The sequence below is a fragment of the Camponotus floridanus genome, unplaced genomic scaffold (assembly GCF_003227725.1).
Source record: "Camponotus floridanus strain SB8 unplaced genomic scaffold, Cflo_v7.5 scaffold23, whole genome shotgun sequence".
NCBI classification, from domain to species: domain Eukaryota; kingdom Metazoa; phylum Arthropoda; class Insecta; order Hymenoptera; family Formicidae; genus Camponotus; species Camponotus floridanus.
In genome coordinates this window covers 2,138,086-2,248,987 of record NW_020229359.1, presented here as the reverse complement: position 1 = coordinate 2,248,987, position 110,902 = coordinate 2,138,086, and the positions used below count along the sequence as shown (strand labels likewise).

Here is a 110,902-nt window from a genome sequence, read left to right as displayed (position 1 = left end):
GCTCGAGAAAAAAATCGAAAAAAGCAGTTGCTGTGAAAAAGAATATAAAATATATATGCATTGTCAACTCAATAAAATATATATATTTTTCCAGTAGCAACCATCGTTTTTTTTTACATACATTATTATTTCGCATACACACAACATGAGCCTATAAATAATTAGTCAAGCAGCGATTTCCCTTAATAAAACTCAACAGCGTGTTGTCGCGCGTGTATCTCTCACATATTACGATAATACATCCAAAATTTACATATAAATCTCAATTACGTTAACATTAACTCGGCGTGATATAATATTACATTGCATTTTATTGGGTCGCCAAAAGCAGCCTTTTTTTTATTGCAGCGATAGAAAGCAGAACTGAGAAAAACGTCGCTATTAAGCCACGGTTTTTACTCGCAATTTATTTTGCTCGCGCGAAATTAAAATCACATTTTCTCAACATTTTATTATAAATCTGGTAAATACGTATATCATATAGCCGCTTCTAACATGCAATACATGTCGTACGAATAATAATATGAATAAAAACTACATGGTGACAATATATATGTATAGTATCTGCATTCTTAACGTAATAGTAACGATCGTATATAGGATATTTCATTGCAGCAAAAATAACGCAAATTTTCTCGTTTTACATTCGTACCCAGTGTTACTTTGCAGTCTTCCCGAATATGTTGAAGAAATTATTGCCTTGCGCAGTATCACTCTTTTTCGCGAAATTTCCTTTAAAGCATTTTACGTTTCTGAGCAGCTAAAATCATTCCTGTCTATTCCTTATTACGTATTCTAGGACTGTCTTCTTAATTTGCACAGTGAGCCAGCCGACGATGCAGCGATCAAAATATATTTTCCTTTCTGATATTTCTTTATTACGCATATATACCTATTTATAAAGTCAAGGAGGAATAAATGATTTACATATATTATTTATAATTGCTTTTATAAAAAATGAGTATGATGTTTTATTCTATTTTTTTCTTTTTTTTAAATACATTTTGGGAATCTAAAGTTTCATAAGAATTGACTCATCACTTTTTTGCTACATCTCTGTATCATTTATATTGAGATGGTGAGTGATTATCATCTCAATTGATATACGAAGGAATGATTAATATATCACATTCAGATATCGTAGGAAAGATTCATCATATGACATTTTAGCAATTAATGTAAGCAGAAAAATGTCCTGATTGACGTAGACTGACGTCACTGTGCAACAATAGACATCTCTACACTAGGATTATTGAATTTAACACAGGTCTATATACTTGTGTTTCTCTCTTTATGTATATAATATATTATAAGTCTATAAATGCCTAATATAAGTATATAATATCTATGTTATTTTTGGATGCCGGTCTGACTTAGCACACGTAGAAAATTAGTAGAGTATCCTTAAGCCTGTTCAGCTTATATTTTATATAAATATATCCCTAATATTAAGAATGAAATGACGAAATTAAATAATATCGCTTTCCGGCGCATCTTTCCCTTTGGTTTTAGCGATTTTGCTCGCGAAGTATCTGGATCTATACTGATAATAAACTAGATAATCTTGACTCAACTTTCATTATTCCTTTTTAGGTAAGAAATTTTATTTTAATTATATAATATATATACAAGAGAAAAATTATCATAAAATTATAATTAGTATTTAATCACGCATGATAAAATAAAATTCCTTGTATAAAACTTTTTGATAAATTTGACATTTTTAATGAATATTTTTCATTCATTTTCAACAGTACAATAGAGTGGCAAATTCAAAAATTATTATTATCTGATAAAGAAATTTACACAATCTAATCCTATATTCGTAATAACAGCTAAAGTTTCGACATAGAAGGAGACGAAAGATTGTTAATCGAGATTAATCGGTGAGGATAGATCGATCGATCTTGTGATATATATATATATATATAATGGAAAGAAATCTATTTACAAAAGAGTGTGTCCATCGTCAGACTCGGCAGCCCGCGCCCTTTATCGTACACATATGTATGTATATATCTAGATATATTTACGATATACAAAACTAGCTTACACTTAATATGGAACACTCAATTCTACGATACTATAAAACGCGCGTAGAAGCTTGTACATCCCATTGTCTCGAGAGTAGGCTACGTGCGTTCGTATGTGTACGACACCATATGTTTGCTCAACATCCGCGCTTCCGCCGCAAATGACGGCACGATGTCAACATCGTCATCGTGCGTCAAATCTCTGGGATTACATCGGAAATAATTCTCTCGGTCCACTCGCACCTGGTATTTTTCTCTTTTTTTTTCTATTAAGACTTCACTGCAAAATTTGTACTACGCTTATTAGGCCAGCCGTTGCTGCTGAGCTAGTTCGAACGGGCGGGAGTTTCTTGTTCCACGCGTTACGTGTAAACAAATAACGCGATCACGCGGCTTTCGCACGCACGTTCCTTTTTTTTTAAAAGTGTTCCTCATTATTGTCGTGTCTAATGGTTTTTATTCAGACTTTGTTGCAAACAAGGGTTAAACAAGGACCACAAAGACGATCCCCGTCGCAGAAGATTTCTATCATTTCTGATCCCTTAGATCGGGCTCGTTTCAAAAGACTCGATCTCGCAAAATCGGATGAAATATAGAAAGGCTTTGCTTTCGGAATTACACTGCTAGTTCGTGAAATTTTCTGCGCAAATTCGCGATGACGTATCTCAGATTTCGAATAGTATAAATATTTTAATCGTATGTAAAAGAGAAGTTACAATACAATAACACATTGCAATCATAAATGCATCTTTATATATATATTATACATTTCGCAGTAACTTTATTTATTAATTATTTAAATTCAATTTATTTGAATTTTTTATTAAATATATTAAAGTTTATTAAATATAAAATATACAAAAAATAATAATTGTTTCTTATTGCTATAATCTGTCATAAAATTATAAAAAAACTTTTAGATCCCTTTTATATTATTTAGAATTTATTTACCATATTCGAATTTTAATTTTCAAATCAAACATGATCGAATTAGCCCGAAGCGAAAGTCGACGAGACAAAATTACATAATGGAAAAATGAAAACAGCAAGAGAAGTCCTCCCGAATTCATACCCCTCTCTTTCTTGCCCTTTTTTTCCCTCATAGTTAACTCTCGGATGCATCCATTATTTTTCGGCTTGCCTCTTGTATCTCTTTTACATTTCCCGGAGATGCTTCCGAGGGTTAAGAAGCCAGACGTCCAACACGATATTCGCGTCATCTTGCTTGCGAATCGCGATGGATGACGGCTTATCCGGATTGTGATGCTTCGCGGCCGAGGAGGAAACGTGGTGAGGTGGTAGTGGTAGTGGTGGTGGCGGTGGTGGTCGTCGTATAGTGATCGACGCGATGGTCCCAACCCTCGATGGCACCCTCGTCCTAACGGTGGTAAAAAAACCGTAAAATCACGCGTTCGCGCCGCCGATCACCGTCGCATTTCCGGTCGTCGTCGTCGTCGTCGTTGCCGACAACTGCTCCTCCGCCTCCATCATCTTCAGCTTGCGCACCACCTGCGCGTGCTCCTCCAGCAACCTGGCGAACTCGCCCCGTCTGGTCTCGGCCTCAACCTGGATCTGCTTGATCCTCTCGCGTGGCCCGCCAGGACTATCCAGCGGCGTCTGCGACGCCGAGTTTTGCGAACTGCTCTCGCGCGACAGTCCGTCCAGGTCGGAGCCATCGCTCAGGATCGAGTGCGAATCCACGTCGTCCACGATGAGACTGAAAAGAGAGCGCGATGTGATACTTGAGCAATCTTATCAGGCAAGATAATTGAAATGCAAGAAAAATGAGGAAAATCAGAAAGATATTAATAAAAATGTTGATAAAAAATGAAATAATAATTATTGTATAAATTTACGCGAATGACACTGTCATTTCTTTGATGTATACACATGTCGATACAATATCTAGAAACTGGGACAATCGCTGATTATTTTTTGTCGAATTTGCATTATTTCCTTTTTGTCTCTCGTTTTTGTGTTATTATAGAAATGACATTGGTTCAATAGTGTCTAATCTATTTCCGTGTTTGTTTTATTATTATTATTTTTTTTTTCGTAGGCGTATAACATATCTCGAGGACTCATTGTTTTCGCGCGGGAGGCTGAAACACGCGCGTAAATCCGTATCTGTTATCGACGTCAGAGGAAAATCCAACCTCCGCGTGTATATCTCGACGGTAACCCGTACTTGATGATAATACTGATTGTTATCGGACGCAATAACATTATGCACAATACACAATAATATATATATATATATATATATATATATATATATATATATATAATATGCGCATATAAATAATTTCAAAAAAAATATTTTACTTTACATGCGCGATTTTAAATTTATATGTTGGATCGAGAGAATTTTCTATCGCGCTTTCATCAATAAAAGGCATGAAATTCGTGGAAGGAGAATTATTTGCGCGAACATATATATACATATATATATATACGTATATATTGTATATCGGAAAAATGATTCGGCTGCATTTTTTCGAGATTTGTCCGCTCTTGACATCATTGCATGGTCGATGAATAGGGAAAAAATTGCAGCAAGGATTTCATTGTCGTCGCGTTTCTTGCAACGGTGAGATGTCAGCCGAGAATAGGATGATTTCTTTTGCCATGTCGCGTCCTTCGCGAAGTTCATACTCGCGAAAATGTTGGCGGCAGGTATCGATCCGAAAGCCGGCCATGTATTCCGAGTCTCGTTTGGTACAGGCTTGGTATCTCGTTGCACACATCCTCGCTTTATATATATATATATATATATATATATATATATATATATATATACTTTATATACACATAAGGTTGAATCGCTGCACAATCGAATCTAGAATTATCCCTCTCCAACACGTCTCGCATTTTAGGGCATTGTTTACGCTCGAATTTACGAGTTTCTTTCGCTGGACTGCTGATATCACCGACGAAAAAAAGATGAATGCGTTATCGCGCGCAAAAAGAAAACCCTAAAGAGCTGACGAGATCTTCAACTTCATCGACGCAACCCTCTTGATCGATTATATTTCGAAATTTTGTCGACGATGATTATCTATAAGTCGAAATCCTTGATGAAGATTGAATCGACTTTGACAAGAGGTGAAATATTTAATTCATGCAAAGGAGTGTCTTGAGGACTTTCTTGGAGATATGTTTTGGAGATTTTTTAGGAAAATTTGATTTATACACGATTTTTTGAAGTAGAAATCGGTGAATAATTATTCTATCTTGATTGCTGGCTGTTAAGTGTCAACGGTATTTTTCTTAATAAGAACTCAACATGCATGATTGAGATTTAAATTCCACATCAGATTCCACAGGAATATCGCGATAGTCGAGTAGAATGAGATTAATTTGCTTTCACGCGAAATACTTGTCCAGCAAGATACAAAAATCGTATCGCGTTCTCCGAGATAAATAGGGAAGTACGAACATTGTGTATGTGTGTATGATCTTTCTGACGGTTACCTACTTTCGTACAACGCCGGGTATTCACCCGAGAGACGAAGTGGCGAAATCAATTTCGCGCGGGTTAAGGATAGCGCGAACGGAAGACGGAATATTCGCCTCGTCAGCGCGAATGCCTGCCACCGCGGTAATCACAAGCCATTTTCATGGCACGTTGCCGCAGCGATGGCGGAACGGGGTCGAAGGAACGAAAGGCGAAAGGGCAGAGGGCGACGATCGAAACAGAGAGATTAATCGACGACAGCCGTGGCGGCCGGTGGCACGAGATTTCGCAAAATTTCCCATGCGAGTGGAATGCGACTTCTTTCTCGCGGGTCACCGTATATATATATATATATATATATATATATATATATATATATATATAAAACTCATAAAATCATATATCGGATTTTTTTATCGCAACATTAGCTTAAAATGGCGAGAGGAGAATGTGGATATTCACGAAGTAATTTTTGTTAACGATCCATTTAATGTTTTTCAGGTATCTTTTTTTATTACATCTTTTTATACATCGTAGCTGAAAATATTTGTGCAATCAAATGGTCATTTTTAAAAATAAATTTTATTCCGATAAATTTTATTCTGCAAGCTCCATAACATGCAAACTATATTTATAAAGGTTTTATAAAAGTGTTATTTATATAATTTGCACGTCAAAGCACGTCGAATGATATGACATATTGGAAAATTAGCAACGATTTTTCAGGATAAATTATTATTCATTACAAGAGTGACTCAAAAAAAAAAAGATGATATATATGTAATTATCATGAAATGTGCCATGTTGAGGCGTAAATCATTTATTCGAAAAATGCTGATCTAAGGAAGTTGGAGGCATTCATGACGTCCGGTGTACTATCGACGTTTGCCTCTCTGCGGCATCGCGGCCGCAACGATTGTCGCTTGCGTCAGACATTACGTCACCGGGAACCGCGTGTTGCCGCGGAAAAGTATTGATTTTTCGGAAATTGCAAACTACACACGTACACATGTGACGTGCGTACGAGTGGGATTATTTAAAAGCGTACTTTCAAAAAAAGAAAAAAAATACTCCAGAATCCTTCTCTTTAAATCTTGCTGAGCATCTTGACGAGCATCGACTTGCTAAAAGTATACTCCATCTTTCGAAATTTTTGAAGAAGTTGCTCGCGAAATTTTAATATCAAGTTCTTATTTGCCTAAATCAAAGACAATATCAATTGAGAATCGTATAATCGCGTTGTAAACTTTTCTCACATTGCTTTTAAGATAAATGGCTCGGATATTATTCGAGAGATTACGCCGAATAGGGGAGAGAGGAGATGCGTGAATGGCGTTTGATTGCGCTCGAGAAGACGCGAAAATGCGATCCAGACGATACGAGAACGCGATCCAATTTATTTTTTGCGATAGACTCGATAATAGCCTCGCATTGTTTAACGAATAGTACCGTTCGATGCGATATGCGTCTCTTCTGGCGTCCTTAGAACTCCTCCTCTTCCTTCCCCCTTTTCACTCCTACCCCCCCCTCTCTCTCTCTCTCTCTCTCTCTATCTCTCTGTATCGTAACTTTCTAACGGTATCTTAAACGTGACGTCAATGATTCAGCAGCTTAGCGAGGATCGCCCGTGAATGGACGATTGGCGATATCCAATCGGGAAAAGCGAAACCGAGTGCATTTCAGACAAAATTTAGTGCGGAACTTTCCAATCTCCGGTCGATCGAACTTGGGTGAGAGGGTCACCGGAGTATATCGATTGCCGGATTCACGAGGGAGCTTAAAAGCGCTATTACGTACGCCAAAAATGTTTCCCCCTCTGCCAGATACTGGTTATTTAATTTACGACCGGAAATATCTTCTCCCCGGATCCGGTGACATATCCTGATTTTGTGTTAAGCGTTTTGATTGAGATTTTTTTATTTGTTTACAGCAAACACATATCTTTTGCACATAGTTATTATTTTACATGGTAAATTTCTCATTTATTTAATCCAAAAATATCACTTTATTTTTTTGCAGATTAATATAAGAGTTAAGAAGAGCTAAGAGAGTGAGAGAAGAAATATCAATAATCGTTTTTATATTACATATTTTTTTAACAACAAGAAATATGCTCTTCAAAACAAAATTGCAAACACTGGAGTTACTTTTATTGTTTACTGCTCGTATTATTTATGTGCAAACTTTGAATCGCCAAGTAAACCGCAGAGGGTTAAAACATCACACGTGGAGCAATATAAGTTTGTAGCGGCTAAAGATAGGCTTGATGCTTTCGCGTTTTTTTCTTCATTCAGCCGTCTGTCTATGACGCGATACTACTACTTTCTCGTTGCATTACTTATGAGCGACTATCAAATCGAACGACGTCGACGTCAACTCGCGAGATCGATCGATGCCGCGCTCCATAAGCGCAATAAAAATAAAGCAACGTCGCTAAGAATAAGATCGCGCACGGCCAGCACTGACTGCCAAGGCATTTTTTTTCCATTCACTATCAAACAGTCGTATGCTAGCGCGAAATGGCTCAAAACTGCCTGATTCTCAAGTTGCCGCTGTCGCTGTCGCTTCACGAGAAGACACGATCGATACTTGCACTTCTAAATCCGTGCCCGCTATTCTCATCACGAATTTTGCGACATGTTCTAATGCCGAGGTTTATTTGCGGAATATCACATCCAGAATGTAGACAAGAATCGAACAATTATATTTGGCGTCAAATGCCCGGCGAAAATACGTTGATTAAGGCGAAATGTGCTTTAAAGTCGTGATGAATACGTTATTTGTGCATAAAGATACAAGATGTCTTTAATTAATAAAAACATGTTAAAATATTTCTTATAAAATTACTTGAAATGGAATCAATTATTCGAAATAAAATATTAAAGAATTTTGTAAGGAATAGGATATGCATTGCTTGTTGTTAATTTATGATCGCAGAAATATCTTTTTTTAATCGACTTTAATATACAATGTCAATATTCTGAAGTAATATTAGTTTCATCAATAAAAGATTATCGATTTGTATCATAAAATATTGATTTACTGACTAAAAATAATAATACTCTATTATACTTAAGCATTTTTATTCATGTGACAGAAACTCGTATCGATATACTGTCAAAGTATCCTATTATCTTATTCATGTACACCTACGCCCCTCACGACAATTTATAAAGATGAAAAATACGCGAATCTTTGAAGAAATTAGATGATTTCTTTTTTTTATATTTTTGAAGACAAATTAAAGGAGACAGAATACATTTATAATTAATTTATGATTTTTTTTGTTTAAACTATATTTAAAAATAGGAATAAAGATTATTTTTAAAGATTACTTTGACAAAGATATATGTATATGATATTAAATGTCTCTTTTTTGACAATATTTAAATTAGCAATAATTCATTTTTTGGATCATATTTTTGATCGGTCCAAAAAAATGAATTATTGCTAAGTGATATCTTTTTTAGGAAATCACGAAATAAGAAATTCGAATCGTCCTTGCCACATCATATCATTTGAATACGTGAAAAAGAATTTCCGTTAAAATTTAACTTTAAATCTTAATCCTCTAACTCTCTATATTTCCGAAAAATCCGTTATTAGGAAACTATATTATGTTCGTGATCTGTAGATTAATGTAACAGATGGCTAACTAATTTCTCATTCCTGCACTTCACGTAATAATGAATTTCTAAAGGTCACGTGTCGAGAAATATACACCCACGAAAATCCTTGAAATAACCTGTCGACTTCTCTTCGGTGAAATCAGTGATGCGTGTATGTTGTACCCGTTTTTTTTCGAGTGCACTCGCGCAAGATGCGTAAATTTTGCATGCATAAAGTAAGAAAAATGAAAACTTGAAAAGAGATGAATTAACAACGCAAAAAATTGATCAAAACACATTGCATATAATTAATGAAAAATATATTACATTTTATAATACTCGGAATTAAAATTATATATAAACAAAATAATATTTTATTGCAGATGATTAAGTAGCATTTTATTTATGTAGAATAGAATAGAATTAATGATCCCCCTGATTTAAAAAATTAGAAAAATAAGTTAATTATTCTTTGAACTGAAATTTTAATACATAAATTTAATACTGAAATTTAGTCACATAATTTTAAGTTTTTTAAAGTTTATCTTACCTGAAAGCACCGTGGATTTCTCTGCCCGATGCCATCGTCACTGCGATATCAGGTAACGATCCTGCAATGAACAGAAGAGGATGTTAGTCTTCATATAATCATTCTCGAGGAAAAATTCTACAATTTTTCCTTGCATATCGAGGCGCCGTTACGTTGTCGTTACATTCGTCCTCGTCTGTTTCCTTAAACAAAATGACTTTTCTTACGTTCAAATTGCTTTAACGTGAACGAGGACGACGCTCTTTATCTTCCGCGAGTTTTCTCATGTGAAACGAAACGTCCCTTGGGAAAGAAAACGATGCGTCCATTATTTTCAAATGAGAAACAAATCCATCTTTTAATTATAATAATCATAGTAATTTTAATTAATAATATATTTAAAAACTTGCAATTTTATATTATAAAGAAAAAGCAATTTTATATGATAAAAAAAATATAAGAGAAAAGAGAGAGATAAATAATAATAAGTCATAATTAACAGCCAACAAGGTATTAAGCAGTATTTTAAAACAAAAGATTTCAATTGAATCAAATGAATAATATTTAATTTTTTAATAAACCATTTGTGGCTTTTTGTTTACATATTTTTCAAATTTTCCAGCGTTTTATCAGGAAATATGCTCGTTAAAATGTCTGAATTAAATTTAAACGAAACTGCAAAGAATATACATATCCCTGTGTTCTAATTATGACACTGCGCGCATTTGTTAACCCAGAGATAACATTATACATTTCCAACCGCGGATAATATGTCAGTATTTAAGGCTTAACGACGCGCGAAATCCTCTCGGTAATTCGCTTGGAGAGAACGTTTGTCGCAATTCGTGCTCGGACAGTGATGCCCTTCTTCTCCTATGGGAGGACATAACTATACTTCATCGGTGATGTCACGTGTCTCTGAGAAAGTGCACGAGATGTATCCCATTTATTCAGGAGACAATAAGCGTGTGTCTGCGAAGGCACGTTTCGTCCGAAGACTATAAATTCTGAACGTAATTGCTCGTGTCCAATGATAAATGATCCTATTGAAATGTCAACGATGTTTTATTCTAAAATTGTGTCTCAGATAAAATTATTACTTATTATGTAATCGCGCGAAAATAATTATATCGAGAGCAAACGTTTTTGGGGACAAATATTACACGAAATTGAAGAATTTACTTCCAATCTGCGTTAAAAAAAGATCAAAGATTGTATAAAGTGTTTAACTTTCCTCTACCGTTTCTCTTGTAACACGAACTTAATCTTCAGTTTTTCTAAAATTAAGAAATTCGATTTAGAAATAAAAACACTTCAATTCTTCAAAGTAGAAAGGGAAAAAACGTTACTTTCTCAATATATCGTATAATTACTTTTCATGAACTTCTTCACTTTAACATTCTATAAAACTTGATATAATAATTTAAAATTAGTTCTTATTAATTTCTCTCTCTCTCCTTTTCTCTCTCTCTCTCTCTCTCTCGCGGAAGATCGATATCGAGAATGTTATTAAATAGATAGACAGTCTTTTTGGGACAGTAAATGGACAACATAATCCAATATACAATATTTTACTATCGAGACTTAGAAATGTTCGGATTTGCGGATTTGAAAGTTCTGTATCCGGCAAAGCAAGCGAGCAGTCGATCAATTTATAAATTGTTGATCGTCTTGCTCGAATGTCGGGAGTGACGTCTCGATCGTGATAGATCGATTTTCTCCACGCCGGTAGCGTGCATCCGTCGACTGACACTGACATACCGTCGTCTTCTTTCATCTTTTATGGGACGCGTTCCGCACGCGCTCGATTTTTCTATGCAAATTGCAGACCCTCTCTTTCTCCCTATTTAATGAAGATCGATCGGTCGGACGTAATATCGAGCCATTCACGACAGCGTTTCCTCGAGAAGAAGCTGTTCTCGTCCTGGTCATTCTTTTCATCCTTCGAATGTTTCTTCATTTAAATCAGTTTGTCGACTTCGAGGAAATAAGACAGCGAGTAAAAATTTGAGAGGGATAGTTGATCTTATCTGAATAATATATCAATCTTTAATCTTTGATCGAAATAAATGGGAAATTTGCATACGAGGAAAAATATGGAAGATGTATGTATATGTGTGTAAAAAATATATGATATAATATTAATTATAGATTTTTTTTTATTTATTTTGTAAATATGTTTTTATATACTTTTATTTTCGAATTTTATTCTCATAAATTATATTCTATATGTATATGCTTCGCAATAGCTTTTATAAATATTGTTAATTTATAAACTTTTGACTAATGTTAAGTCATTTTTCTTGTCGAGAAGTCTTTATTATTTATACGTTACGTGTGATTTAAATTTCAAACCAACATCAATTTGTTTGAAAATGATATGTATATATTGATTTGGAAATTTTTAATATTAAGCAGCAATAAAACCTTCAAGGGAATAAGGAGAAAGGGAGAGTTTTGACCTTTCCAATTGTTAGATGGCAATCATATGCATTAATTACAACGGAGTGCGGTCGTCGGATTATATGGCACAGCATCTCGGTACAATATGAAAGGTCATACAGATTGTTCTGCAAATTGTGCTTTAATTCTTCTAATAGCAACTTTTTCACTAAATTTCAAAATTGATGCAACACGAGATAATTTGTGCGGAATCCTCTTTATCCTTGTATTAACTTTTTAATTTTTATTCATAATCATAAGCATCTCGGTAATTAAGAGAGTCGAAAATTAAATCTTGTCTGCAGCGAAGTCCTTCTACGGTAATTGCAAGCAAGGACAATCTCCCTTTGTTGCATATAATTTTATTTGGATTTTAATTTTGACGACAAGTTGGTTTGAAATCTGTCGAGAAATACTACATTCATTGCGAGTCTTATGAAACATCTAGCACGACCTACGTGCAGCATTACGCGAACCATATAATGTGCATACAAATACTATAATTAGTATCGATTTCTGTATTACGTGTCATACAGATACATCAGAGCTCGCATGAATTGTCATGAATAATCCTCGTACAACACACGCGCTTTTCTTGCGATGTCGAGTTAATCAGCAATCAGAAATGTAAATTAATATTTGAAATTGTAGACTAAAAATGCAAAATAATGTGAAGAAAAAGAATGTTATATAACTCTAAGAATAAATGAAATAAAAATATGAAACAAATATATGAACAAAATTAATGAATAAATTAACAAATAAATAAATTAGAATAAATTAAATTAAAAATTATTGCGTATTAAATTGTATGATTATTAATTATATAATTATTAATAAAAATATTTGAATACTCAATTAATGAATAAAAATATTTATGATATATATGCTACGTAGATATAAATGTGAGAATGGAAAATAAATGCTATTAAATAATAATTGTTATCATAGCACAATTGAGTGCACATTTCAGAGTATAATAAAATTGAGATATAGAACGTGATTATTGAATCAGGCTCTCTATATATATGTTAATTTAACGTGCATCTCTAATTAGGCGTTTCTGATTGAAACCTTGATCTCGTAGACAATTGCTTATGTTGCTTCATTAGTGCAATGCTTAATTAAACGTAATATGCGATGGCCTTTATAATGTTCCGATATAATCCGAAATCAAATACAATACCAATTTCGATCGATAAACTCTCCTTTTCGATAATTTTTTTCTAAATTCAATAATTTTTTAAATTTGATAATTATATTATTTCTAGAGATTCTTAAATTTTTGCACACTATTTATACAAAATGAATCTACATTTGTGCACTGTACAAACTGTGATATTTAGTTTTCAATTTATATTATTTTAAATTAGACATGCAAATTTTTTCATTATCTTAATGCAATGTTATTGCATTAAATATACATAAAAGATATCAGAAAGACAAAATAAAAAAATATTTTATTAGAAAGACATATTATAAGAAATATTTCAAAATTAATGAGAATGATCTCTCTCTCTATATATAAGTGAAAATATATTGTTATGAAAATATTATGCGTATATCATATGCCAAAAGTTACACAAAAGATTAAGTAGAAATATTTAAATTAGGTAATTATTTAAGTTTAATTATATTAGTTTAATTATCCAAGTTATAGTTAACATATTTTAAATGCGGAATGTAATTAATGTTATTAATAATATATATATATATATATATATATATATATATATATATACATATTTCTATAGCTAAAATATATTTATTATTTTAATTTTTGGTATTATTTCTAATTTCTATTATTACTTTGTAAGAATTGAAAATAAAGTGGAATAGATAGAGTAACAGTTTTTTTATTTCTAATGAAATTACTTCTATATGTATTTTCGGCATTATATACAACGTGTCAAAGAAACAATGAAACGAACGAATTCGCTGACAGTAATGTGATGACAACAAGCTATCGTTCGGTAATAATGACTCTTCTGACTCAATTGAATAGCCTTCTACTATTGTTTTAACCGCGACTGCCAATATACACTCAAGATCTTGCACAACAAATTTGCATTGCCACATAGAATTGGCACACGTCGAGAAAGAAAAAATTTAAATCTTTCGGTCACGAGAAGTGCACAACCGATCTAATTATGTTTTATTGTTGAATGTATCTAAATATATTGCGTATAAGATATACTGATAAATTTAATTCGAAAAATATTACTCTCTCAGGCTATAATTTCTCTTAATACATTTAATTGTATCAAATAATAGTCATATAATAGTCATATTGATTTCCATTTTTTTCTCTTTTCATATCAATAAACCGAATTTTTATATATCAATATTTTATATATTATTTTTTGCATATTTTGTATAATATTGAATATTGTCTTCTATAACTTGACATTGTTAATCGAAAAAATTTACATATTGTTATGTAACAAACAAAGAAATAAATCAGAGCGTGAGAAATGAAGACAAATATTTTTTTAAGTATATTGATAAAATCAATTAATTTAAATGGCAAAAAATGAATTCTTTAATCTGATTCTACATCTCACAGACAAGCAAGTTTGGTAGAATTAAATAAGAATTACAAAGAAAAAACAATTAATGATTGAATCATTAATTACGACGCGAGATATTTTGGAAATTTTAATGTTAATTAGCTTTACTATATATATGTTAATTGTAAGTAAGACTGCGAAGAAAAGTGTGAACATAAAATAAGCGAAACATCAGCCGATTACGTTATCATATGATCGTTTAGGGCTCTTAGGTCCAGTTGCAACATATCTGTCCGAAATTGTTAATGGGGATAAATATATATTATGTTGCGACTGAGTGGAGCAATTTGATCCAATCGCATCACTCAAAATTCGAGGGAAATTTAAATTTAAGCGCAGTATGACAGCCGGCTGATTTCTCGGCCTTTCGGCGACGCCAATGTAAATTTAAACGTCGTTCATGCCGGATGAATTGCGAGAAGACCGACAGGCTCATTTCGCGACTGACACTCTCGTCCGGCACGCGGAAAGTGTAATTTGCGTATATAGGTGAACAGGTGTACCTAAGGAAGAGAATAAGATAGATAGAGAGAAAGAAAGAGAAAGAAAGAAAGAGAAAGAGAAAGGTATGAAATAAAAGCGAAAGAAAAAAAATTAATTTATTATTATTTTGGGACCTGACTTTTTAAAAACTGATGAAACCGAAAAAACCGAAGAAGAGACTGATAAACTCTAGAGAGACAAAGAGAGAGAAAAACTAGAAAGAATGAGAGAGAGAGAGAGAGAAATTATCCTATAAAATTTATCATATGGAATTATATAAAGAATTGATGAAAATTAATTGATAAAGTGGAAAAAGGGATAATAAGATTATACTTAATCTAATTAAATTCTTTTTCTCTCTCTCTTTTCTTTTTCTTTTTTTTAAAGACATTTATATAAAAATGATATATTCATTTTTAGATTTATTTGTATTTATTAATGTCTATCTTATACATTTCATTCTCTATAATACAGTAAATAGAAAGAAATAAATAGATATGTAATTTAAGTAGAGATTGACGGTTGCGGTCAGACATTTTTTCGTACTGAATATCTAATTATTATTTCTCAATTTCCAATGAGAGAATACAAGAGGTGTAACATACATACACACGATTTATTCTATTAATTATTCTATTAATATTCTATTAATTACATATTCTCAAATTATTGGGCAAAATTATTATCTGAAAGTTGATCAAAAAATAGGAAATATATAAATTCGCGTAAAAGAATACTAAAATCGAGTACACAAAAGATTGATTATAATTATCTATTAAATAATGGATTACAAAATATTACATTACGGTTTATTTCTAAAATAATTGATGAACCTATCGAGAGAACTGTTTTCCAGAAAAATCGCGGTTTAAAAAAAAACGTGTCGTTTATTATTCCGTATAATCGAGTAAACGGCAGATTTTCCTATAATAGGACATTTTTATCTCTTTACCGCGTTTTGACTGCTCGGATATTCCAGGAAATAGCGAATGAGAATATATCTGTCGGAGGAAAATTTCCGATTCACCCGCCCCGACTTAAGCTCGAAATCAATTATTCATCACGCCCAATTGAGCAGTCGAGCAAATTTTGCTCCAGCTCCACGGCCGCCTTACGTCAAACGAAACTAATAAGTCAGTCTGTGCGAAAGATTAAATTTAAGGTGGAACTTAAATTTGAATGGAATCGATCGCCGCAGAGCCGGGGCTTTAAATTTCATTTGAGATACGACCAAAATACTCTCTCGGGAACACCATTTCTCATAGTTAATCGAATAGCGACGATTACGTTTTCGCTTCGTTACAAAACATTTCAATCTCTTCGAGCCGCAGTTAGTAGTAAGAGTAGTAATAGGTTTAAATTTAAAAAAAAATGAGAGAGAGAAAGACTACGAAGTATTATAAGTGTTATAAAAATAATTTTTTTTTAATAGTATTTCATAGCAAATTAATATTTTTATTCTAATTATTTTTGTATAATAATATTATTTCTGTATCATTCAGTGTGTTCATTTATAGTTTATTAATTGATTTAGCTAATTATCGAAACTGATTAAAACACAATGATAAATTAATCTCCATTTTATGAAGATGGAACCGGCTCGAAAAGATATAAAAAGGAAAACATTGTTCTTTTTAGTTAATTTTTCTCGTTGTAATTAATTTTTTCACAAAACTAATTTATATAAAATATATTAATTATATAATTTATTATCATTGCGGATATTATTATCGCGTCAGTCTAATTTTATGATTGATGATTCGTTTGTCCCGCTTCGTTAGATGTGAATATAATCCGATTCAATGAATTAATAATTAAAGGGTTTAACGAATATTAATTTCGACATCGGTCGAAAGTATAAAATTATCTCGCAATTCGAACATCATTTCATTTCAACTTGGAATACATTTTCCTATTTTTGACTACTAATTTAACCGACTAATCTCGCTCGAATTTGATTAACGTGATAGATTAAACTTCGGAATTAACGGATCTTAACCCGCGCGTCGAGAAATGCGACCAACCTGGGGTCATCATCATCATCCTCAACATCTGTCCGACTCTATTAAGGGTGGGTAAGGCTAACTTTAAGGGAGTCCCTCTCCGGAGACCGATCGATTGCTTGCAAAAGTGCCTGTATATTTCACCCCTAGGGTGACATGTATAAAAATACACGCGAGGAATGTACTTTCGTCGCGCTTTTCTCACCTCTCACCATCTGTGCTCCAAAACTTCCGGAGTCCCGGTCGTCCCGCAAAAAGTTCTCCTCGATGATCGCCGCCGTTTTTCCTCTCTTCTTGATCCTCTCGATTCTACGGAACTGAGCGCGAAAACTGACGCCGTCTCCCTGTCTCCCGCTCGCGTTTACTATCGGACGAGAGATTCGAGAGCAAGACGAGGCGTGAACGCGATCCTCGCTCCTCGAGCGTCCCGCGCGGACTGATCGACGCGGCCTCCGATGCTCGAGCGCGTCGGCTTCGACATCGACTGCAGCCTCTCGGCGCCGGATGGAAGGGGTTGCAGCCGGTTGCGAATTTTATCGAACTCATACACTCACCTGTAAAATGCCGGCGATTTTCGACTAATTAATCTTTTCACATGTGACCTTTTTCTGCTTAAATTCGCGTAAAATTAAAGAAATATTAATCAATAATTAAAATTAAAGAAATATATTAATAATAATTAAAATTAGTAATAATTAAAATCAAAGAAATATACGTAAAAAAATATTATTAAATGATTAAGATTAAAGAAATATATTAGTAATAATTAAAATTAAAGAAATATATTAGTAATAATTAAAATTAAAGGAATATACATAAAGAAATATTAGTAAATAATTAAGATTAAAGAAATATATTAGTAATAATTAAAATTATTAATAATTAAAATTAAAAAAATATACGTAAAGAAATATACGTAAAACTACATCAAAATTTATTTTTATACTAATAGTAATAAAACAATAAAAATAAAAGCTAAATAATATATAATTTAATATATAATATATATAATATATAATTCTGTAGAGCGATTCTGTATAGAGCGATTTTTTTTTTAAATATACATTATAATTTATGCAGCAGATTGGGAAAAATCACACACACAATAAATACATCTAATTTAATGCATTGAATCTAAATAAATGTAAAAAATCTAAATAAATAAAAGAAATTTAAATAAATGTATTTTTTAAATGAAATGATGCTGATAACAGCATTTGTTGAAAAAGTCCTCATCCGATAGAAATATAGATTAATCTCGACATTGATGAAACTGTTCTTTATCATGATCTATCATGATTAAAGATAATGTAGGAAAGCGTGCATCATCGCTCTGCTTGCAATGAATGGGAAATGTGTGGAACTCTCGGTATGGTTTCTAGAAAAATCATTGCTACCCTCGCTCCGTTTGTTTTTTATAAACATCCTTAACATCTTTTTCGTCCGCATTGTATCCCACATGCAGGCCACATGTTTCTCGCGTGCTGGCCACACATTGAGCCAAAATATCGGACGAGACGCGTGCCATCGAATTCTTTTTTTGCTTAAAATTCTAATAGGTAATTTTTTCTTTCAAGATCTGGGGATGTTTATGCATAAAAATTACTATAACAATAGGCAATATAAATTGTTGTTTTGGCACTATCTTTTTTTATCATATTTTCCTAATTTTTTAATTATTAAATATTTTCTTTTATTTTTATTTTAAATATTAAATATTTATATTATTTCAATAAAATTGCTTTGGATTATTATTGTGACTGATTTTGTACAATGAGCGGAACTCATTATTGTGTAATGATTATTTAGACTAAATACAGCATAGATCAGCTTGAAGCTACTTGAATTAACTCGTTTTCTATATGCTCGATAAATTATAATCGAACGAGGCATCGGGAGAGTGACATGGTCGCACTGCATGACGGCCTCGCACGTAATAAACCCTGACATACTTCGTTTGAATATCGGGCTCCAATTTCCGATATATAATTCCGCATGTCCGCCAACGAGACCGGAATATTGTACGTGCTATCATCTGTCATCGCCTTATGTCTCCTTAAACTTTTCAAAACTTTAAGAATAATATGTCCTAAAGAATATTTAATTTACTAAAAGAATATAAGATCGAAATTATTTTCATGTCATTCCTTATTGTGCACGATAGCGAAACGTAATCTTTTATTTTAATAACATCTTAAAAATAAACAGAAATAGAAAGAAAAATATTTTTTATTTTATTTTTATGTAATTTGCACATAAAACTTATTTTAGATTATAATTCATAATGAAATTTGAAAAAAAATTCTGTTTATTATTTTATCTTACGAGATAGGAAACATATATTTGAACTAAAATATATATATATATATATATATATATATATATATATATATATGCTCACATGCACAAAATACATATCAAAGTACACACATATACATATAAAATATGCGGCACATAAAATTATAAGTGGGTTATAAGTGGATTTTTTATCTTGAATTTTGTCATGATTTTGTCTTTAAGATAGATATATCAGGAATTAGATTAAGAACTAGAACAAAATAAAAATAACAAAATCTATTTATAATTTTATGTTCCGCATTTTATTTTAATAAATGTGTGTAATTTGATAGATATTTTGGGCATTTTTTATAAACATATGTGTATATTTTAACATCCTTCAAATAATATTTTTGTCTTACAAAATAAAATATAAAACAATAGAATTAATAAATAGAATTTTTTCCAAAATATGTTACGAATTATATGAATAAAAAATGTATCAATGAATAGATGTATTATAAAATGTATTATAAAATGTATTATAAAATGTATTATAAAATATTTAATTACTTGCGAACTGCTTTGCAGATATTAAATTGCTTGCAAATTGTTTTGAATAAAATACCTTTTCAAAATTAGATACATGTAGTATGATGCGTCGATACTCATTTACAAATGTGAAAATAAACAATCGATGATAAACCAATGGTTTTTTATTATTCATTTTTTCTCTGATAAATATAAATGAGGACAAAGCTCGTTTATACTTCTATTATTCTCCGCGAAGGAAAGGGTGATGATCGCATAAAGGGAAATTAAATTGGCGCGAGGACAAGGGCTATTTCTCATATGGGGATTGGATGAGAAAAGTTTTTGGCGACATCTCACAAGAGGAAAAATTTCGACCGTGCGTTGATAAAAAACGACTATTACTCGTCGAATTTCGCGGAGCAATGCGTTTACAGTTTATACGAACAACAAATGATTCATGCTGACGTTTGTGCTGCTGTCCGAGAACACGTAATTTACGCGGAAACAAAAAGATTGCCTGTCATTGCCAGAGTTGTTAATAAATAGAAGTGCACATAACTTTCGAGACGAGAATCATTCAATAAAATTGAAATCATGCTGAGTTTTGCTCGATAGCTTTTGTATTTTTGCCATGATCCTATCAATTTAAGAAGGAAATTACTAATTGAAACATTGCAATTTTTATAAAAATTGTTTCAGGAAATCACATACACTGCAAATTCTCATTAACACATTTATTTATTAGAACAATTATAAACACAAAAAGATAGTCAATTATTTTTAGTTACAAAATTTACAAAAATTTTTGTTCTTATTGTACTTTAAAGTATTCTAAAGTTATATTACTAAATGTGATATATTTTATTTACTCGTGAAATTTCCTCGTTGAATTTCCTCGCCTAAGATCCGCACCTTGACGTCCTCGGTGCGATAAATTTTGATCAGAACTTATGACACGAGCTTCTTCGCTGAAATGAAGTTTGTGGACCTTTCACGACGCGAGAAGAATGCGATTTATCGTTGAAAAATATGCCATGGAAGTCACGGGAACGTGCGAATAATTAAAACAATCTGCGCTACTTCTCGCACTTCGAAATGTGCAGTACACACACAGCTATTTATTTTAACATACATGTCGCTTCTGCAAATGTAAGCGGATTTACATGTCCCGGGATGAACATATGTGTGTGAGTCTGGAAGAATTCGAGATTAAACGGATTACTTCCGCACTTAGGCACCAGTTGTTCTATTTATTCTCGCATAGCGCGAGAAAAGATTCTCTTTAAAATTTATTTAAAGAGAAGATGTATAAAAAAGCAGAAGGTAAAAATATTATAATACATAAACTTTAATCATACACACACAGACGGGAATATAAAGTCAGAAAATGTGAGAAGAATTTTTTTCCCCTAAATATTTCTTTTCTGTCTAATATTATATCATAATACTAAATCTAAAAAAAATTAAGCTGCAATAAAATTAATTGACATTGACCTTTAAAATTAATTGACGTTGACCTTTAAAATTAATTGACGTTAATGGGATTGACCTTCAAATAAATAAAGTTCAATATCAATCACATGTAAACGATGTGAATCAGTAACTGTATAATGTACATGACATCTATATATGTTATAATTAGAAAATAACAAAGTATATTAAAATTCTATTAACATGGAATTTCGAAAAAATACATGTAAAGAATATCGAAAGAAAAAAACGCGAAAATATGATATTAAACTAACGCTTATAAATATTATTGCAGCTATAACTGGGCAAAGATTTGAAGAAAATTTTGTTATAATATTATTTTAATAACTAATTACTTTTAAGATTTATTGTTAAGATTTTGTCAAGTATATTCCATAAAATTAGCTTGGAAAAATTTCAAAATTTCTGTTATTCTAATTTAATGATATACATGGCGTACATATTTATACATTATTCTTAATGTTTCAGGACTGATACATGGTCTGAATTCTATAGTACTCCGTACGCTACGTGGGAGTGCTATTACACGATGGCGTAATGAATGAACTATAGTGGGTTTCAGGGTCAATACGAGACGAGAGAAAGAGAGAGGAGAGCTTAGAGAGAGAGAGAGGGGGGGGGGAAGGAAGAGGGAGAATGAGAGGGATGAGAGAACAGATGAGATAGAGCACGGCGCGCATGAAGCTATAAATTATTTCGGTTGCCCGCTAATTCCGTCACGATACATGATGGGCAAATCGTGCTGCTGGTCATCAGCCACCACTGCGTATGACGTAGTAACAAATCATTCGCGATACTTAAGCTCGCTCGGCCAACGTTACCGTAAACACGTTGGTAAGCTCGCGAGCTGTCAGCGTGAATGTATCCTGATATTAATCACAGCCGTTACGGAAAGAGATGTTCCCACGATCATCGATTCTAACATAATGTCCTAATGATAGAGTATCGATAGCGACTAACCGAATCGTGTGAGAGCACCTTAAACTGGCCTAATTCCCGGGGAGGGTTTACGTTGCTTGCGCAAGGATCAAAGAACGATATTTTCATCTGTGAAAAGAACATTTCAAGTTTTTTCTTCGTTAGGAGAATTTTTGCTGCTCGGTAGCAAGTGCCAATTTAAAGTTTCATATGCATTAATTAAATATATGTATAATAATTGTATCTTTATATAATATTTTATCTAGATTTTAGCTCTTACTTAACTTTTAAAGGAGCTATAATTTTTATAATAATGTATCCTGTTAGCAACGTTTATTTTTTTTTATATAATGAGCTTACTTCATAAATATTGTACCCACGATTTTCCAGGTAATCCGTTTATTTAGGGAAGTCAATCAGAAAACGAATTTCTCGGACACGACGGAGACGGTTACACGGAACCGATCTCACGACTAATTCCTGTAAACGTCGGATACGCGGGACGAATACACGAACTCGATTACGAAATCGATTACCTATTTGCACGGCTTGATTAACTACCGTCATGTGTAAAGCAACGAACTCGATTATGCGCGCGCCAAATCGGATTTGCATCGTCAGATGCACGCGAATCGCACAATAACACCCGAGACAAGATCTTAAAAGCACGAAATCGCCGATATATCATCTTCGATAAGAGTAGCTTAATCCACATGTACATTTCATTAACATAATTATGTGTGTAGAGAATGATAGTAAGAATCTTAAATTAATTGCATGTGAACAATATCTATAATTATTCAAAATCATCGAAATAATTTTCTAAAAATTGCGTGGATTTTTATGTCCTCCAGAAATTTAATTATATCATTCATTTTTTAATTCTCTTAATATAGGCAAAAAAATTACTCAAATTTTCCTAAAAGTTTTGTAATTTTTACTTGAAGAAAAAAAGGTGCATTAATTAAATACATTGAAATAGTAGATCACTCTTTGCCATCTCTTTTTTTCCTCCTCTTGAACTATACATATAATGAAATTCAGGGTCACAGGCGGTACGAAGCAATACGAGACGGTAACCTGGAATCCGCTAAATTATTTCGGCTGCTCGCTAATTTCGTCACATCGTGAAGGATGTGCCATCATGGTGCATTGCATACAGTGGTTCCGTCGCAGGCGACTTCCCGTGAAATTCCGGTGGTTAATAGTCGATTTCACTAGCTATCCTCAAGCTGGATTATGTGTATTTACTAAGATTTAGAGAGATATAATTATTTCGTTATCTCATATATATACACAGCAAAAAATAAAATGTTAATTATAACATTTTTCACATGTCCCAAAAAGTCCGCTCTAAATTTTAAGTTAAAATAACTCATTCGTCATATGTTACTTATTGACAAACTAAGAATGTTAAATAATTGACATAATACTTTATATTTATTTTTGTTATTGTGACTTTAGGCGTAGTAATAACATACAAATTAATTAAAAATTACATGAAAAAATAGTTACAATAATTCGTAAGAATTGTTGTAGGACATTAACATATAATAGTAATTATTTTAACTTAAATTTGTAATAGAAACATTTGATTTTAGTAAATTTGATTATTTTATATGTCAAAGTTCAAGATTATTTGAAGATTTACTTTAATTTTTCTTAAAATGTTAAACTGATCTTTGAGACATGTTGATTTTTTAAAGTGATTATGTTAAAAATACTCAAAATAATATTCCCTTTTCTAACAGATATATACAAAGTGTAAGTTATGAAGTTGACATAAATGTAACACATGAAAACGTTATAAAAATAATAACATATAAGTTGTATATTAATTTTACATTAAAGTACTAATCAAAACAACAAGAAAATTTTAACATATGGACGCACAATTTTTTATTGTGTATTCGTATCATTAAATATCTTTAAAACAAGGCATTTTTTGCGAATACTAAAATAAATGTGTTGTTTAATATTTAGGGGGGGGTTAATAAAGAAATTTATATAAAACATTTTATATAAAAATTTCAGTGTATTTAACTTTCTCGCCTTTAAAATGTAAAAAGGTATTTTTATGCATTTTCTTAAAATACATAAAGTTTAAAAATTTATTAACATTTGTAATTAATATTTTTTTCCGGTATTATTCCGATATTATGATTGTTGAAGCACTCTTATTTTTTTTAATCAATTGTTAAAGATAAATATCATCCATACAACATCACTAAGAATATAGAAAAGAGTAATGAATACACGGTTTCAAACCAATTTATCTGTTTATTTGCCTTATTAAAATTTACGCTAGTTATTCAAGTATTGAAATAAATCAGCCATTACAAAAGAAATATGTGTCACAAAAAATATTTTAGGAATAAGAAAAAATAATTTTGTTCATTATTATGTATAGATATTCCATTTCACAAAAATATTCAGAAATCAGATATATATAAACAAAATGTTTAAATATGTCTGATTTCTTTTAAAAATTTACACACAATATATAATCCTTTTATTTTTAAATTTATTCTCATATGTGTTTTTAATTTTTAAATTTATTCTCATATGTGTTTTTAATTTTAGTACAATAAAGAGAAATATGATTAACTTTTGACTTACCAAAGAAATAAACGATCGATTTGAACGCTTTCACTCCTGCTCGCTGTCTCTTGACTGTCGATTAGTCAGCTATCATTGGTTTTAGTCAACACTTAGTATTCCGCACTAGACGATAGTCAGGGACGACATCTCCCTCGAAGCCATCTCGATCGGGAGAGCCAGGCCGGTGTGTGTCAAGCGAGCGTAAACACCCCAAAATGGCGAAATATGAGCAAGGGAGTTCTGTTCTGTCGCGACAGGAATGCGAAAAGAAATTTCGCACGCGCGATCAACCGTCACGTTTTCTTTCTTCTCTTTTCCCGCCGCAAATTATCTCCTCGACCAGTGTCTGGATATTTATTTTTTCACCGCTATTAGTAGCCGTACCCCGCGGCTGCTGATTCCTGGGACATTTGGAATTCGAAGAGCGAGCGCACGGAAAAATACGCGCGGCATCCACGAATTGACGATTTCTTTTATCCTACTGTTTCCGATCAATGGCACAATTGTTGGGGATGACGGGGTTAATATCTTACAACTTGCAGCTGAGGAGAATATTGAATCGTATCGAAAATCTGGGTTAAATTGTAAGAGATACACTGATTTTTGTCACACGAATAATACAATTTATTTGAGGATTCGAAGCGCATAAATAATGTATTTATCCACATTATTAATAAATGATAATATTATTAAATATAACGGAATAAAAATTACTTCAGAATTTTTATCGAACGGTATTAAAATTTCGCTTGATAAATGTGATTTATAGCTTTAAATTATAATGAGAAATAATTCGTTTTTATTTTATCATAATATCGAGAATTATTTATTCTTTTCTTTAGATTAAGAAAGATAATCTTTATTAATCAATAAAATACTTTCTTATACATAAGTAATGCGAAAAAAATAAAAATGAATTATTTCGAATTTTTTTGCTATCTTGGAAATAATGGTGGAAGATAATAACCCTCGTTTTAGTAGCTCGTTTGTCATCAGACGTTCCTCTCTTTCTACAACTAAGAAGATCCTTTATTTCTGACACGACAGGCAGTTATAAGCGATTTACACATGAACCATAGCACGCGTAGGGCCACTTGATATCGTCGATTACGATGTGCGTCAATGATAATAATCGTCGTCAAGAGCCCCTCGACTTTGTCGTTGAATCTAATCAAAGACACGGATCGCGACAGTCTTTCTGTGTCCTCGTGCATTGTTGTGTGTGCGATTTGTCGTAGCGATAAGTACGTGCGTCAAAGCTGATACCGTATCTTATCGATTTGTCCCGTTTCTAAGATCATAGGCTGCCATGAGAAATCATCTCACGAAATAACCTGCCCTGTCTCTCTTTACTTATTCCAGAGAGAAAATCTAGAGGCGGTCGCGCGCGCGAAACGATTCGCTTTATTTTTAACGCTTGCAGAGGTAGAGTTGGAGCAAGAAGAGAAGAAAGAAAAAGAAAGAGATGCATGGCTCTTAAAATAAAAATATCGCCGTAAATGATGCAATTTATTAAATTTTAAAAGTTTTTTTTCTTTTTATAACAATCTCATTGTTATTATTATGATTTCCAAATGTAAGAATCTTTGATATAAAATTAAGAGAAAAAATAGATTTCTAGAAGTTTAATTATGTAGTGCATATAAATCAGTATTATTTATCGAGATAATATTTATTATATATATTAAAATATAGTTATATTGTAATTATTTATGACATGCGAATTATATATTAGTAAATAACTGAATTATGCATTATAATTAAATGGTAAGAATAAATTTATTTAAATAAGATCGTTTTTCTTTTTTTTTCGATTTAATTTTTACGTTATTAAAATTAGAGAAATTACGAATTATTTATCACAAAATACTTATGATAAGATTAAACGTATATCTTACATTGTGCGATGCAAATAAAGGAAAAAATTCCGCACTTTTAAATAGATACACTTATGTAGACCAATGACACCTGTCAGCTTATACGGTCAAGACGTGGACGCGCACGTGACTATCTCGAACGTGAGCACCTCAATCGCATCCGATTATTTCAAAGGAGCTTAACTCGAGAGGAAGCTCGAGAAAATCGAGCGTCCGATTGGATTACAGACCGGAATCACGGGGAAGATCCAAGCGTAGCCTTGAATGATCCATGCGGCGACCTTGAGCTGACACAACGCGCGCCAGATATCGCGGTGGAATCGCGAGGGCGTCGACGAGCGGAATCTCGCGCATACCGGGCCAAGTTAATAAAGTCCGAGCCTCGTTAGCCCGCTTTCGGCATGCTACTCTAATAGCGGGGAGGAGAGAGAGGAGCTTTCTCTTCTCCTTCCTCTACATGTCCGATGATCGCGCTACTTTTAGCGGCTGTTTCGCGCTGAAGGTAAATCATAACAACCGTCTCGAGATACGCACGGCAACCCACGCATCTCCCCCCCGCGGCAAATCGAGGATGTTCCCCGTTCGAGAAGTAGCGCAAGAATTCTGGGCACTCGAGATATAAAGAAGAACGGTATGCAAAAGCGGAAATTCATGTGTACAAATTCTAAATTCCCTAGAACACAAAACGGAAATTGAATACCGAAAATGTCCCGAGAGCTACGGACGATTATTGCAAGTAGATGATTTCAAAAATACTGAGAAAAAAAGTTGTCAACTTGACTAAAGTTGTCAACTTGACGTTCAACCAATTTATTATTTTTTTAATTAAAATATTTAAATATTTATTAAATAAATATTAGATTTAATTAGATATATATTAGTTATTTTAAATAGTTAAATATATATTAATTATATAAATATAAATTAATTTAAATAGTTAGATATATATTAATTAATTTAAATGGTTAAATATTTCAATCTAAAAAAAATAATAATTTAATTGAACGATTTAGTCAAGTTAACAAATTTTTCTCAGTGTACAAAAGACATGGGCACGTGAAATGACAGTTTTATATATTATTGATATTTTAAATTAGTTTCATTGCGATGAGAGTGAACTTTTCCAGCTCATGCAACGAAATGTTAATGATAAAATGAAAGAAGCTTTCATTCTCTGTTTTCAGCGTCGCTTTTATACTTTACGAGTAGAAACTGACGCGTAGATATGCATAAATTCTTCGGATCTGCAACTAATATCAGATTGAAATTTTAAAGGTTTGATATAAATCGCTTATGAACCTGTGCCAAGTGTCTTCAACAGCCTCGCATTATGCGCACGTCGTAAGGAGTTTTGCAACATCTATTATCTGTCGCTTTTGCACTAAGGTGCAGAGGATATCGTTAATATTCCTCGTTGGATAACTTGTCAGTTTGGCAAAAAATCTCATCGATAAGCACCATTTTTTCGTTCAGAAGCTATTTCTCGATTGGAACTCTTTTTCTAATCAATAATGTATTAATATCCATCTCATGGCGATGTGCAAAAATGAAGAATCCACATTATCGAGGATTGAATGAATTTTTGTCAAAGTTCAACAAAGAAAAGTCGACATTTTGCAAAAAGGTCTGACATATTTATATTCCTATTATAGATGGATTATTTATAATATCTACTTTTTCACGAAGAAACGTTTCATTATGTTTTCAACTATAATAAGAGATTTAAAATTTGTTCGCAAACTGTACCCGACGATGTCTCGATGTAACCGAAAAAGTTTATAAGCCGCCTCGACGAGTATTTTTGTTCGCGGATATTATCGATTGCATAAACGGGACATGAAACTATCGGCCTCTCCTTTCGAATGAATTTCTTCGTCCAATTGATCTGCTTAGATTCACTTTGCTTAGTATCTTTAATATCTCGTTCCTCGAATTTCATATAAATATCTCAACAAAATATTGAATGAAAATTAAAACTTAAGATCGGAGCAGCAACTTAAAATTCTATTCTTAAGAAAGAACAGTAATTTTTCGAGACTCTTTGTATATCTATATCTCTTCTTTGGCGGGTAATTTTCCTTCATTTCTCGTTTCGAAATCGACTTGTACGAGAGATCCGTGATGATAATCATCGAGATTTCGACGCGCTTTTTATCGAGTGCTTTGCGTCAATGTAAACAATAAATATTTTCGATCTTATGACGCGATTCGCGCGAATCAAGGTATTTTTGCCGCGAGATAAACGCGAACAATACGGAAATCTAATTCTTCCTAACGTAATCGTAATAATAATCGTAAATATATTTTGTATATTATATAGTAACTTTGAAGGAGTTGCGAGTAATCTCGAGAAAAATTCTCGATATCCCTTCCCCTCAAAAAAAAGGAAAAAAAGAGAGAAAAGAGAGTGCGATAAAATCTATTTTGCTCTATCCTGTATTCCAGCAAACTATTCTAGCGCTAAACTATGTTATATCGCGTTGTGCATGTGTGTGTCTCTGAATTACGTAAATTCCAGGCTATAAAGATACCAGTGCATATTTGCGATGCGATGAAAGAGCTTGTCCTCTCATTATAGTTTTATGGATTTATCTATGCTATTTTTGCCTTTCATTTTGAATCAACATTCTAGAATACAACGAGATGTTTATGATATACGCAAAGTAATTAAGTTGATTGAGCTGTCGTTTGAGACATAATTTCTCGCAACTTATGAAGCTTTGACATTTAGTATCACGATAAATATGCCGCAAATTAGAATCCCATTAAAGTCCACCTAAAATTAGGCTAAAATCGTAAAGTTGTCTTACTTATTTATGTAGAGCTCGAAATTTATTAAAAGTTCTTCTCTATCGTTTTAATCAGCTACAACTGAAAAATTCTTCTTTTGGCGAGATTTTCGCGCTAAGAAAAATACCTATTGTTTATTAGATAGCTTCGTTGCCATTGCATATTGCAATCTTCGCCGCGTAAATTTCAAGCAATTCTCTCGTGACGCACTTAACAATCGTTATCGCAAGTCTGATTGACGTGTACCTAAAATCATTATATCAATATGGTTGATAGGTAGTGTGCTGAGAACGCGACCGTCACCCGGTATCTCGATGACGCGAATGGAACTCGTCTGAGGGTGAATGTGTCTCGCTTCTTTGATTCACTGCAATGCGTCACGATGAACATAGGATATCTTGTTGCCGATTCATTGCAGAATATTTTTCACAGTCGACCAGGTATCAATGTAGTGGTCACTGTCACTCTACCGTTTCTCTCGGCAAGCGGAAGGAATAACGAGAAAAGATAGGGAAATAAGTCACGTTTTCTTCAACTTTTCTTTCTAGAACTATTTTAAATTTCTACGCACACAAAAATGCAACTTTTAGTTAAAAATATTACAATCTATAATTCACTTGATATAATTCACTCGAAATTTAAAAATTAGGCGGCTCTTTTGAATTTCTTTCAAGTCTTACAAAATAGAGACAATATTCTTTAAAAAAATTTTTTTTGTAAAAGTAATATTTTGTTTTCTTTTGCATACATACACAGTAAAAAATTGTGGATCCATGTGTTAAAATTTTCTTGTGTTGCCACGTTTTGATTAATACTTTAATGTAAAATTAATATACAACTTATGTTATTATTTTTATAACGTTTTCATATGTTACATTTATGTCTACTTCATAACTTAACACTTTGTATATATCTCTTAGAAATGGAATATTATTTTGAGTATTTTTAACATAATTATTTTAAACGATCAACATGTCTCAAAGATTAGTTTAACATTCTAAGAAAAGTTAAAGTAAATCTTCAAATAATCTTGAACTTTGACATATAAAGTAATCAAATTTACTAAAATCAAATGTTTCTATTACAAATTTAAGTTAAAATAATTACTATTATATGTTAATGTGCTACAACAATTCTTACGAGTTATTGTAACTATTTTTTCATGTAATTTTTAATTTGTATGTTATTCTTACGCCTAAAGTCACAATAACAAAAATAAATATAAAGTATTATGTCAATTATTTAACATTTTTAGTTTGTCAATAAGTAACATACGACAAATGAGTTATTTTAACTTAAAATTTAGAGTGGACTTTCTGGGACATGTGAAAAATGTTAAAATTAACATTTTATTTTTGTACTGTGTATATATCTTTTAAAAATAAGAATTGTTGTAACTGAGAACTTTTTTTGTATAAATTTTCATACACATGTATGTTTTACAAATAAGAATTGATGTAATTGAGAGCTTTTTTTGTATAAATTTTTATAGGTATATAACTTTTAAAAGTAAAAACTGTTGTAAATGAGTTTTTCTATATAAATTTTCAGTTCGACTTAAAAAATAAATCTCGTCAATTTGGCGAAAAAAAGCAAAGGCATCATAAATAGTTTGAATACCACGAGTTGGATGAGGTACGATGTTTGAATGTAGCTTAAAACGTAGCACCGATAATTTCGTGGCCCAATCGATTGCAATTCGACAGTGTGCGATGCTACGTCACGTTTACACACATGCTATTTATTTACATCTACGTTTGCATGCCGGCATGCGGCCGTCACGTGATTATTTCAACTATTTATAGTCGCCGATGCGGTCAAGTATTAGCGAACCAACGAAATTCCAGCAAATTTGCTGGAATCTTTCTATTTAAATATTTGTGCATCACACACGCTTTTACACTGATGTATCAAAGATCATCTCTTTGTAATAAAGTAAAAGGAATAAGGATTATAGAACTTTGTTAAATCAAGCCAATGCAAATAAACAATAAAATCCTGCAATAAAAAGATTAATTTAATCCTGTCTATCTCTTGGAAATCTATGAAAAACTAATTTCAAGCCAGCTACATCCAGAAAATATATTTATCGTTAATAAGTTTTTATCGACAAGAGACAATTAAATGTTCATTTCAGAGAAAAATCGATTCGGTTCAGGAAATCCAGTAATTTCCGCGGGAAAAGCGCGCGCAGAAGTTCGGGCAGAAGTTTAACAGCAGAATCAGGATGTAGTGAGTGGCATGAAAATCGTGCGTAAATACATCCGGGCATAATTTACGAGCGCAAGCTTCCCGCTTCCGGAAGCTGGCGTAACTCGCACCCCTTTTCTCGCTAACCATCCATTGTTTCCCGCGAAACTCGTCGAGGAAGTCGTAAAGCAACGGCTCATAAACTTGTCTCGAGTCAATGAAAACTCCGACTGGCGACCGTTCGACGCGCTTTAAAAGCTTTCCACTTTATGTGTGCCGATCTCTTCCTGCCGAACAGCCGATGAGATAATTCAATGACGCGCCGCCTGCTGCTCCTTCCAGAAATTCCAAGTTCGTAAACTAAGGTCATATCGAAGTAATCGGATCGATCTGTTTGAAAAGAGGGCATTATAAATCCAGAAAAGAAAATGTTTGAGGAACATTAAAATATCTCGCTCCGATAAAAGATAATATATCTATTATAATACAAAGTATCTCTACATCATCATTCCTTTCAGCTATAAATTCTTAGTCAAGTTTAATTATATTTTTTTTAGCAGAAATTTGATTAAACCTTTCATTTTTCCATCGCTTTATAATATTCATCGTATTATTTTATTCATCGATATTAAAACATAATTTATTAATTTTAATTTAGAAGAATTATTAGAAGAATATATATTATTAATTTTAATTTAGAAGAATTATTTAAATAGATATATTAAATATTTATTTAAATAATTCTTCTAAATTAAAATTAATAATATATACAATATATATATATATATATATATATATATATATAATGATATAAAATATATAAAATTTATATAAAATATACTCCCCCTAAAATTAAGGAAATTTAATGCTGGCTATTTATTGATGATGTATTTCAAGTTGATATTAAGTAATACCTTATTCGTGTAAATTTAGCATCCGAAAATTTAGATTTTTGGATCTTTATTTAGATTGCAAGAGAGGAATTTGGAAATTTTGGGGGATTGAAATATATATAATATTCTTATAATGGAAACGTTTGAAATCATCATCTAAAAATATTCCTTAATCGAGATCCTTGGCTGGTGCAGTGAAAAGCTAACAGATTTATATCATCGGCGGCCTTTGTATTCCCGAGCTTATAACGTTCGCGAGACGTTTAAGAGAAATATTTTAGAATTTAAAGCTCGAAAGACGCAATGTCGAGGAAGCATGAAGATACTCACGGGTTTTTTCGTCATTCAATTGCGCGGAAGATCCTATCGCGTTTTCATCGTCGCTTTTATGCCAGGCCTTTATTCGAGATTACGCCATTGGCTCTTCGGTAAGAGAAATCGGTAAGAGAAATCGTAAAATAACATGGACCGGTCGCGGGTTGGGGGTGAAGGGAGAGGGAGACAAGAAACGGGGGTGGCACGAAGCTAGATTATACGGGAGAGCAAAGGATGCGAAGGAGAAATCACCCAACCTAAACTCTCCTTAGCATCAAAATGGCGGAGGTTCACAGGGTTGGAGGTGGTGGCACACGTGTTTGACAGCCTAGAGGCAGTAGCGTAACGGGCGCCCCGAATTTGCGTTGCTACAAGAGTTGTAACTCGGTTTTAGCACTCCCATTAAATCGGTCAGGGAAGGCAAGGTCATGTAGAATGATTTTGAGAGGCTTTTTAAAAGGAGGATAAGGTAGGAGGAGGTATTATGTGCCCCGGAAATATATTCGTACGATCATATTTTACGTTATTTTTATGCGGAAAAAATGGATGTAGGGAATGTGATTTAATCTAAGTGGAATCCGTACTAACATTGGAGGATTACTTTCCATAAAAAAGATGAGGATGGAGAAAATAGATAGAGGCGCAAAGTTGGTGATTCACGTCAATAAAACTGAAGGGAGCTATATGAAAGAATATTTGTTGATAAAAATAAAACAGCCGCGAAAAATTATTAATCCAGATGATTGTAATATTTAAAACTATCAATATAGATTAAACAAGAACTAGAAAAAAATTCTTTAAATATCTTTAAATATTCTTTAATACAATATGTACAGGGAAAATCTAAGTTCCTTTATTTGATTTTATTGAAACGATAAAAACGGAGATGTGCAAAGGCTAAAGTAATTCGCCCAACTTGTAGAAAGTTATTTTTCATTCCATTATTATTCGTCGTCCATCTCTGCTTCAGCTTTTTTATTGAAGCAATGAAGAGTCTCCGGTGAAGTTTCGAACTCTTTTTTTTTTATGCGGGGATTGCTTCTTTCTGTAGGACGCGTGGCAGAAACAAACGAGTACGAACAACTATAACAGATAACGTGGCTTGGGCCACGTCTATTTAATCATCGTGGAAGAAATATTTTTCGGGCAGGAAACTTTCGACGAGAGAAAAATCTTATCGGCGCCTTCTTTCATCCCTACGCCGCTGTGTGAACCACTATCACCACCACCACTATCACCACCACCGCAATCGCCCTGTGCAACTCTCGGTCAATGACGTCATAGCACAGTGGCGCCAACATTCATCTGAATCTTGACGTCAGCACAGCAACTGCCATCCAATGTTATTAACCCCTGTGCTATCGCATAATTTTTTTTCACATGCTTATTTTTCGAGACGCATAAACAACGCGCAGGGTGTCGCGAATTATCGCTGTCCTCGTTGCTGATGACAAGGGATGGTGGTATAAAGTATGAAATATGTGAAGGATGGTCTACGAAATAAAAGGAATAGTGATAGCTTTAATATTCAAGAATAAAAAAAAATAAAAAAAAATATATATATATATATATATATATATATATATATATATATACTAAATATATTTAATAGATTAATGATAAAGACGTTTGAAAAAAATGTGTGTAAATAAGATGCAATTTTACTTTTAATATTGAGAGATTTATGTGTGTGTGTGTGTGTGTGTGTGAGATAAAAAATTACTAAAGATTCACTGAAAGTTGAGTACGATAAGTTTCTTTGTATAATTCTTTTCATTTTTCAATTATATGTATAATTTTAATTTTATTCATAACTTATCTTTAATTTTATCTACAATATTTTTATATTTTTTATTTAATAATTATATACAATATATTGTTCACAAATGTAATTTTATCTATGCATGCATAATTTTATCTGTGCATGCATAATTTTATCTATATGCAACTGGATATTTTATTTTTTGATCAACTATTTCTTTGGACTTTTATTCTTTTTTTTTAATGTTATTATCTATTTTTAAAACGATGAATCTATAACTTTTCACTTGCACGATTCTATTCGCGTATTTATTCGCGCTGAATATTTCGCTATGAGCGTGAAACACGCGATTTCTTCAGCCGGTTTCCGACCTTTCGAGCGGGAATAGCGTCATCGATTCACCATGACGACGATGCTGACGATTTCCTTCGTCATTGGCCATTCTTAGGCCGTGTTTAAGTATCACCTGATAGTCGCTTACAACGTGCTCGCGATGTACAGTAGGGAGAATTGTTTGCGAGAGGTTAAAGATGATTGAAGAATGGCTTAAAGAGGATATACTGATTCGCTGACTAACGTTGTCAAAATTGCATTCTAAGTGAATGAAACGATGTAAAATATGAGTTGAGTGAAATTTTGAACTTAGAGATGAACCGAAGCTTGTAGAAATCATTATAGGAAACAAACATTATTACAGTTCTCGTATTATAGGAAATTATTAATTATTATTATGTAAGGCATTTTATTCTTGACATAATTAGATTTATTATGTAAGTTTTATATATTATTAAAATAAAAAATTATTATCTTAAACTATCATATTAAATTATCATATTAAATGTTTGCTAACAAAAAATTAAAATCTTTCTATATTCAGAGATATATACAGGGTGTATCTGAAATGATGCACTAAACTTTAGGAGCGTATTCTAGAGATCCCCTCCGAGTTAGAGGCCCCTAAAGTTTGGGGAAAAATTTGAAAATTGGCTGTATTTCAGAAAAAAATTATTTGATCTTGATTTTGACATTACCTATCACCCTCTCTTGAGAGATAAATAAATTTGCGTTGTGGGTGTTTGGTCAATTTCACACATTTTCGAATTTTAACTCGGAGGGGGGGGGGGGTTCATTTGCGGACCTATGTTCATAGGAAAAGAAAGTCTTATTTTGACTTTTAGAATACGCTCCTAAAGTGCATCATTTCAGATACACCCTGAATATTTGAATTTTTTACTAGCAAACACTTAATATGATAATTTATTAAAACAATAATTTTTTGTTTTAAATATTGTAATATAATAATAATTAATAATAATAATCATACAATAAATAATATAATATTATGTAATAATATAGTTACACATAATAATATATTACACATAATAATCAAAATATTGATAAAATAATTGCATGTATGTTTTATAAAACATAATGCAATTATGCATATTGACTTTGCTATTGTCATTAATTAACTCTTGTTAACTTTTAATTTTAATTTCATTGTTGAGCTTGTTTGGATAATTGAGAAATTTCGTAAAGAAGAATATCATGTCGCGAAAATTCCAATATTATAATAAACCTTGTTGTAAACATTCTACACGGTGCAATATACGTGTTGCGTCAAAATTGCGTTTTATCCATGTTGCTACAGTAAACACTTTTTATCAAAAAGATGACATTTTATAAAATGTTGTAAGTCGTAAAGATCCGTCTGGAAAATTATAATGTCATAAAACTTTTTAATAGTTTAATATTAAAACATCTTTTCATGTCAAACAAGATCTTATACGAATTGCAAATTATAAAATTCTCACGCTGCTAAAATTTCATGGGGATATTCTGAGCCATGAAAAAATATTTTTCCATGTTTTCTCTTAATTCTTTTTTTAAAAATTTAGAATAAATAGGTTATTATTTACAAATATTGTTTTAAATATTGTTATTTACAAGAATTCATTTGGAAAAAACTACCAGTGCGAAAAACAATCTTGTTTACGAAATATGACAGAAATTATAAATAAATAAATAAATATATATATATATATATATATATATATATATATATTATACGGTTTTTAACACAAATTAAATGAGCGATAGTGGCATCTCCTTTAATGTCCTTGATACTTAGGGTTAATCTGCAACTCTCGTCCTCACCCATAAACGCGCAATGTGCGAAATTGGAGGAAACTGCCCTATCGGCGTTTCTAGTTAGCATCCCTCTTACAACCATCATCCTTGGTGTAGATCAGTAAAGAGGATATCGTGGATTTAGAGATTTTCTTGGTTCTAGATTGACCCTTTTTTTGGGGAAAAGCGCGTAAATCATTCTTGCACGTGGCTCGCGATATTTGCAAAACGGCGATCCGTAGTTCTTTCCTAATCGGATTTTCAAGCGAATTGCCCGCGGGAATTTATGTCGAGCATCCTTTTTAGCGTGCCCGCGGCATAAATTCTTTTTCCCGAGTCTCTGTTGGGTTGTAGCCGTCAATGCGATTGATGATGGTCCGGAAAAAAGGACTCGTCTTGCTTCTATTCCCGTCGCAAGAGACTTAATAGCATTGATTATTGGCCGTCCCTTAAAGTTACGGAATAATATATCAGGGGCGAAAGCATAATTGGTTTCAGGAAATTTCAAAAGTAATAAAAACGCAATTCACTTAAAACTTGAATGAAATTTGTTTGATGAGTCCCTACGAAATTTAATACTCCATTGCAGTATGTCTTAAATATGATTTCAATGAATATCGCTTATTTCGGAGCTAAAATATTTCGAAAATTATGTGATTTAAGGTAATTCAGAGTATTTTGCATAATTGATAATTATTATCAAATAAAATTTGAACTCTTCGTGGAAATAATTGACAACTTTAATTAAATGAATATCTCGAGTCGAGAACAAACGGTATATTCTGCAACTTTTTATTAATCATTATCTCATTACAAATGGATGATATTATTAAATTAGTGCATATGGTATGACCAAGTTCAGCACATAATTCAACATTAACGAAGTTTGAATTAAAGTGGATGAAGCACAATTGGAATCTAACTTAATAATGCTTTTATTATTGACAATGCCTTTTCATCTTGCCAATCTTATCCTATTCTATTCATTTTGCGAGTGAAATATAAAATTTTCTTATTGTGTGCGCGCATTCTCTTATCATGTGAATAAAAATATCGAAATACACGTGTGCGTTTTGCGAGGACGATACACGTGCCGTAATTTACCGGCGCCAGACAACGACTTGGAAATGCCGGGGATCTCGGGACATCGTTTTCCGTCTTCCGACAGAAAGTCGTAGTAGCTGCCTGTTACTTCTATTTTCGATAATCGACGCATCATGTCCGTAATAAAACCTTGAAATCGCGGCGCCATAGTGTGGCAGACATGTGCGCGCCCACGTGTAGCCTGTAGTAAGGATATTCTCTCTGTAATAAGGATATTCTTCCTCGAGAGAGATATATTCCTACGTTCAAGGTGAGGTCTCTTCCTGAAGCGCAACTTGAAGAGAAACTTCGTCTTTCTTCTGATTTTTGCGAAAGCGGATAATTGTGATCTAAAAAAAAGCTCATAATCCGGGATTAGCAATATTTTATTACTTATCTACTTATCGGGTCTCAGCCAGATCGTCTGTCTTCCAACGAACTTATCGATTGCAATATCGCGCAAGTGTAAATACTTAATGATGGTCTTTTAAAAATAAGCTCGTTAAAGAAGAGATATATATATAAGTTAACTCCAGAACACGCACTAGGTATTAATAGTAAATGAAAAAAGGTTTGAAATTTTAATTAATTTGTACGAGCAGTATTTTGTAATTTAACAGGTAGTAAAATGAGACAAATATTTATTTCCGAAAAATTAAAAAAAAAATGCTAAAGAGATATTTCGTAATATTATGAATTGTGGAATAAATAAATTAGATTTCAACGTCCAGTCTTCGCTAGAGTGCATTTAAATTTATAAGCTGCATCGCGAAGATGACATTTTTGACATTTAGTACTGATGAATATGATGCAAGAAAAGTTACTGTCAACGCACGAAGAAATAAACATATACAATTCAATTGAAAGTCTCGTAGATGCCTCTTGAAAAGAATGTTGAAAAATCTACCGGAAGCCCCAAAGAGATAAACGACAGTTCAATACGACGTGGATATTACGTAAAGGAACTCGTAAAGAGAATACACGATCGACTGAAATTTGTTAAGTGCGAGTAACCATTTCAAAGAAGCAGGAAAAAAAGAAACAGTAAATATATCCACGTCAAGTTGAGAGAACTGACATGAATATCGATATTGGAATTATCCGTGTGTGATTCCATTTATTTACAAAATAAACATTCGTGTAAAATTCTCTCTACTTCAATTTTCCTCTTTCTTTTTCGCGCGCATTTATTATTACTTCTACTGCTTAAAAAATAATTTTGCTGAAAATATACTTTTTACGCAAATATATCGTTCTTACAAAATTGCATTTATTCTATTTATATTAATTATAATATTTATTATATTATCATATTATTATATTTTCTCTTATTTTTTTGTTCTTAAGGAAAATTTCGACGAATGTTTATTTCTCCTTTAATAGATATTCATTTAATATCTTAAATATTGATATATAGAGAGAATTTTGGATTTTGTAAAATGTAAAATGAAGAAACTATATGATCCAATATCATATAATATCGACAATGTAAAAAAGAATTTTTTACACGAATTTTTATTTGCTCTTATAAGAACAGATGGCTCGTTGCAATATAATACTTGCGTAAATATTTTGCTGAGAGTATTTTATAGGATATCATTATGTTGCTCTACAAGAGAAACAAAACTTTTTAAAGAGTTTTTTTTTATTAACTTTATAAATCCGTTTAATCAAAATCGTACTGTAATAAGTAGAAAACTGATCATATTATAGATTGAATTCCATTAGTTCCATTAGTTATTAAACCGATATTAATCACGTTGGAACGCAAATATTTTTTGTATATGAAAATAATTTATAAAAATGTGATGAAATCTCTTTCAAAATAAAAAATTTTTTAACAAATTAGAAAAATTTTATATTACAGCAAATATTATTACAGTTAATTGCTGATAAATTACAAATCGAGTTTAAATTTGACAATTTATTGCTAACATTTCTCTGGTCATTCTGTACACTATCAGCAACTCGCTATCGTGACAATTCATTGTCAGTGATATGATGCTCGTGAAACCTGCGCCAGTCCCTCTTTTTATTGTCGCGCGATCGTGACGTCAATAGTCGCTAATCTTGGAGCTCACTTCCGAAAATTATGACGCTCGCGATGCGGACGTTTAAAGCGATTATTCGTTTGACGATGACACATACAGCTGTCCTTCCTATCTTTTTTATGTAGTAAATTACACGAAGCCATCAAGAAAACGGGATTTATTTTACATTATGAAATTATGAAATATGACGCTTTGGAAGATTAATTTTTTAATTATATTCAATATATCAATTTTTCTTGTAAAAAACAGTCGAAATAAATGAAACATTTGATTGAAGAAAATTATTCTTCACCAATTATTTATATAAATATATTGTTAATTATTTTTAGCAAAGCCGAGTATATTTATTTTTCTCTTTCAATGAATCCTTATATATATGTAAAATCAAAGTATAATATCGATCGCAGACAAATGCGCGTCAAGCGAAAGTAAATAAGATTATCCAGGCGTAATGCAGACGTTACGCGACTCGGATGTTGCGCAAATCGGAGCAAATTTCTGAAATATCTACTGTTTCTCCGAGTTACTCTCTTTCTTCTCTCGATTCTTTACCCCAAAAGTCAGGACACAATCGGCAAAGATTTCTTTGCTGCCTATAAATCGTCGCGATTTGATAGGAGGAGGCTGCCATTGTTACCCTTGGCCGCGACAGGAGTAAACATGGCAATTGTTGACGAAAATCGTCGTGTTTTTCCCGGCGGGAGAAAGAAAACGACTCGTTCGTTGCCGAAGTGCACAGCCGCGATCGTGGCAGCCAGCGATTTTTCCACCCACGCTCTCTTCTTTTACTTTTTTCCTCCTCCTCCTCGACTTCCAAAAGAAACCTCACGTTCAATCTCGGATAATGACGCAACTGACATAACACCAACGTCGTCGTCGAGGGCGTTATATTCTTTTTCTCGTTATCAACTCTTAAAGAAAGTTGCGCAATTCCTCGTCAAGGTTAAAGGACGCAGTAAGTGATCCTCGGAAAGAAAGCTTGCGACTTAATACTTGAAAATGTTTAGATTACATGATAAAAATGTAATACATAATACATAAATATATATTATAATATTATAATAAAGTATCGTTGTTTTTTTCTTTTTTTTAAGGATTTAAGTCATATTTCGCAATGAGCAATATTGCAAGTGTGATTCACGATTTTGGGTCATTCTGTACACCCACGAACCTTCATCCAGATTAATGAGTTCGGCTTAACTAAATGTCAAGGCCGTAATGTTGAGACAAAAAAGAGGGACTCGCTCGGAAGCTATTCGAGCTTTCGTCGGCCGAGACCGCCAATTAATCGTGTCCAAGGATTAGCGCGTCGAAATTCGTCTTATTACATTTACAGTTCCCAAGCTGAATGACTCTTGGGGGCGATCGTCGAGTTATTAACTTGGCGAGAAATTAGGTCAGGGTGATGTTTCGGATTATTTGTCGAGAAATCGGTCGCGACTCGAGCTCTCGAGTTTATATTTCGAAGAAGCTTGTGTGTCTGGAAATATTTATATCCCGTATCTCTTATGCTGAGAAAAATCGACGAAATTAAACGGCAGAAAATTGAAAATCAGAATAAAAAATTACTTGAAAGTAACGAATGAGAATAGACTTTTGACATGATGGAGGCCTGCCTCGGCCCTATATTAGGGTCCATCCGCCACTGCTATATACAGTGGAAATTTTAGTATATACTAGAGAGATCTTGGGGGATGTGGTTACTCTACAGCGTTGTGTCGGTGCCGTTTTCATACGAAAGGCCAGTCAGAAGCCAGCATGTACGCTAATACCTTCACCGGCACCTATTTGGTCAGCGAGCGACCTTTCAGGGATCCTCCATGGCAATCGGCATTGAATTGAATGAGATACCAACATCGCTCTGAAGTCGCATATCACTGTGTTAAAAAGCAGCATTAGATGTGAGATCTGGATAGCAGTGGTCTAGAGCAGTTGCCCGGAAAACGAAAGACTCGGGTTCACATATTTTTCTAGTCTGCGAATATTGTTTTCTAGCCTAAATTCCTCCGGAGCAATCGTGAATTTATTGTACTGCATTATATTATCGCGCTAGCCTTTGGCGCGAATGTAATACCTGACGATAGCAGTATCGCGCGACAGTTAACGCTAAAGGATTGTTTTCCTCACAACGAGTTTGGAAGTCGTACAATTAAGACGTGTCTAGTGAGACCGATGGATAACTCTGCGTTCAAGAATCATTATCCTGTCTGGCCTCCAAGTGGATGAACACGTGGAAAATCATTTACTTAAAACTATTGATAAATGCTATATTGAATATAGCGGTAGTCTGGAATGTGAGCGAGTTTTTTTTATTCTCACACCTTTAAAAATATACTAACTTTTTATTCTCGCACCTTTAAAAATATACGATATTTCTTAATCGCGCGACAATTTTATAGTTCGACGAGGAAGTAGAAATGCAGGGTTTTATAAATATACCACGTTGACGCTGATTGCAGAGGCAGAGACGTGCGCGATGGAAATTCATAGATCTATTGTGGACCGACAAGCTCGTGTATCGCAAATGGGAGAGACGCATCCCGCATCTCTTCATGAATATCTTTTGGTTGAGAAGATTGTTCGATATGGAGTCTCTTCGCTCCGATCACGCATGCTTCTTGTGGGAAGAATCGGGCGACGGCGACGTCGAATCGCCGATAAAATGGTGGAGCGACAGCATGAGTTCCGCAGACGTTTAATCGCGGTACGTATCTCTTTTCGCCTAACGCGCTTCGACGACGCGCGTTCTTTCTCTCTCTCTCATTCCGCGTACTTCGATACAATCTATTAATACGATATTTTATATTTCAGACGTCTCGATGCCTTTGGAAGGAGGACTAACTTTGCCCTTTTCCATTGTGGGGGGAATACGCCTGAGGCACTTTGTGAATAGTAGCCTCAGGCGATCTCCCAGGAATCCGAGGGTGCGGACTCATATTTTGTCCGGCCCAGGTGCCTTACGTGACCCGGACGGCCCGGACAAGTTCTTTCCCCGAAACCTCATGGTCCCCGGTTAGTTCATGGGGTCCATATTGAAAAAATTGCAACTTTCCTCGAAATTTGACGTAGATATCGCTCGCGATAGCTTACTATATAACATCGTCAACTACTTTTTCGTGCGATAAAAAACTTTGCGGATTGACGCTGGTTTTGGAATCTGTTAATTTAACGGCAGCTTTTTGCGCGCACCGAGATTGATTAAGCGCGGTGCGATGGAAGCGTCTCGATTATAAATAATTTTGTTCCAGCGACGCATTTTGCTGGCTCGATCTGCACAAACACGCGCACATTTATGCAGAGCCAACCACAGTTAATGTAAGAACCGCAATATTACCACTGTAGCTCTGTGCAATGACAGTAGACGTATGACGTGCATACATTTACAGTCAAGTCCTCGGTGCTTCTCAGCTGGACGGGGTATGTTGGCACACATATTTAACCTCGTTTTTGCTTTGAAGCCGCTTCTCCCGGGTCTCCCTCTTTGAGCCAAACGCGGTTTGGCCCATTTCGGCCGATCGCCCTCGACAGAGACCGAAATGCTCCGCGTGTGTTTATACACACGATGCGAAAAACATCCGCGAAAATTTCATGCACTTGACACAAGCGAGACGAGAACAAGTTTACGAGCAGTCGCGATTTACTACTTCCGAACACGTCGTTTCCTCGGGAGACGTCTCATCCAAGTCGATTATTTGGCGGGTGAACGATTGCGAGATTTCTCAAAGGGATGTTGACTCGAATGAGTCAACATAAACTCGAAAATGAGATTCTCTTGTTTACTCGGAAATTTTAAAAGCTTCGTTTCGTCTCTACAGAACTCTAGAGTCTTAAATTTATAATTACAATTTTTTTTCTTTTTTACTGAAAAGGTTGATGTTGATAATTGATATATTTTTTATTATTTAAAAAATTATCTTATAAATATTAATTTTTTTAAATCATGTAATTTTATAACTATTAATTATTTTAATAAATTATTTTATAAATTACATTTTTACAATTTTAATAAATATAATTATAATTATTAATTATAATTATAAATTGTAAAAATTGTAAAAATGTAAAAGAAAAAATAGTCAAGCGGTAAAAAAATATTCTGCATTATACTCATGTATTATGTACATGTGATATTGATTATAATAATTTCAATATTATTTTATGCTAATTCTTAATATTTTATTAATTGTAATTTTATTATGCGAGGTAAAATCAATTCACATCATTGCTTAACATTTATAATCTTTATTGTATTTAATCGTAAAAGAAAATAGGCATTGCGTAAGTATACATTGCGTGCTACGTCCAATTACAAGTGCGCATTAAATATAGCAACGTAAATTAAATATTGATAAAGACGTTACTTATTAAATCTTTGTTTAAGTACCTTTTTATTTTTCTGATACACAGCACACAACGATGTCGATTATTCCTAGTAGATTGTGCAACCTTATTTACGTACAATTTTAAGTTTAATTCCCTTACGGTAAAAAACAAGGAGTTTTTCGGAATAAAAGGGTAGCAAGAGTATATTTGTTTTTCCTATCGAAAATTTGTATTTGTCAATTTTGTTTTATTGTATCAACGGTATGGAAATTTTATAAAACGTTAAGATTATTCCTGATTTAACTTTAATTAAAAAAAAAATCCTCATATAACCGTTTCATTCCGTGCTCCGCAATTTTTTTTCCAACAACACTTTTTCGCGAAAAAGATGAACTTCTCCAGCTCTATGTATTTGTGTTAAATCAGAGCAAACTCCATATTGATTACTTGCGTTATTACCACACTCTTTTATAATAAATATTATTTTTTGTAATAAATATATAATGCACTAGAGATAAAATGATAGCTGCCATTTCCGAGCAACGAGGAGTCACGAGATGGTCGTTAATTATCAACGTGCTCGCTCGATTATTTCCGGAATCCTCGTCCTTCCGAATCGATTGCTCGGACAATCGCAGTCAAATCAATTTCATGGTTGGAGCTGAAACCTGTTACTGTAAAAATAGACGACGACGACGAAGCTAGCTCGACTGCACGAATGAACGGCTAAAATTCGTCGCGATATTTCTACCCGATTACTATCCGAGACTATAAACGAATCATCATCACCCCACTACCGGCAGACCAACGGAAATCGATATTCATGTCAGACTCGATCTACGGTTGCCGTCCTTCCATACAGGATAATATGGAGGATATATGGTCAGTAATAAAATAAATACGCGCAGATGACATGAGACCGCAAACGAGTGCTCCAATCAGCCCTTCTGATATTAATTGAAAATAATCGTTTGAAATTCTATACTTTTAGACTCTCATATCGATCTACGCGAGTTATACTTTAATACAATTATAACGTAAGGCGAAATGAAATTCATAATGACATGTATATTAATGGAACGTGAAAGTTAACGTGAAATTATGTTTAATGAAAAAATAAAAATAAAAAAAGATCAGATTAGATATTACAAAAAATTTAATCAAGATTCCTTTGCCGATCGGATAGCTACGATGACGACGGCTTAAATGATAATTCGCGAAAATGATAGACGAAGTCGCTTTAAATCCTAGCATTTAATGATGACGATAAAGGAACGTAGTCCATCGACGCCGCGAGTCGGTCCGAACCGGCCGGACCCCAATTACGCGTCCTGATCACCCCATTCGAATTCCTCGCCACCGGAAGTGACCTCCTCCACCTGTGATTCATCTTCGACCGCCATCGGCCCCGTTTGCGTCTTGCTTTCAGCCCCTTCCGGCTCTTCGACGAACGGACTTTCGGTTACTTCCAAGGGTTCTTCTTCGGGAACGATCTCCTCCTCAACCTGAAAGACGAATTCCTTGCGAATTAATTCGTCCTCTTCAACTATTCTTAAGTAAGTTCGAATTCTTTCTCGATGGAAATTTATCGACGTATATATATGATTAGACAAAGAGAATTACTAAATATATTTAATTTAAAAAAATAATGCTCTTCACAAAATATAGGAACTTAAGATTATCTAATCTTAAAAAATGTTTACAATATTACAAATATATATATATATATATATATATATATATATATATATATATATGTATATTTTGATATAAAATTGATGACTTGGAATTTTTTATTGAATATACAAAAATTGATAATATTTAAAGGAAATTGTAGATATCCTTAAGATGCTTTAAGTGACTACTTACTCGTGTCTCATCATCTGTGGTAACATCGTAAAGTTTTTCTTCTTTTTCTTGATCGGTTATCTCGGCAGGATCCACCGGATCCTCGGCGCAGCTGATATCGTTAAGCTCGCTCACTGGAAGTTGCGCGGTATCTACCACTTCTTCCTGTTTTTGTTTCTGCTTCTCAACTTCCTCAAGATGTTCCTCGACTATCAGCCGTTCTTGCTCCTGTATAAGAGCTGTGAGCTTCTCCTGGTTGATTAATCTATCAACAGAAATTAGACACCAGCAGTGCAATATATAAACATAATAGCAAATATTAATTAATTAAATATAAAACTATTTTTATTTAGGAATGTGCTAAAAAATATATTAATATTTATATACGAATAATTATTATATTTCTAGAACACATAATTTTCTTTAATTTACATGTGATTTTAATTTTTAAAAAATTTTTATTCTTAATCAGGAGCAAGCTACGTCATTTATGATTTTTTTAAACACCTCTCGCCCTCCTCTATTCTTTCCCTTTCCTCGTGTTCCGCCTGTAGCTTCGCCTCTTCTGCCTTCCTTTCGACTTCCTGCTGTTCGGTCTCCAGTATCTCGGAAAGCTCGGCTTTCCGTTCTTGTGCAAGCTGTAGTGCCTCCCACGCTTTCCTCTCTTCCATTTCGAGCTGCAGGCGTTCCTCCTCTGCAGTTTTCCGCCTCTCCTCTTCCGACCTTTGAAATGAAATTATTCGCAATTCGCAAAACGAATACCAGAATCTAACAAGGCAAATGTCGGAATAGAATATAAGAGAATATTATATTAAATTGACATTATATATCAAAGAATTTTCTCTAATTACATAATCCTCATAGCCTTTTGTCTTACTTATTTGATAAGAGAAATCATTTTTTATATTTATAAAAAAAATATCAAGAGCTTTTTAATTTAAAATTTGAAGTCTAAATTTTTTACACACACAAAATTGATGAAAAAAGATTATAGTATTTTTATATTTAATTTAATATCAAACTTTTTTTTAATCTAATATTATCATAAATTTATTTTTTTTAAAGCATCTATTCGCAACAATTTGCAATTTTGTCTCTCAATCTCTGCAAAATTATTTGCATTTTCCATATTAAAGTTATATGAAGGATGATAAAATCTTGATAAAATTGACGCAAAAAAAAATAACTAAGCTATTAGTTGTATTTAAATTCATTAATTAAGAGGAATCACATTAAAGTATGTATGTGCAAAAAAAGTTCTCTGTCAAATTTTTTTAATGAAAGTCGCATTCCAGATTTTTCAATTTGTGGATTTCTCGCATATTTTGTGCAAAATAAAATTTTTAATTTGGAAGCGCATGAGTGCAAACTTTTTTATTATACGGTCTGGGAATGATTTATTTTTATTATCTCCTATAAAACATTTTTATTGAATTTAGAATTATAATTATCACTGATGACATATTAGTATTATTAATTTAAAATTGAAGTATAACTAAAAAATGATAATTTTAATATATATCATAATTTATAATATTACAATAATATTAATAATAATAATTTTTATTCTTCTATATTTTTAAAAATAATAATCATATACGAGAGAAACGCAAGCTAATTATTTATTACTTTCATATATATATATATAATAGGCTTTAAAAATTAAATTACATTTTTAATTAATTATATCAAAACATTTTAGATCAACTTATGTTCTACGAACTGCTAATGAAAATCAGGAATTTGGCAGTTCGGTTGTCACATATAAAGGTATTTGGCTGAATTCAATAAACTAATGTTACGTAAAATGCTATCTCGTATCTATATATTAATGATTAATTTAGAGGATTGCCACATTCGCAATGCATTCAGTTGATATATATCACTCTTAAATAAAATTGACTTACTGCGCTTCTCGAGCTACTTTAGCAAGATACTCCTCGGCCCTCTTTATTGCATCTTCTTTATCCTTTTTCACTGTAACAGAATGATTTAATTAGAATTTCAATAACAAGGAAATAATCTTACATAATATATAACATATATTCAATTATTTTAAATAATTTTATATCAATTTTATATGTATTCAGCTTATATTTTTGTGATAATATTTTTAATATATTTGTCCGCCAAATATTAAAAACAGTTTTTCACTGAATATTTAAATTTCGTTGATAAAAATAATCTTGACTACTCTGTATAATTAAAAAAAATTACAATTTTTTCCACTAGAATTTATTAAATGAATTAAAATAAGAGAAAATTATAATCTCTTGCTCGAATAAAAGCTGATACTATCAATGTTTAGATACAATTTCGAAATTGAATTCAGTTTATATTAAATATTTAATATTAAATATATTATGAATGCGAATACCTATGCTTCGCGATTAAATCTATCTCTGCAGGCTTTATATTGTACAAAGTAATTTCGGGAAAGATGCTGACATATACAACATTCCGCAAAGTTATGTCCACATCGTATTCTTAGAAAGACATTTATTACGAAAACGAACAATGGGATTCTGGACGCTACCTAAACACATTCATCCTCGTGCAATCGATACGAAAAGATGCTGTTAACAATGACACAAGTTAACGATCGACCTTTTCCTACCCCAAAAGATATCCGCAGTTCGCGTGACAAGCTCGTTTCCGGCCATCGAAACGAATATTTCCGGTCCAAAATAGAGAAATATAACGTACCCTGTTCGAGATTTTCCTTCTTCGCTTCATCACTTACAACCTTCGCATTTTCGGTCGGCGTTTCCGGTTTTGCTACAGTTTCAGGTTCCGGTTTTGAAACTGGAACGGACGCTGGTTCTTTTGCAGGCTCGGGTTCCAGTTCTTTTACTGGTTCTGGAACGGGCACCGGTTCTTTTACCAATTCCTGTACAGGCTCCGGTTCTTTCACTGGTTCTGGTTCCTTAACGGGCTTTGCTTCCGGCGTCGGTTCTGCTTTAGGCTCGGCCGCTTTTGCGGATTTTGTCGATTTCGCAGATTTCGAGCCTTTTACGGGTTTCGACGGTTTCACTTCTGGTTCCGTTTGCGGCTCCGCTACTGGTTCCGGTTCTTTTACGGGTTCGGATGCGGGTTCGGTTTCTTTTACCGGTTCTGGTACTGGTTCACGTATCGGTTCCGGTTCCTTCTCCGGCTCGGGCTGCTTTTTTGATTTCTTCTCTGGTTTTGCTTCCGATTCCGGAGCGGGGGCTATGATGTGTGCAAATACAAATAGAACATGAACGAGAAATAACACGAAAAACTGATACGTATTTTATGATTTTCCGCGGAGACTTACTTATTTTCTGTTCCTGGGCTGTCGGTTCAATGGCTAACGCACGTGCTAAAAATTGTGAGAAGACGTGAGACATGGGGATGTAAGAAGAGAGGGGCACAGTAGAACATCAATCAAACTACGATTAAAAAAATACAAGATGATGATGATTGCAATTTGAATCTTATTTAAATTAGAGGGAAATTCAATCTTATCGATTAAATTGTTATAAAGCCTTTTGAATTCATTAAAAATAACCTTATTAAATAGATACATTTTATATGATATATTATGAATATTTATATATTTACAATGTTATATAAGATATTATGAATATTTACATATTTACATATTTACATATTTACAAGTTTATATAACACATTATGAATCTTTACATTTTTACAATTTTATATAATATTTTGTGGACATTTTTACAAGATATTTTCATATCTTTTTAAATATTAATATTCAAATATTAAATATTTTTGTCATTCAAAATTAATAGTTAATTAATAATTAATTAATTTTTTGCCTTAAATAAATATAAGTTATATTGATCTTTTTTGCAATTTTAATAAATAAAATAAATAAAATATGAAACTATAGAATTGTAAAATTTTGAAGACATTGATTACATGTTCCAGTTTCGTGCGACGATAATTAATGACATAAAGTTTATTTCTTTCTCAAAACGTCCTCCCAATCGCGATTGTCTACAGTCCAAGTTCTACTGCACTCTATTCTTTTATTATTCGCAAGAAAGATTACTTCGTGTATGCCTACTGACCCTTTCGCATCTCTCGTTCTGTCATTGGTTGACGCGGGGCTGTACAGGGTACATGAAACGTAAAGAATCGATTAATGACAGAGGATTTTTTTTAAATTTTATTAATTAAATTCAAGAAAGCGATAAAGGCTTCGCGAAAATCTATGAATATTATACGACATTATGGAAAACGGTTACTATGATTATTAGACATATAGCATCATATGAAAATGAAGTATGAAGCACGCACCACGTTAGTCAATTATAGATCATGTAGAATAAAATACATACGCATTTTATGTACATATTTAGTAATAAAATTTTACATACACATATGCGATGAATAAATTATAACAATTAGTCATTAACGAGATGGAAGCATTCTAAGGATTAAGAATGAATCAGAAAGTTTATTTTCGATGACGCGGAATTATCGGATACTTCGATGAAATTGATAATTAACGAGATAATCCTCGTTTTTTTCGGATGAAAATGATTGAGCGTCACGGTCCGAATTAGCGTGACATACGATTAAAGATCACACTCGATATATATAGCGATAGACTTGCCAGATTTCTGTCTCTGAAACCAAATGGTTATAAATAAATATTTCTCTACTAAATGATACTGTTAAATGAATTTTTTTCTCTTTCTCTCTCTTATATATATTTTAATTCTTTCTAACTATATATATATGTAATATTTTTATAATGTAAATTTGCATCATTAAATCAAATTACATGTACACCAAAATTCAAGGTTTTAATTTAATATTAAGCATATCTTAAATTTTTAAATTCCTATTGAAATTTATATTTAAGGAAATATATTATAAAGAGAACTTTTATATTTCAACATATGCTTTTAGCATATTTTAAGGAAACTTGAAAAATTCTAAAACAATTTTATTCGGTAAAGTATATATTTATTTTCAATTACTTTTAATCGATTCCACAAATAGTGGATTTCAGAGGCAAAACGATGTCGTTGGTTAAACTACGAAGCACACGAAGAAGCTTACCTCGAAAACAGTGCATTCATTCTCGTTACGTAGCTCGCCTACTATTTCCATTACTTTCTCGTGCAAGATAAAGTAATTGATTTGGGAACTTCCGCTTTCTCTATCGGACATTATTATATTATTCGTATCTTTTTCGTTATCTTGCGAATACCGAATAGAATAGGAGTTAGAAAATCGAGACACTAATAGACATTACGACGCAATTCGAGCAACATTGAGTTAATATCAATATATTTTTATTTCGTGTTTCTTTTTTATCATTAAACACGTGCGAGTTTTTCCCTTGTGCCAATTTAATCAGTTTCTCTCGTTTTATATCTTTCTCGCACTCCCGTGTTCCTCCTCTCATATTTGTTTCATTTCATAGATCACATCGATCGAATACGAACGTTTCGATAGTCACGATGATTTTATTCGCTCGTCGCAATTTCATTAAAGTCCGATCGAATAAAAATCGAATAAAAGATGCTCAGAAAATACAGCACGTTCTATGATTATTGCGAATAACGGCACATTGGAGTTTAATGAAGTGGTTGACGAGCGCATGACTAGAATAGAAGAAAGTAAAAATAAAAAAAGAGTGGAGACGGATATTAGATTTTTTCGATGATTAACCCAGCAAACGCGCACGGTAAAATAATTCCGTTCCGAAAGATTTTTGCCAGGTTTACGAACCGAATATAAAAGGTATGAAAAAGCTGAAATATATGGAGAATATTTTAAAACTAAAATTTTTTTTCTTTTAATTGCAGCGATCAAAATCAAAAGCGAAAATAAAATGTTGATATTAAAATTGAATGAGATTATTCTAGCTGATAAATTGATATATTTATGTAGTCCCTGCAATAATTCCAGAATAAAATTTTATTTGAAAAATAAAAGTTTATACAATTCATTCCAATTTCTCACAAAGATACGAAATTATATTTGTATCTATATAATTCAGTTTAGTTACGAAACAAAATTTTATTATTCTTTCTATCCTTATTTTTTACATCTTTTCTTTGAGCAATTTAAAATGATGGACTCGTTATTTCTTCGTAAATATTGATCGAGCGCTTTACAACTTTCATCTCTTATACTTTAATGATTCAGACTCCGATGCAAGATCCATTTACAATTAATTGAAGAATAAATTTTCCTTAAAAAAGATGGTTTGCTTTTCCGGTTCGTACTCCTGGCTTTCACACGTCGCATAATGCCTATCTAGCCTTCCACGAGTGGACGCGTCACTTCCGGAACGTAAAAGTGGATGGTATCGGCCATAATTCGTACGATGATGAATGACGAAGTCACTCTTCGGCGGCGGCCTCCGTCTCTCCCTCGGCTTCGCTCTTTTTGCTCGGCTTCTCATACAGCTCCGGCACCTTCTGCCTCCAACCTTTGCCTGAAACGTTCAAAAAAGCCGCACTGCCTTCTATCTGCCATTCGCTCTTTTATTCGCGAGCGCCGCAAAAATCTGCTTTCGGCGCGCGATCCCAGTCGCTTGATTCCGCCTGGAGTCCCCTTCGTGTAAATGTCTTGCTCTCTCTCGTTCCTTCGTTTCTTTTGATTTTTTTTTTGGCTCTTGGTTTGTCTTTTTGTTACTGTGTCGTTTTGCTCTGTGCTTTTCGCTTGCCCGATACCGCAACAAAAAATAGCGATACGTTTGTTGATTCGTAAAAAATCGTAAACCGCCGCCGAATCGATGAATTGTATGGTCGATGATTGAATCTATCGTTCCGGAAAAATGATTCGATTTTTCTATGAGTAAGTGAAAAATTTCATTACACTTTCTCGATAAAATTGTTCGCTAAATTTAAAAATGTATCATTTGTTTCATAATATTTATAATATTTTGTATAAAAAAGCATGAATAATAAAATAAAAAGTAACGTTTCACAAAATCACACGCCCTTTCCGTGAAGAACGATTCAATTGCACGTCCTTTCTGCAGAATAACAATAATAATAATAATAAAAACGCGCTGTCGCGATCGAAAACGTATTACAGAGTAATCACAAAAAACGGATGCGGGGGAACAAGTGAGTGTGCACGATTACGCTGTTGTACGATTAGACACAATACTATCGAACAGTAATGCAGCCACGACAAAAAAAGACGTACAAAAAGAAAATAGTAAGAAAAAACCAACTGTTGTGTGACTAACACGAAAACAGCAAAAATATCAGAGGAACACACGTGCTCGTCAGCACAAACAAAAGTTCTCAGACAGTGTGAAACCAGAGGTGTCAGCCAATCTAAGAAGAGGGATAAAAAAATAGAGAAACGAGAGGGCGGGGGCGGGGGCGGTGGAACGAAAAAAAAAGTAGACAAAAAGAGAGTTGCACACAACGGCGTCGTGGGGCCGTTTTTTATTTTCTCAAATCTACTAAAAAATCGTGTTTCCTTCGGGCCACGAGATCGCAGCGTAGCTTTTTTCCCAGAACTTATTTCCTTAATTGAAAGATTTTTTTTGAAATAAATTTCTAAAAATAATCTCCCTTCTCCATATCTTTTATCTTTTACAAATCACACTTCAATTTTATTCGTAAAACGTTTTAAATAATTTAAATAATTTAAATAATTTAAATAATTAAATAATTTAAATAAATTTAATATTTAAATAAATAAATTAATATTATAATGGAAAACACAAGATTGTATGAAAGAGACATCTCTCTTCAATTTTGAAGAATTCTTTGCTACGCCACTTTCTCGTTAGTCTTCTGTCTCTAACTACGTGCTTCGTACAATGTCTCGTCAAAATCGGGATCGTTCTCGAACAACGTTTTGTTCTTGAAGAAGAGAAACCCCTTCAAGATCAAAGCGAGGGTCGCAATATGGTCCCCGTCGTTATCGTCGTCGCTGTCGTTCCCGTCATCGTGAATTACTCACAGGCAGTCGCGGCCGCCTGACGATTCTTGCTGTAGTAGCTGAGGAAGTTGACGTCGTTACGGATGTCAGCCGGTCGTAGATCCGCGACCTTGACATACGGCTTCCTGATGGATTGTGGCTTGCCAGCGACGTACTTGACGCATGCCAAGGTGCCAAAGGCGCCTCGGTCGGGCACCTCGTACCAGCCCAGGTGTTCTATCTGCTTCTTCGCGTTGTTGCGGCCGGTGAGCAGCCGGCGAACATAATCATGGCTGCGCATACGTTCTGGGATGATCTCCTCGGCAAAGTCGCTGAAAAATGCGAGAAGAGATGCTTATCTTGGCGCCAGAACTTTATTCCGTGACTCGAAAGCGGAAATCGCGAAATTGTTCTTATTTTAGAACTGTTGTAACAAATGTCGTGACAAGCAGAGAAAAAGGGATATTTGTATTTTTATCTCTGCATCGGAGAATTACTTTGATAGTTCTTGTTTTTAGAATATATCGAGGTATAATTTATATTAAAGAATTAGACACGAATTTTTAGCGATTAAATCGATCCAAAAGATTTCGATTTATCATCTAATTAAATGCACATCATTTTCTTTTTATCGGATACCTTGCTAATGCCCTCGGCACAAACACGTGGACCCGTCGCAGAAGGGAATCCACTCTCGCGCGAATCTCCCTCGCCTCGTCGTCAAAGAACTGCGAAAACACATATATGACATGTTACTATATCAAAGAATCGCTGGATCTTTCGCATGCAATATAATCATAGTAATTTGGCGAGAATGTAATTTTTTAAAGTTGGAAAGAGAAACTGTTAATTTTTATTATTCCCCAGATTTAATATAATTTAATTTTTTGCATTAAACAGGAGAATAAATTGAAATGTATGATTTAAAAAATCTTTATCCTTTCTTTGCATGCGTTAAAATTTATTTATTATTAAAGACGAGACAAATATCTCAATCATTGCAATGATTCCGCTCGCTGTATCCGATATAAGTGGACGTTGATGACATATCACGATGATGATGACATCGATAACGATTGCATGAATGAATGATGTTGATATCTTATTACATAATGATTATGATGTCAGACCAGTTTAAGCATGAGAAGAGAGAGAGAGAGAGAGAGAGAGAGAGAGAGAGAGAGAGAGAGAGAGAGAGAGAGAGAGAGAGAGAGAGAGAGAGAGAGAGAGCGAGAGACAGAGATCAGGCTAAATCTTGTACCAGACTTACTATGTTATCTCGAGAGTTTAAGTACTCTTCGATGTAGGATTTGGTGGACGGTCTCGGTAGGTCACGTATCCTGTTGAGCTCGGCTGCAAGGACGCTAGGTCGCACACGCGCCCGCACCCTTATCGGTACCATCGCGCCACCATAGTACACGTGATGGACCGGCGAATGGACTATGGTGACGAGTCTCTTGTGTGCCACGTATGGCATGTAAGGAATGGTCCTCAACTGGAGGCAACGAACGTTTCGTTTTTACTAATCGCCCGGTAGCGGCGAGCTGCGAAGCGGATTGCTCGGTGTGCAAGTCAAGGTACCAGGCGATCAACCCATTTGATGACGATTAATGTTCTGTACAAGTGAATTTGTACACTTTCACCGAGGATGTGCAGAATTTATTTATATTTTTATGTTTTCAACAATTGTTAAAATAAATCCGAGACACAGATATCAATTTCCATGTTAATTATATAATAGTTGAGAAGAAAAATTAATTTCACATGATTGGTGAAATATTTATTATTGAAAATTAAAAAATAATATATAACCTCCTCCCAAGTTTTTATTAAGACAAATTATTAGAGAAAAAAAAATCCATTATGAAAGGGATTTATAAATTTAATGACATATTGAAAAAATTGGCATTCTATAAATAAAAAATTCTAATTTACGTCATATTGTATCAAAGATTTATAATTAATAAAATTTTTATTCTAAAGGATTAAAAGGTAAATACTTTATCAATATTTATGAAATATATTTTATATTGATGTTAAAATTATCGTCACCAAAAAGTTGACAATAGCAAAGCGTAGCGTTCGATGAACATCTCCAATTCTGAGCAGACCATGTGATCGATGTGCAAATACACAAGAGATTTCAATGCTTAATTATGTTAACGAGCGTTGCGCACAGCGTTAAGCTCGATGTATCAATGAAGAGCGTGGCAGGGAAGATTAATCAATGTGTGTTACATTACCTTGAATTACGTGCGATACGATATTGAAGACGAATATTACTGCGATGAAGTAGCGCTTTAGGATTAGTAAACTTCGAAATCTGTAATTAATTAACGCGAGAAGGTGCAAGAGCGGCAAAGCGTGTCATTATGCCTATTTCAAGAATCTTGCCATAAATTACCGACAAGTTTTGCGTAACATCCTGTTGCCGTTGAAGCGATAATATCCAATATACATGATTAATTATATGTACATATATGAAGATTATGAGAATATATAAATACTTTTTTATTATATATTTATCATTAAACGAGATGTTAAAAATTGTCATCGAACGCAAGCAACTCAAATGGACACTTTCTTTCTTTCTTAGATTTATAAAATTTTTCAATTATGAGTTTCGGAAATTTAAAATTGTAAATTAATTATAATAACTACATTATAATTATTTTTAAAAAATATAATTATATTTAAAAAATTATAATTTTTTAAATATAATTGATTTCATTAATTTTTAGTTATTCAAAAGAAGAAAATATCAATCTGATATAGAATCGTACGAAAAGATGCCAGTCGATTAATTATAAAAACTACATTATAATTATTTTTAAAAAATTATAATTTTTTAAATATAATTGATTTCATTAATTTTTAAGTACATTTTTTAGTTATTCAAAAGAAGAAAATATCAATCTGATATAGAATCGTACGAAAAGATGCCAATCGATTCTGATGAATAAATGATTAACTCTATATCTGATTCAGTAGTCCTGAAACTTTAAAACAATCTTTGAAAAATTCTTGTTTGTGCTCCAATAAAACTTTCAACGAGATATTTTAAAATTTAACTAGATTGTAACTATTGCAAGGTCGAAGACAGATCGACTATCAAGTAAAGACGAATTTGCTTGTTTACTTCTTCAATCAAAAACAATAGAAATTAATTAGCTGTACTCGATTTGCCGCATTCTTTGCATTAATTCCGACACGAAATTAAGATGAGAAAGCCGATCGCGAAAATTAGAATCGACGATCGAAATTGTTACGTTCTTAATGATGAAAGCCAGCTGATCATTCGCAATTCACATCAATCGTAATCCATCATCAGCAGCAGATGAGAATACCTACCTGAATGATGCTGGAGAGAGGTATGACGACGGGTCGATACTGCACAGTTATGCGTTCACAGGGATGTTTCGATTATTTTTTTTTATTTTTTATCCGTCGAAATCCCACGACGAAGGCGGCGACGGCGATGGTGACGGCGATGGTGGCGAAGAACGAAGAGAAGTAGTCGCATGTGAGAGGCAGAATAAATAAAAAGAAGAAGAACAACACTCGGTTAGTGACTCAGGTGGCGTATCACTCCTTTTCCTCTTCATCCCGCTTTTTTCTTCGCTATTTCGTTTGCTTAATTCGCTCTTTCGTTGCGTCTCGGGAGGGTCGATCAAAAGGGATGAGAAGAAGGGGCATTAGAGGAAGAAAAAGAGAGAAAAGAGGGCGCGGAAGATCTCATATGCCGCGAAGAGTTTTTTTCCGTTTGATGTTTGAGATTTACCGATACTTGGCCAATTGTCGCGTTGTGTGTCTATCGAGATGATGACGATGACGATGACGATGACAGTATTGATGGTGATGATAATGTATCGTTGTTAGTCACGATTAGTAGAGCTCGCTTCATCTCGCAGGAAGAAAGCGACTACTGTGGAAAGCAGCTCTTCATAGTGTCCTGCGATGATGTTACACACGGTAACCATAATTTCAGGATACGAGACAATAATTCTTATATAAATAAAACTTTTCGGAATTATATTAGTCGCTATGATATTTGAATTATTGCCGATATGATTCTTGAAGGGTAGATTTACATTTCGAAAATTAACGTATAAGATTTTTATTTGATCAAATATTTATCAAATATAACGAGTATAAATAATGTGATAAATTTCTAAGGAAAATTATGAACAAAATTTTATTATTTTTTGTTTTGCCATCTCGTATTCTTCTTTTATCGCATTCAAGTAGTTTATTTGAATATTAATCGACTTACGCAAAAAGTATTTCTTTATTTGTATTGTATTAATCAATATTTTTTATTTCCCAAGATTATGGATTGCAATAGAGCAATAGACATCTCGTAAGACGACGCATCTTTGTAGAAATATCGGATTGACACAAACTTCCCGATTGACACTCATTAAACTAAAGATATGGTTCATGAGCAACGCTCACTCATTATACGAAAAATTAAAACATTCCCAAGTAAAAAGGTATAATCTGCAAGGTAGGAGAAGGCATAGGAGGAACTAATATATAATTAAACACAAACAATTGCACAATCCGCGAGATTTAAAAATCCTTGCAGGCGACTTTCGATTCGCGATTAAATAGGAATATTTTCATATAGATAAAATATATATGTATATAAAATTGATAGAAATTTTTTCAATAATATTCCATACAATTGACACATAAAGTAATTGCTTTTACGCAAAAAGTTCCGAGAAACTCAAAATTCAAGATTTACCAATTTGAATATACATTTTTGCGAGTAAATCGAGAACCACCTGCAACGTGTCGCTTATATCGATTATCGCGAACTAATAAACTTGATTAAAATGCCAACACGATAAACAGCTTATTGCCTTCGATATTAGCGCGACTAGCTTTTAGTATATCTCTAAATGTAGCTGCATGATCTATCATCGGCTCGGACTATGATTATAGCGATAATTCGAGTTGTAATAGAAGATCGTTCAAGAATATCGGGATTGTTTTTCTGCCGATCCACTGATGCACATCTTAAAGCGCAAAAAATTCCTCTTCTTTTTTCAAATACATTTTTTTTAAAATCAAGCGTACAAAATTGGCGCGAGGACAAGAGGGGATCCTGAATTGGCGACAGAAAGACGATATTCCAATTTCATCGATATCGACGACTGATCTAAACTAAAATTTCCATTTGAGAAACTTTTCGTTTCTCTAATTATAATAATTTTTATAATTTTATAATTTTTATAATATTATAATTTTTATAATATATATATTTTTATAATTTTTATAATTTTATGATAACAACAAACGAATTTAAATCGATAGTAATCTCGGAAAAATATTACTTATGTGTGTGATTCAATATATTTTTATGTATTTTTATTGTTACTGGATCTGTACAATCCTTTTTGAAAGAAAATCTCTGTCGACGAGATTCACGAGTTAGCTTTGTTGTAATCGTTGAAAGAAAATCCTTGTCATCGCGAGAGATGTCTGTTCCAGCATTCTCTGAATGACACAACTTCCGCGTGTTTCTCGCGCAAGCCGTTTTTATTGATGCCAAGAAGCATGTATTTGTGATGCTTGCGAAATTGCGTTCGTATTTTTAATTTTTTATAAATACGTCAGCGCTAACAGACATCAAAAAGTGATATCGCGAAGATTTGCCTCGCGTTTCACATCCAAAATGTATGATTTATCTCCGACACGATGTCTTTGACAGGATCCGGGAGGATCGCCGATGCAAGATAATTTCGAAAGTCGTCGGCATAGATGAAGATGGAAGTGTGCGATCGGCGAGGACGAAGAGGGGGTGGTATTTTAGACCCGGTAGGAGTAATGGCGGTAGGTGGTGCCGCCAGGCAAACGACCGGAAGTGGTGGACTCGTAGGAAGAGCGATAGCTCCCGGGGCCGCCGCCGGATGATGTTCTGGTCGACCTCTCGGTCGAGTACGAGCCGTACGGGCCGCTCTCTCTCTTGACGACGCTTTCCTGGGAATAGTTGCTCCTTTGGGGACGGCTGCTGTACGGATCCGAGTTGGACGAGCTGGACGTGTTGGTGTACGAATAGCTGTACTGCTCTTGGGCCGTCCTCATCCCGGTTTCCGGATAGTCGCGGACCACGTAGTGGCGAGGCGTCTACGGATTCGGGGTTAGATCAAGGTCAACGACATGGAGGAGAACAGGCTCGCCTCTGGAAAACGGCGTGGCGTCTCCGTCGACGAGTCCTGGCTCGAGCTTTACATCCGACACACGATTTACTGTCATATCACGTCATATCATTAAATTGCCGCGAGATGCAAAGTAATAGAAATGCACTCGTTAACATTACGTAAATCATTGATCATCTGTAAGAAATTATCAGTGTAAAAAAATGCAAATATGTAAATAAGAGACTCATTCTAGTAAAGTTATATAATTTGTTAAAATTATATTTATGTTCAATGATGTTTTATGACGTTATAAAACGACTACTAATTTCATGAGATATACATTTTTTCGATTCTTCCGTTCAAATCTTGCGGAGTGTGGATGTTGTATAAAAATAGCAAGTATGTATATATGCCAGGTATTATTCATCTCAGGACGACTCTGGTTTCCCATCCGCGAGCCGCTAATGGATATTTCGGATCAGGATAAAGGTTGTGAAATCTAAAGAACCTGATCGTATTAGAGATATCATGATCGATTTATTCAGTCGGAGAAAAGATTGAAAATATCGAGGCATCAATAAGATTTACGTTACACGTCAAAATGCAGAGCTCTCTCTTTGAGAATTAAATTTCAAATAAAGCTTCTTCATTCAATTGAAAACAGATTTTATATAATATTAAAATAATAATAATAATTTTTTATAAATAAATTAAAATATTAAAATATTAAAATAATAATATTAAAATAATAATTTTTCATAAATTTAATATTAAAAATTGAATGCTTTATTCCACAAGCAAAAATTTACTTTAAAGAATCCGTAGAAAAAAAAGAAAGTTTGTATACTAATTCAGGAATATTTTACATAAATTTTCATTAGTCATATTTACGTAGAAATTACATATTTTTCCGAGCATTCAGTTTTGTCATAAATTTCTTTTTTTCACGCGCTTCACGACGAAATATTCGTGTTCTCAAAATATCATCTGGCTCTGTTCTCCGACCGAGAGAGAAGAGAGGCGTGGAAGGTGAAAGGTGGACGAACAGGTGCATCGCTACGTCGTCTGGCTTGACGTTGTCCATAACTACTTGCGGATAATTAATCCGCAAGCACGGCGAGTGACGTACCCGTTCGTTTTATTCTAAGAGAGAGATCTAAGAGATTCGCAAAGCCGTTTTTCTTGGAGGAAGTTCGACCGATAATGCCGTCCAGATGGTCGGCTGGGCTCGCGGCCAGATAAGGAAGAAGTCTGGCGAGATCCAGACGACGCTGAAAAATCCGTTTCGGGGTGGACTTTCACGAGCGCGCTTAACCCTTCGCTCTTTTATCTCACGCGACATTTTTTGCCAGCTGGATTTTCACCATTCGTATTTTTGAACTTTCGCGATGTACAATTATAAAATGTATATTTATGAAAATATGACAAACGAGTTAATCTCCCTTTCAAGTCGGAGACGTGATCTTTGTCTCTCTGACAAATCTATTTTAAACGTATATTTAATTAATTAATTTCGCTCGCTTCTCACCATAATTTTCATAATTAGCAATCGCGAATTCATGCAAAAGGTTAACGGACTCAAGAGAGAAGGGAGTCGTATAAATATTGAGGGGGTCACATGACGATGAACGATTTACTTGTTATTCCTACATATATAGAGGCCAAAGTATGATGGATCCCGGCGACATATTCGCGCTAATAACATGTCGATGTATCTGTAGACACACAACGTGCGGGCCAACTATAAACGCGCAGCCGTATATAACGTATGCATTTTTTAATAACGTCTTGCCGAAATATTCAGGACACTCCGAGCGTTGGGCAACGATTCGCGCCCTTGCCAAGTACGCGTGGGCGTATGTATATGTGTAACGTAACGTGTGTGTACATTGCAGACATCTGTCCTGGCCACGTGTGCACTCGGTGTCTCGTTTCGAATCTTCCTCGAGCGAAACTTGCTGGCGGGTTTGCGCGTTTACGCTTCATTGAATTTAATTACGGTTAAATTGAAGTCGCTCGATTAATCGAACACGTTCCCTCGACGATTGTGTTTGGCACGAAAGAGGATTTTACTCCAGATTCGCGCGCGATACGCAAAATCTCGTTAGTTTAACAACAGGCGGGATCGAAGAACTGCAGATGAGTAAAGTAACTTTAAGTTGTTATCAAGTCATCTTTTTTTTCTTTTAATTAAAATTTTAGAACGCGACATTTTTTATTTCATAAACTATCGAAATTGATTTTTCCTTTCTTTCCCTCTTACACGTTAATCAAAGTCTCTCTGCAATTTTTTTTTGAGAGTAAGATTCGCGAAATTAAGATTATTCAATCAGTCTATGACCAGGCTGTAGAAATTAATGTCAAACGATTTAGTGAAGACCACATACAAGGCAGTTAAAGTTATTATTCTCAGAAGGGTTTGCAAGTCAAATCTGTACAAACGTGAATGCAGACAATGAGAATTCGTCCGATTGCTTTGCACTTACGAATTCTTTCACATATTAATTATTATATATCACTGTTTAATAATTATTAGATATATCCGTTTATTTTTTCGAATTGTGATAATTAAAGATGTGGAGGGAAGATGTGTTTAATCAGGACTTATGATATAAGAGCACGTGATTACGCTACATACGAAGGAATTAATTAGATCCTTTAATTAATTTAGGTCACAGTCTTGCGACAAATAGGTCTGATAAATTCGTCTCTATAAAATGACATTATAACTTTATTGATTTCGTCTCATACACGTGTGAATGTGTGACTATGCGCGCCATGTTCGTGTGTACTAATAAAAAAAATTAATCAAGATTCGGTTGAATAATTTAAGAAGAAAGAGATGCATGAAAATGTACGGAATGCATTGGAACAAAAAAGCACGGAATCCTACGATTTTATATTGCGATCGCAATCGTTTATACTAGTCGGTTGAAAGAAAGAATTTTCGAGATTTATTACGAGAAGTTCGAAATCTACGCGTTTTCAGGCGCGTCAATCCTTCCATGAAAAAGAGCAAGCTGCAAGAATTTTCGCGCCGTGAATCCACGTCAAGAACTGCAAATGAAAAAATATGTTTTATTATTTTTACAAACGATCAGGAGAAAAGAATCGCTGGCAACTTTTGAACGATACGTGAGCATAAACATACCTTTCTGATTAGATACAGAAAAAAATCCAATCGTCATTAAAATAAAATACTAATTCAAGAAACTCTTAAAAGGACCAAAGTTTAATATCCACTGAAAATATTTTTCCATCCAAATTGACTAATTGCCTAATTAACTAAGCTCTAGTCCGCTATTGACGCATCGCGAAGAACAAAATAAAAATTTTATTACTTTATTATTTATTTATTTTATTATTTTATTTTATTTTATTTTTATAATCAATTAAGAGAAAAGAGTCGCTGATAATTTTTGAACGTTCGATGATCAATGTAAAAGATACCTTTCTGATTACGTCCAAAAGAAAATCCATTTGGGAAAATAAAATACTAATTCAAGAACTCTTAAGAGGAGAAAAGTTTAACAATCCACTGGAAATATTTTTCCATCAAAATTAACTAATTGAGTCTAATTGACTAATTCTAAATCTAATCCGCTATTAACACATCGAAACACGAAATAAAAATAATAAGCATAATGTTACGCGCATAATCGTTATCCGATGAAATCCGTATTTAATATGAAAACATCATTATAATGAGATTATTCCCACCTTATCTCTTTATCGCAAGGGGCAAAGCGGAGAAATTTATTCAAACAGTATAACGCGTGTCCCACAAATATAAATCATTAACATCAATTGCATCTTGCTTCTCGAGAAGAGAGCAAAGTATCATCTCTCTTTCTCTCTGTTCTTTCTCGTCGTTAGAATCGATACCAGGACGGCGTCTGGAGAGCCATCAGGATCCTGGTGCGACCGGTGGCGGGCGTGGTGGCGTGTTTGATCTTGCTGGACGGTCGTGCAAGCACGCCCTTCTCGAAGACGTGGCCACGGGTGGCCAGTTCAGCAGCAGCATCCAGGCCGACCTTAGACACGGCGCCGCCGTCGACCAGCTGACGAGTATGATCGTCCTTGGCGGCATCCTTGCCGCGCACCACGCCCTTCTTCTCCGGCAGGGTGACGTATTGATAGAACTCCTTGCCCGGATCCTGCTTCTTCCGGCCCCAGACGGTGAACGGTTCCGGCACCAACGACGGTCGCGGTACGAACGGCACCTTCTCCCACGGGAAGTAGTCCTGCTTCTTGGCTTCCGTCTGCAAATTTGCGCCCGTCAGCATCACGAAGCCTCGGAGCCATTAAACATCAATCGGGACGATTATCAGTTACTCAGAGTTCATTCTTCGAGTTTTTCTCGATCCACAGAGCGAGTCCATTTTGGGATCGCGCAAAGTCTTGGTGTCTTTTTGTCTTTTTGTTTGAAAACGGTACCTCCCAGATTTGTCGAGGACGGTTGCTCACCGAGGTCTCTTTGAGCTTCCACACCACTCTTCCACTACTGCCACGCCTGTTCTCTTTGCTAAATCGCGACCGTCGTCGTGGTACCGGTCGTGTTCTCCTCGATGTCCCATCCGGTGGATTTAGATTAGAATCACGGTTAATTCTGTCTTAGCTTTCTCCTCGGTATTACCGAATATATCCGTAATCGAATTTCCTTTTTTCAGGTTTCACGGGATAAGAGGCAGCTTCGAGAGATTTTGGATGTGAGATTATCAAAAACGAAGGACGCACGCAGCGTGAATCAAAGTACTGAAATAGAAGAGATGACTACTCGCCCAAAACTTTCGCGTGGTCGACAAGTAAAAAAAATCATTCCCGAGTATAGACACTGTAGATATGATTGAGAGACAAACAGCGAGATTATTTGCTTTGAGAATAATTTGATAATTAAATAATTTGAGAATAATTTAATAATTTAATAATTTGCAAAACTTATGATGGCAACAATATTTTCAGAATAAGTATTATTTGCATGGCATGATACTGACGCCATTCCAAAAAAATTAAGTCATATTTAAAAAAGATTTGCTTAAAGATATTTAATAATTATTTCGGAATAAAAGAAAAAATCGTAATAGAATCGTTATTAATGAGCTTATTAATATAGCGTGTGAGTATTTTAAAAATACTACCTTTTATTTTAGCTGTTTTTTTTTTATTAAATTGAAAATATTTCTGAAAATTTTTCTTAAATTGAAAATATTTCTTTTATCACGAAAGTGTTTTTGGAGCAAATGTCAAGAAAAGATCGAAAAATTTTGATACTTCTCGAATGGAACTTAACAATGGTTCTTTTCTTCGCGCGAAAATAAATAGTGTGAACGGTCCTTTCAAAGTTTGACATTCAAGCCACGCAATCGCCCCCACAAATTCTCAAGTGCTGACCACTATTCGAATAATGTCAGACGCGCATTTATACATAAATAATAAAGACAACAGAAATTGTGTGCTTTCCTATTAAAATTAGTTCTTGGCTATTTTTGTCATCTATTTTGCAATTATTAACACGATGTATATCACAAGTATATTAAAATGATGACTCAAATATGCATGTGCCAGATTTTATCTAAATTTCAATGACACTAATAATCTATAATTAAAACCTCAATAAAAAACGATGCGAGTATTAGAAAGATAACAGATTTAATATAGATTACATATGAAGAAATTTATATCATAAAAATGAGTTTTCTCGGTGTTATATATTTTTGAACCTAAAAATTTCACAACGTGACATAAATTATAAATTATTTAGTTCAACAGTTAACATTTAAATCTAATTAAAAATCTAATTAAAAAATCTAATTAAAAATTTTTATCCTCGTTTATATTAGAGAATACGACATAAAAATATGTATGTATGTTCAGTAGCATTTGGAAATAATTGAAAGGGGAATAGAATACCTTCTAACAGTTTTTCTTTCTATTTTGCGTATAAGAGACTCTAATAAAAAAAGACATATCGAAACCTTGTGTCAATCTTTTATTTTTTCAATTTTTCAATGTGAAGAAGTAAAAGCAGTGACCCTTTAAAGTAGAATAAACTGCATTTGTCAAGAAACTCAGCGTTTCACGCGCAAGAAAAACTTTTAATCCACATAACATTCGTGTCTCCTATTTTCTGACAAATCGTAAGGATATTTTCATAAGATTTGCGATGTAGGTAAAGCGCATTTATCCCGTAAAAAAATCCCGATATAGACTTACGAAATATTCAGTCAAAAGAGTCTCGAGGAATTTTCTGATATAAAAAGTCGACAGTGTCTCGAGAAATTTTCTGACATAAAGAAAAATATGTACATGTCGCTCTAAAAATAAGCCGCTATTTTTCGACTTTACACGTATCGCGTATTTATGAATATATCATTACTAAGAGATAGAATAGATACATCAGACAGATACATCAAGATAAGGGATTAAATTTTTTTTTTTAATTTCTCAGAAATTAAAAAACAGCTGACTTATATAAAGTTCAATTTTTAATAAAAACTTCTCGCTTTGACATGTACTTTAAAAGTTTGATCTTTTCCACAGATATTTTCGTATTTATGGTATACTTTCTTTCCTGACGTCAAGATCCACCTGAACTATAACATTATATATCTCATATTAGGAATTTCCGAGGCGGATCGCCTCGATATTGGTCCGACATGTGTTCCATGAGGATGCGATACGGGGAGACGACGCCTCTCGCACAGATGTATTCGCGTCGGCTGGCGCATATATGAATTCTCACGTCGACGAAATTTGTCGGTGGGCGTCGGCGTCGCGCCGTCGGTGCGTCTAAATTAGGGCAGAGTAACGCAACACCGATTCTCTCTCCTCGAGAGAACACGACGGCAAATATCTTAATAATCATCACGTACGACGATCTGGAATGCGTTCTTCGCGGCCGCGTCACCGTAGCCGAATTGCTCCTCATTTCGAAACGAATCAAAGTATCAACATACACCCACATCAAAGGTGTTTCGAGTCGACTTCTACCGAAAGCACATCTCATATAACCCCGACGATTTTTTACATTTATTTATTTTTATATCATTGTAATTATTGTATATTTATATATTGTATAAATGATTATACATGTTGTTAACTTTTAATTGTTGTTAAATTTTAATTTCATTTTAATTTAGGATAATTGTGATGTTATTGCAATTATAGTGTTATTACTGTGGCCTAAATCTAAATCGCGAAAGCGGCGAAATAGCTTTTGGCAAGATAGCGTTAGCACGCAAATTACTGTTTAAAAATCATGTCACTTGTTTGAAAAATTTCGATGAATCACGTTGACTGTGTCTTTAATTTTGCCTTAATTTTACTGATGATGGCGATTAAACATTCATTAATTCTGCGAAGCGTGGTCTTTCTAATCTTTATAAATAGACGCGTATTAAGAACGAGCTCTCTCTCTCTCCCTCTTTCTCGCTCTCTCTTTCTTCTCTTCGTGCCAATATTAAGCAAAGAGAATCGCTGTATTGCAACTCGACGCTATAACTTGAATCCTCAAAATGCGAACGGGAATTCGAAGAGTGCAATTCGCGGAGCAGAAAAAACGCAGGATGAGATTCGGCGCAGGAACTATCTAACATCAGAAAATCCAAAATCATTATAAATAGAGCTACCGGAGGGCAGGGAATTACAGAACGGAAGCTATTCATAGCGTTGCAGCCATTTTCCGGGACTCTCTTCGCGGCGTTAAACTTAGATACCGCGTGACCCAACGAATCTCAGATCCACGCAGGCAGAAAAATGAATTTGGCCGACGAGTAGGACTCGATAAAATATGTACATCAAGGATTATCGAATTATATCCGAGAAAGAGTTGCGTCGCAGTTTGAAGTGCAACAAGTTTGTTTCAACTGCCAAAATATCTGTGACGTCATGGAACCGACGAAGAGATAATAATCGACAATAGATTTGTATTTTTCGAATCGTGATATTTATATCCCTTGGTGTCCGACGCGAGTAAAAATAGATGAAACAATTCGTAATTGAAATTCGCGATTGTCCCTTTAAGATTAGTTCTTCGAGCAATCATTCATGACTCATTGTTGATCAATCATTCATGAATCATTGTTGACTTGCAATGTGCTCTTAAAATCACACAATACTCTGCTTTGTTTCAAAATTTTGATATAAATAAAATAATTATTTTTTTTTCATTCAAAATCTGACGCATTATTTCTTAAGAACATTTCATAGTTTCAAAACGTCATCATGTCACGGTTTCAAGCAGTGACTATTAATAATTATCGCGACTGCCTTTCCTCTTTCTTCGCGGATGTAACAGATTTAAGTTTAGCTGTGACGAGTAGAGAATTGAGCATAATCCTAGCATAAGGCCTACGGTTTCCTTTGCAAGAATATCCTCCTGTCAACTATGTGTCATTTATCTCGCTGTCTTCGATCGCTTATCGTCGAACCGATGATCAATGACAATCTCTAAAGTTAACCCAGATTTCGGTTCTCGATGACTCTAATTATGCCTAAGAGAGATTTCTCGTCAGATGAAATCGAATTTCTAACAAATAAAATTAACGATCTGCAATAAAATAAGTTTAATAGTTTTTGCGAATTTTTGTTAAAAATTTTTGTTAATAGTTTTTGCGAATTTTTGTTTAATAGTTTTTGCGAATTTTGTTAAAATAAGTTTAATAGTTTTTGCGAAATTTTGTTAAAAAGAATTTTCTTCAAATTTCACGAATTTCTGTTACGATAATTTCAATGAAAATTGAATCAATTAACAGTGATTTTTTAATAATTTAATTTTTTTTCAAAATTCCAGACGAAAAATTTTAAAAAATCTTATATTATAATAATATCCTCTTTCTCTGCTTTCACCCATATCCAATTAACGTCATCAGTCATTCAACATCAATCAAAAAACATCAAATATTTATTGGTCGAAATATATGTATTAAAAATATGTTGCGTGGATTTTGTAAAATCCGCGAACGGTTCTCACAACGAGTTTCAGATCGAGTTGCGATTAACATAAACGACGTGCGGCGAGTCCTGTCGCACGCACGTCACAATTTCCCTGATCATTTCAGGGTCATGGACATGGACAACATTTACGGAACAAGAGCTAATATGATATCCCTTGAACTCATCAAGAGTAGCCACTAAACACAAAAACAAAAAAAAATTACAAGGATAAATCACAAGCCCTGCGCGGGAAAGATCCATTTATCCTCCGGAAGTCTCAGGAGTTTGCGGCTATTTATATATAATCCGCTTCACTCTGTTATTAAAAAAAACACAACAAAAAAAAAACGAGAGACATCCATCGAATTTCTACCAAATCAGGATTTGTGTTTCGCGAGATTAAATTGCGAGCTCCGTGAAGCTGTGCCATGTAATGAGAATAGTATATAATAGTTTCGTGAGAGTCTCTGTCTATCTTTCTGGAGAGTTTCCGAAAACTTCCGTCTATCCTCCCCCCTGTGCCCTTTGAACTTTCTCCGGCTGGAAAGTTCGACCGTTCACCGTTTTCCGGGACACCGAGTGCACGTTCTCTCGAGTACAGGAGCAGTAGTAGTAGCTGTAGTAGTAATAGTAGTAGTAGTAGTAGTTATAGTAGTAATAGTAGCAGTAATCAGGTAGTATAGTGCTAGTATAATAGTAGTAATAGTAGTAGTGGTATAAACACAGTGGTCGGAGTGAAGTGTGGAAGTCGAGATTTGTCTCGGTGATGACTTTGGCGAGTCGCGACGTCGAGCTCGACGACGAACAGCAGCTACGAGGATTCTCGTGGGATCCTCGACGAGGACGAATCGGATCGCTCGGATCATCGGGATGTTTCCGGTCGCTCTCTGTCGTCGATCGCGACCTCGTCGACGAACCAAGTGCCAAGTTCTCAATCGTCGCGAAGCGACGTCTCAATCACGGCAATGTCGGTCGTGACCGCACCAAAATCGCGACCGACCGAATGGGGGTCAACGTTATACTTTAATCCGTGTGGCTTATCTTCTCGGCGATATTATAATTTGCGAATTAAATTAATGTCCGGAAATTTTTCCATTTCTTTTTTTCATTGAGATCTCTGGGTTTCTCTTGGAAGTATTTATAAAAAATATTATATTTTATGAGACTCGAGTAATTTTTTTGGAAAATCGAGTAAATTCGATAATGATAAAAAAATGAAAAAAAAATTTACCGATGCCACATCGAGATTAAAAGTTAATAAGCATTAGACATTTTTTCCGACATTTATATATATATATATTTTACTTTATTATTGTGAAAAGCTATATTTTTTATATATATGATTTAAGTTTGACGTCGAAAGACTACAAGTAAAACACGTGAAAAGTCATTAAAAGATTATTTAATTCTTTCGATTGTGTCTTCAATGCTTATCATCTTTTAATATGTAATCTCTTGATCTTCAGAAAAATTTCTCAACTATTTAATCTTTGAATTATTAACATCGCGTTGATCATCTGACGATCGAAATTAGTCAACTATCGATCGTTTTTTTAATCCATTTTGGCTCGAATTGATTGATCTTCGATTTTTTGACACACCGAATAGACAGATCAGTCGATGAGACGTCGATTCAGTGAGATCACACGGGATGTTGATTTTGGCTGCTATAACGAGGTACGAGGGGTTGGAATTTCCTGTCGCAAATGGGGCTCTCTCTCTTTCTCGACGTTAGTACCACGTGTAGCAAAAAAAAAACATTATTAAGACATTTCCAGTCCGCCTTTTCTTGGCGTAGGGAAATAAAAAGAAAGAATGCAGAATCTCTCAGAATACTGACCGTGACGCTGTAGGAAGAGAGCGGCCGCGAATAGGGTCGCCGAGTCGTGTAGAAGTCGCTCTCGTAAACCATGGTTGCAGCTGCTGGGCTCGCCTGGTCTACTGTCGAAGTTTTTCGGGTGCTTGGCTTAGCTTGTCGAGGAGTCAGGCTCGCGCTCGAGCTCTCTCAACGAACGTGAGTCGTATTTTCGTGCGCGCGTACGAGGGGATGGGATACGCGACGACGATGCGATCGCGATGGAGGTTCGTACGTCTCTGCTGCCAGGTTCTGCTTCCTCGACTGCCAACGTCGCTTTTTCCTCGTCTTCTTCGTCCGGTCTCTCCTCTCCTCGATGTTCCTCTTCGTCCACTACGCGGGCGAGAACATTGCGTCATTCACTCTTGGTCCCCTTCGAGAGAGCAGATGCATCCGTGAAAAAAATAGATTTGTGTTAAGGTTGCAGGCGGTTACTTTAACAATGTACCCTTATCTTGTGATCAACATAGAGATCACTTCAAATGCACCTCAAAAGTGTCTTCGTAGAAATGAAATAATTTGGAAAATAAAGTATTATATTTTTTATTTAATTTTGCTTATATATTATATTTATATAAAATTCAATATATCTTTTTACCGTAACACTTAGCTTATGATCAAGATAGGCGAAGTCGTCCCAAAACACCTCAAAAGTGTCTTTGTAGAAACAAAAAAACAATGGAAAATAAAGTATTATATTTTTTATTATATTTTATAATTATATTTTTTATACTTTTTATTTAATCTTGCTTATCGAAAATTTAATGTTTCTCTTATTGTAACACTTATCTTATGATCAGGATAGACGAGATCACCTCAAATGCATCTCAAAAATGTCTTTGTAGAAACGAAAAAAAAAATAGGGAAAAAAGCATTACAGTATTTTTTATAATTTTGCCTCAACATTTTTCTTTTGCATCAATTTTTTTCTGACTGATCAGTTCTGTTTGCAATATGAAATCTTGTTTATGAGGCCAGAAAAATGTAGCTACATTTCTAAGAACGATATTTTTAGAAAGAAATACGGCTCGCATTCTGGAACTGGACAATCATGTCAAGGTATATTTAATATTTCTTTTCGCGCGTGGATATAAATGAATTGCTATTCATTTTCATCATGTCAATTCATCTGTGTGTTATTATTCATAATATGTTGCAAATTATAATTTTTTATTGTTGCAAATAAGAATTTTTTTTTTCAATACTTATAAAATTTTATTGCGAGAAGATTTATAAGGAACATTTATATTCTTTAGCATTAATTTAGTTTGAATCTTCCAAGCTGAAAATTTGCAGCGCTAGGGCTATTTTTAGAAAGAAGAAGTCCCTTAACTGCCTTTTACTGTCAAAATCTCTCTTGTCACAATTCGTTTAGTTTTTCAATAACAAAAACGCAATTCTTAAGAAGAGATTCGCAAAGACGACGCCATTCTTGCGTTTGTTTATTCGCGATTGTAATGTATACAATAATAAATTCACGTTACACACATCAGATATTACACTGGCAGCCCTCCAAGATTTTGCACAATGATCCACATTCGAATTCAGTGCCAAAGTTTACTCGTAGAATACATAATGCCTCGCACAGATCGTCGAATCACTTGAAGACGAGGAAAACATGATTCGTGGAGGGAATAAAAAATAAAATCGGATCGACATATCGAAACAATATAAATGCATTCTTTTAAACTCTCAAAAAAGAGCAAGAAAAAGAATGAGAATTCTTATTTGATATTGTTGTCAAATAAGATTAGATAGTGATTTTTATCGGTGATGCTATTTTAATAATTTTTAAGACGTGTGATTTTAAGACTCGTTGTATAAAATATAAATTGTTTATTTTAAAAATAGCCATAGAAATCAAATGTCAAAACATGAATAAAGTTTTTTGTTTTTAGCAAATTCGTAAAATGTAATTCACGACATTATTGAATTATATAAATGAATAATTAAATAAATTATTCATGTATGCATATGCAATGATTAGGTAATTGCAGTTGAAAATTGTTGCCCGAAAAAATTTATTTAGTCGACTGGAGACGAGCGATAAATCGATCGTATATTTTTGCAACTGAAAATCTAACACCATAAATTTCGCGAAACAAAAATTCGTGTCATTCCAAACAATATTTCTGCGACAAACGATTAGACAGATGATATATCTCGAAGTGTTATTCAAGCCAGTGATTTCCTATTGTTTGGAAGACAATATAACATCGGAATTTAATGTCTTTGAAATTTTTTCAATACAAAAAGTGCGATAAAAATAGAAGAAAAATGACGCGCTCTAGATATTTAAATTTTATAATAAAAATTATTATTCTATCATATAACTTAATAAAAAAATAAGAAAATATGAAAGATATAGTATCAAAATATAAGAGGAATGAAGAACATTACTTCTTGAATTTATGTTCAAACTAATAAATCGATAAAAATGAGCTTAATGTAAAGTCCTTTTAAATTTCATGTCCCAACATTATCAAATATTTTTCTCCTGATCTAGCTCGAATAATTGTCCCGAATAATGGAATATTGCTTTATTACGATTGCATTGAGTTTATGAAAATGCGCATTTGTAAAATGCGACTGTATATATGTGCTTTCATAACAATATTATTTACTTTTTGTACATTAGTCTATACAAAATGTTGCACAAAACGCACCCTCCTCGTCGGTTTACGCAGTAGACAAATGTCGACATATGGCGAACACAGTATATAAAAAAGTTTTAATAACAAAGAAATGAACCACTGCTATGCAGTTAGTCCTCGTTTGGTCAGTGAACCTTCGGCTTTGCTGATTTCGCCTTCTTCAGCTTCTTCAACCCACTTATATTTGTCTTTAACAGATTCCAATATGCCTGTTGGAATTTGTTTACATCTTTGGAATGAATCTGAAATATAAAAATATCATGTTAGGAAGAGGTAAATGAGCTATTGTCATCTGCCAATTAAAAACAGATACATACAACAGTGGAGATTTTCTTATTGCGAAAAGATGCTCGAACTAGGCAAAGATACTCCGTTGGAGTTGGCAGAGGAGGCCTGCCTTTCCTGGGCACAGGTTTGTTATGTCCATTGACTGCAAGAGAGATAAAAATACGGTTTTAAAGAGAGGGAAGATCTGCATAAAAATAAAAAAAAATATATAGATGTTTATTGAATCTCTCTTTTTCTTTTCTTGTCAAACATATGTAATTCCCCAGAGTTAAAAAGGTTAATGTTTTCCAAATAGATTAATAGAAGCGTGAAATTTTTTTTCTGAAATTTTAGGAACGAATGAATAACAAACGGAGGATAAATAAAAAATACTCACATCTTTTAATAGTGAGCGATACTGAACCAGACAGACGCGACTTCTCAAAGAGTTTGGTTAGCTCCGCTAAGAACTGCAATCAAGATTCACAGAAAATTAGTCTATCGCGTTTCAGGGAGCGATTCGCCGACGAAATGTCAAATTACCGCGTCGTTCTCCAACAGGACCATTCTGACGATAGTATCATATGTTAAACGTCAAAAGGCATGAAAGCAATCGCCCGAAAGGATTGGACCAGAGGTTAGAAACTGCAGCCGCGATTTCTTGCTTTTGACAGAAGCATCGACTACGCGAAACTCTTAGAAGATCCACCCACCAGAAGTCAATCGTAATAAGTGTCAAAAAAATTCCAAGAAATTATATAATATTTTTGTCTCGCAAAACGTATACAGTAAAAATCGTGAGAAATATTTTCTTACAATCATAAACATTCGTATCCTTCAAAACACGTGAAAATCGGGATCAGTCAGGTGAAGATACGTCGAGTCGGTGTCCTCTCTAAATCATTACTAGTAACTTAATGGCCAATGGCTGCCACCTCATCGTGATGTTGACGAGTGTCTGTAAATGTGGAACTTGCTGGTGATACGTTGAGGCTCGCTGGAGCTTTTTCAGGACGATCGTCGACGATAACAACAGCCAGGATGAGTCGCGCTCACGTTGGAGCTTTCCTGGCGATCTTCTTGATCGCTCAGGCACACGGTATCATGTTCTACCTGGAACCAAATACCCACAAGTGTCTCAAGGAGGAGGTCCAAGCGGATGTGCTCGTCACGGGCGAGTACGAGGTGTCCGAGGCGATGGGTCAGAAGACCGATTACGTAGTGAGTAGATTGCGATTTGTATATCGTAGGATGCCTTTTCATTCATTTTCTCATTTCTTTTGTCGAAGTAATCCTGTAAGAGTGAAGGTTAGGAAAGACATACATATGACACATGTCAGTTTCGTTGTGGACTCTGACAGTTGTCAGAGAAAATTTCGCGTTTCCTTCAAATATAATAATATATAAATAAAATTGACTAAAATAATAATAAAATTTACAAAAAAAATTTACAAAAAATTTACAAAAAAAAATGGACATTTAAATCTTTGCATTTTCTTAATTTTTTCACGTTAAATTTTAGTATTTATTTCCATCTATATGAGTTTACATTATCCATTTATTTTGTTTCACTTTTCTTTATTTTACATAGGCATCGTCAAGATAATGAGATACCGAGACATATATTATTATTTTGGACAGTACCCTTTCCTTTCTAATCGTTTCCGATATTTAACACTTTGTTATATATTTTTTATATCACCATCACATTTGCGCTGAAGATGACCTAAAAATAGGGTCGAAACGTCGACTATCCTTTCATTGTCTTTGTTTTTTTCATATTTTTTATTGTATAATAAATAAATAAATGTGTTATAACACTCGACTCGTATTGCTATTGAAATTGATTTGTTAATTTTATATTTCGAGTCTTATACTTTTTATTATTTATAAAATTTACATGAATAATGTTTTGTTCACAGATACAGGATTCCAACGGACACATATTGTCCCAGAAGGAGGATATTCCTTATGGGAAGTTGTTGAAATTCTCCTTTGTAACTGAAACTTACAATACTTTTGAAATATGCTTTGCTTCACATGTTCCAAATCGTATGTATACTTGGGTTTTTTATTTTATTTAATTTGTCATGCTGTGTCTTGTTGCAAAATTAATAGTGATTTGATTAGGCTACTAGACTGGACCAGTATATATAAATTTATATATTTAATAAATTCTTACATAAAATATAATTTTTATTTATATGTGTGTGTGATTTCAGATCAACGTGGGATCAGACAAGAGGTCTCACTAATCATAAAACGTGGTATCGAAGCAAAGAGTTATGAAGGCGTAAGTCTATACAACATACATCATTATAAATAATTATATTTATTATACAAATCATGTATATATCTATCCTATCTCCTACATCATTTAACGAGAAACTATCTGATCTTATTTTGTCTACTTTCTCTTTATATGTGGCTTATTTCCGCGATGCAGTTGGTAAAGTAGAGTTTTCAATATTATGTTTTCACATAGCATGCATTTTGTCATAAACAGGAATTTGTATATGATAGCCAGTTTTAAGATTAAACTGTTAGAGCGTAGTACAATTTCATTACTTCGCATGATTTTATTGCCGATTCCATTAATGGAAGACTATTGGAGTTATTATTTCATTTGCACACACACAATAAATGTTTGACACTAGAATCAATTATATTAACTCTATTAATTGATTATTAAATTCTGTTGAAGAATTTTTTACTATTAATCCTGTCTATGTATTAATATTTGAAAATAATATTTTGATTATTAAGTATTATTGAAATTATCTAGAAAATATCTTACATTTCAATGATTAGATTTTTTAAAAATTATGTTAATGGTACATCCCTGTATCACAGTAATATAATAACATATGCTAATATTAAATGTTTCAGCTTTTTTTCATAATATTAAATAAATTTGATACAAAATACTAAATAAACTTGATTGTACAATATCCTTCAGAAATTACAATATATCTTGTGGTTATATCATAATATTTTTGTTTCTAAAAGAAGTTAATATATAAATTTATATAAATTAAAATATTTGATTATTTAAGTATTTTTGAGTGGATATTTTGTGCAGTTTCTTTGGTACAAAACTTAAACTCAAAATAAGGTCTTTAAAAATCCAAAGATTTTAATAACTAATTTTCTAAATAATTAGTCAACTTTATCTCACTTGACTGCTCAAAGATTAGAGTTATTATAATCTTAGAACTTGCGACATTGCCTAATAATATTTTCTGTTGCTTTCTACAAAACACATACACAATTATTCATTGTTTGGCTTTAATTTTATATAGTAAATGTGTTCTTTTTTTTTCGATTAATTTTCGATACTAACAAGATCATTGAGACTATCACTAATTTCCGTGAGAATTATTATTTTCTTTATTGATAGATCGGCGAAGCAGCCAAGTTAAAACCAGTAGAAGTGGAATTAAAACGATTGGAGGACTTGTCTGAGGCGATAGTGCAAGACTTTGCCAGAATGCGCAAGAATGAGGAAGAAATGAGAGATACAAATGGTAAGAAAAAAAATATTACTTGGAAAGAAAAACATTGCTTAGGATAAATACAAGATATTCTGCAAATATTACTTTTTCAAATAACAGAGAAAATAGTTTTATTAAAAATTAGAATAAGCTTCCAAATTTTAAATAATTGATACAAATTAAAATAGTTTATTCATTTTCGTAATTTTGTATTGCTTTCATGCTACTCGATAATCTAATTAATGACAAATGGGTGTTTTTTTTATTTCAGAGGCCACAAACACTCGAGTGCTATATTTCAGTTTATTCTCGATATGCATTCTTTTCGGTTTATCTACATGGCAACTCTTCTACTTCCGACGTTTCTTTAGGATGAAGAAACTCATAGAATAGATTCGTAACAAATACATTTATTTTTTGAATTTCAGTTTTTGTTATTTACAACTTCATATTTAAATGTGAATTTACATCATAATCTACTTTTTATATTTGCAACAACATAAAAACAAGTAAACTTTTATGACATAAAAGAAATAATTTTGAAATAAACAGGAAAAGAAATGTCAGTCATGTTACCATATTTCAATCAATGTAAAATACGATAGGACTTTTCATCTCACCATACATTACACATATATCACATTATTGAGGATGTAATATTTAAAAAAAATGTAAGATAAAAGTTTTCTTAAATAAAAAATTATTAATATAATATTTATGTTTTTTAATCTCTAGTTGCATACAAACATCTAACTATAAATTAGTCTAGCTATAAATTATACGCTTCGATACTATATAATAAATAAATATAATATAAAAAATATATATGTTCGATACTATAATAAATAAATATAATATAAAAACAAATATATTAAATATTTTATTATATAAGAAATTTATATATATTATTTTATATTGATACTTAATAATGTGTGTGTAAATTTTTATTATATCAATATTAACACAACAGATTCGTACTTTTTAAGATATATATATTACATAAATTGACATTTCTCTTTTATAATATGTATAGAATCTCTTTCATAACATATTGATCAATATATAAATATAATAGTACTTTCATAGTATATGAACTATATATAAAATGTAAAAAAACAGATCATTGTTGTATCATTTTATTTACAAAATAGAACTATCTTATGAAAACAATAAATGGTTTAAAAAATATAATGAAGGAATTTCGCTTGGAAAACAATTAATTTGTCGGTTTAAAGGCGAATATTAAAATATGTCTTAGAATGGTTTAAAAAAGATATTAATATCGATCGATTTAAAAAATATAAAACACTATTAGTTTGTATATATCTTAATTAAATATCGTGTATTTCATATATAAATAAAAATCTAACATTATAAAACCTAAATGCTCTCTTACTTACATTTTTACTTCTAGAGAAATTAAATTAATGGCACACAAACGATCGTAGAAGTTTTAAAGTGCAATTTTATATTCGCAGTATGCTCTTATCGCTAAATATGACGCGACTTCCTTTTTAAGATGAAATATTTTATATTTGAGTGAATGTATTGTTACACACAAGACACTGCCAAGTTTGCCCGAGCTAATTTGTAAAAATATATACTCTAATAAAATGTTTGACCTTCAACGACTTTCGGATTAAGAAAATAACGTATATTTATATTTTACTAAATTTTTTATCAGAAGATAATCAAGCAATGGAATTACAAAATGGAATTCGACGTAACAACGTAACGATTCAAACGCTTAATAGATACAAGAAAAAAATATTTAAATCATGACAAGAAAGTTACATTTCATATATGTATATCGTAATAAATTATGATTTTATATAGGATTAATTCTCTCTCTCTTTCATAAATACCTATACATTTTAACAAAATGCTCATCTTTCAAAATAGGGAAATAATTTACGGTTTTGTACTGTATTAGAGTTATATAATTTATAAATAACTATACATTAAAAAAAAACGCTCGTCTTTCGACATAGGAAAACAATTTACACTAAATATTTCTTTATCACAAAACGTGCAATTAAAATTGTAGTTTCAAAACGGTAAATAGTATTTCGAACTAGATACTACTACCAGATGGAATAAATCCAAAAAATACATAGTTATACATTGCGACAATAAAATAATATATCGTATTCATTGCGAAGGACTATAATCGCTATTATCGTTTTAATGCAATAATTATTAGTGGATATTAATCCATAATAATTCCACGAGATAAAAAAGATGAAATCTGTATTTGTTGCTGTTATATTACGCTCATTTCTACTTATTTTATTAAAATAACATTTATTTATTAAAATAATATTTATTATCGCAATAACTTGCACTGCCATTATTAATAGGCTTATTATTTTTAATTATTTCATATATATCGTTCGTACAATATCCATCTGCAACAAATATTTGCGCGGCTAAAAATTTGTACAGATTCACAATTATGCATTTCCTAAATTACAGTTATGCAACAAAAAATTCGTTTCAATATATCTTAATTCAGATTAAGGAATTTACTTTTTGTATTTTGATTATATATTAACATTACTCATCAACATTAAATAGGAAGACATGTGAAAATTGAAAAAAATGTAAAAAATAAAGAGATTTGATTTGATTAAAATTGATTGTTACAAATATATGAAAATATAATTTTAGAACACATAAATTTTTAAAAATTTTCCTTCAGGCTTTCATAATTAATAACTCATGGTGAAATTAATTCGCTAATTTTTGACATAATTAATTAATTGTTGCATACATTAACATTAATTGTTGCATACATTAACATTATCTAAAACTACAGCTTACCTGAGATAAAGAAGGCTAACTAACGGGATTCAGAGAAGATTTCTAATGATTTTTCATTGTCATTTATATGTTCAATAGAACATTTTGTATTTCCATTATATCTAAAAATATGTAACGTGGAGACAAAAAAATAAATATATATATTTTTTCTTTGAACTCTCCGACAAATCTGGCTATTAAATCTTTTTACATAAAATTGGACCATTATTTCTAAAGACATCTTTTTAACACATTTTTTTAGATATTTCTAATTTTCAAGTTTTCTAGCACTTAGATATTAAGCGCTAAGTCAAGTCTTGAAAAATAAACATCTGAGAATCTTATGAAAAATAACAATGTTTTTCTTAGCGTAGTATGCAACTAGTCTTTTTTAGAACTCCTAGTTTCGAGGAAGATATATTTTCCCTCGTTAGGTACGCGTGACTCAGAGAAACGGCGCTACTCTTGGCGCATATAGTATGTACTCATGTGAGGAATAAATTAAGTCCCAAATGAACTATAACGACGTGTCGTGGAGAAAATTGTCGAGGCGGAAATCGGTCGTACCAAGCTATTCATCGCTGATTGTTACATTTGATGTAACAAATGTTTCTGCTGTTCTTTTCTGCTGTTCCTTCGCGTTTTGGCGTCTCAGATCGTTGGGTATTATGAACGCGAGCAAGATGCCAATTCCAAGTCCGATGCACATCGCAATGTTTGCCCATAAATCGCCCCATTTTCCAAACAAAAAACTGTAGAGCATCGTGAAGATAAAGCTGAAGACTTCCATCGCCGCGTTCAACAGACCCGCCGCCGTTCCTTCCGGTTCCGGATATGTAAGCTCAGCAGCGAACTCAAAAGCGACCGATAGATAACCGCTAATGAAGAAGCTAGAAACAAATTTTTAAAAAATTCTAAATTAAAGACGACGGTTATCTATCAAATGCGCGAATTTTTAAGGAAAGAACAATAAATTTTAATGAGAAAATTTAATTTTAATAAAAGACCAAAATGTTTCTAAGAATAAAATATTTCTTCTAAAAAGTTTTTGCGAACGATATAATAAATATAATCTAAATTTTACCTCAAAATGCTGGTCGTGATGTAGATAACATATATCCCTTTGCTATCCAGTGTCACAGTAAAGATTATCATTCCTATGAAATCGCATAGGCAGACTACTAGCGTTGTCTCCCTGAAAATTTACAGATTCTCCTTGTCTTTTTAATTTTTTAATAGATTTTAATTCATATCATTCGATTTAATAATCTATTTGATGAATTATTTGCAATATAAGATCTTATCTCTTGATAAGATAATTTTTATCATAAACTTAATTCACCGATTTGAAAAAATCAAGGTAAATTGTTAAATTACAACAATTATCTATCAGTTACGCGCATGGAAAAGATAATGAATCTTTTTGAGATAGAAATCTTTAACAAAATCTGGCATCAAAGTATAAAGCGTTTTATAGCAAATCACTTTAAATAGAAATCAATGTTTATAAATTAAAAAACGCATATCGTGAAACTCGTAACATTGCTATTGTTAAAATAGTACTAATTTTGAATAAAATGATATATTGTTGAATAGTAATCATGACTCGCTCTCTTCGTAGAATCTGATTACTCACTTGAACTTGTGTGTTTTATCTAATATAACACCGCTTATAACACAGTTCAACACCCCGATGCAAGTCATCGTTAAGCCGATACGACCAACGTCCTCTTCATGTCCCTGAGAGGAAGAAAAATAGCAAATTCTATCATTTTTCAGAGAATCAAAAAAAATTCACATAAAATTGAAATACTTAACATTAATAATTCTAACAATTTTTGTATAAGATTAGAATCCAAAAAAAAATCCAAAGAAGCGAGAATTTGTAATTTTTTGGAGGAAAATACCTACCGGGAAATATTTGAGAATAACTTGATTTAACAGGGTGCTTATGGCGCTAAAGACGCCCATATTGATGCCATAGCTGACTAAAAGGAAAATGAAACCGATATTGGTGAACAGCCTTTTGATGGAACGAGAAAATGTCTCATTTCCGAAAATGTCCCATTTCTTGTTCTCTTTTTGCATAACTTGAGCAAGGCTAGGTGGTAAAGGCGGTGCCGACTTGAAAACTATAAATTATACTAGTTTCAATTAAGCGATAAAAGAAAATGTGATTTGACAGTAAAATTTCGAAGCTGATTAAGGGGGTTAAACTTGACGAAATATATTATTTGCTCTAAAATATATTTTTCTGACGAAATACCATTTATAAAATATAATGTGTGATGTTTTGTAAGAGAATTATCTGTAAAAAATATGTTTTATTTATTATAAAATATTTTTTTAATTATAAAATTATATAAAATGATTTCTTTTATATTCTTGTTTTTCAGCAATCTTTTTGCAACGAAAGATTCAAATCATTAAATCATCGAAATATGGATCATATTAATTATCACTTGTGAGTAAAATATTTTTTATTAAATTTTTCAGCTTCGAAATTTTATTTTATTCGAATACTATACAACTATACGATATAAATGGAAGCTATACGTACAAAATAATATAAGAACTAGCACGAGCATCGTGAGACCCGCAACGATATAGAACATAAGTCGCAATCCCTTTTCGATGTTGCAAATATCGTCGCTGTTGGGCACTAACATCGGTGGAAATAAGAAACCGATAGCTATACCCAGCTGCAACACAAAGTCAAGGGATAAATGCCCGATAAGAAGTTGTTTTTGAATTCCAGGAAAAAGATTTTGAAAGAAATATTTGCTCTGTTCAATCTTTTTCGGTTGAAGTATAAATAACAATGCTTATCTTGGGGACGTTCATCATATACTCGTATTTATAACAAACAAAATTAATATCGCTTATATTTTCATCATATTTTTACAAGTTTACTTATCTGTTATCAAAGCGGTTATCAGAACGGTTACCTTTTCAACTATTGAGAAACAAATTATATCTGTTTATGTGTCAATGAAGTGTATTTCAAAAGAAAACGCCTCTTCTCTCAATGAAAATTATATTTGAAAAGCAAATTTATTCATTTTTTCAATAATACGAAAGAAAATGTGAATTTTATGTTTTCTAGTTAAATTGTAAAAATTTTAAGAGGAAAAATAAAAAAGAGACATACTTTCTCTTACAAAATTCCTCCAGCATGTCAGAAATTCGCAACACAATTAAATATGAGAATTGAACTTATTATATGTATAGTAATAATCATGGACAATGCAAAAATTTAAAAAAAAATTTTTAATGTTTCGTTAATGCATCGTTCTTTCCGATTGAAATTATGTAAAATTAAATTGAATTATACTTCGTTGAATAAAAATGCATGCAGATATGCAATAAATGTGAAAGTTATTAATTTGAACAAGGGAAATGTCAAGATATCCAATTATTTCACAACAATTATTTTGCAATCTGTATAGACGAGAAAAATAATTTGAATTAATATCCATATCGCGCTCAATAAATTTATTTATGTCATCATTGAATTACATCAATTATCTATTATCATGCACTCTTGATCCGAGCAATCAGAAGTAATTTTATTACCGATTTTATTAGTCGATTAACAATTGGTGTTTCTTTTTTCTCTATATAGTTAATACATTGTAGAGAGAGAGATAGATATTGCATTACTCATTACATTGTAATTCTTTCATTCTTCTTACGAAGATATTTGTACAAATATAACGAAAGAGAAGAGAGAGAGATTTGTACAAAATTAAATTCTTATATTATTAAAAAATATAGTAGTAATTCTTATATTATTAAAAAATAATTATTATTATTATAAATAATAATAATAATTATTATTATTATAAATAATTATTATTATTATAAATAATAATAATTAATATAATTTTTTTAATTATTTTGATTTTTAAATTTTAAAATTTTTAAAATACATTTTTAATATAATTAAAGACACAAAAATAAAAGTAACGTTGTAACGAATATATAATAATAAAAAAATTAATTAAAAAATATTACAAAATGTAAGTTATCAAATTTCTTCGAAACATCGTTCGTGGAATTCAAGTTCCATTCTGAAGAACATATTTTAATGATACGTACATAAGATATTTACGTACCTGATTGCCGAAGATACCGATGCTACAAGCACTACTAACTTGATCAGGCCCAAACCAAACAGCGGCCAATCGGGCTGGAACTGATAGAACGAAGATTTGACTTACTGCCACCACAGTTTGTCCGAGGAACGTGATCCAGAAGCGATCGGTAGCTATGCTGAATACCTTTATCCAGGAACCGAGGGCGTTTCCGAGTGCCCCGAAGATCACGGCGTATCTGAGGCCCTAAAATCCCATTCCCATCCCCGGTAATTTAGATGTTATTAAGAGGAAATCTGCTGATACTATGCGAAATGAAATTTGTTCGATCAGCATCAACGATTACTTGAAAAGCTATCCTGTTGACAGTAGTGCGTTTACCTATGGGCTTTTGGGGCTGGAGCCCTAGGGAGCCAAAGCGCCAGGGGCGCCATAGCTTTAAAATATGAAAAATTAGAAATGTACGTTTCGATCCTTCTTTCGGATCATCCTCAGCAAATTGTGAATCGGATCAAGTAATGATGTATATTTTTGTATGTAGTTTTTGTAATTTGCTTTGAGGATGATATGAAGAAAGCATCGAAACGTACATTTCTTAGAATAAAGAAATTTAAAGAAAAACGAACAAAGTTTTTTGCGCCTTATTTTCGCGCCTGGCTCTTATTCTTTTTCCTGAATCTTTAGTTCGACTCGCGGCTTTTGTTTAACGTTTTACTAGCGAAAGAGATTCGAGCGGAAAACAATGAACGAGTGGAACATTCAATTGTTTCTGTGTCGCAGACTGCCACGATAAACCGCAGCTAGCGCAGCTTTTAGGCAAACGTGTTGCGTCTTGATCACGATTACTTTAAATTTTTTATATTCTTCTGTTGCGTTTAATGCACTAATATGAAATGTTTAACAAAAAGTTGAGTGGTAGTGCAAGAAGAAAATTAAATGCTGAAAAGTCTAAAAAGGAACAAGAAGTGCTTGATAAAGTTCCAAAATTGAAGAATTTTTTTGTGCCGACACAAAAATATGTGTCTGAAACCGAAAATTCAAATAATAATGTTGAAAAGTGAGTTACTCTTTAATTTTTATCGTGCAATACTCGTATTTTTAAATTCTTGAGTAATCAGACACTCGCATTTAGTGGATGTATTGTCTGGCCGTTCTTTTGGATTTATTCATTTTTTATAGCGTGAGCGTGGAGGAATTGACAGAACAAAACGAGATTGAAAACGAATCTAAAGTTTTGAATATTGATATCACGACATATGATACATTAAAGATAACTAAAGAAATTAAAATCAATGATAATGAAATTGACATTGAAGATCCGGAAACGTGGAAGGAAGGCCACGCATTCATTAGTTATATATTAAAAAATCAGCCAAATCAAGACATAGATGCATTAGATTTTTCAACCTCGCTTATCGTTGGAGCTACTCAAAATAGATATGCAAGAAAAAGTTTGTTTTTTCGAAAATTAAAAAATATGGAAGTTGGAAAACGAGATTGGATGATATATTCTCGAACAAGCGGGAAAATATTTTGTATATATTGTAAGCTTTTTGGTGATAAAGAAAATAGCTTCTGCGCAGGATTTAAAGATTGGAAACATGAAGAAAGAATTGCTCAACACGAGATATCTTCCTCTCATCAAAAATCGGCTGGATTGTTCTTGACAAGATCTAAAATTGAAGGGCGTATAGATACAGGTCTCGAAATACAATTGGTCAAAGAAAAAAATTATTGGTGCATGGTGCTAGAAAGAATTTTATCTGTGATAAGATTTTTAGCTTCACGTGGATTGGCTTTTCGTGGTAGTAATGAGCAATTTTTTAATTCTCGCAATGGAAATTTCCTTGGAACTTTGGAGCTGTTGGCGGAATACGACGATTTTTTAAAGGTTCATATTGCACAGCATGGAAACAAAAAGAAAGGACACGTTTCATATCTATCGAATACAATCTGCGATGAATTTATCGAGATATTAGGAGAACACGTTAGAAAATCTATTGTCCACGAATTAAAAAATGCAAAATACTTTTCTATAATTGTCGACTCAACACCAGATATCGAAAATGTTGACCAATTAACTATTGTTATTCGATATGTTTCTGCCAATAGTTGTCCTGTAGAGCGTTTTTTATTATTTTTACCAAATGTTGGACACAAAGGAGAGCAAATGGGTATCGCAGTTTTGAAAACTTTGGAAGATTTAAATATTGATTTTCAAAACTGCAGAGGTCAATCATACGACAACGCTGCAAATATGTCTGGGTGTTATAATGGATTGCAGGCATGGCTTGCAAAGGAAAACAAATTGGCTTTTTATTTTCCTTGCGCGGCGCATTCTTTAAATCTAGTTGGAAACTGCGGAGCTGATTGTTGTCTAGAAGCCACCAGGTTTTTTTTATTTGTGCAAAATATATATGTATTTTTTTCTGGATCACCAGCTAGATGGGAGATTATGAGAAAACACTTATTGACATCGGACTCTAATCTAGTACCAAAAAGACTAAGTGAGACTCGTTGGTCAGCCAGAGCGGACGCTATAAAAGCTTTGTCTTTAGGATATAGTTGTTTTCGAAATGCTTTAGAAGAGCTTAAAATTGACTGCAGTCAAAAGCAAACAACTAGAATAGAAGCACAATGTTTTATTAACTCATTGAATAACCTTGAAATTGCGATTATCTGTGAAATTTGGAATGATATTTTACAAAAATTTAACGCTACAAATAAAAGTTTGCAAAATATTAATATTGATTTGGAAACTGTGGTAAAATTGTATAATTCTTTAAAGGATTATCTCTTAAATCTTAGAACAATGGAATACTTTCTGGATTTTGAAAAAAGAGGCAGAGAAAAATCTGGCTGTGAGGAGTACGATTCTAAACGTAATCGTAAAAGAAAGCGCCACTTTGATAAAGGTGCAGAAGCTGAGACTGTTTTCGATGCCAGAGATGCAATGAAAATCAAAGTTTATTTTCCAATTTTGGACAACCTTATCAATGCCCTAGAAAAAAGAGTGGCAAGCTATAAATATTATTCGGAAACATTTGGATTTCTAAGTAAGCTACAACTTCATTCTGAATTTGGAAATGATCAACTAAGAGTTTGCGCGAAAAATTTAGTAAATGTATAATTGCGATCTAGAGGACGAGCTTATTGAAGAAATCATTCAATTTAGATACTTTATCCAGAATGAAGAATTTCCTTCCGATATTCCACTTCCAGTATCCTATTTAAAATTAATACAGGAAAATAAAATTCAAGCCACTTTTCCAAATATCGAAGTGGCAATAAGAATATAAATATTAAAAATTATTTAATAATATGCTGTTTATTCATTTGGAGAAGGAGGGAGCTAGATCGGGGCGCTCAAAGATCACAAGCCCCTGGGCGCAATTTTTATAAACGCGGCCCTGCCTGTTGATGTCCCAATTGTATCCAAACTCGTTTATTCGAATGTAAAATTGTTTATTTTAAATGGGCAGAAATGTCATCGTTCTCGATGATGAGATAAGGTGCTATACATATACTACAAGTTCTTAATAAATTATGCAAACTTTATGTTTCCTCATGATTCGCTATTGTATCTAGAAAAATCAGACGAATCAGGAAGTTCAATTTTTTGAAATTTATTGCCGCTTTTTAATAATTTAACAATCAACTAGATGAGAAGAAAAATGGCTTGTAAAAAAAACGATTGTACGATAATTTCTAATAATAGTATATAAGTCTCCAATATATTCCGTTCTACTCTACCTAATAAAATTATTACTTACGAATTTATCGAGCAGATAACTGGCGGGAAATATCAATGGTATATATGTTATCATAAATATCATGCTTGTCATGTCTATCAGAAAACTCGAGACATTGTAATAGCGCATTACAATGTTCGTTATAACACTGTATTGGACCCACTGCATGGAGTTGCTCGCGCTATACAATACGAAGAGAACAAGCATCAGCCATCTTTTCTTGTAAATTTTAATCTCCAGATCCTGTAATTAATGACATCCATTCTCGATTTTGTATATAATATACTGATTATCTAAATATTGTTACGTATAATTTAGCGGCGTTATAAGCCTCTTGTTAACAAAAGATCGAAAACTATGAAGATAATCATAGCTCATTATGTATTATTATATATCAAAAACAATATTAAATTATGTTGTTTTTTGTACATATTATTATAGATAAAAATGACATTGAAGCATTTTTCAGACAGTTTCATTTAAGGAAATGCAGGATTATATCAAATTTTTTTCTCTATAGAATCTCGTGATATTTTTCCGAAAAAGTCCACTTCTTTTTTAAAAATATGATCTTGAAAGAGAAAATAACAGGAATTTAAAAGGAAAATTTTAATTGCATATATCACATAAATTAAAATTTAATAATCTAAGATTTAAATAATTAATAGTTCACTGAAATAAAAGCTAAGTATATCACGTCAACTCGAAGCGAAGACTCTTTCATTAATTTTCCTTTTTTTTTGTTTGTTCTCAATTTTCTTTGTTTGTTCTAAATTGTCTTTGTTTGTTTGAATTTATTCGATAACAGAATTATTCACCTGTGTCGATTGCATACCACCTTCAATGGGCTTTACATAATCGCCAGAAGCTTTTCCCATTTTTTCAGATATTTGTGTTTGTTCTGACTCCATCATAGAATGAAAACTGAAACTTTTATTTTTTATTTTATTAATATGAAAGTAATTTTAATGAATTGTTGAGATTTTCGCGATTAAAATGATATCAAACACGACGTAAATCGGATAATTTTTAATTAGTCTGATAATAAAAAAATTTTGATTATATATATTTAACTACATTTATCCGATTGACACCGTGTTTAATATTATTTTAAAAATTTTGCAAAATTTTCATTATTCCATGTAATAAATGTCTATGTAATTATAATTATGGTATTTATGGTTGCGCAGTCAAATATGAAAATTTCTACACATTTCTACACACACACACACACACACACACACACACACACACACACACACACACACACACACATATACATATAATTATCATTATACATATACGTAGTATAATGTGGCGTGCAAAAGTTTCCGGCCAGTAACATTTTGCACTCTAATTTATAAAAAAAAACCTAATAAAATTTTAACCATTATCAGGTGCTAATATAACATATAGGAAATAAAATAATATAGTGAAAGAATATTTTTTGTGTTCATAAAAGTATTTATAATTATAATTGTTATGTTTATGTGTACAAAAGTTTCCGGCCACGTAATATATTTTTCCCCGCAGTAGGATTTCAAAGAATTTTTTATGAATAGTATCGCATTGAATGTTTTTACTTAAGTTCGTAGAAAGTCGTCAAAACATAATATGGCTCACATACGCAAATTCAAATTCGTGAGGGAGTAATTAAGTTTTGAAAAGACGGAAAGTCTTCTCGTGAAATTGGTTCAATATTATCGATTATCGTATTATCGATAGGTAAATCAACTGTGAATGATATTATTGTTAAATATGCTGGATATGGTTTAAAAGATCGTCCGCGTAGTGGAAGGCCACGAAAAACATCTAAAAAAGTAGATCATATCATTAAACGCAAATCAACTGCGGATGTCAAGAAAACTGCTGCCGAAATTGCACGCGAGCTACAAGATGAAAACCTTGCCAATGTTAGCCGTAGTACCGTGACACGAAGACTACATGATGTGGGACTTTTTGGTCGTATAGGTATTAAAAAACCATTAATCAACAAAAAGAATAAGAAGGCCCGATTACAGTTTGCCAAAGATTACCAAAATTGGACAGTCGAAGATTGGAAAAAAATAGCTTTCTCAGACGAATCTAAATTTAATCTTTTTGGAAGCGATGGTAGACAACATGTACGACGTCCTATTGGTACCAGAAATGATGTTCGGTATCAAACCTACTGTAAAGCACGGCGGAGGAAGTGTGATGGTTTGGGGAGTTTTCTCTGCACAAGGAGTCGGTCCATTAGTCGAGATTAATGGAAATATAAACGCTGCTATTTACAAGGACATTTTAGAAAAAAATTTGTTAACATATGCTGAAGAAACATTGTCACAGGATTGGATATTTCAACAGGATAATGATCCCAAACACACTTCAAAATTGTTAAAACAATGGTTTTCTGCTTCAAATGTGAGAGTTTTAAGCTGGCCATCTCAATCACCGGACTTGAATCCAATTGAACACTTGTGGGATATGCTAGATCGTCAATTTCGAAAGCATACATATTCAAATAAAGCCGCATTATTCAAAGCGTTGAAAGAAGAATGGAATAAAATTCCGCCTGATTATATTAATCGTCTAATTCAGTCGATGCCACATCGTTGTGCAGCTGTAATCGCTGCAAAGGATATGGCTACAAAATATTAACATTAAAATAAAATTTAAATTAACTGATGTGCATTATAGAATACATTTATTAATAATTTTTCTCATAGTACAAAGTGGCCGGAAACTTTTGCACATGTAAATATAATAATTATAATAATAAATATTTTCATGAACACAAACAGTATTCTTTTACTATATTATTTTGTTTTCTATAACTTATGCTCACATCTTGTAATGGTCAAAAATCATTAAGTTCTTTTTTTAATAAATTAGAATACGAAATGTCACTGGCCGGAAATTTTTGCACGCCACTATAGGAAATATTTCTGCGTAACTATATTTGTGTATACGCAGACAAATATAATAAATGTCTATGTAACTATAATTATTGCACAGTCAAATATGTAAATTTCTACACACACACACACACGCGCGCGCACATATATATATATATATATATATATATATATATAATTATAAATTATACAAATATATTCCACAAAATATGTCAAAATATATAATCTAAATAGAAAGAGAAAAATTTTACAATATTTACCCTTTGATTGATGAATCACAGTCCATTTGGCGATCGTTAAGTGTCACAAATCTGGGTTTTTCTTTATTAATCAATGCATTCGACGTCGCGATGCTACTGCGTCGCTTGATAATAACTTTTATTAATAATATGTTACTTCTCTTCTGTCTTTTTAAACAAGTAACCTTAACGTGTCACTTCTATTCCTTGTTACACTATTCCGCACTATACTTTAATAAATGTATCTTTCAAACCTACGTATACATACATATTACACTATTTTGCACTATACTTTATCACATATACTTAATCACACGTATGTGCGCACATGCACACATATGATTTTGTCACTTAAAGCATTGTACATATCGAAGCAATAATCGTAAACACAGCGATGTGAACGCTGCTTGAGGGACAAATTCGCTTTGCGTGTGTGCGTGCGAGCATATGTACGTAAGACATTAGAAATGAAGAAGAAGAAAAACGAAAAATGTTTATATTTTACTAAATGATTTTTTATCACAAGATAAACAAGCAATGTAATTACAAAATGGAATTCGACGTAACAACGTAACGATTCAAACGCTTAATAGATACAAGAAAAAAATATTTAAATCATGATAAGAAAGTTACATATACGTATATCGCAATAAATTATGATTTTATATAGGATTAATTCTCTCTCTCTTTCATAAATACCTATACATTTTAACAAAATGTTCATCTTTCGAAATAATTTACGGTTTTGTAAGAACAGAGTTATATAATCTATAAATAACTATACATTTTAAAAAACGCTCGTCTTTGAACATAGGAAAATAATTTACACTAAATACTTCTTTATCACAAAACGTGCAATTAAAATTGTAGTTTCAAATAAATAGTATTTCAAACTAGAATATATTGTAAATAATATATCGTATTTATTGCAAAAGACTATAATCGCTATTATCATTTTAATGCAATAATTATTAGTGGACATTAATCCATAATAATTCCACGAGATAAAAAAGATGAAATCTGTATTTGTTATATTACGCTCATTTCTACTTATTTTATTAAAATAACATTTATTTATTAAAATAATATTTATTTATTATTGCAATAACTTGGATTGTCATTATTAATAGGCTTATTATTTTTAACTATTTCATATATATCGTTCGTACAATATCCATCTGCAACAAATATTTGCGCGGCTAAAAATTTGTATAGATTCACAATTAGGCATTTCCTAAATTACAATTATGCAACAAAAAATTCGTTTCAATATATCTTAATTCAGATTAAGGAATTTACTTTTTGTGTTCTGATTATATATCAACATTACTCATCAATATTAAATAGGAAGACATGTGAAAATTGAAAAAAATATAAAAAAATAAAGAGATTTGATTTGATTAAAATTGATTGTTACAAATATATGAAAATATAATTTTGGAACACATAAATTTTTAAAAATTTCCCTTCAGGCTTTCATAATTAATAACTCATGGTGAAATTAATTCGCTAATTTTTGACATAATTAATTAATTGTTACCATTTGTTACCAATTGTTGACCATTATTTCTAAAGACATCTTTCTAACACATTTTTTTAGATATTTCTAATTTTCAAGTTTTCTAGCACTTAGATATTAAGCGCTAAGTCAAATCTTGAAAAATAAACATCTGAGAATCTTACGAAAAATACCAATGTTTTTCTTAGCGTGGTATGCAACTAGTCTTTTTTAGAACTCCTAGTTTCGGGGAAGATATATTTTCCCTCGTTAGGTACGCGTGACTCAGAGAAACGGCGCTACTCTTGGCGCATATAGTATGTGCTCATGTGAGGAATAAATTAAGTCCCAAATGGACTATAACGACGTGTCGCGGAGAAAATTGTCGAGGCGGAAATCGCTCGTACCGAGCTGTTTGTCGACGATTGTTACATTTGACTGCTGTTTGGATTATCAAACCTTCACGTTCTGGCGTCTCAGATCGTTGGGTATTATGATCGTGAGCAAGAGGCCAATTCCAAGTCCGATGCATATCGCAATGTTTGCCCATAAATCGCCCCATTTTCCAAGCAAAAAACCGTAGAGCATCGTGAAGATGATGCTGAAGACTTGCATCACCGCGTTCAACAGACCCGCTGCCGTTCCTTCTGATTCCGGATATGTAAGCTCAGCAGCGAACTCAAAAGCAATCGATGGATAACCGTTAATGAAGAAGCTAGAAACAAATTTTAAAAAATTCTAAATTAAAGACGACGGTTATTTATCAAATGCGCGAATTTTTAAGGAAAAAACAATGAATTTTAATGAGAAAATTTTAATTTTAATAAAAGATCAAAATGTTTCTAAGAATAAAATATTTCTTCTAAAAAGTTTTTGCGAATGATATAATAAATGTAATCTAAATTTTACCCCAAGATGCCGGCCGTGATGTAGATAACATATATCCCATTGTTATCCAGTGTAACAGTAAAGATTATCATTCCTATGAAACAGCATAGATAGACTGCTAGCGTAGTCTCCCTAAAAATTTACAGATTCTCCTTGTTTTTTTAATTTTTTAATAGATTTTAATTCATATCATTCGATTTAATAATCTATTTGATGAATTATTTGAAAAATATAAGATCTTATCTCTTGATAAGATCTTATATTTTTATCTTGATAAGATAATTTTTATCATAAACTTAATTCACTGATTTGAAAAAATTCGAGATAAATTGTTAAATTACAATTATCTATCAGTTACGCGCATGGAAAAGATAATGAATTTTTTTGAGATAGAAATCTTTAACAAAATCTGTCATCAAAGTATAAAGCGTTTTATAGCAAATCAAATTAAATTGAAATCAATGTTTATGAATTAAAAAACGCATCGTGAAACTCGTAATAACATTGCTATTGTTAAAATAGTACTAATTTTGAATAAAATGATATATTGTTGAATAGTAATCATGACTCGCTCTCTTCATAGAATCTGATTACTCACTTGAACTTGTGTGTTTTATCTAATATAACACCGCATATAATACAGTTCAACAGCCCGGTGCAAGTCATCGTTAAGCCAATACGACCAATGTCCTCTTCATGTCCCTGAGAGGAAGAAAAATAGCAAATTCTATCATTTTTCAGAGAACCAAAAAAAAATAATTAAAAAAAAATAATTGAAAAAAAATAATTGAAAAAAATAAAATTGAAATACTTAACATTAATAATTCTAACTAAATTTTTGTATAAGATTAGAATCCAAAAAAAATCAAAAGAAGCGAGAATTTGTAATTTTTTGGAGGAAAATACATACCGGGAAATATTTGAGAATAACTTGATTTAACAGGGTGCTTATGGCGCTAAGGACGCCGATATTGATGCCAAAGCTGAGTAAAAGGAAAACGTAACCGATATTGGTGAGCAACCTTTTGATGGAACGAGAAAATGTCTCATTTCCGATGTTCTTCCTTTGCACAACTTGAGCACGACTAGGTGGTAAAGGCGGTGCCGACTTGAAGACTATAAATTATACTAGTTTCAATTAAGCGATAAAAGAAAATGTAATTTGACAGTAAAATTTCGAAGCTGATTAAGGGTGTTAAACTTGACGAAATATATTATTTGCTCTAAAATATATTTTTCTGACGAAAACCATTTATAAAATATAATGCCATTTAATACCATTTATACCATATATAATACCATTTATAAAATATAATGTATGATGTTTTGTAATAGAATTATCTGTAAAAAATATTTTTTATTGATTATAAAATATCTTTTTAATTATAAAATTATATAAAATGATTTCTTTTATATTCTTGTTTTTCAGCAATCTTTCTGCAACGAAAGATTCAAATCATTAAATCATCGAAATGTGGATCATATTAATTATCACTTGTCAGTAAAATATTTTTTATTAAATTTTTCAGGTTTGAAATTTTATTTTATTCGAATACAATACAATTATACGATATAAATGGAAGCTATACGTACAAAATAATATAAGAATTAGCAAGAGCGTCGTGAGACCCGCAACGATATAGAACATAAGTTGCAATCCCTTTTCGATGTTGAAAATATTGTCGCTGTTGGGCACTAACATTGGTGGAAATAAGAAACCGATAGCTACACCCAGCTGCAACACAAATTCAAGGGATAAATATCCGATAAGAAATTGTTTTCGAATTCCAGGAAAAAAATTTTGAAAGAAATATTTGCTCTGTTCAATCTTTTTCGGTTGAAGTATACATAACAATGCTTATCTTGGGGACATTCATCATATACTCGTATTTATAACAAACAAAATTAATATCGTTCATATTTTCATCATATTTTCAAGTTTACTTATCTGTTATCAAAGCGGTTACCAGAACGTTTATCTTTTCAACTGTTAAGAAACAAATCATATCTGTTTATGGGTCAATGAAGTATATTTCAAAAGAAAACGCCTCTTCTCTCAATGAAAATTATATTTGAAAAGCAAATTTATTCATTTTTTCAATAATACGAAAGAAAATGTGAATTTTATGTTTTCTAGTTAAATTATAAAAATTTTAAGAGGAAAAATAAAAAAGAGACATACTTTCTCTTACAAAATTCCTCCAGCATGTCAGAAATTCGCAACACAATTAAATATGAGAATTGAACTTATTATATGTATAGTAATAATCATGGACAATGCAAAAATTTAAAAAAAAATTTTTAATGTTTCGTTAATGCATCGTTCTTTCCGATTGAAATTATGTAAAATTAAATTGAATTATACTTCGTTGAATAAAAATGCATACAAATATACAATAAATGTGAAAGTTATTAATTTGAACAAGGGAAATGTCAAGATATCCAATTATTTCACAACAATTATTTTGCAATCTGTATAGACGAGAAAAATAATTTGAATTAATATTCATATCGCGCTCAATAAATTTATTTATGTCATCATTGAATTACATCGATTATCTATTATCATGCACTCTTGATCCGTGCAATCAGAAGTAATTTTATTACGTCGATTAACAATTGGTGTTTCTTTTTTCTCTATATAGTTAATACGTTGTAGAAAGAGAGAGATAGATATTGCATTACTCATTACATTGTAAATCTTTCATTCTTCTTACGAAGATATTTGTACAAATATAACGAAAGAGCAGAGAGAGAGATTTGTATAAAATTAAATTCTTATATTATTAAAAATATAGTAGTAATTCTTATATTATTAAAAAATAATAATTATTATTATTATAAATAATAATAATTAATATAATTTTTTTAATTATTTTGATTTTTAAATTTTTAAATTTTAAAAATACATTTTTAATATAATTAAAGACACAAAAATAAAAGTAACGTTGTAACGAATATATAATAATAAAAAAATTAATTAAAAAATATTACAAAATGTAAGTTATCAAATTTCTTCGAAACATCGTTCGTCGAATTCAAGTTCCATTCTGAAGAACATATTTTAATGATACGTACATAAGATATTTACGTACCTGATTGCCGAAGACACCGATGCTACAAGCACTACTAACTTGATCAGGCCCAAACCAAACAGCGGCCAATCGGGTTGGAACTGACAGAACGAAGATTTGACTTACTGCCACCACAGTTTGTCCGAGGAACGTGATCCAGAAGCGATCGGTAGCTATGCTGAATACTTTTATCCAGGAACCGAGAGCGTTTCCGAGCGCTCCGCAGATCATGGTGATTCTGAGGCCCTAAAATCTCCGGTAATTTAGATGTTAATAAGAGGAAATCTGCTGATACTATGCGGAATGAAAGAGTGACCGCAAAAACAGGCCAAAAATCGCCTGTTTTTTCACCCTCGAATTTAAACTTAAATTTGATGTTAAATGATAATTTATCATGAGACATTATTTCCTCTGAAAATTTTAAATTGAGCCTATTTTTTATCGCTGAGATATAAGGGGTCAAAGTTGTCATTACGCACCAACTCATTATAACCGATTTTAATCTTTCCACGCAAATGACTCGAAAGTTATAAGAAATATTGAAAAATATTTTAAACAAAAGTTGTAGATCTTGTATAAGATCATGATAAACTATCATTTAACATCAAATTTAAGTCCAAATTCGAGGGTGAAAAAACAGGCGATTTTTGCGGTCACTCTTTGTTCGATCAGCATCAACGATTACTTGAAAAGCTATCCTGTTGATGTCGCGATTGTATCCAAACTCGTTTATTCGAACGTAAAACGCTTACGTTGTTTATTCTAAATGGGAGGGAATGTCATCGTTGTTTATTCTAAATGGGAGGGAATGTCATCGTTTGATGAGAAGATAAGGTGCTATACATATACTACAAGTTCTTAATAAATTATGCAAACTTTATGTTTCCTCATGATTCGCTATTGTACCTAGAAAAATTAGACGAATCAGGAAGTTCAATTTTTTGAAATTTAATACCGCTTTTTAATAATTTAACAATCAACTAGATGAGAAGAAAAATGGCTTGTAAAGAAAATGATTGTACGATAATTTCTAAACATAGTATATAAGTATCCGATGTATTCCGTTCTACTCTATCTAATAAAATTATTACTTACGAATTTATCGAGCAGATAACTGGCGGGAAATATCAATGGTATATATGTTATCATATATGTCATGCTTGTCATGTCTATCAGAAAACTCGAGACATTGTAATAGTGCATTACAATATTCGCCATAATACTGTATTGGACCCACTGCATGGAGTTGCTCGCGCTATATAATACGAAGAGAACAAGCATCAGCCATCTTTTCTTGTAAATTTTAATCTCCAGGCCCTGTAATTAATGACATCCATTTTCGATTTTTTATATACTAATTATCTAAATATTGTTACGTATAATTTAGCGGCGTTATGAGCCTCTTGTTAACAAAAGATCAAAAATTATGAAGATATAATTATAGCTCATTATGTATTATTATATATCAAAAACAATATTAAATTATGTTGTTTTTTGTACATATTATTATAGATAAAAATGACAATGAAGCATTTTTCAGACAGTTTCATTTAAGGAAATACAGGATTATATCAAATTTTTTTCTCTATAGGATCTCGTGATATTTTTCCGAAAAAATCCACTTCTTTTTTAAAAATATGATCTTGAAAGAGAAAATAACAGGAATTTAATAGGAAAATTTTAATTGCATGTATCGCATAAATTAAAATTTAATAATCTAAGATGTAAATAATTAATAGCTCACTGAAATAAAAGCTAAGTATATCACGTCAACTCGAAGCGAAGACTCTTTCATTAATTTTCCTTTTTTCTTTGTTTGTTCTCAATTTCCTTTGTTTGTTCTAAATTGTCTTTGTTTGTTTGAATTTATTCGATAACAGAATTATTCACCTGTGTCGGCTGCATACCACCTTCAATGGTCTTTATATAATCGCCAGAAGCTTTTCCCATTTTTTCAGATATTTGTGTTTGTTCTGACTCCATGATAGAATAAAAACTGAAACTTTTATTTTTTATTTTATCGATATGAAAGTAATTTTAATGAATTGTTGAGATTTTCGCGAATAAAATGATATCAAACACGACATAAATCGGATAATTTTTAATTAGTCTGATAATAAAAAAATTTTGATTATATATATTTAACTACATTTATCCGATTGATACCGTGTTTGATATTATTTTAAAAATTTTGCAAAATTTTCATTATTCCATTAAAATTACTCGCATACCTTTATAAATATATTTTAAAATGATTAACTTATTTGTTTGTCACAATTTGTCATCGGCTGCTTGCCCGCGGCAGACTTGATAACGAGATGAACATGACAGAATATAAGTACGTGAAGAGCGAGTGAACAATAACAGAAGCGAGCGAGAGAGAAATAGTATGCCAAGCTGCAAGAAAGACTCGATTTTCGAGTCTTTGTTGCTCGTTCTATTCCTATCTCGCTCGCTCTTACTGCCATTTCGCTCCCTCTTATTACCTTCTCGCTTGATCACACTCCCGCGTACATTATATATATATATATATATATATATATATATATATATATATATATATATATTCCGTGCTATGCACGAAATATCCGTAACACGAATTCTGTAACGTAAGGTGTTTTACAATTAAACATTTTATAATTAATTTTTATAATTATATTTATAATTATCCAATATTTCCAATAAAAATAAATAAAAATTAAATAAAACATAAATAATTAATTCTACTTGCGCTTTCCCACATTATTATTGTTTTTTTAAATCGATTGTTAAGAGAGAAAGAGAGAGCGAGAAAAAGTGAAAGAGAGGGAAAAAAAGAGAGAGAGAGAGAGAGAGAGAAAGAGAGATCATACAAAACTTATTAAAAATTACATAAATTATATAATTCAATATACATAAGCGTCTTGCTATATAGCACTGGTGCTACCGCCATTTTGTTCACATAGCACGGAGCAGAACCAGAAATTGTGCAACTTATATGTTACCCTCTGAGAACATTCGTGCGCCACGACTTCGTAGTTTAGGTGCACGTTTTTATGGTCCACAGAGGGCGTATCGCTTTCAAAAACAGAGAGAAGACTGAGAGGTCATGGCCCGCTTTTATTTTTTTTTTTTTTTTTTTTTTTTTATTGAGCAAAAGGCAAGCTTTGGCGGAACGCCATACAGCTAAATACATGTAAGATATATCGTCTGTTGGTAAAAATTATCCCTAGATAAGCATATTGGAGTCGTATGTTGGACTATTTGAGTATTATCGTAACTTATATAATTAAAACTAGGCCCGCTTTTAGGTGATCCCTGAAAGCGATACGCCCTCTGTTAATCTAAAAAACGTGGACATGAACTACAAAGCCAAAGTCCACGAAAGTTCTCAGAGGGTAACATATATGTGCACAATTTCTGATTCTGTTCCGTGCTATGTAAAAAATGTCTGTAGTACACGAAATGCCATCAGTGCTGTATAGCAAAACGCATATGTATATAAATATAAATAAATTTTTAATTTTAAGTTTTTAAATAAATTTTGTGGTCCTCTCTCTCTCCCTCTCTCTCTCTCTCTCTCTACATATACACAAATAAACACACACACATATAATATATATATATATATATATATATATATTATATTATATATGTATATATAGTATGACGCTACAACTTTATTCTGAAATATTTGCGTTATGTTTAGAAATATATATATATATATATTATATATATATATATATATTCAATTTAAAACATTACATGAAATACACGCGCTGGAATTACATATATATATATATTCTATGTGTACATAAATACAGATATTATCTCTTTTCGAAAGATATGTTAACATTGAAAAATTTAAATATAATATATATTTAATTAATTGATTCATATCTATTTATGTCGTATCACAAAGTAAGAAGTTAAAATTTGACTTCAATCCCGAAAAATACTGTGATCTTCCAATGTAATGTTCAAAGATAAAATAAATATTTTTCTATACATTCAATGTCATATTTATATATTTTTATTTACAAAAAAACAAAATGTCTGTTGTGGAATAAAAACCTTTTTAACCGTATTTCTATAAATCTTTTTAATTAGCAGTAAAATGATATTTATCAATCATTTTTTTAAATTATTTAAAAATGTAATTATTAATACATATATAGAATTTGTTAAAGTAATCACTGATTCTGCTGAAGCTTTTATAATTAAGATTCGAAAAATATAGATGTTGCAAAATATTTTAAATATCTCTTCTTTATATAAAATATAAAGAATTTATATGTTCTATTCTAATATAGTCAACATTATTTATATACTTTTATTATAATTTTCTTACCAGCATAATATTTTTATGCTTAATATTTTATATAATATAATGTACTAAATTATAAAATTTAATATAATTACAAAATAGTATTATTATTAATAAATAGATTGCACACTGTCTTTTAGTTTCTAATTATTTTCAATCATTATCCATTTCTATCCAATATATTCTGTTCTTCGAGTTCTTGGATTATTATGGTTTATTATATTCTTTTGTGTTAAAATTATAAAAATTATCATTTGTCATGCCTATTCCTTCCTATGGAGTCCATCGAAATACTTTCTATGGACATTTGTTCTCAGGTATAGATATTCAAATCACTGTAGTTGCCTTTTTCTCGATTATTGTCCCTTTTTCTTTCATTTTATTTAAAAATATTAATATAATTAATATAACAAATATTTATATAATTTTGGTATTTCTCTTAGTCTGACACTTCCCATTCGACTTGTCCGGCATAGATGACTCTAACAACTACGATTGGTATTCATAACTCACTTTTATATTTAAGATCATACTTAAAATTATCTTAAATAAAAGAAAAATCTATACGAATATCGGTGTATGTTACCGCCGGATATAGCTCTCAGGCTCATTAAAATACTCAAACCTCCTCAGCCGGCAAATGCCTTCCTTAAGATGGAGATATCATCGAGAAGGCAAAATTTTTCATTTTCTTTCAATACAGAATTTAATACAAAAAGTTAATGTAAAATATAATATTATATAATTTGAAATGTAATACAAAATAAATTAACAATCCTTTTTTTTTTTACGTGGGGAAAAAAAAACTCTCTTAGAAAACACTCAAAAAATATTGATCCCTTAAAAATTCTAAATATTAATAATATAATTATTGAAATATTTATTAATTTGTTTTCCCTAATATTATTTAAACCTACATTTCCTGATTCTTTCTCAAAGATACATAATATAAAATCAGCTAAATTAATCACATAATAGCCTTAACAATCCTTTACTTTTTGAAAAGAAAATTAAAAAATCTTAATGATCACCTAATAGCCCTAACAATCTCATTTCTCGATTAAGTGAAATTATTCGAGGAAAGCCTATCTCTAATCACGTATATTTTAATTACGTGCCCTAATTACATTCTCTAACCGCATGCCCTAACCGCGTGAATAAATGTCGATATTACGTACTATTGTACGTAAAGCTTTTCTTCAGGCCAATTGAACTTACTTTCGTTGATCCTGGCCACTTTCTCGCTCGATCTCTAATCAGAGATCGAAAAAGGAGATAAACACTCCTTCTTTTGCCGATTAATTACCGGCAAATAAGCGTAAATATTTCACGCTCATCGTAACGATCGCTCGATTTTACGATCGTTTCTTAAATATTTGAATATAACTTTATTTTAACTCAAATAAAGCCAAATTACTACAAATTTCTATATACTATATGTTCTAATAAAATATAAAATTCATGTATGTGTATAACTTTTATGATATTACAAACTATTTAATTAATTAATCGTTTGGCTTTATTTTAAGTTAAAGTAAAATTTAAAAACAATATCTACAAACAAATTTTACAATGGATGAGCTATGATATAAGAAATTAGAATAAAATAAGTGCGCGTTATAAGAATAAAATAGTATCAAAAATTGATAAAATTGTTAAAATTATTAATGCGTGCTCTTGATTTAATAAACTAGTCAAGTCTTTACAAAAAAAATTTCTTTTCTTGATTCTCTTTTTTAAATTAATACTTCAATATATTTTCGCAATAGATGTAAAGCATTTCGAAAGAATTTATTAAAAGTTATTTAATTTAATCTATCCTAGCTCATCCATTTTAAGGCAACGGACTTACTCTACAATTCACAATCTACAATCTACAATCTACAATCTACAATCTACAATCTACAATCTACAATCTACATCTACAATCTCTACGAATCCGTTACCTTAAAGTTAAATAAAAGTTTTTCTCACTCACCGACACTAATGCGCAACAGCGGAGTTATTGTTATCGAAGCTAGTTGTCTGTAACATACAAATATAAAATTCATTTATATTAATGCTCACAAAACGCAATCAATATTTCAAAAAATTTTTATCGCGCGGAATTTTATATCCGATGTGTAAAATAATAAGCAGAGATAAACACGTGTGGACAATTTTATAAAATTTTAAAACTGTTTTTTAAGAAAGTTTTTTAAAAAGTTTTATATAACTTTTATAAAAATCTTTCTCTCTAATTTTCTCTTTAATTCATTTAAATAATAAGATCGAATTATTATGTGTACGATTTATAACAATTGATATACAAATAATAAATATTCACCATCAGGTTGCTCCGCCGATGCAAGATGCCTCTCCCAGGCCTCCTCCTCCTCTCATGTTGTTGACGCGCGATACTTTCAACGGCACTCCCGCACTCACGAGCGATATTTTTATATCGCTATTTTCGTTATTTTACGCGCGATACTAAACGGCACTCCCGCACTACTTCGGTATTCGGATTAAAAATTTGGTCGCGCGATGTATATATTTAATATATATATACTTTGTCCGACACTCCCGGTTTCGGTACGAGCGAAAATCTCATTTCATTTACGAGACTTAACTTTGAGCCAACAGGTCGGGAGTGCAACGATACAACGAGCAAAGATTAGGCCCGAACCGGAAAGAAGACGAAACGATTGAGGAATAGAGGAAAATAAAGTTCACCAGCTCTTTTTCGCGCATAATTATCCTATCTCGTATCGAACCTGGACCCGCTAAGCATGATTTCAGGTGCCCCGGCACGAAGTTGCAATCAGGATATGGCTACACCTGGCTGGTAGACGGCAAAAGAAGAGGATACCCACATTTTTTAAATGCTAACATTCAGCAATTTAAAAAATGGGGAGGCAACCCCTTTTATCGAGCAAAAATCATGCTTAGGGGAATCCACTCGACTCCTCGACAGGGTTAACACACGCAGTGCGTGTGGCTGTAGGGTAGACGAGCAAAGAGAAGGGACCCATTGACGACCATTCCGAGCAATCGATCGAGTTCTAACTAATTCGGGCCGAATCATTTGACGAAGTACGAAGCACGAAGCGCGAGTGTGCGTTGCATAACAACGTGTGCAAACTCGAAACATCCCAGTTAGTTGGCATCGGAAGTAGAGACTCGTGACAATAAATGAAATTGGGATTTTATATGAAAAAGTCCGCGAAAACGCGACGACGCGAGAATACTACAACGCGAAAACGCGGTAACGAAACGCTTGCCGTCCGCGGCACGTTGACGGCACCGACGACGCGAAAGGGTACTTAGCTTCCCTTTCAAGCACCTTAAGATTTATCATAAATAGAAAAATTTAAGATAAATCTCAAGACACCATCCAAGTACTAAGCCCTCCCACCACGACAAGGTGTACCACATGGGAGGGTTATATTATATATAATTTTATATATAATATAATATATACAATTGCAGCATTTATTTTGCAATATAGTATATAAATTTAAATTTGCATAACAAGACCGTAAAACAAAATCATTAAGGCAGTACTGTTTATATCGGATACTATATTGTTGTTAATTCAATGTTGAAATATTTTAACATATTAATGTATTTCATATATCTAACGTATTATTGTATCGTAAGATTAAAAGATTAAAATAATTACATGTTATGATACATAACTTGTTTAATTAATAAGGATTTAATTAACAAGGAGAATTTTTAAAGTATTGATCGAAATATAGTTAATTCTAATATTGTTAAAGAAATATTTTAATAAGCATTAATGATCGATATTATAACATAATTAATTTTTTATCCCCTTTTACGTATCCCATGTTTCAATTTTTATTTCCAGTAATGAATGATTGCGATTCGATAAAGATCGTTGCGGTACTGTTTCATATCGCTAATTAATTTTCAATTAATTACTTTTTGTTAATATTTGTAGCAAATTATGTTTTGATATTAATCGTAATCGTGTTTAGTAAAAAAATTACATTATACGAAGCGTTTCTTACCACTACTTTATTACTCGAGAGTCACCGTGCGAATAATTACAAAGCGGCATTGTATAACGCGCTACTGTTTACATTTTATATTGCCAAAGTCGAACGACGTGTTAACGATAATTTGTTGCCGAAATATTTTAAAATATAAAATATAACTATATTATAAAATATACATTAACGTGGAATATTAAATTATGAAAGTATTTTAATTTATTGATTAAAATTGATAATTTATTAAACAATTCACGGAGCCTTTCGTTATGCTAATTATTTGCATCTATAATTCGATCCCTTTACTTCGTGTTTTCTCACAATTCCTCCTCGCCCAAATTATATTTAGATTGTCAGGTAATATGGATAAAATAAAAAGATCATTGGAAATAATGTAATCAACCAAAACTAGCCAGAATTTTTGTTTATTAATTACAACGTTTCGACCAGATGATTGTGGTCCTTTTCAAGTATGAACTCGAAACGTTGTAATTAATAAACAAAAAAATTCTGGCTAGTTTTGGTCGATTACATTATTTCCAATAATCCTTTGATTAATTGATTAGCGACATTAAAATAATTTAGGGATAAAATATATCTGAGATTCCAAGTATTAAAATAATAATTGTTATCCGTGAAGATCGCAACAATCAAACGATTTAATATTTTGGATGATTATTCATTCGATTCTCGATTAGATTGTATATTGTTTAATTAATAAAAATTGAGAAAATTTAAAGCATTGGTCGAAATATAGTTAATTCTAGCATTGTTAAAGAAATATTATAAACATCAATGATGATATCATAACATAATTAATTCTTTTATCCTCTTTTATGTATTCCCTGTTTCAATTCTTAATCGCAATAATGAATGATTACGATATTCGATAAAGATTTATTATTCCCATACAGTTTCATGTCGTTAATTAATTTTTAATTAATTAATTTTGTTAATATTTATAGCAAATTATGTTCCGATACTAATCGTAATCGTGTTTAGTAAAAAAATTACAGTATACGAAACGTTTCTCACCACTACTTTATTACTCCAGAGTCACCGTGCGAATGGTAACAAAGCGGTAACGTATAGAGCTCTATTGTTTATAATTTATATTGCCAAAGTCGAACGCCGTGTTTTCGATAATTCGCTGCCGAATATTTATATATTATAAAATATACATTAACGTGGAATATTAAATTATACAAATATTTTAATTTATTGATTAAAATTCGTTATTGATTAAACAATTTATCACGGAGCTTTTCGTTATGCTAATTATTTGCATCTATAATTCGATTGTTTTATCTCGTGTTCTCTCAACAATCCAAATTATATATAGATTGTCAAAACTGATAAAGTGACACGTATGAAATATATTTGTGACTCTAATATTAAAATAATAATTATTGTCGGTAAAGATCGCAATTATCGAAGTGATTATTTAATATCTTGGATTCCTATCATTTAATCGATTCTCGATTCAATTGTATATTGTTTAATTAATAAGGATTGAGAAAATTTAAAGCATTGGTCGAAATATAGTTAATTCCAGTATTGTTAAAGAAATATTATAAGCATCAGTGATGGATATCATAACATAATTAATTCTTTTATTCTCCTTTATGTATTACCTGTTTCAATTCTTAATCGCAATAATGAATGATTGCGATTCGATAATGTTTTATTGTTGCGATACAGTTTCATGTCGTTAATTAATTTTTATTAATTAATTTTGTTAATATTTATAGCAAATTATGTTCCGATACTAATCGTAATCGTGTTTAGTAAAAAAATTACAGTATACGAAACGTTTCTCACCACTACTTTATTACTCTAGAGTCACCGTGCGAATGATGACAAAGCGGTAACGTATAGAGCGCTGCTGTTTATATTTTATATTGCCAAAGTCGAACGCCGCGTTATCGATAATTTGTTGTCGAAATATTTTTATATTTTATATATTATAAAATATACATTAACGCGAAATATTAAATTATGGAATTATTTTAATTTCTTGATTAAAATTCATTATTTATTAAACAATTTATCACGGATCTTTTCGTTATGTTTCATTATTTGCATCTATAATTCGATTGTTTTACTTCGTGTTTTCTCACTATCCAAATTATATTTAGATTGTCAAGAACGATAAAGTTGACACGTATGAAATATATTTGTGACTCTAAGTATTAAAATAATTATTATATCGTAATCCTATAATTTAATCGAAAATCGATTAAATGATAGAAATTCAAGATATTATTAAATAATCACTTTGATGATTGCGATCTTCACGGACAAGAATTATTATTTTAATACTTAGAGTCACAAATATATTTCATCCGTACCACTTTATCGTTCTTGACAATCTAAATATAATTTGGATTGTGAGAGAACACGAAATAAAACAATCGAATTATAGATGCAAATAATTAACATAACGAAAAGATCCGTGATAAATTGTTTAATAAATAATGCGCGCTACTGTTTATATTTTATATTGCCAAAGTCGAACGCTGCGTTGTCGATAATTACGTGACATTTATTATTAATAATAGATATGCAACAATAGAATTTAATAAGTTTTATATAACGTAAATAATCGTGAAAGAAGAAAAGAATCATTAATAAAATTATTGATCGTTTGTTCGATGTAAAAGAAAGTATTGGGATTACTGGCGCATTTTGTGTAAATTATCAAAGGAAATTTCAAAATGAATAGAATAAACTTCGAAATCAACAATTAAGTTACTAAATAAATTGCGATTTAAAATTCGCGAGAAAACGCGACGAATAAATAAATCGACAATAATCGGAATATTCGATTGCAGATGCGCGAGTTAATAATAAATTTATAAAAAATTAATATGTGTATAACACTTTCATATTACAAGTTATTTCATTATAATAATAATCATTTGGTTTACATTAAGTTTAAAAACAATATCTACAATAAATTCTATAATGGACGAGTTATAAGAAATTAGAATAAGATAAGTGAATAAGATAAGTGATAAGATAAATATATGTTATAAGAATAAATTAGCATCAGATGTAATTGATACAATTTTTAATGTTCTTTTCAATAAATTAGATAAAATTACAAGAATGATCTTTTCTCGATTTCTTTCTTTATGATTAATATACTGTAATATTTTCGCGATCTGCAATACATTTCAAACGAATTTATTAAAAGTTATTTAATCTATCCTACTCATCCATTTTAAGGCAACAGATTTATCTACAATCTCTACCGTTACCTTAAAATTAAATAAAAGTTTTTATACTCACCATGGAATTGATGTGCACAGCGGAGTTATCGTTATTATGTTGTCGTTAAAACTACGTCTGAAACATACAAATATAAAATTCATTTATAACAAGGCTGCGGTATTTCATATCCGGTGTGTAAAATAATAAGCAGATATAAACACTATGGGAAGATTTTATAAATTTTAAAATTATTTTTTAAATAGAAATTTTCATATTTATAAAAATCTTTCTCTCTAATTTCCTCTTTAATTCCTTTAAATTATAAGAACGAATTATTATGCGTACGATTTATAACAATTGATATACAAATAATAAATATTCACCATCAGTTGCTTCGCCGATGCAAGATGCCTCTACCAGGCCTTCTCCTCCTCTCATGTTGTTGGCGCGCGATATTTGACGACATTCCCGCATTCCGAACGATATTTTTATATCGCTATTTTCGTTATTTTACGCGCGATACTGAACGGCACTCCCGCACAATTTCGATTAAAATTTTATATTTGATCGCGCGATGTATATACTTAATATGTATATACCTTTAACGGCACTCCCTAATATGTATATACCTAACGCGACGCGTTGACGAAGCGCTTGCCGTCCGCGGCACGTTGACGGCACCGACGACGCGAAAGGATACTTGGCTTCCCATTCAGGCACCTTAAGATTTATCATAAATTGGAAAATTTAAGATAAATCTCAAGGCACCATCCAGGTACTAAGCCCTCCCACCGCGACAAGGTGTACCCCATGGGAGGGTTATATAATAATTTTTAATATAATAATATTTATATTAATATATAATATATATATATTTGGAATTTATTTTGTATATAGTATATAAACTTAAATTTACATAACAAGACGTAAAACAAAATCACTAGGTGATACTGTTTATGTTGGATTTATGTTGTTGTTTATTGTTGAAATATTTTAACATATTAATCTCATATCAACGTATTAATGTATCGTAAGATTAAAGATTAAAGTAATTACATGTTGTCATACATAACTATTGTTTAATTAACAAAAATTTAATTAATAAAAAGAATATTTAAAGCATTGATCAAAATGTAGTTAATTCTAATATTATTAAAGAAATATTATAATAAGCATCAATGATCGATATCATAATATAATTAATTCTCTTATCCCCTTTTACGTATCCATGTTTTCAATTTTGATCGAAGTAATGAATAATTGCGAATAAAGAATCGTTTTCATGTCGCTAATTTAATTTCTAGTTAATTAATTTTTATTAAAATTTATAGTAAATTATTTTCGATACTAATCCTAATCGTGTTTAGCAAAAAAATTACAATATACGAAGCGTTTCTCACCACAACTATATTACTCGAGATCACTGTGCGAATGATGACAAANTTAATTTGTTTTCCCCTAATATTATTTAAAACCCTACTTTCCTGATTCTTTCTCAAACGATACATTAATATAAAATCAGCTAAATTAATCACATTAATAGCCTTACACATCCTTTACTTTTTGAAAAGAAATTAAAAAAATTCTTAATATTCACCTAATTAGCCCTAAACCAAATCTCTTTCCGCATTAAGTGAAATTATTCGAGGAAAGCCTATCTCTAATCACGTATTATTAATTACGTGCCTAATTACATTCTCTAACCGCATGCCCTAACGCGTGAATAAATGTCGATATACGTACTATTGTACGTAAAGCTTTTTCTTCAGCCAATTGACTTACTTTCCGTTGATTCCTGGCCACTCTCGCCTCGATCTCTAATCAGCAGATTCGAAAAAGGGAGATGAAACCACTTTCCTTCTTTGCCGATTTAATTACCGGCAAAATAGCGTAAATATTTCACGCTCATCGTAACAAGATCGCTCGATTTTACGATCGTTTCTTAATAATTTGAACTATAACTTTATTTAACTCAAATAAAGCCAATTACTACAAATTTCTATCATACTATATGTTCTCAATAAAATATTAAAATTCATTGTATGTGTATAACTTTTATTTGATATTACAAAACTATTTTAATTAATTATCGTTGCCTTTTATTTAAGTTAAAGTAAAATTTAAAAACAATATCTACAACAAAATATTTACAATGGAGTGAGCATGGAATATTAAGAAATAAGAATTAAAATAAGTGCGCGTTATAAAGAATAAAAATAGTAATCAAAAATTGATAAATTGTAAAAATTATTAATTGCGTGCTCTTGACTTTTTAATAACACTAGTTCAAGTCTTTACAAAAAAATTGTTCATTTTCTTGATTCTCTTTTTTAATTAATACTTAAGATATATTTTCGCATAGATGTAAAGCATTTCGGAAAGAATTTATTAAAAGTGGGGTTATTTAATTTAAATCTATCCCTAGCTCATCCATTTTAAGCGCAACGGACTTACTCTACAATTCAACAATCTACAATCTACAATCTACAATCTACAATCTACAATTCTACATCTCATCTACAATCCTACGAATCCGTTAACCTTAAAGTAAATAAAAGTTTTTCTCACTCACCGACACTAATGACGCAACAGCGGAGTTATTTGTTATCGAAGCTAGTTGTCTTGTAACATACAATATAAAATTCATTATCATAATTCTCACAAACTGCAATCAATAT

General features: G+C 32.2%; 6 protein-coding genes and 1 long non-coding RNA gene across 12 annotated transcripts; 1 reads left to right on the top strand and 6 right to left on the bottom strand.

Annotated features, from left to right (window-relative positions):
- Positions 1-2,944: 2,944 nt before the first annotated feature.
- Positions 2,945-17,598, bottom strand: LOC112637974. Of its 2 annotated transcripts, none has more exons than XM_025408789.1 (3): positions 17,331-17,598; positions 9,649-9,709; positions 2,945-3,750 (listed from the first exon to the last, which is right to left on the bottom strand). In XM_025408789.1, exons 1-3 carry the CDS (start codon positions 17,338-17,340, stop codon positions 3,438-3,440), a joined length of 384 nt encoding a protein of 127 aa, XP_025264574.1. In that variant the 5' UTR covers positions 17,341-17,598; the 3' UTR covers positions 2,945-3,437. The 2 variants fall into 2 exon arrangements, with proteins under 2 accessions (XP_025264574.1, XP_025264575.1); XM_025408790.1 differs by having other exon boundaries at positions 17,338-17,598.
- Positions 17,599-23,366: 5,768 nt separating this feature from the next.
- On the bottom strand, positions 23,367-26,112 carry LOC112637975. The gene is made up of 3 exons (XR_003122850.1): positions 25,914-26,112; positions 24,965-25,488; positions 23,367-23,595 (listed from the first exon to the last, which is right to left on the bottom strand). It is a non-coding gene; the product is annotated as an uncharacterized LOC112637975 (long non-coding RNA).
- Positions 26,113-45,018: 18,906 nt separating this feature from the next.
- On the bottom strand, positions 45,019-71,332 carry LOC105249445 (titin). 2 transcript variants are annotated; one of them, XM_011254915.3, is made up of 12 exons: positions 71,028-71,332; positions 57,456-57,494; positions 55,375-55,599; positions 54,744-54,832; positions 54,147-54,436; positions 50,270-50,308; positions 49,507-49,551; positions 48,915-49,418; positions 48,116-48,185; positions 46,716-46,931; positions 46,230-46,473; positions 45,019-45,865 (listed from the first exon to the last, which is right to left on the bottom strand). In XM_011254915.3, the coding sequence occupies exons 1-12, from the start codon at positions 71,097-71,099 to the stop codon at positions 45,683-45,685; spliced, it is 2,016 nt and encodes a 671-aa protein (XP_011253217.1). In that variant the 5' UTR covers positions 71,100-71,332; the 3' UTR covers positions 45,019-45,682. The 2 variants fall into 2 exon arrangements, with proteins under 2 accessions (XP_011253217.1, XP_011253218.1); XM_011254916.3 differs by lacking the exon at positions 50,270-50,308.
- Positions 71,333-73,567: 2,235 nt separating this feature from the next.
- Positions 73,568-74,944, bottom strand: LOC105249447 (signal recognition particle 14 kDa protein). 2 transcript variants are annotated; one of them, XM_011254922.3, is made up of 5 exons: positions 74,780-74,944; positions 74,507-74,658; positions 74,361-74,433; positions 74,014-74,126; positions 73,568-73,938 (listed from the first exon to the last, which is right to left on the bottom strand). In XM_011254922.3, exons 2-5 carry the CDS (start codon positions 74,528-74,530, stop codon positions 73,822-73,824), a joined length of 327 nt encoding a protein of 108 aa, XP_011253224.1. In that variant the 5' UTR covers positions 74,531-74,658; positions 74,780-74,944; the 3' UTR covers positions 73,568-73,821. The 2 variants fall into 2 exon arrangements, with proteins under 2 accessions (XP_011253224.1, XP_025264569.1); XM_025408784.1 differs by lacking the exon at positions 74,780-74,944 and having other exon boundaries at positions 74,507-74,666.
- On the top strand, positions 74,872-78,136 carry LOC105249448 (transmembrane emp24 domain-containing protein bai). 2 transcript variants are annotated; one of them, XM_011254923.3, is made up of 6 exons: positions 74,872-75,184; positions 75,886-76,015; positions 76,186-76,256; positions 76,410-76,412; positions 77,364-77,490; positions 77,729-78,136. In XM_011254923.3, exons 1-6 carry the CDS (start codon positions 75,005-75,007, stop codon positions 77,848-77,850), a joined length of 633 nt encoding a protein of 210 aa, XP_011253225.1. In that variant the 5' UTR covers positions 74,872-75,004; the 3' UTR covers positions 77,851-78,136. The 2 variants fall into 2 exon arrangements, with proteins under 2 accessions (XP_011253225.1, XP_011253226.1); XM_011254924.2 differs by lacking the exon at positions 76,410-76,412 and having other exon boundaries at positions 74,873-75,184; positions 77,729-78,135.
- A 2,332-nt stretch (positions 78,137-80,468) lies between these two features.
- LOC112637063 (uncharacterized MFS-type transporter C09D4.1-like) lies at positions 80,469-89,019 on the bottom strand. Its single transcript, XM_025408748.1, has 8 exons — positions 88,927-89,019; positions 88,130-88,351; positions 84,378-84,602; positions 82,820-82,961; positions 82,171-82,391; positions 81,896-81,999; positions 81,344-81,454; positions 80,469-81,149 (listed from the first exon to the last, which is right to left on the bottom strand). The coding sequence occupies exons 1-8, from the start codon at positions 89,017-89,019 to the stop codon at positions 80,831-80,833; spliced, it is 1,437 nt and encodes a 478-aa protein (XP_025264533.1). The 3' UTR covers positions 80,469-80,830.
- Positions 89,020-92,689: 3,670 nt separating this feature from the next.
- Positions 92,690-99,023, bottom strand: LOC105251657 (feline leukemia virus subgroup C receptor-related protein 2). Of its 2 annotated transcripts, none has more exons than XM_025408797.1 (9): positions 98,936-99,023; positions 98,595-98,706; positions 97,800-98,021; positions 96,726-96,950; positions 95,224-95,365; positions 94,541-94,746; positions 94,229-94,332; positions 93,652-93,762; positions 92,690-93,457 (listed from the first exon to the last, which is right to left on the bottom strand). In XM_025408797.1, exons 2-9 carry the CDS (start codon positions 98,685-98,687, stop codon positions 93,196-93,198), a joined length of 1,365 nt encoding a protein of 454 aa, XP_025264582.1. In that variant the 5' UTR covers positions 98,688-98,706; positions 98,936-99,023; the 3' UTR covers positions 92,690-93,195. The 2 variants fall into 2 exon arrangements, with proteins under 2 accessions (XP_025264582.1, XP_025264583.1); XM_025408798.1 differs by having other exon boundaries at positions 98,595-98,700; positions 98,936-99,017.
- Between the last annotated feature and the right edge of the window lie 11,879 nt (positions 99,024-110,902).

What these genes read in the sequence shown, in the direction of transcription:
- LOC105249448 (XM_011254923.3), top strand. Translation starts at nt 75,005, where the DNA reads ATGAGTCGCGCTCACGTTGGAGCTTTCCTGGCGATCTTCTTGATCGCT. An exon ending in GTCAGAAGACCGATTACGTA is followed by an intron (nt 75,185 to 75,885) that starts GTGAGTAGATTG and finishes TTTTGTTCACAG; the next exon opens with ATACAGGATTCCAACGGACA. An exon ending in TGCTTCACATGTTCCAAATC is followed by an intron (nt 76,016 to 76,185) that starts GTATGTATACTT and finishes GTGTGATTTCAG; the next exon opens with ATCAACGTGGGATCAGACAA.
- LOC105249445 (XM_011254915.3), bottom strand. Translation starts at nt 71,099, where the DNA reads ATGGTTTACGAGAGCGACTTCTACACGACTCGGCGACCCTATTCGCGG. An exon ending in CTCTCTCCAGCATCATTCAG is followed by an intron (nt 55,600 to 57,455) that starts GTAGGTATTCTC and finishes CGTTGCCTCCAG; the next exon opens with TTGAGGACCATTCCTTACAT. An exon ending in CCACAGATGATGAGACACGA is followed by an intron (nt 45,866 to 46,229) that starts GTAAGTAGTCAC and finishes TTCGTCTTTCAG; the next exon opens with GTTGAGGAGGAGATCGTTCC.
- LOC112637974 (XM_025408789.1), bottom strand. An exon ending in GAAATCCACGGTGCTTTCAG is followed by an intron (nt 3,751 to 9,648) that starts GTAAGATAAACT and finishes CTCTCTTTTCAG; the next exon opens with TCTCATCGTGGACGACGTGG.
- LOC105251657 (XM_025408797.1), bottom strand. Translation starts at nt 98,687, where the DNA reads ATGGAGTCAGAACAAACACAAATATCTGAAAAAATGGGAAAAGCTTCT. An exon ending in GTGGTATGCAGCCGACACAG is followed by an intron (nt 98,022 to 98,594) that starts GTGAATAATTCT and finishes CATTAATTACAG; the next exon opens with GGCCTGGAGATTAAAATTTA. An exon ending in GTTATCTGCTCGATAAATTC is followed by an intron (nt 96,951 to 97,799) that starts GTAAGTAATAAT and finishes CGGAGATTTTAG; the next exon opens with GGCCTCAGAATCACCATGAT.
- LOC112637063 (XM_025408748.1), bottom strand. Translation starts at nt 89,019, where the DNA reads ATGGAGTCAGAACAAACACAAATATCTGAAAAAATGGGAAAAGCTTCT. An exon ending in GTGGTATGCAATCGACACAG is followed by an intron (nt 88,352 to 88,926) that starts GTGAATAATTCT and finishes CATTAATTACAG; the next exon opens with GATCTGGAGATTAAAATTTA. An exon ending in ATCACGACCAGCATTTTGAG is followed by an intron (nt 81,150 to 81,343) that starts GTAAAATTTAGA and finishes ATTTGTTTCTAG; the next exon opens with CTTCTTCATTAGCGGTTATC.
- LOC105249447 (XM_011254922.3), bottom strand. Translation starts at nt 74,530, where the DNA reads ATGGTCCTGTTGGAGAACGACGCG. An exon ending in TCCTGTTGGAGAACGACGCG is followed by an intron (nt 74,434 to 74,506) that starts GTAATTTGACAT and finishes TCTTGATTGCAG; the next exon opens with TTCTTAGCGGAGCTAACCAA. An exon ending in ATAAGAAAATCTCCACTGTT is followed by an intron (nt 73,939 to 74,013) that starts GTATGTATCTGT and finishes TTTATATTTCAG; the next exon opens with ATTCATTCCAAAGATGTAAA.